The 144,179-nt window shown below is 37.9% G+C and overlaps 3 protein-coding genes across 16 annotated transcripts; all 3 read right to left on the bottom strand.

Moving 5' to 3' along the window:
- Positions 1-23,436: 23,436 nt before the first annotated feature.
- Positions 23,437-83,922, bottom strand: LOC114647904 (6-phosphofructo-2-kinase/fructose-2,6-bisphosphatase 2-like). 13 transcript variants are annotated; one of them, XR_003715628.2, is made up of 18 exons: positions 69,647-69,939; positions 68,301-68,426; positions 63,388-63,484; positions 59,472-59,538; positions 59,305-59,379; positions 59,005-59,061; positions 58,108-58,232; positions 49,701-49,908; positions 46,375-46,521; positions 45,352-45,456; positions 39,096-39,225; positions 33,861-33,923; positions 33,666-33,730; positions 31,481-31,513; positions 28,423-28,608; positions 27,745-27,767; positions 24,809-24,955; positions 23,437-24,536 (listed from the first exon to the last, which is right to left on the bottom strand). XR_003715628.2 is itself a non-coding variant. In XM_051924295.1 (18 exons), exons 2-17 carry the CDS (start codon positions 69,729-69,731, stop codon positions 24,839-24,841), a joined length of 1,692 nt encoding a protein of 563 aa, XP_051780255.1. In that variant the 5' UTR covers positions 69,732-69,801; positions 70,279-70,410; the 3' UTR covers positions 23,437-24,536; positions 24,809-24,838. The 13 variants fall into 13 exon arrangements, 12 of the variants coding, with proteins under 12 accessions (XP_051780255.1, XP_051780256.1, XP_051780259.1 ...); XM_051924295.1 differs by lacking the exon at positions 27,745-27,767 and adding an exon at positions 70,279-70,410 and having other exon boundaries at positions 28,417-28,608; positions 69,647-69,801; XM_051924296.1 differs by lacking the exon at positions 27,745-27,767 and adding an exon at positions 70,279-70,394 and having other exon boundaries at positions 28,417-28,608; positions 69,647-69,798.
- A 7,165-nt stretch (positions 83,923-91,087) lies between these two features.
- LOC114647902 (peptidase inhibitor 16-like) lies at positions 91,088-108,208 on the bottom strand. Of its 2 annotated transcripts, XM_028796584.2 has the most exons (6): positions 108,110-108,208; positions 101,721-101,824; positions 94,760-94,978; positions 94,396-94,505; positions 94,141-94,229; positions 91,088-92,171 (listed from the first exon to the last, which is right to left on the bottom strand). In XM_028796584.2, exons 1-6 carry the CDS (start codon positions 108,144-108,146, stop codon positions 91,603-91,605), a joined length of 1,128 nt encoding a protein of 375 aa, XP_028652417.1. In that variant the 5' UTR covers positions 108,147-108,208; the 3' UTR covers positions 91,088-91,602. The 2 variants fall into 2 exon arrangements, with proteins under 2 accessions (XP_028652417.1, XP_028652416.1); XM_028796583.2 differs by lacking the exon at positions 108,110-108,208 and having other exon boundaries at positions 91,089-92,171; positions 101,721-102,216.
- c3h6orf89 (chromosome 3 C6orf89 homolog) lies at positions 106,872-136,356 on the bottom strand. Its single transcript, XM_051924306.1, has 9 exons — positions 136,101-136,356; positions 132,775-133,280; positions 131,854-132,019; positions 118,649-118,803; positions 118,250-118,401; positions 117,985-118,120; positions 117,675-117,798; positions 108,091-109,146; positions 106,872-108,039 (listed from the first exon to the last, which is right to left on the bottom strand). The coding sequence occupies exons 2-8, from the start codon at positions 132,961-132,963 to the stop codon at positions 109,064-109,066; spliced, it is 1,005 nt and encodes a 334-aa protein (XP_051780266.1). The 5' UTR covers positions 132,964-133,280; positions 136,101-136,356; the 3' UTR covers positions 106,872-108,039; positions 108,091-109,063.
- Between the last annotated feature and the right edge of the window lie 7,823 nt (positions 136,357-144,179).

Raw genomic sequence — 144,179 nt, 5'->3', positions numbered from 1 at the left:
GTGGTACCTGAGGGTTCAAGAGGACGATAGCGCCCTCTACTACTACAATAGATAGATTCACAATCCCAAGGGGAAATTCACAATATATTCACATATTGACATGATGGTAAAATTACTTTTTAGTAGTCACAGGTCTCGTACTAAAGATGGAATATCAAGAGAAATGCATCTCAGCTAAACCACCTCAGACCACTCCAAAGTGACGTTTTGTTAGTAGGTCACATTGCAGAGATGAATAAACACTTCACTGATGTTTCATAAGTGTTATGAACACCCAAAGAAGTGTTTGTGAAGGTCTTGTAACATAACATTAAATGAGTGATGGATACATTTTTTCAGTACCTAAACTAAAGAGGTACCATTTTGTGAAAGCAGGTAAAACTGAGGATTCAGGATCTACACAAGAGATGTTTCAGCATTTCATATGGTTAAGCAACGCAGTACCGGGTTTATAGTTCATATGACGTAACTCTTGTGCCTGTTGACGCTACTGCTATGCAAGCGTTGTACTGTTAATACTTGCAGAAGTTCTTTACGTACATCTGGAAGACTCCTCCAGGTGGCAGTGCAAGATATCATCATGGAGAGAAGACTTTCGGCTTCGCTGTGTTGTCAATTGCCTGAAACATCCATTAAATTCCAAGGACATCTTGCCAGTTGCCACAATATCTCTGAAACAGATGTTTAATGATTACATCCATCAATCCAGGGATGCGCCCATTCCAGCTGCACTGGGCACGAGATAGAAACAATACCAGGATGGGGCATCAGCTCATTGGAAGGTGAACACAAGCAACATACACTAGCGTCATTTTTGCGTCACCAAAACCTCAAACCTTCAAGCATCATAATCCTGTCTAATCTTGTCTGTCAACCTGTCCATCACCATTGCAAATAAGAAAGGGCTCAGAGCTGATCCCTGATGTAATCCCACCTACAACTTGAATGCATCCGTCACTCCTACTGCAGACCTCACCACGGTCACACTTCCCTCGTACATATCCTGTATAACTCTTACGTACTTCTCTGCCACTCCCAACTTCCTCATACAATACCACAGCTCCTCTCGAGGCACCCTGTCATATGCTTTCTCCAGGTCTACAAAGATGCAAAGCAACTCCTTCTGACCTTCTCTAAACTTCACCATCAACATCTTCAGAGCAAACATTGCATCTGTGGTGCTCTTTCTTGGCATGAAACCACACTGCTGCTCACTAATCATCACCTCACTTCTAATCCGAGCTTCCACTACTCTTTCCCATAACTTCATGCTGTGGCTCATCAAGTTTATCCCCCAGTAGTTGCTACAGTCCTGCACATCTCCTTTATTTTTAAATATCAGCACCAGTACACTTCTTCACAACTCCTCAGGCATCCTCTCACTTTCCAAGATTCCATTAAACAATCTGGTTAAAAACTCCACTGTCATCTCTTCTAAACACCTCCGTGGTTCACCAGGTATGTCATCTGGACCAACAGGCTTTCCATTTTTCATCTTCTTCATAGCTGTCCTTAGTTCCTCCTTGCTAATCCATTGCACTTCCTGATTCACTATCTCCACATCATCCAACCTCTGCTCTCTCTCGTTCTCTTCATTCATCAGACTCTCAAAGTACTCTTTCCATCTGCTCAACACACTCTCCTCGCTTGTGAGTACGTTTCCATCTTTATCCTTTATCACCCTAACCTGCTGCACATCTTTCCCAGCTCGGTCCCTCTGTCTAGCCAATCGGTACAGGTCCTTTTCTCCCTCCTTATTATCCAACCTCTCATTCAACTCATCATATGCCTTTTCTTTAGCCTTCGCCACCTCTCTCTTCACCTTGCGTCTTATCTACTTGTACTCTTGTCTACTGTCTGCATCTCTCTGACTATACCACTTATTCTTTGCCATCCTCTTCCTCTGTATACTCTCCTGTATTTCCTCATTCCACCACCAGGTTTCCTTTTCCTCCTTCCTCTTTCCAGATGTCACGCCAAGCACCCTTCTTGCTGTCACCCTTACTACATTTGCTGTAGTTTCCCAACTGTCTGGTAACTCTTCACTGACACCCAGTGCCTGTCTCACCTCCTTCCTAAACTCAACCTTGTAGTCTTCCTTTTTCAACTTCCACCATTTGATCCTTGGCTCTGCCCTCACTCTCTACCTCTTCTTGATCTTCGACGTCATCCTACAGACCACTATCCTATGCTGCTTAACTACACTTTCCCCTGCCACCACTCTGCAGTCTTCAATCTCCTTTAGACCAGGTTGTACTTTTGTACAAGTACAGAGAAACACACACTTTCATACAGCTAGTAGTTTAGCCGTGCGGGGTCAACTGCAGAGAGCGGCTGCTGAGCGTGTGGACTCACGTATCTCACAGTCAGGGCCGGATTAAGGAGGGTGGGGACCCCTGGGCTAGAGGTATTTTTGGGACTCCATCTACACAAAATACAATGTGTGCTGTACACATTAACATCAAGGTCTCAGAGTCATACAGAGTAAAGAAATTGACAATTACAGAGTTTGAGCTTTAAAACGAATAGCAAAATATTGGAAGAACAGAAATGGGCTTACTCTCTGAAAGGATGAGAGACGGAGATGGCTGTATAAAGTCTGTATCTCTAATTAGCTGCCATTGCTGCACAGATGACAAGTTACCATCACAAACAAAAGTCTGAAAAATCAACTCTAGAGCCCTATTGCAAATGGCAATAGCAGGAATATCAAATACCGCAGAGGGCCATTCTATATATCAACAGACAAATGGTTGCTTTTCAAAATTGTACTATTCTGAATTTCTTTTCCACAAAGTCCTTCATCATTTACATTTACTGTTCGCCCATAGGAATGAAAAATCAAAAAAGAGATCTCCTTAATATCTTTTTGGTTTCTCTTGGACAACAATGAAAGAGAGAGAAAGAGAAAGAGAGAAGCTGGGAGCATGCCCACCACAGTTTGAGGTTTTAATGGTGACTGGATTGCCAATCGTGCTGCCAACTACAAAATTTCCCCTGCAAGTTGGAGGACCTGCTTGCAGGACAGGATGCAGATCGGAATGGAATTAAATGGAGACGTGTTCTTTTGTCTCCTGCTTCTCAGATTTTTCTCCTGTGAAACCATACTCCATGTCTCCTCTTGAGTTTCAGCAGAGATCTCAGCAAAGTCACACAGTGGGCTCAGATTTTCCAAATAGTGTCTTGACATTTTTTTTGCAGTTTGAAAGTACAGTATGTGCTCAGTAATATTTTACAAAATGTGTGGGCAGTTGTTTGTGGTAATAAAACCCTTTTCTGTTATTACAAAATTGTAGGCCTTGGTTGTGAATAATATACTTAGTTACTCTAACTTATATTGCTTTTGCTCCAATTAGATCAGACTCACTGTAGAAGAACAGGCAGACAGTGTGGCATAGCGGTTAATGCTTTGGACTTCAAACCCTGAGACTTTGGGTTCAAATCCCACTACTCACACCCCTGTGTGACACAAGAAAGTTACAACCGATTAAAGCTCAAATGTTGGGAGTCACCTTAGACCAGCGTTTCTCAACCTTTAAATATTTGCGACCCTAGTGTTCATAACAGTTTTAATCGCGTCCCCCAAATGTTTTTTTGAAAGGAGCCCACTAATACCAATTTGTTCTTTTTAAATTAATGATATATCATAGATGCATATTTTATTATACCTACTTAACTTTTATCGACACTTATCTAACTCTATATTTATTTTTCTAGTATCAGACTGTAGTTTAAGTTAATTTGTTTTGGTTTCAATAGATGTGTTTTTCATATTTTCGCGCCCCCCTTGGGGAGAACCACTGCCTTAGATAAAGGCATCAATCCAATAATAAACAAAACAAATTGAGAGTGGTCTCCCCTTGACTTTCTCGTATACTCAGATATGGAGATGGATATTTAAGGAGTAAACTGCGAGACAATAATTATATTTTTATATTATGTACATTAAAGGACCAACAACAACAAATCAAATTAATAATATATTGAACTGTGGCGGACGGCTGGGGCTCATGCCCTGTCGGGATGCTTGGAAGATAGAAGGACCAGGAGAAGAGCAGTACCTCCCCTGGAACACAAGAAGGCAGCCACCTTGGAGGGTGCTGGGGCCACGGGAACAGAGCTTGGAAGCTCAACCTTGTAGGGACCTATGGACCCACACCAGGAAGCAGGTGATTCTTTGCATTTCTATAGCGCTTTTCTCACTACTCAAAGTGCTCAGCAATTGCAGGTTAAGGGCCTTGCTCAAGGGCCCAACAGAGCAGAGTCCCTATTGGCATTTACGGGATTCGAACTGGCATCCTTCCGATTGTCAGTGCAGATCCCTAGCCTCAGAGCCACCGGGTGCCCATGCAGCATGTCCGCCACACCAGAAAGTGCTGCAGGAAGGTCATGAGGGAGCACCTGGAGCACATCCGGGTGCATTATAAAAGGGGCCACCTCACTCCATTCAGGGAGCCGGAGTCGGGTGGTGGTGGACAGAGCTTGCGAGAGAAGAGTGGAGGCGGCAGAAGGAAAGAAAAGGGAAAGGTCTGAGCCATGTGAGTTTATTGTGGCTGTGTTGTGCTGTGTCTTTGGACTTCTGGCAGTCTCCATGTCTGTCTGTGTCCGGGCTGGTCATACACATGAACAATTATTATAAAAGTAAAGTTCAATAAATTGGACTATGCAGCTGCATGAATAAAAGGTAAAATACCCCTTCCTGTTAATGGAAATCACCCAAAAGTTGGTAGAAATCTACATTTTGTACCTAATACTTCTATGGAAAATTTGATTGACCTAAGTGAAAGCGCACTCAAGTTATCATGTTTACACACACACACACACACGCACACACACAGAGACAGACACACAGACTTAATTCCAAAAATGGTATTTTCGGACTCAGGGAGGTCTAAAACATTGAGATTCATTCAAATCTCGAAATGGAATTTTTGGAGGATTCCAGTACTTTCCCTATACTTCATAAACAAGAAAGTAAAAATATGAAGTCTGGAAAAAGATTAAAGAAAAAAGAAAACTTAATATTCCTTTTCAAATCAAATTCTCAGTTTTGACTCCTTTCACCTCAGTTGTATCTCAGGTCTCTTTTTTGTCTAAAGCTATTTCTTCTAAGGAATTTTAAGTATCTGTGACAATGTTAATTCCTAAATGAAAGATAAATGAGAATCTTCAAGTCTCACGAGGCCATCAAAGGTCAGCCATTGAGCAGTAAGTGTTCCCTCTGGTCATACAGTGTCAGTTGCAGGATTTGAACCCATGTCCTCAGTGGTTGAAGCCCAGAGCCTTAACAACTATGCCAGATCTCTCTCAAATGATGCTAGAGTCAAATGATCCAGTCTTTCCTTTTCTAATGTGGATCTGAGCTTATTCTTCACAAACCTGAGCTTCCAGAAAGATCACATATCACGTGCAGTTGTGTTTCCTTAAGAGGCATTAGCTAACTGGAAATGTGTTCTTTTGAATTGCGCCGTTTTAATTAACCTGAATTTAAATAATTATAAATAAAAAAGGTATTATCCCCACCCCTCATGCAATATGACGGTTACAAGATTACACGAAGCATAAAGGATAATCTAGCTCTTTACTGACGGTTTCACACGATATTACAGATGGGAAGCTTATGACAGACATATCAAGCAATGTGGGTATCTTGACTTATTCAGTCTGCCATCTTTCGTCACCACGCTGAAAGGATTTTCACCGGACGGAAGACATACTCTTCGGCCCGGCAGCTTTAAAGTGTTGGCCGTAGGTCCATCCTTATATTCGGGTTGCTCCATGTGCAGGCTCTTGCTCTGAATCCAAACAAGGACAGGAAAGGACTCAAACTCCACCTTCAAAAATACAGGAATAGCACAATGCCTACATACAGTTCTCATTCTCCCAACAAGGATAATGTGCTGACAGAGGACAGAAATATACTGGTCTGTCTTTAGGCTGACTATTCAGTTCTCCAGTTGTCTTTGGCTCTCTAGTCCTGTGCTTGGCTCGGCAATTCTAAATGCTGATGCTGTGCCCCTGTGTACCATACTTGGTCTGCCTGTATGAATGAGTCCATAACAGTGGGCACAGAGAACAGTGACATAAAACTTAATAATAAAACATATTATAACAAGTTGTGACAGGCAATGTCAGCTAAAGCCAGAAAGCAACATCCACATTTGTGAAGAGGGATCTCCTGCAAGGTTTGGTTTTGTTTGTTTCCCTCTCTAAGATTCTGTAAAAGTTCTGGAAAGGTAAAAAAATTCCTCTAGTGCTTATGAATTCTCTGAACTGGACAATCAGTTAACCACTGTGTCTCAAACAACTAGGCACAAACAAAATACAAGAAATGGCCACAAAACCAGCAATAAGTGAAAGAATGACATACAGTACACAGTACTGTACAGAACAATCTCTCTCTGTGTGCTCTGAGCTCCTATCACTACTAACAGCCTGTGAAGCAAAGGATCAAATCCAATCAAACCAGGATCATGTTTCTGTTGTGATTAGCACTCTTTGCTTGTTTTATTTCGCTTTCCCATGGACGGATTTGCAATAAGCATTACGACTGCCAGAACGGAGAGTGCCCTCCATAGTCTAAACAAAGCAAGAAAGCAAGCGGTAACAAAAACAAGGAAATACTTGGGCTTTGGCTAAAGATAAAACTGAGCTATAAACTTACAGTGCCCTCCCTAATGTTTGGGACAAAGACGCCTTTCTGCTTCCACAGTTTAAAACTACAAATCACACAATTCAGATGTGATTAAACTGCACATTGTAGACTTTCATTTAGAGGTATTCGCATACATTGGGGTCACACCGATGAGAAATGACATCACTTTTTCCACACGGTCGCCCCTATTTCAGGACACCATAATGTGTGCGACACAGCAATGGCAGGTCTATTAAAACCATCATATTCAGTACTTTGTTGCATATCCATTAAATGCAATGACTGCTGGGAGTCTGAGATTCATAGACATCACCAGGTGCTGAGGAGCTTCTCTGGTGATGCTCTGCTAAGCCTCTAATGCGGCCAACTTGTTACTATTCTGAAGCTATTACCCATAATCCCTGTTGTGGGGCATCCAGTAAATTTAGTCAAATTACTCTTCTTCTTTCTTCTTCTTCTTTCGGCTGTTCCCGTTAGGGGTTGCCACAGCGGATCTTCTTCTTCCATATCTTCCTGTCCTCTGTATCTTGCTCTGTTACACCCATCACCTGCATGTCCTCCCTAAAGTTCCTACCCTTAGTTCCACTCTCTTTACTTTCCTCCTCTCCTCCTGCCTCCGGACATGTCTCCCCCCCCTCTTCTTCTTCAGCCAACAGTAGCCCAATTTCCACCAGCACCCTGTTGGCTAACAGTACTGGTGGCGGTCGTTGTTAACCCGGGGCTCAACCGATCCGGTATGGAAATTTGTATTGTTGTCGGCATATTGATTTGGCAAAATTTTACACCGGATGCCCTTCCTGACGTAACCCTCCCCATTTATCCGGGCTTGGGACCGGCACGAAGAAACACTGGCTTGTGCATCCCCTGTGGCTGGCTGGGTTCAAATTTAGTCAAATTACTCGATAGCCAAAAAATAAGGTGTGTAATTAGACCAAGAGATAAGACCAGACCTTCCACCAGGGGCACCTGTAATAGAAACAAAAAATATACCACCAGTTCAGAAAGAAGTATGCATTTTTAAATGCTGCTTATTGAACATTCGCTCTCTTGGAAGTAAAGCTGTTTGGTAAATGATATTATATTAAGTACAAAATCTGATCTGTGTCTTCTCGCTGAAACCTGGCCTAGCATATCTGACACTGTTCCCCTAGCTGAGGCGTCACCAGATGGATACGCATGAAGTGGTGCTACTAGAATTTGAAACTGCAACTCCCAGCAGTCCCTGCAGTGGTTCTGATTGGTCTTCTGCTGTGGGTGCAGGGGCTGCTGGGGTCAATGGAGGTCAGTGTGGCTTTTAAAAAGGGGGCCGGTGACCAAAAGGAAAAAGGGTTTTTGTAATTTATGTTTCAAGTCCCTGTCTGTCTGCCTTCTGTTGGGTTACCTGCACTTATTCATTTTGTCCTCGATCGTATTGTGCGTCTGGATTGTCTGCCGTCTGCCTGTGTAAATGAGAACTGTAAATGGATTCAAGGTCATCATGCGAAGAAAGGAGAGCTCCTGAACCCGTCCACCTGTCTCCACCTATTCAGGATCTACTGGTAGGACTATCTTTACATTTCCATTCAACGTGCAGATCTCTGGACTATCGATCTTCATCATTACATTTCATCCGTTGACGTTTTTCATGGACTTTGCTGTGTGTGTGTTTTGTTTTTGCTTTGTGTATTTAATATACAGTATACTTGCCATACAGGGGTGGTATTGGTGTTTTCATTTATTTCATTTGTTTTCATTACATTCCTTCATAAGTCTGGAGATTCTGTCCGAGGAGGAGGAGGCCTTGGAATAATTCATTGTGAAAAAATGCAAATCACTTCTAAAAATTGTAGGCAACTTTACGTCTTTTGAGGCATTCATTATAAATATTAGAACAGATTCCAACACAACTGCAGTGCTAATCTACAGACCACCAGGGCCATAGTCATTGTTCATGACTGAATTTGGCAGCCTTTTATCAGATTTGGCTATAAATGAGGATCATATAATAATAATTCTTTCCATTTATATAACGCTTTTCTCACTACTCAAAGCGTGCAGCAATTGCAGGTTAAGGGCCCAGCAGAGCAGAGTCCCTATTGGCATTTACGGGATTCAAAGTGGCAACCTTCAGTGCAGATCCCTAGCCTCAGAGCCACTACTCCGCCAACTAGTGCTGATGGGGGATTTTAATGTACACATTGATGTGGAAAGTGACACTTTTAGCAAATGTTTTACTTATTTGTTAAATTCAGTAGGATTTTGTCAGATTGTATCATAATCATAACCACACATTAGATTTAATTATAACTTACAAAGTTGAAATTCAAAATGGCCAATCCCAGCCAACACAGAGCACAAGGCAGGAACCAATCCCAGGCAGGGTGCCAACCCACTGCAGAATTTAAATATTACTCCATTAAATGAAGTTATTTCAGATCACTTCTTTATTACATTTGATTTGGTCCTGCCCTTACCAATACACTGACAGATTAGAACAGGGGTCCTCAATCACGGTCCTGGAGGGCTGCAGGTTTTTATTCCAACTAGTTTCCTAATTAGAAAGCCGTCCATGCTGATAATGAAACTTGGTATTGAACTATTTAGCTTGTTAATGTTTGCATTCATCCAAGAGCAATTTGAATTGCACTGTAGAGTTTCCTTCTGTGAGAACACCATCCACGTGTTTTGTGGACCAGAACAGATTTAAACTTAATGGTCCTTCCAATTCCCCTCTCATTCATTTCTAAACATTTTTTATCACAGATACTTCATGGTAAGCAAGTGAGCTGGAGAACTGCTGGTTTATTGGTTATCTGCATCTCATTATTAAGTAATGTCTGATTAACAAAACAGACACCCATTAAAACTTAAATGCAGCTGCTAAAATCTAAAATAGGCAATTAAAGGTTCTGAATGGTAACAGGCAAGAGAACTACAATTAAGCCCAAAAAACACATTGCTTTAATAGTAAATAAAAGAATTCTAATTAAGAAATTGGTTAAAGTGAAAACGTGCAGCCGTAGCAGACCCCCAGGACTGTAACTGAGGACCTCTGATCTACAAAGTAACTAAACTTTGTATTTGAGGAATGAAAGCGCTAACAAGGCATAGAGTTAAACACCGACTATCAGTATCAGCAAGGACTGAGTTCTAATTAGGACACTGGCTGGAATGGAAACCCGTAGCCACTGTGGCCCTCCAGGACCATTATTGAGGACCACTGGATTAAAACAAAGACAGTGCACCATCTAGAACAGGGGTGGGCAATGTCAGTGGCTGCAGGTTTCTGTTCCAACCCAGTTTCTTAATGAGAAAACAATTATTGCTGATGAAGCACATATTGCTTAAGTGACATTTTGATGCTTCATTTTAGTGGTCTCGCTTGTTAAGGTTCTCCAACCTTAATTGCTTATTTCAATCTTAAACAGCTGCATCAATTGTTTTAATGGCTCCCCTTAGCAATCTTCTTATATAATACGCTACCCAGAGGCTGTCCGTTTGTGTGTCCAGGATTTTAAATCACCTGCAGCTCACAAACCGTTTGAACTATTGACCTGAAATTTGGTACACATATACTACGTGATGTCTACTATCCGCTTTCAGGGTGATGATTGACCTCCAAGGTTATTCCTCTTTTTATTTTTATCTTATTTTATTGTAGAATCAACTCTTGGCAGCGGCCAGCAGGCCGGCCGTGTGGTGCATGTGTACGGGTGCCGTTCTCATCCCTACCACTTTTGCTGTCACTTCCCCTACCTCTTCATATCTTAAATCATTCTTGAGGCAGATTGAAGACTTAAGTGCCAGCTTAAGTGAAAAATTAAGGAAAACGTACTAAGTAATTGCAACACAAATACCGACTTAATCAATTTTAATGCGAAAAGATGCCGACGGAAGAAGAGAAGAAGTGGGCCGCTAGAGTGGAAAAAACAAGAGCTGCTCAGGAAGCAGCAAGCGCATCAACCTCTGAGCAAACAAATGCTAAACATACAGAGAAAAAAAAAAGGAAACTATGAATGCTCAAGTCAAGTGCAGTGCGCCGTTACTGGTAAAATATGAATGACACAGCAGCCAGCAGTTCTCCATGTAGCTTGTTTTCATTTACATCTGTGTGTGTTCATCATGCACTGTTTGATTTAATAAAATATGTAATAGAAAATGTGACAGACTGAAAATTATCTGTTTTAGGCTTCAAATCATTTGGATAATATCCTTGGAGAGGAAAAAATCTACGATACAAGAACCTTATATGCTATAAAATTAAATAAGGCGTGAGATTGCCCAGGACTGGTTTCTAATTAAGCAGTTGGGTTGGAATGAAAACCTGTAGCCACTGCGGCTCTCCAGGACTGACATTGTCCACCCCGATCTAGACGTTAATTCGACTTCAGAATTTATAGATACAGTGGTACCTTGGGATACCAGTGCCCCAAGGTACGAGTTTTTTGAGATACAAGCCGTCACCAGGTCGATTTTTTGCCTTGAGTTACAAGCCAAAATTTGAAATACATGCAATCAAAGAGCATTCCGAGGTACTGACGACGGAGGAGTTGACGAAACTACAGATGCGGCAACATACGGAGGTTCTGCAGGAGATTGGTATGGTGGAGGAGGTTATCTCTTAAAGTGAAATAAAGGAAGTGTTTGCAATGTGGGAAAAAGTGTCGAACTTTAAAGAAAAGAAACACCCTGAAAACATTAAAACTGATCTTGCAGTGGCGCTATTTAATGACACTTGCCTAACTCATAAAGGGGAGGACTAAACAAAGCTCCTTGGACAGGTTTCTATTGAAACGCCTTGAGAATGAAAGTGTCGAAAGCGTGGCAAAAAGAAAAAACTAGTGAAGAAGAAAATTAAGTTAAGCAAAAGTGAAGTGAAAGAAAAGAATATTACAATACGCTAATCGGCTTCGCCAACATCTGTTTATTTCTTTAGATTCTCTTTTATGTATTAGGTTTTATTTTGTTTGTATACAATATTTGTTCATTATAAATACATTTTTCTTATGTTGAAAACATTTAACAAAAAATTGGGGTGGTTTTTTGGGGGCTGGCACGAATTAATCTCATTTCAATTAACTTCAATGGGGAAAACTGATTTGAGATTCAAGCATTTTGACTTACGAGCTCGGTCACGGAACGAATTAAACTCGTATCTCAAGGTATCACTGTACTTTGAGTAAGTCAAGTGTAATTTTGGAAAACCATTTAGATCAGTTAACATCACATTATAATGTGACCTTGAGTGATGCTCTGGATGAGGTGGCTCCCCTTATAACAAAAGTGATCAAAGTACGTAGGAACTCTCCCTGGTTTAATGAAAACACTCAAGCTCTTAAATTAGAGTGTCGAAAACTGGAGGGCAGATGGAGAACAACAAAGCTGCAGGCCTTTCAAATTGCATGGACAGAGAGTGTTAATAAATATAAAAAAGCTCTCTTTAAAGCTCGCTCAGATTACTATTCTAAAATAATAGATAGCAATAAAAAAATCCTTGGGTACTATTTAGAACAGTAGCTAATTTAACAAATGGGAATTCAGATCAACAGTGCGAAATACCAACAGACATTAGCAGCACAGACTTTATGAACGTCTTCAATGATAGATAGATAGATAGATAGATAGATAGATAGATAGATAGATAGATAGATAGATAGATAGATAGATAGATAGATAGATAGATAGATAGATAGATAGATAGATAGATAGATAGATAGATACTTTATTAATCCCAATGGGAAATTCACAAATCAATGAGAAAATTAAAAATATAAGATCCCAGATCTCAGCATCACAGTGCAAACTGTATACTAGCTTGGCAGACCCTCCCTCGCCTTGCATTCAGCACATTAGAAATTGCAATCCTGTGACAAAACAGGAGGTCTTAAGTTTAATTTCTAAAATGAAACCTGCTACTTGTTCCCTGGATCCAATGCCAACAAAACTAGTAAAAAGCACAATGGATGTTCTTGCTGCGCTTATTCTAAACATTATCAGTAGTTCATTATTGCATGGCACAGTATCTGATGCACTAAAAGTGTCAGTAACCAATCATTACTTAAAAAGTCAGACCTAGACCTACGTGTACTTAATAATTATAGACCCATTTCAAATTTACCCTTTCTCTCTAAAATACTGGAAAAAGTAGATGCCAATCAGCTTCAATCACACCTTACGCATTATAATTTATTTGAGAATTTCCAGTCTGGCTTCTGCACTGGTCATAGTACAGAAACGGCACTAACGCGTATTGTAAATGACATTCTGATATTCTCTGATTAAGGAAACTCCACTCTAATTATGTTGTTAGACTGAAGCGCAGCGTTTCACACCACTGACCATTCTATTTTACTGCACAGGCTAGAAAATGACGTTAAGCTTACAGGCACTGTGCTCTCCTGGTTTAGTTCTCATTTGTCAAATCAATTCCAATACATACAGAAATGTGCTGACAGGACTCCATCATTATACACAGAAGTGAGATATAATGTCCCGCAGGGCTCAGTACTGGGACCTTTACTGTTGTCAGTTTACATGCTTCCACTGGGTTCTATCATTTGAAAACACATCGTGTTAATTTTCACTCGTATGCAGATGACACCCAGTTACACCTTTCTTTCAGACCAAATGGAGTCCAATGTTATCTTTAATTAGTTGTGTTAATAAATTAAAGGAGTGGATGGATGAAAACTACTTGTCTTTAAACACCAATAAAACAGATGATAATTATTGGAGGGAATGACGCTGATCACAACAATATTTTTTCATCGGTTGGAATCACCATTTGTTTAACTGAATCAGCCCGCAATCTAGGAATTATCTTTGACTTTAACATGTCATTTAAAGCACACATTACAATGTTGTCTAAATCATGCTTCTTCCATTTAAAAAAATGTTGGGAAATGAAGGTATTTTCTACATAAATGGGATTCTGAGTAATTACTTCATGCATTTATTTCTAGTAGGATTGACTACTGCAATGCGGTGTTCACTGGATATTCAAACTGTTCTCTATACAGCCTCCAGTTAATCCAAAATGCTGCTGCAAGAATTATTACAAGAACAAGAAAATACAAACAAATAACTCCAGTCCTTAAACCCTTACACTGGCTCCCGGTCAAGTGAAGACTGTCTCTGATCTGTCAGACAGGTAGAATGAGGATTCTTGTCATCAGCAATGGAGGTCTTTCCAGGCCCACCAGTCACTTTGTGATTACTGAGCTCACCACTGTGTTCTTTCTACTTTTTGTTTTTTTATTGATTTTAATAACAAATAACATTTCATACAAATAAGTCAAGCTTTACAACACTTGGTTCAAAACAAATCAACTCCCACCCAACCAGTGTGTTCTTTCTTCTTAATGATACTTCAGACAGTTGATTTCGGTCATCCTAAAGATTTACTGATATCTTTCATGGTTTGATTCTTGTTTTTCACCCTCATAATGGCCTCTTTGACTTTCACTGGCACTGCTCTTGTCCTCATGTTGAACAACGGCAACTACAGACTCCAAAGGGTAGAAGCAGGCCGAGGTATCTTATGAAGCAATGAAACCCACCTGAGGAATCACAAACACCTGGGACATCAAACTGTCCCAAACATTATGGTGCCCTGAAATGAGGGGGACCAACATTGGCATGCAAAGGCTAGAAGATGCCCGGGGCAAACTCCTTGATTGTATGCCTCCTAAGCTGAGGTGCTGTCAAAGTGAATGGTACAGAAGGCATATGAATATGATAAAGAAAGGCATATTAAATAAAAAATAAACACTTTATTGAAATTAAATATTCGTTTAAGTTTGTTTCCCCAAATTAGATCTCCTCTCCGAAAACAATTCTACTACGGTTCTTCATTTTTTTTTACATCATCTGTGAGGAATTCTCTTTCAATGCTGATTAAAGCCAGGTTGGTCAGACGTTCTTGTGACATGGAAGATCTTAGATGAGTTTTTATTAATTTCAATTTTGAAAATGATATTTCACAACTTGCGATTGAAAAAGCGATGGTAAGCAGTAATCTCTGCGCAATGCAAATTGTGGGAAAGACATCCCTTCCAAACTGTACTAACCACTGGGGAGGGTCCTTACTTTCAGGGGAACTGTGTTCCCTCCAGAGCATCACAAAGTCAATAATTTCCTCATATAATTAAATTGCTGTCACATCATTATATAGCAATCTGCACAGGCTGAACATTCTTTTTTTAATCTCTCTTTTTCTTTATCATCTTCAAATGTAACTAAATGCAAATCCAGAAGAAATGAACATCGATGTCGAAGGTCTTCAAGATGAACACTGCGGATCTTCAATTTCCATTTTCAGTTGGTCAGGTCCGATGCGAGCACTTCTAGCGCTTAGAAGTCCTAGTGCGTCACGGAGAATGAGCTATAATATTTGGAATGTTTTCATATCTGTTACAAAAAAAAAATCTTGGAAGGAGACGAGACGTGATTGTCTCAGAGACACTTTCACGTCCCTCGAGACGAGTCTTCGTGCCGAGTGATGCAACCATGCCCGGGTTGGAAACCCCGCGAGGCAAGAGCTTATGCGAAGAGATTTGGAAAAGTCCTGTGTGGTTATGTCAATCACTTTTCTTGTAAAGAGGAAAAACGATATTCACTCACGGCAGTTATACGTTGCGTTGTCACGATGTAATTCCAAACACAGAATCAAAATTCAATGCGATATTGACGAAAATGTAAAAGCGAAAAGGAGATCCAATATATGGACATAGGTGATATGACAGAAGTGCAGCGAGAAATGCAGATCACGCGGCACCGCAGCAGCAGCATACCAGCAGATGATCAAGCAAAGAGGAGGTAAAACAAAACTGTATTTGTTTCCCATTGTATCACCGTTTAAGAGGGGGAGTCGGAGGAGCGATCGCGTCTCCTTGGGGTGCGTTCTGACCCCCTTCTGCATAACACGAGCGGCAGAGATGCTAAGTGGTTGGTGCGTAGTGCTGGCCTTGAGCGATGCGAGCAGGGGGCAAAGTTAAATTAAAATTATTTTCGAAAACAGGGCTCTCCTAGAGAGCAATACTCTTTAAATTGGATGCCCACCCCTTTCCCCCAGATATGAATGCCTGGGGCTGTCGCCCGCTACTGGGGTCCAAGTAAAAAAAGTCCCCCTTAAGTTAAAGTCTGCAATGTGCACTTAAATCACGATGTCGAATTGTTTGATTTGTAATTTTAAACTGTGGAGCAAAGTGGTAAAGCAAGGGAAAATGTACCTTTGTCCCAAACATTATTGAGGGCACTGTACATTGCTTTAAATTTAATTTGAGTCAATATGAAAAAAAATATTACATGCGATTGAAGACGAACGATCGTTTTATTTTGTTACTCCAGAGGTACTTCTGTATTTTGCATGTTTGTTTCACGTTTTTGTTAGTTTTTAGCATCATTAATAAATCAGACAGATTCTCTACCACACTGCTCCGCTATTTGCTTTTGCCTTCTGTACTAACAACCGATTTTAAACACACGTCTCCAGCACCCTCAAATACTTTTTGCCCCTGATCCAGTTCCGTTTCACTTTTGAACCTGAGATCTCGTATTTGTTCTAGTTTTACATTAAAATCGTAAAGCATTCTTCATAGCAAATAATAGCTGGTTTCCTTTCTTATTAAACATAATGGGAAGTACCGGCCATATTTTTGATTTTAAGTTTATTTTAACGGCTTTAAAATTGACACTTCAAAGAGCATTTTCAGTGTCAGGTAAGCTACCTCAGCCAACACGAGTAATTGGTTTAACAAATAATTCATAAAGCAAAAAGGCAAAATGAAAAATAAGTATTAATGTCACACATGTGTAAAGAAATCTCGAGGTTGCAGTTTCCAAACATCTCCTTTATTGAAACAACAACTTGAGTTCTCCTCCCGTTTCCTCTCCTTGCCCTTTTTTATTTCTTACAGCGCCACCTACTGTCCAAAATTAATAGCAATAATAACACAAGAGTATCAAATCAGTCAGCTCTGCACACTTTCTATTCTCCGTAAGCTTTTTTTTTAAAAACTATTGTAATTTATTTGAAAAATTCCCTGTGTACTATTTGTTTTCTTATTATAAGAACTATTGAGTTGTTCAAGAACAGCAGGACGATGCCTGCACCAAGAGTGGACAATGATCTCTATTTTATTTCTTTATTGATAGTTTGTCGTGTTTTGTTTGTGGTTGGTAGTTGAGGCATGGTGGCACAGTGGGTAGCTCTGCTGCCTCATATCACATACTTGGCCACAATAATTGCTCCAGTATAGTTACCAGACATTTTCAAAGCCCTCAGGGGCACTAAAAGACCACTGCACCATTATAATCCTGCTGAAACTGGTTCAGTTCTTCCTTCCCCATTAATTTTTAATACATTTCGCCAGGTTTGGCGAATATGGCAAACATTTACGTGATTCCATCAAAACACTGTTCACTATTAGCGAACAAGGTCGGATAAACCCAGATAAGAGTGTTTTCGGGGGGATCCCTACAGGTCGAGGCCCTTGCTGTAATCCTTCCCTGCTCACAGTCATAAGAATCATTAAAGTTGACCAATTTACCCAGTCATCTGTTTCCTGGTAGTTTTTTCTGTCTTTCAGATGGTGCCAAGCGATGCGGCTCCTGCCTGCCTTGAACTTGATACCCCCGAGGAAGACGCCTTTGAATTCTTTCAATCCGAGAAACAAGTAATGGCCAAATTTGCCGTGTGTTTCATAAAGGCTCCAGTCATGTTACTCCAAGCTCAAGAATAAAATGCTTGCAAGGACTCAGCTGGCTGTATATTGTGCAGCTCAGAAGCCCAAATGTGACATTTTAATTATTATTGCATTAAAAGGAGGAAAAAAAAAATAAAACGTTTAAAATTAAAAGAGAACCATATATACTTTGGAAGGCTTGATGTATCTAGCAACATATCTGCATGGAAATTTACCCTTTATCATGATGACCAGGTACCACATCTCTGTTTGGAGGACGCCATATTGAGTCAACCCACAGAAAGGCTACAGGACAGGACAGCAAAATCTGATTGAGTGCTCAGGGAATGTGCTGACCAACTGGCACACCGAGTCACCCACACCTGTAACAATTTTCTGAACCAGGCTGTCAGGTTTCAAAGTCACTTCCATCAAACCAGTACCAATGAAGTCAACTGATGCGTACCTTGGTGACTATTGCCCCACAGCACTCACTCCTATTATGATAAAGAGCTTTGGGAAACTGGGCAAGGTGCAAATCCCCTCCAGACACATTCCCCCCCTCAAACCACACATACAGAGTGGATCCCATCCAACTTGATTACCATCCTAATTATCCTGCACTCCAAAGACACATGGGGTCTCCTTTTGAACTGCCTTTCCCAAGGTTTCTTCCATTTTTTCCTTACTAGGGTTTTTTTGGGAGTTTTTCCTTGTCGGCTTAGAGAGTCAAGGCTGGGGGGCTGTCAAGAGGCCTACAGGGCCTGTTAAAGCCCATTGCGTCACCACTTGTGTGATTTTGGGCTATACAAAAATAAATTGTATATGTGTGGATGCTATTCTCAGTCTTCAGTTCTATGTTCAATACAATTCAATTGGTGGACAAAATTTCTCTACTGGGCCCGGCCTGGAGTCCAACACACCTCCTCCATACTCAAGGGAGGACAGAAGCAACTGCACTTCTGGTGGTACATGAGGAAGAGTGTGTCTCCTGTCCTCACCTCTTTCTATGGGTGCTACATAGAAAGTGCATTAAGCACCTGAACCTCTGGTATTAGAACTGTACTACCAAGAGTGGCCAAGAACATAACTGGGACATTTCTTCCCTCCAACAGAGGAAATCTACAGAAAATGCTGTCACCATCGGGCTACCACCATTTTCATAGACCACATTCACCCCAGCAATAGACGGTTTGTCCTTTTGCCCCCTGGCAAGTGGTACCGAAGTATACAATGCAGAACTGACAGATTTCATAAAAGTTTCTTCCATCAAGCCATTACACTTTGGAGCAATGATCAATCTGATAACAGAGTGCTAGTCTGTTAATACAGAACAATATAACACCAGCAGCTCAGGAGCCAATCAAAGTACTGGGTGGTGGATTTCCAGCATTCCAGAAAGAGTCTCAGAGAACAGTTGCCATCCAGAGTGAGGACAGAGAGGTGGTCCAGAGCTACAAGTACCTAGGGGTTCACCACACCATTCCATTTTCTAAGACTGCTTAATCGCGAGCAGGTATAAACATATGGTGCAAGGCAGGTACAGTCCCCTGAATGTGACACCATGCCATCAAGGTGTGGACACACCACACATGGGCCAAATAGCATTGTTAATGCACCTAACCTGCATGCCTTTGGACCATGGGGAAAAAACTGGAGCACCCTGTGGAACCTCAAAAGATGGGGAGGACATACAAACTCCATGCAGGAAGGACCTGGGATGTGAACCATGTTCTCCTTACTCTGCTGCCACGTCTAGTGGTTCACATAAACAGCAAACTGGACTGCCCTGAAAACACGATGGCACTGTATAGGACCGGCCAGAGCAGACTGTACTTCCTAAGGAGTCGCAGGTCTTTTAATGTGTGCAGAAAGCTGCTGGAAATGTTCTACCAATCCGTAGTAGCCAGTGTTTTATGTGGTTGTATCCTGGGGTAGAAACTTGAGTTCAAAAGACACACAAGGCCTGAACAAACTTACCAGGAGAGCCTGCTCCATCACAGGACTAATCCTGGACAGTCACCCAAGAGGCTGGTGACAAACCAGGAGGCCATCATGAAAAATCCCCATCATCGTCTCCAGCAGGCACTCTCATGGAGGGCTTTCAGCCACAGGCTCATTCACCACTGTGTACCAAGACGTGCCTCTCAGGGTTTTTTATGCCTGCTGCTGTTTTAACATTTTAAAATATTACCAGATAATATTGTCAGATTGCTTGCCAGTAGAAGGAAAAAGGTTTTAGATAGAAATGGCAAGTGGCCTCATTTCATGGCTGTTCTAAAAAAAAAAAAAAAAAAACCTGGGACAGGCACTTTCTTGTCAAATAAAACACTGCTTTAAGACGGGAATGACAGTAAATCTGTACACACTGTCTCAGAACAGTCGAATGGCATATTGGGAGGTGAGCAGTAAAACCACAAGCATATTTTCTACAGAAAAACCTCATCACTTCCTGTTAGTTGTCTTCCAGGACAATACTTCTAAAAATTCAGGCAGTGTGGTTTTGAAAATGATTTTAATGATATAAACAGAAATGGGATATAGACGTCATTTACAAACCAGCAGTTGAGCAACAGTGGGATGCAATTTATGGTACTGCCCTAAGGAATTTAAAAATAATTCACTTGTCATTGTGGGTCTAGAAGCAGTGATTGATGCCTTAAAAATGCAGTCACGTAATTTTAACTGAAACAAGTGTCTCAACTTACCTTATGGAATCATGCAGTAAAAAAAAAAAAAAAAAAAATTCACAAATCACCAACAATCTCAAAACACACACACAAACGCACACCAAACTCCAATATGATAGTGGACATAAACATCTTACTTCTAATAAGACTTGGAACAACTTACAATAAAATGGAGAGATCCTGACAAGCTTGATATATTCAGTTCTTGTGCACTCTAACTCAAATGTTACTGGTAGTTTTCCCATTTGAATTGGAATGCAATTGTAAATACTTCTGATTTGTATAAAATGCTTATTCTGGAGAAGTGGCATGAATCCCAGTAATTCTAATACGTCGTGTATGATCACTCTCAGGTAATTGTGAGCAAAAACTGACAAATCATTCCTCAATAGGTCTTGAAAAGTTAGCAGTTTCTAACATTTGCCTTGTCCAAATCAGACAAAAACTGAACAAATAGAGCTACTGTGCATAGCTTTTCTTTATGATTTAAAAACTGCATTCAATTCCTTATAAATTCTAGTTCCCCAACATATTTAAAATAATGTAAAGATTGTCTTTAAGTGCAAAGCACTCCTGTCAATTATACTACTACTTACAGTACTGTGCAAAAGTATTCAATCCCCTTGAAAGTTATCATAATGTTCTTCATGGCAAAAGACTTGCAGTTATTTATCCATTCAGTATTTTTAATATGAACTCTTATGCTGTAACAATGCATTTCCAAAGTCAAAATAAACCATTTTATGTAGTTTAACTACATGCATTTAACTGAAGGCAACAAAACTCAAAAGTTAATGTCTGCACAAGTATTCACGCCCTACACAATAATACATTGTCAAGGACCTTTTGCTGCAATAATAGCTTTTATTCTTTTGTGGTATGTATGTACCAGTTTTGCTCATTGTTCAGGAGTGATTTGTCCCTGTTCTTCTTGGCAGAATTTAGAGATCCTCTAAGTTGGTGCCTCTGGGCAGAAGTTTTCAAAGAATGCCTTGTTAGTAACTTGTTCAATGTGGGAGTATCTGTGTGAATAAACTCAAAACTCTATTTGAAATTATAAGGAATTAATTTGTACCTGCTGGAAAATTTATTTTAAAGAAAAGTACTGGCATCAAAAATATATATAAAATTTATCAATTATGTGGTGGTCTGCTGGGGAGGCAGCATAAAGATGAGAGACGCCTCATGCCTGGACAAACTGGTGAGGAAGGCAGGCTCTATTGTAGGCATGGAGCTGGACAGTTTGACATCCGTGGCACAGCGACGGGCGCTGAGCAGGCTCCTGTCAATCATGGAGAATCCACTGCATCCACTGAACAGTATCAACTCCAGACAGAAGAGCAGCTTCAGCAACAGACTGCTGTCAATGTCCTGCTCCACTGACAGACTGAGGAGATCGTTCCTCCCCCACACTATGCAACTCTTCAGTTCCACCCAGGGGGGTAAACGTTAATATTATACAAAGTTATTGTCTGTCTGTTATACCTGCATTGTTATCACTCTTTAATTTAATATTGTCTTTATCAGTATGCTGCTGCTGGAGTATGTGAATTTCCCCATGGGATTAATAAAGTATCTATCTATCTATCTATCTATCTATCTAAATCCTTCTGCTATGCTACCATTTGTTTAATTAGTCAGTCTTCTCATATTCACACCCATCAGTCTTAGTAGTTACTCTCCTTATGAAGGTTTGCCCAAGTGCAGCATACCACTTAGGCTTAACCTCTCTTGCCTTGTACTTTATACACTATATTATATAAAGCCAAAAGAACATTATTATTTTTGTTATCCAGATATGGACTGTGCTGAATCAATTAGGATTTCTATTTTTTTCATAAGGTGTCTTCTGTAGCTGCAAATATGTTCAGTTTGGAATTATGGGCAACACATTTATCCTTTACAGAACAGACTTTATACTTAGTGTATTCATATTAATCTTTGTCATAATGAGGCGAAACCTTAATTATTCACATATTTATGTGAAGGCACACTGAATACTATAGTTTATCTAAAAGCATACCTCATTTATTGTGAAAAGCTAAATTGAGTACAAATATTTTCTTATTGTTTTACAATTTTAATCTAAGAATTTGTATATGTTACACAGCTATTTTAAGTGTGCATTAATTACCAAATAGTTCAATATGCTTTTCACATAATAGGGAAATGTTGGATATAACTGCTGATATTAAATACAGTGATCCCTCGCTATATCGCGCTTCGCCTTTCACTCCATTGCGAATTTTGTATGTAAGCATATTTAAATATATATCGCGGATTTTTTGCTGGTTCGTGGATTTCTGCGGACAATGGGTCTTTTAATTTCTGGTACATGCTTCCTCAGTTGGTTTGCCCAGTTGATTTCATACAAGGGACACTATTGGCAGATGGCTGAGAAGCTAGATTGCTTACTCTTCTCTCTCTCTTGCGCTGACTTTCTCTGATCCTGACGTATGGGGATTGAGCAGGGGGGCTATTCGCATACCTAGACGCTACGGACGCTCGTCTAAAAATGCTGAAAGATTATCTTCACGTTGCTATCTTTTGTGCAGCTGCTTCCTGAAACGACATGCTGCACGGTGCTTCGCATACTTAAAAGCTCGAAGGGCACATATTGATTTTTGACTGAAAAACACACTCTGTCTCTCTCTATCTCTCTCTCTCTCTCCCTGCTCCTGACGGAGGGGGTGTGAGCTGCCGCCTTCAACAGCTTTGTGCCACGGTGCTTCACATACTTAAAAGCCAAACAGCCCTATTGATTTGTTTGCTAGAGATTGTTTTCTCTATCTATGTGACATTCTGTGCTCCTGACACGCACTCCTTTGAAGAGGAAGATATGTTTGCATTCTTTTAATTGTGAGACAGAACTGTCATCTCTGTCTTGTCATGGAGCACAGTTTAAACTTTTGAAAAAGAGACAAATGTTTGTTTGCAGTGTTTGAATAACGTTCCTGTCTCTCTACAACCTCCTGTGTTTCTGCGCAAATCTGTGACCCAAGCATGACAATATAAAAATAACCATATAAACATATGGTTTCTACTTCGCGGATTTTCTTATTTCGCGGGTGGCTCTGGAACGCAACCCCCGCGATGGAGGAGGGATTACTGTATTGCTCAAAAAGCAAGAAAATGATCTAAATTATCAAAATCCAAAATGCATGTCAGGTTTATTTAAAATTAAATACTTGACAAAGTTCAAATATTTGTTCAAACCAAGAATCACCTGCACTTTCAAACAAGAAAAATGGTATGATAGGATGGGTGCCAGATATTTTTTACAGCTTTTTTATAAAAGAGAATGTAAAATTAAAAAAAAAAAGAAATATAAATCATACATAAATGATCTTATCTTACCAATAAACGGCACAATTATAGGAATCTTAGATAAACAGATAGCAAAAAAGAGAAAGCTGTAGGCATGTGCTCATGCTGTTAAACAGGTGCTATGAAGATATTTTATTTCTTGTGCTAAAACGTCACCTTAACAGATGTTCAAAAACAAATGCATTTCACAAGCTTCTATGAACCTCATAAGATGCTCAAACTCTCAATATATGCTGTACAACATGCAGGAACTGTAGACACAGTGTTATTCATTTTGTTTAGTGCCAGTAAATCAGACCATATAATCAATATAATTTTCAGGATGAAGTAGAACTTTACTAGCAACTATGAATACTGAAAGAGACTTCCAGTGATCACCTCAGTTATCCACAATACAAATATGCCAGATAAATCAGACAAAATCAAATATAGCCAAGTCAACTTTTTACTATTAGCATTACAAAAATACCTTTCTTTGTAAAAGTTTATAAAAAAAAATATCATCTGTCTTACTGCCTAAAAGTAGTGCAGATTTGTTTTCTTCTAAAAACAGTTGACAATCTCATAAAAGGAGTCTAATTTTTATACACATTTTATCGAAGATTGCTCACTGGAAACTTAGTTCACATTTATGTCAAACACAGTAATTAAAAAATAAATAAAAACACAAACACTATTTGTACTAATTCTCCCTTTTTTAAAATTCAGAGCAATTTTAGAATAACAAGTTGGATAAAATTAGAAACTTGGGATTAGCTAATTTATATTAAAATATTTAGAACATCTTTTAAAACCATTTAGCTCAGTACTGTACTAGTAAAGGGCACTTGAAATGTCATATTAAAATTGCATTTAGTACAGAAAACTTTCAACAACTTATTTTGTGCAGTGTCTATTGACATTCAAAATAAAATATAAATAAATCATATGGCTGTAATCCTCAACTCACTGTCACTTTGGAAATTAAATAATTTGGTTCCCACTAGGAGATTGTGCAGAAACAGTAAGCAGCATTCATTATCTATTAAGTTTTTCCTGAAGCAAAATGTAACCTTCATAGTGTTCAAAGACTAGATAAGTAAGGTACATGGCTGCTGTTTAAACTTTAAAACAAAATTTCATTTGTTCATCAACAAATGTAATGGGAGAAGACATGCAGGAAGATGGAAATATTCAGATTTTCTATGGGATGGACTTCCACTGCAATTGAAAAGAAATGCAGTTAGGGATTAAAAAAAAAAGATACACAAGTACACATGGTAAGACAATTATCACAGTTTAAGAAACACCTCAACATTCTTTTCATTGGTAATAGCTGCCTTAAGCTTCTTTTGTCATTGTAACATTTTGATTTTGCAGAGTCTTACTATTCCTCTACTGAGCACACAAAAAAGTATTAAGACAAGACAGAGAAGCTTTGGCAGTGACACATAACACTGAACGTAATTTCCCCAAAATCTCTCTCCAGGCACCTTGGTCTCCTGTTGTGTAGATCATTTACATCAACTAACTGGTGGAACACATGTCCCCAAGCATACATCCTGAGGCAAATCCACAGTTTGTCCTAGGTGTAGGATGGTTTCCAGGGCTGCTTCTTTACTTCTGTTGAGGGTAACATTCTGCCAGTAAATGAAATAGGTAAAATAGTCTTAACTCAAGTTCAAAGTCAAGTTTACTGTCACACTTACTTAGCACAATGAAATTATTACTTGCATGTCTCTCTCACACTATTGACACCTATACAGTACCACACAAACACATAAACACACATACACAGAGTGTGGTACTGTCCAGAACAGAGGGAGAAGAGAGACTGTCCAGGATAGCAGAGGTTTTTAATAATTCTAATTGCCTTTTAAAGATTAAGTAAAAGTATATTAAAAAATATTACTAAATTACAAATAAATTATAAACTATAGACATTTCAAAATAAATGCTGGTATAGATAATTTGAGGTAAAATAGATCTTTAATTTTAGAAATTTAAAGCAAGTAAACAAACAGGAAAATCAATATGAACACAAAGCTTCTATTCAGCTTTAAGCAAATTATTCAAAAGTTCAGGACACTTATCAAAGATACACACCACACCAAGTACAACATCTGATAAAACACCTGTTGGAATTTGAGCGACAGATTTTTATTTTTACGGAAGTATCTATCTATCTATCTATCTAATAGATACATTCTGAGAATTCTGTGTATACATTGTTCAGTTAGACAATAAATTACCTTGCAAGAAAAGTTATCCTTTGACAAATAAGGCAATGGAAACAAAATAAAAAATCCAAGATTGCAAGGAGCAGGCCCTAAATAAATATAATTTTAAAACACCCTTTTCACAATTTAAATATTTTTACAAAAATAATTTGCAACACATTAACTTTTAATTAATACCTGCTGACATTTCTTGAAAATAATTAAACATTACCTTTTGCTACATTCCCACCAAGCACAATCATTTTGAATTTTATGTCTGAAACTAAAGACATACCAATGTACTTGCTATAATGCCTACACTGCTAACATCATAACAGCTGATTGACATTCTACAATACATGTAGGTTATGAGTAAAATTCTGTTTTAAATGAAAGTGCCTCAAACATCTATCTATCAAATCATTGAGAAGGCAGATACTTCATAACATTGTTTAAAACAGTTTATAACATTTGCCACAACTCATTGTTAAAAAGCCTCACACCAGCAAGGCATACAAAGATGCTTCTAACACATTCCAAAAATGTAATTAAGTAGTGTAATAAAAGAGATGTTTCTTTGGATATAAAAAATACATTCTCTAGTGACAGGGGTGAAGTCTTGAACTATACTTTGATAACAAATAAATTTAATCTTTTTCAAGTTAATAATATAAACTGCATTCCACAATAAATTGTACATGGTCTAGTTTTCCTAACACCGATACAATGGAAAAAATATGTATATACTCATGATTGAGTATCCAAAAAATATTATATGGCACAAAAATAACACACACTGGAAAATTTAAAGCTTTGCTAAACTGCTCTTTCCTTCAATTACATCACACTGCGGAGGGGTTATAAATACAATAACTCTCAAACTTCCCTAAATTAGTCTGAATACACAGCATATTATTTAATCATATGTATTCATACTTTATGTGCTCACCTGGCAAAACTGATAGTCTTATTTAAAACCTAATGACTTGTTAAAATAAGTTACAGAACGAACATATGTGGTAACTCATGTCCAAATAGACAAAATACAAAAGCAAATTTCAGACTGACATACATTAACCCATGTAACACAGCCTTTTAACACCTTTTCCTAATGAGCTAATAGCAGCTTTAGCAGTCTTTGAAAGGTAATATGAATAAAAATCACTCCAAAAAGAATAAGCATGTGATATTTACATTTTTACAGGATGTACATAACTATGCAGGTATTTCATTTTAGGCAGAATGAATATACTGAGGATCATTTCAAAATGTTACAGATTCCATTGTTACTTTTCAACTGTAAACATTTTCATAGCTATAATGAAAGCACTTGTACATAACCAGTTTTATATTTAAAAATTACATACTTGTGGAAGTGTTTTGAGAATTTGTGACTGACTAAATCAAACAGCAACACTAAAAACAAAGCTCTGGCCAGTAAAATCAAGAAAACATATCTTCAATTAAAAAATAAGTAAATAAAGGCGACACCATATCAGACTGTATAGTCTATTGTGTGTATTGTGATTCAAAGACCTTTGGTACCAAAAACATTATAAAGAAAACAGAAGATTCCCACACATTAGGATCATCCACTGGCTAGGAGGCATGTAAAAGCAGCCTTTTCTGACCTATTCAGTTGTTGAGACTGGAATCCAGCTCTCATAGTTTATCATGGAGGCCTGATTCCTTCAAGAAAAGGAAAAAGCAGTTGCCTTCATTAGGCACAGACAAAAAATATATAAAGCAATCATCACAGAAAATGCCTTGGTCAAGGTAAAAAAAACCAAAAACATGCATTTACTGCTATAATATTATTTAAAATACAAATGCATATGCCTGAAAATAAATTCTCAATTTTTCTTTAAGTTCATTATAAGATGTTACTGCATTAACTTGCTGTAGGTAGTTACAGGAAAGTTCACTATACATTAACTGATTTGGAAATACTAAAGGCTGTGACTGTAATATATAAAAATGAACACTGCAGTGTTGTAGTGAAAAATTATATTTTACATCCAAACGGAGTAATTTCAAATATTTTATTATGAACTATGTAATGACATGTCTGAGAAACAAAAAAAAAAAAAACCAAATTGTGTAAACTTGAATCTATTAGGTTAAAAATAAGTTTCTAATAAATATGCATTTTCAACCATATATTTTAAACTGAAAGTGGCATCAGAGAAAAAAAAAGCCTCAATACTCACAAACAAGAATTTTCTACCCAGGGCTACAGAGAGATAAAGAAAATAGTGAAGAAGAGAGAGAGAGAAAAAAATCAGACAAGACAGCAAAAAGAAAGAAAAAGAAGAAATATAATAAAAATCAGACAAGACAGACAATAGTGAACCTTTTGAGTACAGCTGGGTCACATAAATATCATCAAAGTATCTTCTGCTCTGTACGTAAGATACATAACTCATCAAGTGTTGCTATGCTAAGAAAGAGGATAAACTTATGTAAATTGGACAGGTGTATGAAAAATGTAATAAGAATTGCTCTATTGGAATTTTCTTCTACCTTAAGAAACCAACTGAAGTGAGGAGTGAAAGCTAAAAAATGGTGGCACATCTAGAGGCCAAAGAAATCAATGGAATCTAAAAAGATGTTCTAAGTACATGTTAGTTAAAAAAAAAAAAAAAGTCATTAGAAAATTATATAATGTTGATATACTAGAAGAGAAACGAATGCTAAGCCAAATTTAAAAAATGATAATGCTGTACTGACTTCTAGTAATGTCAATAAAAAAAAGAATTGTGCATTCGGGCAAATTAACAACACTGATGCAAGTTAAATAATCCAATATAATTTTCTGTACACAAGACAGACTGATTAGGACTGGATGTAATGTTGACAGCATGAGCACAAAACATTCATACACTAACTTGGCTGAGCTGCTGCCTGACTCTCTCTGGTGTTTCTGAAAAGCACAGCTCTCCTGGGGCAGCTTTCAAAGGCCGCCAAGGGGGATTTCCCTCGCTGTACAGACGTGGTCGTTTGACTTGATCTGGACTGGCAAGAGGTGTAAAGCTATTCCTTCTCATCAAGGAAGGATCCTTTGAGATTTTATCCTGATGGAGATTGAAGAGATCATGAAGATTATTATAGTTAGAGAAGAATGCTAAAAAAAAATTGACTTTATTCTGTTCATCTGTTAGGTAAGGAGAAACTGGCAAAAGTAGTAAAAAGGAAAAAAAATAAACACCCACAATTGTTCCCAAAATATTTTGAATGAGCATTAAAGCATCCCATGCAATCAAGAAAGAGCAGAGTCGGAAAAAAGCAGAGGTTCACTGTGAAATACTGTAATTAATGTCAATCAAATGTGTAATTATATCATTTAATTTTAAAAATTTGAAAATAGAAACAATGAATGCCACCAGGCCATAAGTCTGTGTGTGTATATTATATATACAGTTAGGTCCATAAATATTTGGACAGAGACAACTTTTCTCTAATTTTGGTTCTGTACATTACCACAATGAATTTTAAATGAAACAACTCAGATGCAGTTGAAGTGCAGACTTTCATGCTTTAATTCAGTGGGGTGAACAAAACGATTGCATAAAAATGTGAGGCAACTAAAGCATTTTTTTTAAAAACACAATTCCTTCATTTCAGGGGCTCAAAAGTAATTGAACAATTGACTCAAAGGCTATTTCATGGGCAGGTGTGGGCAAGTCCGTTGTTATGTCATTATCAATTAAGCAGATAAAAGGCCTGGAGTTGATTTGAGGTGTGGTGCTTGCATGTGGAAGATTTTGCTGTGAACAGACAACATGCGGTCAAAGGAGCTCTCCATGCAGGTGAAAGAAGCCATCCTTAAGCTGCAAAAACAGAAAAAACCCATCTGAGAAATTGCTACAATATTATGAGTGGCAAAATCTACAGTTTGGTACATCCTGAGAAAGAAAGCAAGCACTGGTGAACTCGGCAACGCAAAAAGACCTGGACGTCCACGGAAGACAACAGTGGTGGATGATCACAGAATCATTTCCATGGTGAAGAGAAACCCCTTCACAACAGCCAACCAAGTTAACAACACTCTCCAGGGGGTAGGCATATCTATATCCAAGTATACCATAAAGAGAAGACATGAAAATAAATACAGAGGGTGCACTGCAAGGTGCAAGCCACTCATAAGCCTCAAGGATAGAAAGGCTAGATTGGACTTTGCTAAAGAACATCTTAAAAAGCCAGCACAGTTGTGGAAAAACATTCTTTGGACAGATGAAATCAAGATCAACCTCTATCAGAATGGTGGCAAGAAAAAAGTATGGAGAAGGCGTGGAATAGCTCATTATCCAACGCATACCACATCACCTATAAAACACGGTGGAGGCAGTGTGATGGCTTGGGTGTGCATGGCTGCCAGTGGCAATGGGACACTAGTGTTTATTAATGATGTGACACAGGACAGAAGCAGCCGAATGAATTCTGAGGTGTTCAGAGACATACTGTCTGCTCAAATCCAGCTAAATGCAGTCAAATTGATTGGGCAGCATTTCATGATACAGATGGACAATGACCCAAAACATACAGCCAAAGCAACCCAGGAGTTTATTAAAGCAAAGAAGTGGAAAATTCTTGAATGGCCAAGTCAGTCACCTGATCTTAACCCAATTGAGCATGTATTTCAGTTGTTGAAGACTAAGCTGCGGACAGAAAGGCCCACAAACAAACAGCAACTGAAAGCCGCTGCAGTAAAGGCCTGGAAGAGCATTAAAAAGGAGGAAACCCAGCATCTGGTGATGTCCATGAGATCAAGACTTCAGGCTGTCATTGCCAGCAAAGGGTTTTCAACCAAGTATTAGAAATGAACATTTTATTTCCAGTTATTTAATTTGTCCAATTACTTTTGAGCCCCTGAAATGAAGGGATGGTGTTAAAAAAATGCTTTAGTTGCCTCATATTTTTATGCAATCGTTTTGTTCACCCCACTGAATTAAAGCTGAAAGTATGCACTTCAACTGCATCTGAGTTGTTTCATTTAAAATTCATTGTGGTAATGTACAGAACCAAAATTAGAAAAAAGTTGTCTCTGTCCAAATATTTATGGACCTGTGTGTATATATATATATATATATATATATATATATATATATATATATATATATATAAAAAATAAATAAAGCTCTTTCCCTCATCAATGATACATTTATAAAAACAACTAGATAACTGCAGACCTTCAAATAAAAAAAATAGGCTGGTGGTATGCATTGAGACTTGCAAGACTGAAGTGAAGGAATAAATGAAAGTGTGTACAGTATATTTAAAAATCTTTCCAGTATCAAAAAAATTTTTTGAAATTATCCAGGGAACTTTGCTCAGAGTGAAATACAAATAAAAACCAATATAATGTAAACTGATGCACATATTCTGCTTACATAATTTCAGCAAAGGCATAAATAAATCAAAAAATTCTTATCCTTAAGATTTCCACTTCTTGAACTACAGAGGCACATATAGATTTTGCAATACATGGAGTTGTAAGTGTACTCTCGTATGATAATGGTGAGTCCAATTTGCATGTGCAACTGTAGTTCATTTCCCTTACATAAACAAATACATAAAGAAGGGAAAGGCAAAAGGCACCACCACAATTTTAGATAGCACTGGATAATATCCTGAAATAAATGTTTAGTTACATGCAAAGAAATTTGTTTGGATACCATTTGAGGAAAACAAAATGCAGAATTACTAATAAAATGAACACCAGAATTAGCATCTTTCTGGTAACTCAGTAATATTCTGGTTTCATTGGAAGACTATGAAAACTTTGATACAGTTCTAGTTCTGGGATCCAAACCAATATGCAACCGGAAAAGGTTCTGTTGTTTGGATTGGCGTTCTACTTAGTAAAGAAAAGTCAGAAGTAAAGATTGATAAGATTGATTTACTGATTGGCTAATCAAACAATTTAAGGAAAACTAAAAAGCTCACATCACATAATAGGCCTTGTTTTCCAGTGAGATCCTAGCAAAGGGGAAAATACAGAACAAAAAGTTATTCTTATACACAAATAATGATCTTTTCACACTACTAAACCTGACTAGATAGTGTAAGGCTCTTTTATTTTAAACACAATTAGCTATCTCTGTTACATGAAACAATGATCCTGACAAATACGTAGCTTAAAATTTTAGAAACTGCCCACAACATCTTATGGGAAGATATCAACTGTTCTAAGACAAGAAGAAAAAAAATACACTGAGTAAATAAAAAGTAAAAATCAGCTTAAAATATTGTTTTAGTATATCCAAATAGTAATCATTCTAGTTAAATGAATATTGAATACAACTAGAGTTTCTCTAAAATACAGAAGGTGAAACTGATAATATTTGCACTTTTCAAAACACTGTTTTTTCTTTGTAACAGTACTGTACAAATGCAGAGGGTCACCATGAGCAAATACATATGTCATTGGTTAGATTGTTGCTCACAGGCCCAACTTTCATGGGGAGCACTAACAGAATATTAGAACAATTTTTTGAGAAGATGTTATTCAGTCCTACAAGCTGGTCAATTATATTCACCTAGAATCTCCAAAACAACACAGATTCAAGTTTTTTGAAGTCCTACTCATTGTCGCAGTACTTTGTAACATATTTTTATGCACCTCAGGTTCTTTGCATGAAGAGAAACATTCTGAAATTTGTAAATAATTTACCCTTAAAAAGTTTCTTGTTAAAAAAATTATTTTAAACTAACAGAAGGAATCCACTGTAGTAATTTCCTTCATAATTTTAAACTCATCACTTCTCAATCTGTTTCCTTAAACTGAAAAGATTTAACTCCTTCAATCTTTCCTCATAACGCATACCACTCAATCTGAAAATTAGCTTAGTCGCTCTTCTCTGAACTTTTTCTACTGCTGCAACATTTTTATTGTAATGTAGAGACCAAAATTGTACATAGTATTCCAGAAGAGGCTTCACTAGTGAGTTATATAGCTTATGCATAACCTCCTTTGACTTGTACTCTACACATCATTCTATTTAACCTAATAACATAAGAGTTATCTTGATTGCTTTGGTATACTACTCCTAGGTCCTTCTAATAAGGTGAATTTTCAAATTTCATAACCTCCATTGTTTACTCAAATCTAACATTTTTACATGTAACACCATAAATGTATGTGCATTAAATTTCATTGGCCACAAATTTGCCCAAGCCTCTGTCCAGGTCTATAATGATTCAGCTGATTATACTAAACTGGGAGGAAGGGCAGATAATGTAGAATCTGCAAACTTGACAAGCTTCTAATTAATATTCTTATCCAGATCACTCACTTATATTACAAAGACCTGTGGCACTGATACCTGGCAGACACCAATTTTAACATCAACTAATAATGAAAACATTCCTCTCACAACACTTTGTTCCCAGTGTCTAAGCCAATTTTGTATAAAGCTACACACAGCAACTTAAATGCTCACTTCTTTTAGTTTTATCACTAACCTCTTATGTGGTACCTTATGTGGCAAGAGTTAAATGAGAGGTCATATGGTACCTAAGAGTCCTATTTGCATTACAATGTAGTAGATATTTTATTGTTCAAAGATATTCTCTGCAAAGAGTTAATTTCAGAATGCACAGCTTTCCTTTGTTTGTGTAGAAATAAATTCCATGATATAACTGTGTTTATAAAAATCTTCACGTTTATCAATCCTGTAAATAATTTACTTGTGTTTTTTTCTTAATTTCAAAAATCAAAAGTTGTCATCTGTGCAATTATTGGTTCTACAAAGTTTGAAATGCAGGATTAGACAGTCAGCAAGACATTATTTTCATATTTAAACCATTCTGTCACATATATGGTTTAAGTTGATCTCCAATAAGAGACACAAATAAAATATGCTGACTGTAGAAGAACAAACAATGTCACATCATAAAATATTTCTTTTTTATATCCATCTATCCTTCATAACCAGCTTATCTGGAGCAGGGTTGTGGGGAAGCTGGAGCTTAACCCAGTAAGCATCGGGTCCAAGGCAGGGGAAAAAAAAAATTCAGCATTCACACAACACACACATTCCAGTTAAAAATTCCTATCAATAATTTGGTCGCTATACATAGTCACAATTTTCTCTGGAAGTAAGAATAGCCTTACATAGAATAGACTTACAGTAGGTTTATCTCTGTGAGTGTTTACTGCTTCCACATTCAAATAAAACACTTCCACCTTGCAGCCTAGAAAAATAAAGCAAAGTGACTTGAAAGGCAAACTTGAAGCATTTTCTGAAGTCAAAAAAGAGGGTGGTGATGCTCCATTTCAGATTTATAATGTTTCTAAGTCTATTAAAGCCAATAAACTACTCACCGTAGGCAACTGGAGTCAGTTTAAAGACTGTATGAAGGGGACATTTCAAATAAGGAAGTTCATCTGTTAAAATAAATGAACAAAGCTTGACTGAGCAAATAAAAATAACAGTCTAAGTCACTGGAAACAGCAGGGATGGGCAACACATTTGTAATTTCTTATTCAGCGACCAATAAGCATACACTAATGCATCTAAAACTATAGGCCCGCTTAATAAATACTGTATAGTTCATACAAGCTCAGGCAAATGACACTAATAACTCTACATGCAAAGGCTGGTAATTATTCAAGACAGTTCAGTCTGAACATTTTTAATTCTTGCAAAAAAAGGTACAAAAAGAATCTTCAATGCAAAGGTTTAAAATGTGATTTATATGCAAATTGTGTTATAGTATGTTTAATAACAATTTAGCTTTTGTAAACTAATTCAATTAAAACTAATTTAATTAAAACTTCTTTAACAGGTTTGACCACCCTAACCCACTCTCACCTCGGAGTACTGCACTCTCCACACATCCTTCTGCTGATACCAGCATAAGAGAGACATCCCCACCCATAATTACAACAGCGCAAGTGAGCAGAGAGCTGAGGAGACTTCGTGCCAGCAAAGCAGCGGGTCCAGATGGAGTATCGCCACGACTGCTGAAGGTCTATGCATTGGAGCTGGGGGGTCCTCTACAGCACATCTTCAACCTGAGCCTGGAACAGGGGAGAGTCCCGAGGCTTTGGAAAACATCTTGCATCATCCCAGTCCCAAAGGTATCATGTCCTAGTGAGCTGAATGACTTCCGGCCTGTTGCTCTGACATCACATGTGAAGACCACCATGGAGAGGCTGCTGCTTCACCACCTGAGGCCACAGGTTCAACACGCCCTCGACCCTCTGCAGTTTGCATATCAGGAGAAGGTGGGAGCGGAGGATGCCATCATCTATATGCTACATCGATCCCTCTCTCACTTGGACAGAGGCAGTGGTGCTGTAAGAATTATGTTTCTAGACTTCTCTAACGCCTTCAACACAATCCAACCTCTGCTCCTTAGGGACAAGCTGACAGAGATGGGAGTAGATTCATACCTGGTGGCATGGATCGTGGACTATCTTAAAGACAGACCTCAGTATGTGCGTCTTGGGAACTGCACGTCTGACATTGTGGTCAGCAACACAGGAGCACCACAAGGGACTGTACTTTCTCCGATCCTGTTCAGCCTATATACATCGGACTTCCAACACAACTCTGAGTCCTGCCACATGCAAAAGTTCACTGATGACACTGCTATCGTGGGCTGCATCAGGAGTAAACGTTAACATTATATAAAGTTATTGTCTGTTTTTACCTGCATTATTATTACTCTTTAATTTAATATTGTTTTTTGTATCAGTAAGGTGCTGCTGGAGTATGTGAATTTCCCCTTGGGATTAATACAGTATCTATCTATCTAATTCAGAAGGCAATAAAATATGAACATGAGGTACAATTATTATATATACTCATTTATTAACAAATAATACTTTTTTTAACCTGAGAGGCACAGTTAGGAACCGAGTCATATCTAAGGTCCAAGGCATAAGACCAGATTTGCAATGTTAATAATCATGTATCAAATGAGTATTAGTGAAACAGGCACATTTAAATTTAAAATAAGTTTGTCAAATGTCTTTAACATTTTCAGAATATGTAAACTCAAGTATGAAATTCTCATGTTTATAGAAGATTGTAAAAATGTAGTATGCTTTTGATAAAGTAAAAGCCTCCTTTATTAAAAGACCACCTTCCACATTAAAGTCAAAAAACCAGTGAAACTGTGGGAGTTTTACATTGAAACACCAGACCCAATCTACCCAATATCACTCCACAATATTGAAAATCTACTTCCAAAGGGTATCTAAGATTACTTCATTAAATATGGTCTAAGAATAGATAAATTATCGACCTACCTGTTCTTTAACCTAGGTAAGATAACTTATTTGTCTATTAAAAATGAAGTTACAAAAGCAGTGTAACTATTTATAACTGAACCACAAATAGGTCTATTTTCAATACTTTACTCATTGAGCATCTATAATTAAGTCGCTCATGTACTGTAATATACAGTATCTCTACTGAAATTGTCAGAATATTTTGGACCAGGTTCACCACAAAACAAATATTTAACAGCAATTTAAACAGATATTTACATAAATGGTACACTGATTTTTTAAAACTCCAAATGCTGTAACATTGCATTTGGTAAATAAGAAATCTTTCTATTATAAAAAAAAAAATCCTGGAGAGAAACAGTAGGGCGTCGAGACGTGATCTTTATATTAAGATCACGGAAGACAATTAAAAGACCCGCGAGGACCTTAAACATGAGACATTGTGCCAAGAGATTGACCCAGGACGGTATCGCGATGACATGGAACATGAGATTCTTGCAAGACACGCCCTACTTGCAATCAATATCAAATAAGACAACGGGGCAGCAAAACATTCAGTCTTGTGAAGGATTTGAGCACACACAGATCTAGGGTCTCAGTGCATATAAAGCTTATAAGGACAATACGTTATAAATAAAACATCGACTAAGCGAAGAAGAAAGCAGCGCAGAGAAGAGAGACTCAAAAGCGTTGTAGAGAAAAAAACAGCAAAAAAGAAAAAATAATCTAGGTGCAAATTCAGAAAATAAGGAAAGTAATTATCAGCCGTAACAAGTGGAACTGAAACAAAGCATGTCCAATCTGGCTCACAATTAAGAGAATAAAAGACAAAGTAGAACTTCATAAACACGTTACGTAACGTTAGCGCTATACACATGCAGAGCAGATTATGAAAGCAGTGGAATTTGAAAGGCTCAAAAAAAGAAAAAAAAAAAAAATGTATGCGAGATACAAATGTGGAGAAAGTTAAAGAATATGAAAGTAGGAAAATTAGAAAGTATAAAAAGTAAAGATCGCAGTAGCGCAAACAAACAAATTAGTACTCGAAAAAGGGAAAATAATCACCACAGACCAGGTGTCATTGAAAAAAAAAGCAGGACAAAGCGAGGTATAAAAGACAGTAGAAAACAAAGTAAAATGTCATAAATTGGTTACAAAACAAAGGGGCCAAACACATGCAGAGCAGGTTAGAGATAATGAAAACTGGAATTCAAAAGACTCAAAGGAAAAAAAAACGTGGGTGCAAAACACATGCAGAGCAAGATACAGAATATGAAAGCAGAAAAAAACGACAGTGTCAAAAAAAAAGAAGTAAACATCACATTAGCGCAAAAAAAGAGAAATTATTACTCGGAGAAATAACTAAAAGGCGAATAAAGATTGAATATATGGACACAGGTGATATGTCAGAAGTATGTAAATATTGTAAGGCTTTGAAGTTTAAGTCAGAGAATTTCAAAAACGTGTTTTACCTCACATGCATTTATTGGTTACTTTGCAAAAAAAAAAAAAAAAATTAACTGCTGATGATGTAGATCGCTTTGTATGTGCTGAAATTCCAAACAGAGAAACCTATCCTGAATTATGGTACAAAGTCATTAAACACGTCTCACTGACCTCATTTAAAAGATTCAGCATATTGGAGCTCGAAAGATTCCAAATATTGTTTTCACATAAGTTCTGAAATAAAAGTGAAACTAATGAAATAGCAACAATTCAAAGGAAAAAAAGTCTTAAAAGTGTGTATCTGGAAAACCAAACATGGGGGTTGGCGAGAGAAGCCCCCTAGTCTTTTTGAAGATAATGTTATGTTAATGTTGGCAGCTATTTTCTGCAAGTTGTTCACTGAAATGGCAGTAATAATGTATTCAGTTTACAATTATACTGAAAAATTATACAAACAGTATATAAACTGTAAGCTGTCATATTATTAGAAATACTTGCCTTCACCCAAGCAACTAACAGCTCAATTAGTAACAACATCCTTCATGCAGCTAACTCTACTGAAAGCATACAGGCAGGTAGAAACGATATGAGCAAAACTATCAGTGGATCTGAACTCAGCATGTTAGTGGCTTGAAAGCATACAGAGAACAAGATTTTGATCATTATTTCACATACCACAGAGTCACTAATCTATTGATAATGCACCACCAACCAACAATGTTCAACCAACTGTTGGCCAATAGTCCATAATCAGACTTTTGATGTAATAGCAGATAGTAATTAGTAATGTAATGGTCAAATAAAAACAAGGACATCAAAAGAGGCACAGCAGATGATTTAGCTTAATGTACGTTGTCATGTTATTGTCAGCAAACTACAAGAATGTGCTGTTGCAGGGACTAAATAATACCAACACAGGATGCTGCAGGAGGTGATAAGCATTGCTTGGTCTGCACAATCCCTGTTCCTTCTGATTCATGATAATGGTAAAACAACGGATTCATTCTGCAGGGTGAGAAACAAGGCAGGCTGGTGGGAGTATAATTGTTTGGGATGACAGTTTATAGCACACACTGGAACCATATGAGTCCAGTCCAAAAATCTTTGCTGATCAAGTTCATACTTCAACAGGAGCAGTGTAACCCATCTGTGAATGGAGCTTTTCAACAAGGCAATGATCCATACTAAAAAGCTATGATTTTCCTGAAATAGTTGCAGGAACATTACAGTGAATTCAACAAAATGAAGTGTAACTACCCAGTTACTAGACAAGCTATTTTGCAAAAGCTATTCAACACTAATCAATAATGGCCAGCAGCCCTCTACCACTCTTCAACATCTTGTGGAGTACATGACCTAGCTAACTCAGACTGTTCAGCAGGCAAACAGGGGTTCAACTCAAAATAGAGCAGATTTACCTAATAAAGTGACACTCTTATGTATCTTTGCTTGCTCTATCCATAACAATAAAAAAAATTGAATTGACCAAATGTTCAGAAAAATCCATATTACAATTTACTGCATAAGGCCATATAAAATATTTATATGCACTGGAATTTCAGATAAAATATATGTGTTCTTTAGATGTCTAAGTTGGTCCTCTCAAGGTACAGTGGTTAAAAAAATATACCAAGATATGCAATTTAATTTAACTGCCAATTCTGAACTGGCTGAGCATGAGTGAAGTACACACTTGTGTTCACTAATAGACTGTTGTTCCCTTCAGGACTGATTTCTGTTTTGTATCAGGTTTTACCAGAATAGACTTTAGACAATGAATAGATATGCTTTTAAAAACCCTACCCTAATGTCCTAAATATTCACTAATGTCTCTTAGTTTTAAACACCTATAAAAACTGTTCGGAGGCTTACCTGCACTCTTATCAAGGAAGTATGCGAGAAGACAGCGCATTACAGCTTGATGGGAGATGACCAGAACATTCCCTTGTCTCTCCAGCTCCATAATAACAGGTTCCAGGCGCTGAACCAGGTCTTGGTAAGACTTCAAGAAGCAAAGGCATTATTACTTAGCCACACTTAACAAGTCAACTAGAGCATTTAATCAATAAGAATCAAATAATGATATTGCTAGTTTGCTGTGTTGAATTAAATTACGGTTCTTTTTTTTGGTATTTTTATAGCTTGCACATATCAACCTTTATCTAAAACAGACTGGAAATTGTAGAAATTGTTTACACTATGTTTGAAATTTAAAACAAGTACCTTACAATTAATTATTAAATCCCTTTTCAATGACACCAAACAACCAAGTCACATTGAGCTTCACTAGAAGTCACTGTAGAACTTGGGTGGAGCATACCTGCAATTGCTTTACTCAGCCAACAAAATTGCAAAATAAAACACACATGCTCACATGGTTGGTGGCACATATCACAACAGAAATATTACTCTGAAGATCAAAGTTCTGTCCATGCAACTATGTGATTGACCTTTATGTTCTTACTCATGATGAGATGTTATGATGGGAAAACATGTATTTGAAGCTCAAACAGATTACCTACTGTAGTAAAAATACAAAAATACACAAACTAAGCACTAACTAAAGCATCACACCTGAATCACACTTAATACATCCAATTACATATGAAACACCATCTCTGTTATGAAGCATGATGTTATCATCTTATAGGAACACAGGAACTGGTATTCTTAGCACAAAAAATGAGGTAAGAATGAAGTAATCCATATGCAAGAATACTTTTAAAAAGAACCTTGTGAGGTCTACAAAACATCTTAGTCTGAGAGCACATTGCTTAATTTCAATAGGACAGCAGCATCAAGTATGCTACAAAATAATGCAATAGCTTAACTAATAAATGTTTATGACTAACTACAGCAACCAACTGCATCAATAGCCATTATCTGTGTATACCACGATTTCCATGTACATGCCAAAGTTCTGATGACCCATGCAGACAAGATCCATTCTTTTCATGTCACAGGCTAATGTTTGCATTGCACCAATACTTCCATTACAGCGCACCTCTTCATTATGTCATAATTAACGTGTCACTACATATGGTCAGACTATGGCAGGTCTACTTCTATTTCTACTCCACATAGAACTCATCATGTCCCCAACCGTTTATCTCAAAATTCTTTATTTTTTTGCCTTGGAGAACCATTGTAGATTGACCAAATCCTATTCACTGTAGATGACTTGTTCTGATCAAAATGTGCCAACCTACATTAATCCATAAAAATATTGTAAGATAATGACACTCATTCTATTACATTACTAAGTAGAGCAGATACAGAAAGTATTCACACATGTTCACTTTCTGCACAAATTATTTTGTACTCTCAATAACCAATAATGACTATGTGAGAACATATTTATAGAAAGGTTTGCAAATTTATCACAAATTAAAAACACTCCAAATTTTGGTCAGGTGCATGCCGTTTGCTTTACTTATTGTTGAGATGTGTCTAGAACTTGACTGGAGTCAAGTTAGATCCAAAATAATTTTTTCAACTTAATGGTGTATCACATACTCATGGGCAACAGTGGAAATTAAGTGGAAGTTCATTTAAGACTGATGCCAGAAAGCACTTCTTTATGTAAAGAGCTGTGGAGATTTGGAACAAATTGCTAAGTTGTGTAGTTGAAGCAGAAACATTGACAACTTTTAAGAAATATCTAGATGAGATAATTGGACAGCTTAATTATTAGCTAAACAAATGAGTTCAATGGACTGAATGGTCGGTCTCCTCTTGTTTGTAACATTTCTTGTGTTTTTATAAAGTCCACGTATGCAAAATGGGTGGATTGTACATAGTTTAGAAAAGCATACACATGTATATAAGGTCCACAATTCACACTGGATGTGAAGACAAAAGTCAAGCCATTAAGTTCAAGGAACTCTCCGTATAGCTGTACAATGGACTTATGGTGAGGTATAGATAAGAACAAGGGTATAAAACCATTTCAAAAACTTTGTGTTTTCCCAGAAGCAGAGTAGCCTTGATAATTGTGAAATGGAAGATGTTTGGATCCAACAGGAGATCAACAAGATCCCAATGGTCACTCTAACAGAGCTTTAGAAGTCCTCTGTTGAGATGGCAGAACCTGTCAGAACGATGACCATCTCAGCACAACTCCATCAATCATGCATTTATGGTAGATTTGCTAGACAGAAGCCACTGTTGAGTAAAAGGCATTAAGACAGCCAATCTGGAATTTTCCAAACCGCATTTAAAGGACTTGGACCTTGAATAATAAGACGGTCCGATCTTTTGAGACAAAACTAGAATTCTTTGAGTGAAACTCCAAGCGCTAAATTTGGCAATGATGAGGTACTTGTCATCAACTGCCTAATACAATCCCAGCAGAAAAGTGGTGGCAGTATCGTGCTATGGGAGTGTCTCTCAACAGCAGTGATGGGAAGACTGGTAAGAATTGAGGGAAGGATTAATGCATCCAAATACAGACAGGTCCTTGGAGAAAATCTCCAGAGAGCATATGTAGCAAGACTTGTTGCCAAGACATTTTTTAGCAAATGTAATTTTAGAGCATACTTGTACTATTGTTATGAAGAAAAGCATTGTGCAGGAATAATTTTTTTTTAAATAAACAGCTTGCAATTTTGCACAAATACTTCATTTATAGAAAAGCCAGACTAATTATAATAACAATCAACCAACTGATCAATTAGCAACCCACTTCTATATCCTATTTAGGTTACTGCAGCACTAAAGTTGCAGGATGGCACTCCACAGATCTAACATGCTTGTCCTGTTGGCCGATGGTGTTCATTAGCTTACTAACGTCTTGATAAAATTTAATTTACTCATCTTTCCCCACCATAAGAACTCTTCAGAGAATGCCAACTTCATATTTAAAGGTTTATTAGACAGATTCAAAATTCTGGGAAGCTGTTCAAACATAAAGGACTTTATAATATTAAAAAAAAAAGACATCCATCGTCACTACACTGAAACTTAAGAGATATTGCTGACTCCACGTCCAGAAGATTGTTCTCAGGGCTAGAAGATTTAGGGCTGAATTTTGCTGAATCTTCAAAGACACATGAGCATATAATATGAATTCAAAAAATAATGTTTTAATGGAGAGAGAGAGAGGTTGGGTGGTGGGTAAAGGAGGATACCAAGAAACCACCAAATTACGCATCATTCTACAATCAGTGGGCATGTGTTTCTCCAGTACATTTTCATTCCCATTCCTTGACCATGCATTACTTCCATACATCATACAATGCCTCATACACTGTTATATTGCAAAGGCAGTGCGCAAACACCACAAAACTGTGGGTCTCCTTAGATTTAGTGATTTAGTAGTTATTTGTTATCTTCAAGTTTCTTTATTCAGTACAGCCTTGTACTTCATGTAGTCAACAAGTACTCCTTGATATTGGGCGTCGGTACACGGCCACTACAATTGACATTTTTCAGCTGCCTTACTATACATGATTCTATAGGAGATTGACAGGGAAAAGTGTTTTTCCTTTAGGAATGGCATGACGGCAGCACAGGGAGTGAAAATGGAGGCAGGGAAAAGGTTGAGGTGTCACAGCTAGATGAAAGCGAAACCCTCACTTCCTAGTATTTTCCTTGTTAATGTACAGTGCCTGGCAAATAATGGATAAGATGCAATTTCGGATCATCTCACAAAGAAAAAGGATTATGGATTACAACATTATGATTTTTATATAAACATGGCTTAAAGGCAACTTTTTAAATAGCCTAATCAAGCTAGAGGGTTGTGATGTCTTCAGGGTGGAGAGGACCACAGAAGACTGTGCATCTAACTAAATAAAGCATGGTGTACAGAAACTACTATGATTGAGACTCACTTGTTGTGCTAATCTGAAATACTTGATGATTGAATGCATATCCATAAATTCCACAGGGTTATGCTAGGTTAGCAAGACCTGTACGTTGCTTTTAGGAAGCAACAAACTGCACACCTGGAGTAAACTTTTATTTTTGCAGAGAATTTTAACCAGTTCAAATCTGAAATGTTAAACAAATGTCTCCTGTCCTACTTGAGGAAACATACCACAGGGCTGTCTGTCAAGTCCCCTAGCTTATTCTCTGTCTCCATTCATGGTTCTGATACCATTATCAAGTTTGCGGACAACAACAAGGTGGTAGGCCTTATTAGGAGCAATGATGAGTCCATCTACAGAGAAGATGGTCAATACTTGAAAATAGTGCTGGGCGGTATGACCAAAATTCTATACCATGGTATTTTTCAAAATTATATCCGTTTCACGGTATTTGACGATATTTTTTAACCCATGCATGAGTGGATGTTAACCACATTTTCCACTGCAATTACTGCAGTAGACTGGCTAAGAATAACCTATTCCACTGTTATGAGAAAACATTTTAATGTGCACACAAGTATTAATACAGGTTTGCATGGCCCCATAAAGTTGATAGTTTTCAAGGGGGTGGCACTAATGAAGAGAAGGAATCACACTGCATTACAGTTGTAGTCAAAATATAGAACCATTTTATTGAACAAATTTTGCAAACAACTTAAAACTATAATTTTGACAACATATTTTCAACCATCCAAAGAGGCATTTAGACTTAGTAAAATATTCAGAGCGGTTGTCAAAAGTTGTATTGCACTGAACATGTCTTAGAAAAGGAATAAAGAGTAAATATTTTTTGTAAACCAACTACACTTTTTGTTAATGTTAACAATCTCTGTCCACTGACACGTTAGCCATGTGGATTGTAATGGCATTTGTTATCTCGATCTACCGCTTGCTTTTTTTTGTCGTAGGCAGTCCTCTAGCAAATGCGTCTGCAAGTGACGTCTGACTCGAGTGTCCTATAGCTTTTTCAGTTTTACCCGAGGACGTGGAGGGTGCCAATCTTAGTTCCATACATTCATGGTATTCCAAAGCATGTTTGCGGCTAAGGTGGTGCAGCAATTTGCTTGTGTTAAAGCCTCCAGCGACAACTTTAGCTCAACAGCATTTGCTGTAAATAGTTGTTTAGTCCACATCCAACCTTTTAAAACCAAAATCTTCAGACAACAGACGTGGCTCCTTTTTTCAGCAAAAGTTCTTCTGTGTTATCATGTTCAACTTTATCGTCTGCTACAGCTTCAGTTTCAGAATGTTCTCCGTCAATTGTCACCGCTCAATACCTCCACTAACGCATGTACTCCGTTGCATGCGTGTTTAGCGGTGTAGCAGTGAAAAAAGTCCCCCCTTAAACAGTTTCCCGCTGCACCACGTTCTGAACATTGTTTAGGCTATTTAAACCGGTATTGCGGTATAAGAAAAATGCATATCATAGCAAAAAAAAAAAAACGGTTTTCGGGATGAACCGGTATACCTCCTAGCACTACTTGACAATATGGTGCTCTAATAATAACCTGATCTTCCTCAATATTTTAAGACCAAGAAGCTTATTGTGGACTACTAGAAATCTAAAGGATAGACACACCCCCTAATTTACACCAGTGGAACTGCACTTGAACACGTCTCTGGCTTTAAGTTCTTGGGAATCCACATGGCTGAAGCTATTTCTTGTACTCTTAACACCTCATAGTAGTTAGGAAGGCAGAGCAGATTCTCTACTTTGAGAGGAGACTGAGGAAAATCCATCTGTCTTCTCAGATTTTGGTCAACATCTATCACTGTACTAATGAGAGGATTCCGACAAATTGTATCATGGTTGCGATATGGCAGCTGCACCTTCTGTGACTGGTATACCCTTCAACAAATGGTGAAAACTACCTAGTACGTCATTGGTGCCCTACTGCATGCCATCAAAGACAGCACAAAAGGTGTCTGTGTACATCCCACCCATCGATTGTTTACTCTTCTACTATCAGAGAGAAGATAAAGGAGCCTCTGTGTTACTACCAGCAGGATCCATAATAGCCTCTTCCCTGCAACTCTAACATTGCTGAACCCAAAAAATTACTGTTGCACAAAAACATTACAATATTTTGACTTCATTATTATTATTTTTTGGCTACAAAAGAAAAGGGTAAAATATTTTCGATATATTTATTCAAATCAACACAAGTAAGGTGAATGTTTACCTGGTGCTTTAAAATTAACATTGTTTAATTATACTTTGATACAGAAGCAAAATTATATACTGTAATATCTCATACCTCCCCTCCAGGATAGCGGTAATGATATTTATCTTGATCACGAAGAGCAAACTCTTCAGGAAAACAATTATGAATTTTCTCATAAGTCATCTCCTCGCATACACCCTGAGAATGGAAAATGAGAGAATACATAATCAGATCAAAAAAAAAAAAACAAACCTTCATACCTTTGACAATTTGATTTTTCTGAATTTATTAACAAGTTGCCAATTTACAATCAGATGCAAATGACAAAGAAGCCAGAAGCTCACTGTCTAACTAAGTTCACTTACACCTGTGTGTGTGTGTGTGTGTGTGTGTGTTCCAAGATGATTTGCTTGTTTTAATAAAAATTTGCAAAGAAATGCAAGAGAAAGACTAAGAATTACTAATCGGCAGTGGACCACAAATCATTTAGGTGATATTCCCAGAAAAAGAAAATTTGTAAAATAAAAATGACTTCATGACTCATAATGAAAGCACCAGCAAGCCATAAAATTAAATAAGTTCTGGTATCAGGAAGAACTGCCTTCTAATTAAGAAGTTGTGTTGGGAGGAAAAAAAAGACCTGCAGCCATTGTGGCTTTCCACAACTGATCTTCAGCACATACTTTCTCATATGTATGACACAATTTTAAAGTTCTTAGCGTTTGAGTAGAATATTATAAAGGAGCATACCCAATAAAACATAAAAGGCTTGTTCAAAATTATTCTTTCTAAATTGGTACAGTTTGTGAATTTCTGGCCTATTTACAAGGCCATTGCACAACTTATCTATAGCAACAGTCTAAACATTATACCAAGAACAAAGAAGATATCTTTCAAAGATGTCACAAAAATATGCAAGGACAAGAACGTGTATACTGTTTTTTGGTTCCAGAAAGTGTATAGTCAAGCACTTTCGTTAAAAACAATATTCAGTTTTTTAAGTATCGATAACCATTCAATTTAAGCAAGGAAAGAGCAAAGAAAAAAAAATGCAGAAATATGTGTAACTTGCATTTACACTGCAACACTACATAAAAGCACAAAAAAGTTACTTACTGCATCAATTTCATTCAAGATTTTCCACTGTTCATAAGGAACACCCAACTCCTCAGCAGTTTGGATTGTTCTACGCAACTGGCTTGTCCACACCTTTAGGTCAGCAAGTTTCTGCTCACTTATGAAGTCCCGAAGGGCATGCGCAAACTATAATTAGTGGACAGAAAGAGATAAAGGAATTATAACAAAATTAAGGCAGTAACAATATACACTGAAATTACGAATAAAAAAAATAAACATTGATAAACTTTAAAAGGATAGTGGAAAATACCTGAACTCATTAACAGTGAATAACAAAACAGAGAAAAAGATCAACTGAAATGGAAGGTGGAGCATACTCATGAAGGAAGAAGAGTTCTATGGAAAAAAAATATGCATTCAATCTTAAATATTCTCAATTAGTCAATCCACATAAACAGAGTAAAGTACAGTGTTCACGCATGTATTAGGCAAGCATTTGGGTAGCCTTGTTTTATATTATATTTAATTTTATTCTATTGTTTATGCTTTGATATTCTAAGTTCTCTATGTTTTTAGTATTTCATTTATTCTATTTCATTGTTTGGTGCTTTGTGACTTTTGTCTGTGATGGGCTGTCTAGAAATAAATTTGTACTTACTTAATAATCAATAACTGACTAAAATGTTCACCATCAACTGTTTAGTGAAACTTTGAGACAGTGACAGTTCCATCATTAAAATTCCTCAATTGTCCTACTGATTTATATAGTCCTGCGGATCATTATCCTTTTGAAAAATAGCACATTTACTGGTATGTTCTTGTTAGGAAGAGATACAATAGAGCAGTCATCAGTGTCATACTGTATATTCTGTGGTGCTGACATACTGATGTACTCATGTTAAGGTGCCAAATACACACTAAAATGCATTCCACCATTAGCTTAAATTGTTGGAGCCCAACAGAACAGGTTTATATCAGGAATTTTCCTTCACCAGGAAGCAGCCAAACGAAAACTAATAAACCAATTGATGTTTTGAGGGTCCTTCAATGTACAGTTCATCCTTTTTCTTCCTTACTCTAGAGCCAATGCATATCTTTGTATTTGCACTGACAGAAATTCAACTATTTTGAACTGTCCTTTGTCAAACTAGATCCAAAGTGAGGTACATTTAGTTGTAATTAGTATCTAAGTGATTGTGGCTGTTCTTTACTTTAAATCGCGTCATCATCCTTCAACTCCTTTGATCAAATATATGTTTATTACTACAGCTGGTTTTGGCTGGTGGACATTGTACACATAGCAGAGCTTCTGTTGTATTCATGGTATTTTAGAAGTTAATTAAAATTTAAGTCATGCCCATTCTCCCTCAGAACCACACACACACATAATTTGTTACCAAGTGCATACTTGCATTAAGTAACACTGAGTGCATGGTGTTGTCATTAACAAAGGAATGAATATGTCAGAAAGACAAGAGGTATGTAGTAAAGTGACCACTCAGAGTATGTCATGACTATGGCCCTCTGTAATGCAGTGGAAATAAGAAAAGCTGTCTGGTCTTGTTTCTTTACATAATTTTTGAAGTGGTATAAAAGATACTGGAGGCAAAACACTAAACATCGCAGGCCACATGGAATGACTTGAGGACACACTTGTTTACCTGATGGACTTAATTAAAAAACGTCAACCATACAATCCTTGGGATGACTGGACAACAGTCTAGAGATATGAAAAATATCAATGGCATAGCACCAAATGGAGGAAAATATTACGGACTAACCAATACGACTACCAATGTTTGATCTGGTTATGTATTTTGACCTATAATTTAAACGCCATTGTACCCAATAATAATTGAGGTAAACAAATATGACAACGAAATCTGATCTTATTTAAAAGAGGTATGCACAGGAACTTGCTGCAGTACAGTGATTTAGATAAAGTCATTATGACTTACTTATAACCTCCAAGACTGTGCGATGCCCAACCATTGTCGAGGAAGGAAAGGCAAAATGAAAAAGTGTATAATATTATGCCTTCCTGGGTACATGTGCCTCCATTAGTTGTATTATATCCTTTTTGCAAAGTATACCGAATACCTAAATACTTAGCAAAAATAGTACCGATTCGATAAAAAAAAAAAAAAATCTAGTTAGTGTTTTCTGATGTACTAGCAGAGCTAGCCTATTTTTAGTAAAGGTAAAGAAAAACTGGCACTGGACAGATTCTGAACTAAAGTGGTTTGTTTTTAAATGCCAATAATAAATGAAATAATCAAATGCAAACTATGGCCTATATAACTGAACCCATTCAGCCTACATGTGTATAAATTATAATATAGTGTTATATATAGTGTTATAAGTCATAAAGAGATATGTGGGCTCATTTCTATTCCTCTGTCCTGATTCTTAAATGGATGTATGTAATAATGAGTCTCACCAGGTGTATACACAAAGTGGTAGAGGTGTAGGTGTTGAAAATCCCTGGTGTTGAGCAAACAATTCAGAGAAGGCTTTACTTCTTGTAAGCCAGACTGACTTAATCACACCCAATCAAAATCAAAAGTGGAGGTTCATGATCCTTAATCCTGAATGGTAGAATTATTGCAGTTATCAATTTTCCTATGTATTCTACATTAGTTACTTTCATATTTCAATACAAATTGAGCCCTCAGATGAAAGATCTTGCTAAGGGACACACAGTGATCTGTAATGGAAATAATTTACTGTCCAGTATCTTTTCTTCTTAAAAAGGTAGAAACAAAACATTGTTGTATTTATGTTGTTTTATAAATCTTTAACACTACTTGACCAGCAGAATGAGGTACACTCACTTTATACATTTTTGAAGATTGTGCCATTCACTTTCGTGTGATTCCTGAATTTGTCATATCTCCATAACAAAAAAATAAAGGCATACTTTGCAGTACCCATTTTTGCCTAAGAGCTATTAGGTATAAAGATGTCAGAATGGATATTGCAATATACAGTATCTAACAGGGTTGTGATATTTAAGTGAAGTAAAGAACTTTTAACTATCTTAAATTAAGTTAAACATGCACAAACAAGTCACCACAGAATGGAAGTTCAGTGTCAAACTACCTATTTATAAATTTCAGACTAAAGACAGTCATTTATGTTCTTAATTTGAATGCCATAAATAGCTGACAATTCGAATCCCAATCCCATCACAAAAAAAAAATTACAATTTATGCTTCAGTGAGGTTAGTAACCATAATGCAAAACATAATAAAGGGAAAATGAACAAAAAGAGGTGCATCTTCTAGAGTATGGTACATAAGTACAAGCTTTTTTCCCTGATGGCTGTGGATGATGATAAACAATAGGTTTCATTTAGGCCTCACCTGTTTGCCACGAACAGAGAGTTCAGAATCTCCTCCAATCTTGCCAGAAATATTGTGTTCTGTCTCTCCATGTCGGCAGAGATAAATAGTGCGAGGATGGACGTGAATATTCATAAGGTAGTACACAATTTTACTCTGGATGTAGTCTTGCACTTTATTCACCAAAAAACGCCTCCCAACATTTATTACCTTAATAAAGGACAAATCCCTTGGGGGAGAAAAAAAACATTTTTTTGAGTAGTGGTTTTAGAAAAAAGTTTTGCTTTTGTTAACATTGATTAACAAAAGCATTAACTTAAGATGTCATTAGATAATACCTAGTATATCATTCTAGATCAAATTCAATGAATATGAACTTCTGTGTGTGAATGTATTGGTTTCCTACATTTTCATTTATTTTTTTGCCACTAGAAAGTGTAGAAGAAGAATGTTCTCCTCAGCACCATGTATTTTGTGTGTTTAGTAAATTAGAATCTTTATAATAACTATTTTGTAACTTGCCAGTGAGAGACGCTTTGGCTTATGAACTAACAAAAATATGTTATTCCAGGGTTCAGGAGAAATAGTGTCCAGATGAATAAAATGTAAGCTGTTTCTTGTTTTTCCCTTTCTCAGAGTGAATGTTTCAGGGACAAGGTCACAAGGCTGCAGAAAGTACATGTAGTTTATGCAAAGGCGTCTCTCCTGTGCTTAGCTTCCAAAACACAGATAATGCTTAGCTCAACAGACATATTGTTTAACTTTACTGTTTTGATAAGGATGTTCTTTCTGTCTTATTAATCATGAGATGCTGAAGTATAAAAAACCCCTCCTGGCTTTTGATCAGGGTTCAATTGAGCTTTGCGGCAATAAGTTATACTCTTTTGAATCTCTACTTACTGTGACTCCAAATTAATAAACAGGAGAATTTAGAAACTATTATCTGTCTGCTTTTCAGTGTGCCTTTTTCGTCCACAGTTTTTGGCGCCCGAACGTGGGGCAGGAGACGGGCAGACGACTCCCTGGGCGGGTTCGTCCAAGTGGACCGATTTCCGCGGATCGAGGACCAGCTCCAGTAAAAGTTAGGACTGGCCAACCTCGGGCGTTTTCCTGCGTGGGGAGTCGCTGACCTCCTCCTGACTGAAACGAAAAGCAACTGGATGGGATTTTTCCAGGCAGGCAGAAGGAGTCGCGGTGAGTAGATTCGGGGGATTCCCGTTGGTTTGACTGGTGTGCTGGAAGAAATAGAAGTATACGGGGAAAAGAAATAAGAAAATAATAATAAAAGAGAATAAAAAAATAAAAGCATGCTGAAAGAATAGAGAATCATACCGTATCGACCTAGAAGGGTTTTAGGGATTCACAGAGAGTGACGGCACGGTGTGAATGCTAGTAAGTCATCCCTTAAGAATTCGAGTAGAAAGGACCGAGTGGCACGTTCCTATATTAAGAGGAATAGGGGTGAAAGGGGCAGTTAGAGTACGTGTGACATTTGGAAGAGGGGAGGTTGATTTCCACTTGTCGACTGGTTGATTCCGGGGACGACAAGTGGGATGAGAAATAATCGGGGATTGAGTTGCTCTCTGTTGAAGGCCTGCCGCTTACTATGGGAAATTATAATGGCACGCCAGTCAAACAGGTCCCCCAGGGTCCTCAAAACTTAATGTTAGAAGGATTATTTTCAGAGAATTACCAGGCTTCTAGTACACCGTCGGGATTGAAAGCGGGTCCCCTAAACAGTTAATAGAGAAGCAGACTGGGTTGGATTTTAAAAGGCATGTAAGAAGTGGAATAAGCAGAGGCGTAACAACCTGCTGGCTGCTGAAGTCAAAACACAAAAAAGACAAGGAAGAATTATTGCTAGCGTTGCAGAAAGTGAAGATAGAGACAGCGCCCAAGCCTGAAAGTAAAAGAAAGCAGACCGAAAAGAAAGACCCCCTATACCCCGTAATCTGTCCACCCCCTCCTTACCAAAACTCCCCCCGCTTCCACCTCCTGCACCCTCTTCTCCAACAACACCCCTGTTAACAGACGAACCGTCTGGAGCAGGTTTTTACGATGAACAATATCATTATGACCCATCCTCACATATTGACCCTAAAGAAGATAATTCAGATCATTCACAAGATGCTACTGGATTGTAATGGCAGAAATTAAAAGAGTCATCTGTCTCCCAGCGCACGAGCAGTCCGTGGACTGCAATTTGTGGAGCCGTTACAGCAGCTGGATAACATGTATGAAACAAATGTTGCAGAGTGGACACAGGTGCTCCGTCGACAGCTGAGCACCGCATGGGCAACTGTAAATCACGGTGATCATAACGGTGTCCCTTGGCGTTGGAATGAAGGTCCTTTCCTCGCCCAGTGAGAGCCTTTGAAAGGAGCCCTGGCAGAAAAATATAAAAAAGGCACAAACTGGTCACTAATTTCAGCCGGCTCACCGATTGCAAGATCTGATGGCTAATCACTCTGGGCTAGACAATACAAACGATAGAACTCATGCTGCAGTGCCTCCGTTCATCTCGGGACTGAGAAGTGCCATTCAAAGCAAAGTCTGCACGTCCTGCAAAAAGGCTGGAAGACCGCAACGTTCGAGGAAGACAAGCGTCATGCAGAGCATGCTGACAGTCAGACTAAATTAAGAGAGTCAGACACACAGACCAAACTTTTGGCTGCACAAATAAATTACTATACTGGAAGAACTGACCTGGCTAGGTGGAGAGGACGCGGAAAATTCTTTGGAGGTCGAGGGCGAGGGCACGGAAGAGGACGCGGGTTCCATTTATCAAACCCTAAAAATCCTTTTGCTCAGATGCCTAACCCTTCGGAGCAGACGCCAGCATCATATGCCTGCCGCTGCTGCGGTGAACTTGGACATTTCAGACGCAACTGCCCACACAAGCACCTCCGTCACCCCCTCTCCCTGAGCCTAATGACATTCCTTGGTCCTAAGAAATATCAGGGACCCAAGCCACTTTTTCCAGTTTCCTTTGCTTACTCGTCATGCTGAAACTGATCTTTTATTGACTTTAATGGCAAAGAAACTGCCTTTGAAATGGACACAGGAGCCACGCGCTGAAGGAGGTTCCTGTGCAATTACAGCTCAGCATTAACAGTTTCATTATTGACTCGTTCCTTTCTGTTAAATCATTTGTGCCCTGTGAAACTGCTGGGATGGGATCTTATGACTTAAATTGTCAGTCTCAATTTTCTTTAACTGAACAAGGATTTTTGCTGCTCCATTCCTAAGCTCCTGTGCCACACTTCACACCCCAAGCCCTCTTTTACAGCCTGGACCCTGAACATCTCCCCGCACACCTTCCTCTTGAAAGCCCTTCATTCTTTCCCCTCATGCCTATTTTCCTCACTTACAAGTCCCGGACACCCTGCCTTATACTGCCCAGTATTTTCCCTACTGAAGTGGACACACCTTGGTTAGAATTTTTTCTTTCCTCCAGCACATGCTCTGAAACTTTGCACATTCCATGTATTTTTGTTGTCTACTAAAGCAGTTGCTTCAGTGCACCTCACATATTCACAAAGCGTTTTCTGTTTAGGAGATTCGGTTCCCCATGTTTCCTTAGCACTGTGGTCCCAAGGGAAAAATTGATTATGGAAGGATAGCACACTGAGCCACTGGTGATTTTCTCAAAATCTTCCTTCCGCCCGTACCGTGTCCAGGATCCTCTGTCTCCAGAGGCAGAGGCTGGCATCGCCGCCGTACATTCTGATCTCGTGAGGCGAGGAGCAATTATTCCAATTACATACTCTCCAGTCAACTCCCCCATTTTTTCCTGTAAAAAAGGCTGACGGGTCCTATGACAAGTTAACTCTGCGGTTTTTTTCCTAGAACACCTATTGTTCCTAATCCTTCCACTATTCTTTCCACGATGCCCCCGTCCGACCGGTACTTCTCTGTTCTTGACCTTGCTAACGCTTTCTTTTCCATTTCCCGTGCACCCTGATTCTCAATTCTGGGTTGCTTTTACCTTTCAAAACCGCCGATGGACCTGGACCGTCATGCCTCAGGGATATACTGAAGCCCCTTGTGTTTATGGTTTTGGCCAGAAAAAGATAATAAATTGATACAGTATATAGATAAGAAAAAAGAAAAGAAAAATAAATAAACAACAAGTGCACATGATACTCAGAAAATTGCTATTCTTTTTAGGTGAAAATGGCCATAAAAAAGTGTCGAAGAAAGAAAAAAAAAAAAAAACTGCAGTTACTTCAAGCTATCGTTAAATATTTAGGTCATGACATTTCTTGCGATACAAGAGCTCTCTCTAGCGGCCGTTTAACCATCATTCAAAACCTTCCAAGACCGGTCACAAAACAACAGGTTAAGTCAGCATATTTCTCTGTGGCTGCATAGCTTTTGGTGGGAATGTTTTCTTGTTGTGGAGTTGTGCTGTGTGTTTCCTGAGATGGATTATCTTTGTTTACAGTTGGCACTTGGGTCGCCACGGAAATTAGTGTTTCCTTGTTGTCGCTGACCCGGTTCCGCCTCAGACTTTTCCATGATCTGGAGGCTAGCATGTATGGCACCACGGTGACATGAATTCCTAATTTAAAAGTAGTACCAGCTTGCGGCCTGAGAAGTTGTTTGATTGTAAGTTTTTCAGGAGGAGCACAGCCTTTACAAAATCTAGCTAACACTGCGATCTGGCTGCATGTAGTGATATAGCAGGCTGACGAGGCTCTATGTGATTAAAAAAAAAAAATAAATCAATAAATAAATAATAATAAAAATGCATTACTCTCACTGACCATATTCTCGTCCATTCACTGTGTTCGTGGACGAAAAAGGGGGGATTAATGAATGCAGTTTTAACGCAACCACATACAGACAAACAAAGTGCTCATGAGCCCCCTAACAGTAAAGGTACCTCACGCCGTTCATTTTATTTTAGTACAGGCTAAAACCTCACATCTCACAACTGCAAGAGCAATACACTATCAAAATGTACTCTATACTTTGTCCAATGTCACTGTTGAAAGATGCTCTACCTTAAATCCAGCCACTCTTCTTCCAACTGAAGAAGACGGAGAGCCACATGACTGTCATGATGAAATAGCTAAAGTTGTAAAGCCTAGACTAGACCTACATGAAACACCGTTAGATATTGGAGAATTAATTTTTGTGGATGGATGTTCTTTGCGATTGGAAAATGGAACACCCTCGACCAGCTATGCAGTAGTGAAAGGTGGCCACCTGCTGGAAGCAAACCGAATTTCATCAAATTTAAGCGCGCAGGCAGCTGAATTGATAGCTATCACCCGAGCATGTCAGTTGTCCGAAGGGAAAATTATAACAATCTATACGGATTCCAGATATGCTTTTGGAGTCTGCCATGATCATGGAGCCTTATGGAAATTAAGAGGATTTAAGACCAGAGCTGGCAAACAAACCCAACATCAAAAACTGATTGAATCCCTCTTAATAGCTATAACTAAACCATCAAAGTTAGCGATCGTTAAATGTCAAGCTCACACAGGAAAACAAGATCCTGTCAGCAAAGGAAACGAATTAGCTGATCACTTTGCTAAACAGGCTGCATAAAATAACACACCAATCTCTTTATTCCAACAGAGAAATAACCAGGACCTTGATAATCAACTTGTTTCTTTACAGAGTGCAGCCACGGACAGAGAAAAAAGAAAATAGTCCAAAGAATGGTCCCTCTCATATGGAGTCTGGACCCATAGGCAAACTAACAAACCTTTCCTCCCAAAGGCTTCTCTGCAGAGCAGTTCTGCAGGCGCTGTGCATTATATCAAAAGTCTAATGTAGGAAAGGGCACCCAGGTAAGTCCAGGTAAGTCCCGCCGTTACACCTAATCCAATGGGTCCGTTTGAACACCTCCAAATGGATTTCATTGAACTAACTCCGTCTAAAGGTTACCGTTATTGTCTAGTAATTGTTGATGTGTTCTCCTGATGGGTAGAAACTTTTCCTGCTAAACACGCTGATGCTAAAACTGTAGCCAAAGCTTTAATCAAAGAAATTATTCCTAGGTGGGGCATACCACAGAAAATTGCAAACTGACAATGGCACCCTAAAATCTAAATTAGCAAAAAAAAAAAAAATCTGTGAGCAGACAAATTTATCCTGGCAGGACACTTTGCCTCTGGCCTTAATGAGATTGAGGGCAAGAACACACCGGCAGTTAGGACTGTCGCCGTTTGAAATTCTGACCGGACGACCCACGCCTGTGGACATGGTTATAGGAAATGTTAACCTGCATACTGTGGACAATGATCTTCTCTCTTGTCTAACAGGTCTCCGAGCTTCTCTGAAAGAAGTCCACGAGCAGGTTAACCAGGCCTGGAGGACTAGTCTTCCACCTAAAGACACGCCGATTCCCTTAGGCACTTGGATCCTCGTCCGTGACACTCGGAGGAAACATTGGCATCAGCCGAGGTGGAGAGGACCGTTCCAAGTTCTTCTGTCCACACCACATGCAGTGAAAATGGAAGGATTGCCCACCTGGATTCACGCCTCACATTGCAAGAGATGGCACCCTTGATTGCTGTGCTACTATGCTTTCTTTTCCCTTGTCTACTGCCCTGGTCACCTTGACTTTCCCGTTAGGAATCACCACATCAGTGCAGGTTGATTTCTGCTCTATTATCAACTGTGGGACTGGTCGACAAGCCCAGTGGACCTGGTCTGACAAATACGTGTGTATGACTGTTACGAAGTATTATTGGGGAAGTAACTGTGACACCTGGCAATGGGTTTTTGCTATCACTGGAACTGAGTTCTGGGGTTCTCAACCTTTTGAGGCCCAAAAATACGGTTTGAAAAATCGATTTTCTATCATAAAAGGACATGCTTCTCATAAATGTGTTGACAACCATTGTAACCCCTTGATCATCATTTTGAAGAACTCCTCTTTACATGACTCAGGAACCTATATATTAGGGGCATATGTATCTGGAACAGACCCTTTAGGGAGATTTCTAATTAAGATTGACAATCCTGTTACTAACACCTCTCATTCTCCTGCACACACACCTGTCTCCCCAACTTCTGGTTCAGACTTTTCTTCTGTTAAGATTATGAATATTTCCACCCTCTCATCCACTTTTTCAATTGAAACTGGCTATGGCGATCAGAATCGTTGGTTACAGTGGGTATTATATTCGGCTAAGTAAGTAAATCAATCTGATTGCTACGCCTGTGCTACGGCCAGGCCACATTTGGCTACTGTCCCTTTCCCTCTTTCTAATATTTCTGACCCTGTTGGTCTTCCTTGTCTCCTTGCCCTTTTTACCTCTCCATCCACACCGGAAGACTAACTGCATTACACTTTCTCTCCTCTTCCCCCCCACTCCTCAAATGACTCCCCCGATGTTCCAGTCTCATGAAGGCAATTATACCTGCTTCTCTAGTAATTATAGTTCCCCCTTCCGAGGTACTAATGTTGGTCATATCCCTTCTTCCTTCTGTTCCCAGACTTTCCAGGTTAACTCCACCTCATTTAATTCTACATTATCACTTTTCCTGTTGACACAGTCCACTCCGCGTGCTGATATTTGGTGGATGTGCAGTACATTAAAATTACTTGATATTCTTCCCAATTGTTTGGACTGGCACATGCGCATTAACCCAACTTGTTATGCCTTTCCGCCTCCTCCCTTTGAATTCTCCTCGCGTGTCGTCCAGCTCTGGCCGACGTCGTCGACCCCGCTCTGCTGACCCCTCCACATTCTCTCTTCACGGCCCTGGCGTTTACTTTGATTCCATTGGTGTCCCTCGCGGAGTCCCTGATAAATTTTACGCGCAAGATCAAGTTGCTGCCGGATTTGTGTCTATTTTCCCCCAAGTTACAATAAATAAAAATGTAGATTGGATTAATTACTTATATTACAACCAACAGCGTTTCCTGAATTTTACTAAAGAGGCTGTTGAAGGGATACATGAACAGCTTGATAGAACATCCCTTATGACTTGGCAAAATCGATTAGCATTAGATATGCTCCTTGCTGAAAAGGGGGGTGTATGTGCTATGTTTGGTGATGCGTGCTGCACTTATATCCCTAATAATATGGCTCCCGATGTATCAATCACCCGTGCTTTGCCAGGTTTAACTGCCCTTTCAAATGAATTAGCTACCACTTCTGGCATTTCTAGCCCCTGGGGCTGATGGCTCAGGTCAGTTTTTATTTCACTGGCCGTTGCTTTTATCATTCTGTTACTTGTTATCTGTTATCATTGATTAACAAAAGCATTAACTTAAGATGTCATTAGATAATACCTAGTATATCATTCTAGATCAAATTCAATGAATATGAACTTGTGTGTGTGAATGTATTGGTTTCCTACATTTTCATTTATTTTTTTGCCACTAGAAAGCAATAAGGATTTCATAGAAATAGAAATAAACAGATACTTGTCTAACTTAACAGTAAGACACACTCACTTATCGTAGTCATCTGGCTCTAGTGGCTGATATGTAACTTTATAGCATTCAATTCTTTTCAAAAAGTCATCCATTACAAGTTCCCTGTGTCTTTCTGGATAGTCCGGGCTTGAAACTTTGACCTCCTGTGATAAAACATATAGAGAATATTTAGCTGTATGAGAAGAGCACTCAAAGCTTATATTCTAACTGGTATTAAATTACACCAAATAATAGTATCAAAACTGAAAACCTTCAGCAAAAGAAGTAAAACAAAAGAATCACATATAAAAGTCTAACAGTGTAAATGGGCCACTGCCAGAATGTACCTGCTTAAGATATATTAATTACATCACTTGGGTGTAGACATAAATAATAATAATAAGCAAGGCTCAAAAGTAAGAAATAATAGAAATTTTGAAAATCTTTACACAAGACCTCTATCTTAATAAAACAGTAAGTGTCTGTGTCTTTGTTTGTTCCCGTCTGGTTTCTTTGCCTTGGTCATTCCAAAAGATGGCGCATCACAAACATTTGTAATAAAATGCATTGGATTTGTCATTCCAACAGATGGCACATCACAAAATACTAGATCCCATATCAAATGGCAAATAACAGAGACCTATGCATTGCATGATGTACTGCAAATGTTAATGCTGAGGAATACATTGATTACTTAGATTTCATCCCAGATAGCACAGCTAGTCCAAATCTAAAAAAGTAATGATATACAGGTAATTGTATTAGGAATTTAGTTACAAAAGAAACAAAATATAAATTTGTACTTGTGTACACAACTGCGTATACATTTTAGTTTAATTAATGCATCTTATCTATGAATTCTTCTTTATAGCTTACAGGTGAAATTTTATAACTTGTAACACTACCACTACTCTATCATTGTAATTTGTTACATACCAGTATATTGGCAGCTATTACATCTGGATCATCACAGACTGATTCCACAAAAAACACCTGAAAATACCGAAAATATAGAAAATTTACTCAAGCATATCTGTGTAGCCTGATCATTAAAATTAGGCAACATTTCCATTCACAACTTTAAAAATAATCAGTTTGCTCGTGTTATTGGTTGTAGCTCGCGGTGATGTTTTGCAGGAAAGGAGTTCTTCAACCCGTTAAAATACCAGAACAAAGCACAATAGCTACTTCTCTGAATAAGCAGTTTTACACAGAAAAAAAAACAAAAACTTTTACCTTGTAGGCATTATCTTGAGCAAAACTTAAGATTAGATCTCGCCTCTCTCGGGTTGTATTTGTTGCATCAAACACCTAATTCAGACAGAAGATAGAGTGTGTGGAATAGAATGTATATTAATAAGACAAAACCTCCAATACAAAGGACAAAATTAAAAGATAATTACAGCAATCTGGCCCCCTTCTTTTGTCAGATACATCTTCACATCCTCTAGAGCAACTAAGGCACACTGTCTGTGGGGGCAGAAAAAAAGAAAATGAATTCAACACAAAAACAGCTAGTAACACTGACCATGTACCATGCACTTTGAGATATATCTAAACATTGATATGAAATAAAGGGAGGAGTAAAATAATTCATTTAAAATTGAAATATATAAAAAGAAGCTTGCTCTAGAGCCATGATATACAAAATTTTAGTTTTTAGAATATGGTAATATTGTGTCATTAAATTTACTACAATTACAATTAACTGTGGTAACATGCATCTGATATATCGATTTTTGGGAAATGCAGGCAGTAGTCACATGGGTATTTAGGAGCCGGATTGAAAAACCATAAAGTTAAAATTTATTTACAATCAGTTCAACAACAAAAAATACTAGTGATAAAATAGAACAATATCTAACATTTAACTTGAAAGTTCAAATTCACTTGAATGTGCTTCATGCTCATATGTACTTCCCCAATTTTCCAGTATTTATTTAACAATATTTTTAGAAAAAAAATGAATGCATTTTTGACATTGAGAACATAGTTAGATAACTGACACGTGGATTAAGCAACATGAGTAACCTGAGATTTTTTTTTCATGACCGTATTAATATTATTTGCTGTTGTTCAGTATTGGGCTCCCATTGAAGTATGTTGTATTACAAACTTTGTGATGTTCACCCTTTATGAAAACATGGGATTAAAACTTTTTCTAGGCCATCACTGCAAACAATATTAGGTAAGTAACAAATTAAAAATATTTTTTGGGTGCAGTAGTCCTTTAACAAGCAAGCTTTAAGGCACTCAAAACATAATTAGAAGAAAGTGCAGATAAACAGACTTAAAGACAATTTTTTTTAAATTATGCTCAGAAGCCCAAATAAATATTTTTAAAACTGTTGCCAGAATTGATTAATTGTATTCTGAAAAAAAGTCAAATAAAAATGTAATTTAATGTCATTCTTCACCTATACATCAACTATTCATTAAATCTGCTTAGCAGTTTTAGAGCCTTACATGGCCATGGCATATCCCGGAGAACTGACCTAGGGCACACACTCACTTGTCAAAAATGTCTCAAGCACAAGCTGCATGGGAATTAGCACTTCTTTAAAAGAGGACAACAAGGCGTGCCACAGGTTCATTTAGCATGCATAAGACAGTTTAAAATGTGGCATTTAGAGCAGCCCTGTAGCCAAAAAAAAATGTTACTATTGACATTCATATTTCTTTTTACAATTGTATTAAACAGTGCTACAGCATACCTTTAAAATTTAATATGTGCATTTCAAACATATTAAAACGAGAAGCAAAAGTGAATTAAAAGTTTCTAATCTCACCACTTCGGTGCACCTTAATCCAAAGGATTTTGTATTGAACAGTAATAAATACTATGATATATGCTTTAAATGGCTGAGCAGACATACATCATATGCTCTATTTACACATACATTTTAGCATGTATTTATACAAATACAGTATGTAAAAATATTTATCTTGTACTAAAATGACATTTTACATTTTAGATTGACTCTAAGGATCATTTTTAAGTATAAAACAAGGCCTCTTCTACAAGGAAGCCTAATAATGCAGTTTTAAGTTTGTACAATATTCAGCTTTTTTTTTTTTTTTTTAAACCTGTAAACTTATTACTATGATCAGAGCCTGTATCCAGTGAAAGGTACTATACCAAAATAAGCAATATATTTATTTTGGACAGAATACAGGGGTCAGCAGCGTAAGGCACACATGCCACAGCAGGCTAACCATGCCACTTTCAGTGCCACTGGGAAAATTTATAGTCACATGACTACAAAATGATTTCATGTTTCTTATTAAAACATAGCTGTAAACAAAAGTAGTTAAATATTATCTAGAGTGCAGTGTCAAAGTTTACTGTAGTAATTATTTAAAATAACAGATTAAATCAGTAAATACAAAAATGCTCAACAGCAATGTTACGCACGCGTGCGCACCTCATTGAGTAGCTGCACACACAATAGCAGCAGTAACTGATGCCAAAATCATTTAAATGACATAGCTTTGTGTAAATGCGATGCAAAAAGGGCAAGCATGTAGCAGTCGTTCTTTTCAACCTGGGTGGATGACATTTTGTAGTGAGGTGGGATTAAATCACATATACTCTGTATTGTAAATATGTTGTGTGAAAAGCTTCAAGTGTGTAGTCACTTTGAAATGAGGCACAAGAGAATATCCGATTATGAGGCAGACAGAGCAGAATTTATCAGGAGAGCAGTAGCAAAACATGAGGAGCAAAGTAGTGTGTTCAAAACCCTACGCAACATTAAATCCTACCTGTGCATACGTTTTCTCTGGCCTCAAGCCAGCCTTCAAAACATTAGAATTTGAGAGCTTGTTAATTAAAACAGGAGGGCATTTTTATTTCTACAAACAAACAAGAGAATGTGTTTTTTTAATACACCTCCTGATTTCAGATATCAGGCTTGGTTCAAAACTGACTGTTTGAACGTGAATGTGTTTTTTGGAAAATCAGGAACCGACAACATCTGATTAGCCATGATACCAGTTTGAAAGTGGCAGGTGCTGAATTCATGTTAAGAAGTCACACTAGGCATAGGTAAGAATTCACCAAAAAAAAAAGAAGAATGCAACAGTCCACTCCACGTTTGATGCTTTGATTATAAAATATAGAAAAATGGCACTTACAGCAAACCATATAGATGCTTAGGCACCATCAAATCACAACCTGCTCGGATGGGACTGCTGTACCACTCTAAATTCTTTTTTTTTTTTTTTTTTTATTTATTAATTTTATTGTAATCATTCCATACAAATAGATCAATTTATAACAAAAAAAAAATGAAGACAAATCAAACCCCACCCCTGAGGAGGAGAGCTTAGCCAAAGGAGAATTGCTTAGGGCTTTTTAATAAGGCAACAAACAAAAGAAAGGAAGAAATATATATAGGTAAACAAAAAATGGAGAAGGGAATTAAACGTGATAATAGTTATTTCTCTTATTCCAAAATAATATTGATTAGACCCTGCCAGGTTTTAAAAAAATTCTGTACAGATCCTCTAACTGAGAATTTGATTTTTTCCAATTTCAAATAACACAAGACATCGGTTTCCCACTGACTTATCAGAGGAGAGTTAGGATTCTTCCAATTTAACAAAAAAAGTCTGCGTGCCAAAAGTGTAGTGAATGTACCACTCTAAGTTCTACTCAACCAAAATATCAAGCATAGATGCACAAATGTGGCATAGCTGTATTATTAGTCAATGGCTACGGAAATACGACAAGTCTGAACGACATTATCTGTTACCCAACTTGAATGGATCTTCGCTACCAAGACATAAACATAACATGCAGTAAGTAGTGGTAGCTGACTGACGTACTGGCTTCAGAAATTCAATAACTTTATCCACTGATATCATCACTAGCAATCTCTAATGAAATGTCTATAACACATTTCATTTTCTACTTCTGTATCAGGAAATGCCTTACTACATTTAGCCAGTTATCTCCCTATGCTGGAAACTTAGTTTTGTTCAAAGAACCTAATCCAGTGATTGTTTTAAAGCCTTGTATTTTTTCATCAGTTAAATCATTTTCTATTGTTTAATGAACTTTTCATTTCTTCTCTATAATGCATCCATTAACTCTACATCATTTTCCTAGATTTGTGACCATTAAAACAAATAGCTATAAACAAACTTAGCAGGTATTTCCTGGGAAATGGTTTAGCAACAGTAACTAACTATAAATTATAAAAAGTAATTTTTTCACTGAATACAGCATTTCACATATATTACATAATCTTCACTAAAAACTGTAAATATGTAAAGGAAGTAGAAAAGCAGAAAATAAAATGATTTAGCACTCACTTTCTGATTTTCATGGCCTCTTCATTGTCATGTCTGAAAAAGTCATAAGACTTGTAGGATCTGACAGCTTCTCGCCGATATACACCAAGATTAAAAACTGAAATTGAAAAAAAAAAAAATCCAGAGTTTGCTCCTACTTGAGTTGTAAGGATATTCAAACTGGAATACAATATATATGATCAGAAAACAACTTTATTTTATTTAATTCAATAGCAAAAGTAGATAGTATTTCTTTAATAAAATTCAACAAAATATGGTAAAAAGCTTATGATATTCTAATGAATAGTTTTGGAAATGACTAATTACAGATTATTGTCCACTTGGGAAGGAGTGAGAGATTTACTACACGGCAAATTCAACATACAGCAGCTTTGCACCAGCATGCAATTCAATACCTTTTTCAGTCAGAAACTGCAGTGTGCCTTACCATTAAATCACTTTTCTACCAGATGTTTTTCATTCACATTTTTTGTTTCTATTTGCAATATAGTAATATGTAGCAATTAATAAACATTCATGAGTGTATTACACATTGCTTTCAGGATTGAAATTATCTGTTATTTCTTCACAGACAATTTTTTGCCCATTATCAAATCTTTTAAGTATAATGCTATTCTTACCTCCAACCACTCCCCTCAGATCATGGAGCTTAAATCACTATGCCCTACACACTCATCTGTCGTCTTAACCCCATCATTAGCTGATAAACCTTTTATCCCCTGTTTCCCTCTAAGATACACCAAGGAAAATCACCTCCAATCACGGTAATGGATATTATTGAATGCCGAGACCCAGATGTGAATTATTGTCACTGTTCTGTAGAGAACTATTAGTGAAATTAGTGGAAAAAAGAAAATAAAAAAGGGCCACATAATCACTTCTTTAAGCTTCCATATATAACAAGCTATATTTCCGGAAAAAAAGGAGATGGACATAATTTAATTCACAGCAAATGTAGGTTTAAATTTTTTTAGGCAATTAGCAAGACATGCTAACACATTTCCAGTAATCATGGTTAAAACTGGTAATCATCCACAGTTAACCACACTGACTAACACCAAACAGTCTCTACACAAGAAGAATGTGCAGAGCAGTGACAGCTGTGCACTATCAGTCTGCCCTTGTTAAAACATCTGTACTACACTTGGTAAACTTTTACCTGATAAAAATTAACTATTACTGTAACATCTGTTCAGTTTTTTGTCACTTGATTGCATGCTACGTGCATGATTAGCCTCTCTTACTAGCTGTCACAAGATTACCCACATGCGGCAGGCAATGTCTTTACAAAATAACAATAAATATTAAGAAATATCACAACAAAAGTTTTTTGAGTGTTTAGAAATAAGCTTCCATATGATTCAGTATGTTTGCCTGCATTAGGGTTGTGCCCAGCGTAAAGGTCTAAACTCCACTTAAAGCAAAAAGTAAACATATACTTACCTCAAGAAAATAGCATCAGAAATTTGTGATAATATATATTACTTCCTGTTTACTTTTGTTGTCAAAAGCATTAACTCAGAAACAAAGACGACACACTTTCTTAAATCGAAAACTTTGCTTCTTCAAACTGGATGTATTCTGTAAGTTTTAAGGCTTGGTTTACACATTGGATCTCCAATACCCTTCACCTCAAATTTAAAATGCAACAGCAGGTTTTGCTTTAACGTTTATAAAAATGGGTTTACTTTAAAATACAACTTCAGGTGGCAAATTAATAAGATTATATGAATTAATATGATTGTGAAGAAATAACTGATTTGAAAAATAACCGACTTGAAAAATACTGAAGTAGACCATTCCACGACTTTGGATCATAACTCTGTATATACAGTTCCCTCCATTTTTCCATGATTTACCTCTCTGCTCCACAGTTAAAAAGAATAAAATCAAACAAGACAGACATGATTAAAGTACACAGACTCTCATTAAAGGGCATTTGCATACATTTTGGTCACACCACGTAGAAATGACAACAATTTTTCTACATGGTCCCCTCATTTCTGGGCACCATAATGTTTGGGACATAATTATGACTGCTTTAATATACCTACCATTGTTATTACTTTGTTGCATATCCCTTATCAAGCAATGACTGCTTGAATTCTGCGATTCATAGGCATCACCAGGTGCCGAGTATCTTTTCTGGTAATGCTCTGCCAAGCTTCTAATTTGTCCATCTTCAGCTCTTGTTTTCACTTCAGCATATGGAAGGCATGGTCAGTTGGATTTAAATTGGGTGAATGCCTTGGCCATTCAAGAATTCAAGAAAAATACTGTGTTTTCTTAGCAATATGTTTGGGATCATAACATAGTTGAAGGATGAAGCACTATCCAATGAGTTTGGAGACATTTACTGGAACCTGAGCAGATATTTCTATACACTACAGAATTCATCGGGCAACTGCTGTCAGCAGTTCCATCAACGATGAAGAGAGGTGTGCCAGTACCTGTAGCAGCCATACATGCCCAAGCCATAACACACCCACAGGAATGTTTAACAAATAAGGTGGTATGCTTTGGATTTTGAGTAGTTCCCATATGTCTCCACGCTTTGCTCTTGCCATCACTCTCATTGTAGGTTAATCTTTGTCTTGTCTGTACACAAGAATTTTTGCAGAGTTCTGCAGGCTCTTATGTCCCTTTACGCAAACTGAAATATGGCCTCCTGTTTCTATGGTAATCATGTAGTGTGGCCTCTGCATTTCTGTTCATGAAGTTTTCTTCAGGTAGTAGTCTCTGACACATACGTATCTGCCTCCTAAAGGCGTTTGGGGCTTTACCATAGTGAGGATTCTTCTGTCATCAGCAATTGAGGTTTTCCTTGGCCTACCAGTTCCTTTGTGATTACTAAACTCACCAGCACATTTTTTCTTCTTAACATTTGAGACAGTTGATTGAGGTAATTTTAAGGTGTTATTAATGGCTGTAATGGTTTTATTCTTGGTTTTCACCCTCACAATAACTTCTTTGACTTTCAAAGAAAGTCAGCTCTTATCTTCCAAAAGTAGTCTGTAGGTAGAAGCAAGCCTGGGGATCTTATGTCTGCACTAATAAAGCAATGAAATACACTTGAGTAATCACAAACACCTGTGGTGCCAATTGTCTCAAACATTATGGTGACCTAAAATGGGGGGACCATGTAGAAAGTGTCATTGCTACAAGGTATGACCGAAATGTATGCAAATACACTTAAATGAAAGTCTACAATGTGTGCTTTAATCACATCTGAATAGTTTGATTTCTAATTTTAAACTGTGGAGCACAGGAGTAAATCAAGGAAAAATGTGTCTTTGTCCCAAACATTATGGAGGGCACAATATGTAATGGAGAAATGATTACTAAGGGGTATTTACTAATAAAGTGCATTTGTCACTGTAGTCTTTTATTCCTCCACATTTTCATTGACATTTATTTGTTGCGGTGCTATTGCTGCATTCACATGTTATCAGACAGATGGTAAATATGAGTTTCCGAGTCAGAAATTGTGCCCGAATACCCCACAAACTTGGAGGTATCAGTTGAACAATTTGGAAAAAACAATGTTACAAAGTGATGCACATTTATTACATTTAGATCTGTTAATTTTCAAGAAAAATATACAGTTTATCGTTACAGTTTTAACAGATTAACAAATCAACAGCAACCACGTGAACACAAGTGGAAAGGTGAAATGTTACAACTCTGAGCTCCAAATAATCCAACAGCACATGAATTTAGCACATCCCACAGACTTATATTGTGCCACCATTGTCACCTGCTTTCTGGTACTGCAACCAACATGTTGCATGTTGTAATAACCACTGATGGTTTAGACTTCAATGTCTATAATTTTTAATTCTTGACCATGTGATGGACATTCATTGGCCCTTAGAAATATTCATACTCGACATCAGGGGGAATTTATTTTTCTCCCATCTGCTTATTTTTCAGACACCTTTCCAAACTCTCCAACCATCCTGCTACTCCTAGCTACTAGACTCCATCTTGTTTGGGCAATGGAACTTTCAAGGTCAAAAAACACTGTAAAAAGGAAATGGCAAAGGCTGAAGCCAATCTCGATCTGCTCCTGATAATGGCATTTAAATAAACTTTTCAACTGTGTAAATGCAAGCCAATCCTGGCACTAAAGAGTTACTCTTCCGCAGGTTTACTGATAAAAAAAGAAGCAAAATCTCTGCATGGTGTGACATTATGTAAACTATCATGTGGCTGTAATATTACATAAATTTGGAACCTGCAGTGTGTTGTATTTAGCATTTAGCCTGTGCCAACTATGATTTTTACATGAAGGTACTTTATTCCAAATGACTTGCCAAATAGATTAGCAGAATCTGACATTTCAAGTAGATGTAGCCATAGTACAATCACTCTAAGTACTATCACAAAACAGTCTCTAAAGTCTTACATACACCATGTAACATATATTAAATTTAACCAACATTGACTCAATGTATTTTCATTTTAAAGTGATTTTTAATTTTAGTACTATATATTATGGTGCGTCAATACTAATCCTTACATTTAGCAAGTTCTGATCAATTCCACACTGAGAATGTTGCGTATGGTATTCTGTCATTCTCATTAACCAAAAAAATTAGGTATTTTCCCTCAAGCACATTCAAGTCACTTTAACTCCCAGATGCTCCCTTCTGGTGAAAGTAGTGGAACCACATTGCAATAGGAAAAAACTGGGTCGTCTCAAACAGAATGGCCATGGCAGACTATCTTAAACATTAAGTGCAACAACATTTCACATGAACAATACTTTGTTGTATTTGGTATGCAGTCACTGACATTGTCTTAGAACTTCAGTCCACATGACATTGTCAGAACCTAAACATAAATTGTTTCTCAGACCTTCTGAAGGGAGTACACACCCACTCTCTCAGAAGCAAGCAAATATCACTAACCTTTGGTGGGCACTCCAATCCAGTTGAGGTAACGGGTTAGCTTCTTAGACATGTAAGTCTTCCCACGGGCAGGTAGTCCCATCATGACAATGACAGTTGGTGAATTGGTCATGTAGGATGCCCAGGCTGAAAGGTGAGACAAAGATGTGGTTGAATGCACAAGCTGCTCGTTCACAGAAAACAGAAGAAACACTCAGCAGAAAAAAACAGTTTAGAAAAGTCACATTCCAAAAATCAACTGTTTCAGAAACTTGAAATACTGTTAAACTGTTCACAATTTCCCAAGACTATGAATATCTAATCTTAAATGCTTTGGTCTCTTTCTACATTTTAATGCTGTTCATATGTTCATTGTGAGCACTACTTACTCTACATCTAAGGATACAGAATACACTGTTAGTTTTTTTTTAGTTACCAGTATGTTCTCAAAAAATATGCAAATGCTCTCTTTTTCATCCAAGGGTACACATTTACCTACAGGGCAAATCCAGTTCACTTCTATCTATGAAATCATCTTTATCTTTATTATCAAACCCTGTAAAGGTTGGTAATGTATGAAACTACATTTTTGTGTAATTTGAGCTTATACATGAAACTACCATTATGTGTAATTTAAGCTTAGTGCAAACAATGTTAAACGTCAGTTTTATGGTTTTGAAATGGAAACTAGTCTGTACTGCTGCAAACCAGCTACAACAGTCAGGCACCACTTTTAGGTCACTTTGTGTAAAGACTAAAGGAATGCAACTCTGTGCCATAATTACATTAGAAAACTAAGCAGGTTTCATTTTGTGAATACTCACTCAATTCTACCTAATAAATAGACATCCTGAAAACAAACAAAAAAAAATTAAGGGCACATTTATTAACATTGCTATACATTTATAGAGATTCAATGGCCAAAAATAAATGTATAAATCATAGCACTATATTAGTGAGTGAGCTCTGAGATAGACTAGCACCCCGTTTAAGGCGGGTTCTTTACTTATGCAACTAACGCAGACTCCAACCACTTGAAACCCTGAACTGTCTTAAACAAGTTTACTAATGTTATGTATACTAAGAAACAAAACAGACCAGCCAATTCCTTCCTATGTAGGGTTCACTAACTAAAGCTGAACCCACCTTAATGTGGGCCAAACTTCAGTGTCAGTTTACCAAATACTCTTAAGGGTTTTGGCCAATATAAAGCTAAACCAATTTCCACTTGAAGCATGTTCTCTTTTGTCAAACCTTTTAACCCCTCATTCCGGCAGAATTCCACAATTAGACTACATTTACATTATTAGCATTTGATCAACCTTGCAGAACCAGCATTTGCCAAAGATGACAGAACTTATACTTACAGCATTTCTTTACACTTGGCCGCACATTTGTCTTCTTAGCAATGCAGTTGGCCTGTCCAGTCAACATTACTGAACTGGTGGCCATGCCGGCTATAGTTCTACAGACTACAGAAGTACAGTTAAGTACAGGGTTGGAGAGTAAAAGTGCTCACCTACTTTAAAAAAACAACAAAACAAAACAACACAGGTATGCTTAGAAAATACACATTTCCATATATATGCCAAAATGCTGAAAATAATTTTAAGATAGGGTTTTCCTTACAAATATTTCAACCCACTTTTTATCATCTTTTAGCAGAGTAACAATGCAAAGTTAACGGACATTACTGAATAAAATTATATCACTATTATTTATGAAACTCAGTTATTAATATTTGGCTGTTATTTAAATGGAAATCTTAGTATTTCGAGATGGTCTTCATTAAATTCTTCTTACGAGAGCAATTACATTCCAGTAACTCAAAAATATGCGCATTTTTATCTGACAAATGCTATTATTTTAATTGAACAACATTACACGTTTCCCTAAAATACAATGCATGACCGTCATAAACTACCCTTATCTAATAATCAGTGCAAAAAAGCATATTCTAACGAGTCATTTTCGGCGTGGTTCTGCTAGTTACCCTTACATTCATAAAGCCATGCTTCTCAGGCTTAGTCTGGCAGCCGTTAGTACAGTTCTTTAACAAAAAATTCGGCAACTGTCGCAGAAATACTGAGCCGGCAGTGCGGCGAAGCCGGACGTATCAGGAACCTCTTTTCTTCCTCTCACAGCTGCGTCACATTTAACCGTATTCCTCACTATATTAGCGCAGCAATGTATGTTTCACACCACAGCCGCACCAAAAATCTGGAGAGAACGCTTTTTCTCGTAAAGAGCACGTGTCGTCAATAAACTCTGCAACTCGATAATGAAAAAAAAAATAAAAGTTTTTCACAAGATGACGATTAAGAAGAAACTCGGAGAAAACGTATCCAACTAATGATCACTATGAAAATACTCATAGCAATTTGAACAGACTAAAGAAAAAAGTGAAACTACACGACATCATACTGTTACCTTCATGATCGTTATTATGCCGTTTACAGTTATCGAGATGCTCCGAAAAAATAAACAGCTGAACTAAAATGACACGATAAAACTGCTTAACGAGATCATCAGGATTAGAACTTCACGGTGTAATAAACAAATTGAACATCAGAGAGCGCTGTTACTCCACGGAATAATACGTAATTGATAAAAGATTTTGTACATTAAATCATGCGGCTCTGCAACGTTAACAGATCATTTAACTCGATGGTATAAATACACTTAGAACTAAATGTATTCAAATAGTGTTGTTTGTCCTTTTCAACTCAAAAAAAAGTGTCCTAATCATCTATGCCTAAGAACTAAACATTCTTGATAACATGGTAGTGGAACCAAGGCAATCATGAGATTCTACTGACTTTCAAATAAACAGAAAAACACCATTAGACAGTTTTGTACAGTGCATCCGGAAAGTATTCACAGCGCATCACTTTTTTCACCTCTTATGTTATGTTACAGCCTTATTCCAAAATGGATTAAATTCATTTTTTCCTCAGAATTCTACACACAACACCCCATAATGACAACGTGAAAAAAGTTTACTTGAGGTTTTTGTAAATTTATTAAAAATAAAAAAACTGAGAAATCCCATGTACATAAGTATTCATAGCCATTGCCATGAAGCTCAAAATTGAGCTTGGGTGCATCCTGTTTCCCCTGATCATCCTTGAGATGTTTCTGCAGCTTCATTGGAGTCCACCTGTGGTAAATTCAGTTGATTGGACATGATTTGGAAAGGCACACACCTGTCTATATAAGGTCCCACAGTTGACAGTTCATGTCAGAGCACAAACCAAGCATGAAGTCAAAGGAATTATCTGTAGACCTCCGAGACAGGATTGTCTCGAGGCACAAATCTGGGGAAGGTTACAGAAAAATTTCTGCTGCTTTGAAGGTCCCAATGAGCACAGTGGCCTCCATCATCCATAAGTGGAAGAAGTTTCAAACCACCAGGACTCTTCCTAGAGCTGGCTGACCATCTAAACTGAGCGATCGGGGGGGAGTAGGGCCTTAGTCAGGGAGGTGACCAAGAACCCAATGGTCACTCTGTCAGAGCTCCAGAGGTCCTCTGTGGAGAGAGGAGAACCTTCCAGAAGGACAACCATCTCTGCAGCAATCCACCAATCAGGCCTGTATGGTAGAGTGGCCAGACAGAAGCCATTCCTTAGTAAAAGGCACATGGCAGCCTGCCTGGAGTTTGCTAAAAGGCACCTGAAGGACTCTCAGAGCATGAGAAAGAAAATTCTCTGGTCTGATGAGACAAAGATTGAACTCTTTGGTGTGAATGCCAGGTGTCATGTTTGGAGGAAACCAGGCACCGCTCATCACCAGGCCAATACCATCCCTACAGTGAAGCATGGTGGTGGCAGCATCATGCTGTGGGGATGTTTTTCAGCGGCAGGAACTGGGAGACTAGTCAGGATAAAGGGAAAGATGACTGCAGCAATGTACAGAGACATCCTGGATGAAAACCTGCTCCAGAGCGCTCTTGACCTCAGATTGCGGCGACGGTTTATCTTTCGGTAGGACAACGACCCTAAGCACACAGCCAAGATATCAAAGGAGTGGCTTCAGGACAACTCTGTGAATGTCCTTGAGTGGCCCAGCCAGAGCCCAGACTTGAATCTGATTGAACATCTCTGGAGAGATCTTAAAATGGCTGTGCACCGACGCTTCCCATCCAACCTGATGGAGCTTGAGAGGTGCTGCAAACAGGAATGGGCGAAACTGGCCAAGGATAGGTGTGCCAAGCTTGTGGCATCATATTCAAAAAGACTTGAGGCTGTAATTGCTGCCAAAGGTGCATCGACAAAGTATTGAGCAAAGGCTGTGAATACTTATGTACATGGGATTTCTCAGTTTTTTTATTTTTAATAAATTTGCAAAAACCTCAAGTAAACTTTTTTCACTTTGTCATTATGAATTATGTGTAAATAGATACTTATGTCATTGTGAATTTCCCCTTGGGATTAATAAAGTATCTATCTAGCTATCTATCTATCTTATGGGGTGTTGTGTGTAGAATTCTGAGGAAAAAAATGAATTTAATCCATTTTGGAATAAGGCTGTAACATAACAAAATGTGGAAAAAGTGATGCGCTGTGAATGCTTTCTGGATGCACTGTATATTTAAATCACGGAAACAGTATTAATAACTGAACTGACAAGCTTCTGCAGCAGCAACGTTGGTCTGTTTAACAACAGTACATGTTCTGTATGTACTACAATTTCACATGGCAGCACATTCTAATTCAGGGTCACTGGCACATAAGCCTACCGTGGTAACACAGGTATAAAATGGGAACCAAGCATGTAGAGGGCATCAGTTCATGTAGGGCACAATTACAAAAACAGCCACAAAGACATATTACAGTTACTGATCATGTCTTCATTTTGTTAATTTAAATAAATGACCCCTAAGTGACAATATGAATATTTGACACTATACAACACTTGACACTTTCTGGCCAGTCTCTAACCAGAAACTGAGCTGCAACATTCAGGATTGAGGCAAATGAATAACATGAAGAACTAATTTGTTCTCAGTTTTTATGCTTTCATTTATTGTTCTTCAACCTCTTCTGTTAACTTTGTTGTGATGTTTGAAGATAGTTGTCTGCCATCTGATAAGTTAAATTGCATAGTAGGTTATTAGAATCCCAAAAGGCACATCTGAAACTTTCTTGATTTGCTTGCTGTACCTCTTTCTATTTTCTTAAAGACCTATAGCACAATAGGCAGCCATTTAGTTGCATTCCCCCAGTGTTTTTTTTTTTTTTTTTACATTTATTCTATTGTTTTGTATAACATTTAAAAAAGCTTACCTAAGAAATTTCAAACAAGCCTCCTGGGATTAAAATTAAATAAATAAAAAATAAATAAATAAACAGAAGGCTTTTCTATGGAATACTATTTATGCCAAAATAAATGAAAATGACAACTATGAAATAATCACATGAAAATGTCAGCAATATACATGAGTCATTAAACCATGAAACAACATAATTAAATAATTCATTTAATTATTATGAAATATAAATACATCATTTTATTTTGATTCAATAATATAGTTGCCTCAGATTTATTCACTGCAGGTTTTAACTCAAAATAGCCTTATATTTATTTAACAATGGGACTTTTCCAAACAGCCCTTGAATGTTAGCACTATTTATTTCAGAAGGCCTCTTTTCATGATGATTTTGTCACTTGTTAATAAAACCAGCGGGCTGAACCTGTTTCTATTGGTTAATATTTTCCTGTTAATTTTTTCTGCCCAAATGTAGGCAATAGGCTACCAAAGATCTTTAGCACTACTTACAGTACATTCCAACTGGTGAAATTACAAGGCAGTAAGAGTGATAGTTCGTTTTTCAGTCCAAAATATATATGGAGAGAATTTAACATAATGTAACGTGTACTAAGCAAGAAGAATGTTTACTTAACAATAAAAAAACCCTACTTTAAGGCCTATATAGAGACTTAGCAACAGTAGTGAATTTCCTCCATTTATAGGCAAACTGTCTAACAGTGGACTGATGAACACACAGGTTTTAGAAATGCTTTTATAGCCTATAGGAACACTCTTAAGATCCTCTGGAGACATGGGGGAGATTATGAAATTGCTGAAATATAAAATTCTATCCTTGAACTATCCAGATAATATGTTCATGTTTGTTTGTTCTTTGAGCAAATACTATTCTTTGCCAAAATAATGTCCTTTGCCTGTGTCTTTAAGTACTGTATGTACATATGAATCACAGCGTACAGGGCACCAATCAACTGCAATTCAGAAAATTATGTGGGTTAACTAGTTGCATGAAACTAATAGGGGGACAATTTTGAAGCAATTGGTATCAGATACCTCAACTACATCCAAGAAAACTAAGAAACATCATTTTAACTGCAACATTCAGGATATAATATGCCAGTAATTTGTATGAATCTAGGCAACAATTTTTCTGCAAGTTTTGCAAACATACCATAGACAAGACACAAATACACACTTGGAATGATCATGTCAATCCAAAACCTGTGCTAAGGGCAAAGAGAAATAAAGATTATTTAGTATGCCAATCAAAGTAACAATAAAGGAAATAACGCTGTTGGATGTAAAATGAGTCTGCAGAGTACTTTGTGGCTAAGTATGGAGACTGATGTACCATTTCAAAAAATTAAGAAGATGCACCCTGTCTTCATTAAACATTGTAAACAACGAGGTGAGCTGCCACAGAGAGCAGTCTTCATCAAAATTTACTCCTGATCTTTGGACAACACATGGACACAGTCTTTTGAAAAATCTGTGGCAAGAAAATCTTCAATGGACATAATGACATGATTGATAATGAGACAATACTGTTCTCAGCATTATGATAGGCTATCTGGTCATTTGAATGTGAAAGGAGCTTCAGAAAATACACTTTTTACAGACAGAAAAGAGTTCTTCAGTGAGCTGAACACTATGCACCTCACAATCATTTTCTTTAATGGGGATGTGTATCAGAAATGGAAATCAGCCAAATGAACACAACTTAAATTTAAAGCAGTTTCACTGATTAATGACATGAGAACATGAGGACTATTAGTTTGGCGAGTTCAGATTCTTTAAAATACGGCTTATTTATGCTGTAGTTATATGTATTTTTTCTGCTACATCCTGAACTTTAACTCACTTATTCATTTATGAATTGCATATACTGCATGCCATGAACTTCTTGCCGTTAATTAATATGCAGTATATTCACGTAATCTGTGCAATTTTCATAAATACAATGGGTATAGAAAAGAATTAACCCTTGTCAAAATATTCATATTTTTGTTGCTCTAAAGCCTAAAACACACAAACATTTTTTTTTTAGCTTTATTTACTCAGTTTTACCTATAACATCCAAGTCAAACATATATAAGCAACAATTTGAAAAAGTAACAATAAATAAAAAGCTAATAAAGTTTTAACTGATAAAGGATTACCAACCCCAGGTGTCAGAACTTTGTGGAATCACCTTCTGCTTTAAATACAAAATGGTATTTTGGGATCCTTCTGTACCAACTTTACACATCTAGACTGAGCAATATTCGCCTGTTTGTCTTTACAAAACTGATCAAGCTCAGTCAAACTAGGATGGTGACCATTGGTGGACTACATATGTCATACTGTTCCACTGCTTTTCAATAGGGTTTAAGGCTGGGCTCTGATTAGGTCATGCAAGGACATTCACTTTTCTCTCCTTTAGCCACTGTGTGGTCCATTTTGATGTGTGCTTTGGGTCATTGTCACATTGAAAGATGAATCTTCTTCCCATTGACAACTTTCTGGTTGAGGGCAGCAGATTTTCTTCTAGAATTTTACGGTATTTTCCCTTCTACCCTACTGCAGAAAAATACCCTCACAACAGGATGTTACCACCTCCATGCGTTACTGTATGAATGGTGTGTTTTGGAAGGTGAGTTGTATTGGCTTTTTGCCAGTTGTACCATTTGGTGTTGAGACCAAATAGATCGATTTTGGTCTCTTCTGATCAGAACACCTTTTTCCACTCAGCCTCAGAATCTTCAAGGTGTGCTTTGGCAAAGCTCAAAAAAGACTTTATGTGGCCTTTCTTGAGGAGTGGCTTAGTTCTTGTAACCCTCCCATACAAGCTACATTTGTTTAGTGCTCGAGACATTGTTGTCACATATACAAAATGACCACTCTCTGCCATAAAGTCTTTTAACTCCTTCAAAGTTGCCATTGGCCTCTTGGTAACCTCTCTGACCAGTTTCCTCATCACTCTTCCATCCAGTTTCCACTTCTTAATTATGGCCTTTATCAATAATATGGATTGATAAAGCTATTTAAATATTTTTGTATCAATCTGCTGACTTATGCCTGTTCACAACTTTATCTCTGAGATCTTTTGAATGTGCCTTGCCACAAACAGTTGATTATTTGCTTTCAGTTGCACTTCCAAGCACTGGAATGCTCCAAGAATGGCTGCTTTTATGCTAAACCAATCACAATGATTACACTGGATAATAGGTGGAAGCCAATTACTTTGGTGTGCAATGGAGAAAGTGATTACTTATACTTTATTGAGTTTAAAAGTAGTGTTTGGGAAGGGTGATTATATGAACTGTTGCTATTACAGTGCATTCAGAAAGTATTTACAGTGTATCACTTTTTCCACATTTTGTTATGTTACAGCCTTATTCCAAAATGGATTAAATTCATTTTTTTCCTCAGAATTCTACACACAACACCCCATAATGACAACATGAAAAAAGTTTACTTAAGATTTTTGCAAATTTATTAAAAATAAAAAAATTGAGAAAGCACATGTACGTAAGTATTCACAGCTTTTGCCATGAAGCTCAAAATTGAGCTCAGGTGCATCCTGTTTCCCCTGATCACCCTTGAGATGTTTCTGCAGCTTAATTGGAGTCCATCTATGGCAAATTCAGTTGATTGGACATGATTTGGAAAGGCACACACCTGTCTATATAAGGTCCCACAGTTGACAGTTCATGTCAGAGCACAAACCATGCATGAAGTCAAAGTAATTGTCTGTAGACCTCCGAGACAGGATTGTCTCGAGGCACAAATCTGGGGAAGGTTACAGAAAAATTTCTGCTGCTTTGAAGGTCCCAATGAGCACAGTGGCCTCTATCATCCGTAAGTGGAAGAAGTTTGAAACCACCAGGACTCTTCCTAGAGCTGGCCGGCCATCTAAACTGAGCAATCGGGGGAGAAGGGCCTTAGTCAGGGAGGTGACCAAGAACACAGTGGTCACTCTGTCAGAGCTCCAGAGGTCCTCTGTGGAGAGAGGAGAACCTTCCAGAAGGACAATCATCTCTGCAGGACAACGACCCTAAGCACACAGCCAAGATATCAAAGGAGTGGCTTCAGGACAACTCTGTGAATGTCCTTGAGTGGCCCAGCCAGAGCCCAGGCTTGAATCCAATTGAACATCTCTGGAGAGATCTTAAAATGGCTGTGCACCGACGCTTCCCATCCAACCTGATGGAGCTTGAGAGGTGCTGCAAAGAGGAATGGGAGAAACTGGCCAAGGATAGGTGTGCCAAGCTTGTGGCATCATATTCAAAAAGACTTGAGGCTGTAATTGCTGCCAAAGGTGCATCGACAAAGTATTGAGCAAAGGCTGTGAATACTTATGTACATGTGAGTTCTCAGTTTTTTTATTTTTAATAAATTTGCAAAAATCTCCAGTAAACCTTTTTCATGTTGTCATTATGGGGTGTTGTGTGTAGAATTCTGTGGAAAAAAATTAATTTAATCCATTTTGGAATAAGGCAGTAACATAACAATATGTGAAAAAAGTGATGCGCTGTGAATACTTTCCGGATGCACTGTATGTCTTTGACATGGATGCAATAGGTTGCATTGAGTAAATAAATCTGAAAAAAAACAAATACTTGTGTGTGTGTTTTCATTTTAGGCTGTAAAGCAAAGTATGAATATTTTCAAAGGGGCCGATTCTTTTCTATACCCAATGTAGAATGCAATGGTTCCATTTTTTCCAGTGTTTGTGTTATTGTAGTAATTGCAAATACTTTCTTACAGTAAAAGAAAAAAATCCAAAAATGCAAACAAAAAAGAAACTTGATAAAACTGCCAAAAAATAAAATGGCCCTATACAGTAAATGAAAAGCTTCATAAGGTAACACTCAGGACATAGGAAATAAGATAGGCCAAGCACTCACATATTATTTTAGTAAGTTTTGCTAACCATAAATGGCTGAAGATCCACCTTTTATAATCATATTTAACTAAAAAATTAAGACCTAATGCACCAAATTCAAATACTGTAGCTTGATTGTCCTGATATATACACAAGTTAATGCACTTTACTAATAGACATGCACAATTAAGCAAAATACATTCTGCTCTGAACAGAAGACCACATCAACAAATGGCATCAAACAGCACAAAACAGATATTAGCTACACTGCATTTTTTATTCTGTTTATCTGTTGTTTCAGATTTCTTACCAGGACTAATAGAGATTGTCAGATGTTTGTAGATGACTATTCTATTGGGGTCTTCTTTTCAACTAATCAAACTTATAGTAATGTGTCTGTCCGGAATATGCTTACTTGGCAATTCTTTCCCAGATGTTCACTTCTTTGAGCTACAGCAGAAAATTACCAGTTGTTGTGGTTTTTATGTTGCACACATCTAATGCCGCGATACCTACAAATAACCTGTGAGGATCACTTGTTTAACAAGAAACAGCTTAACCATTGACCACACAAATTCAAGAGGACACCGATAGTATCTGCGTTCAAAATTTTATCATCCATATGAATCTGTGCCCTGCATATAAATAAGGTACAACAAATTCATAAAAATACAAAAATCTCTAGCCCCATGGGACTCATCTTTCTATATATCCATACACAGCTTTTTTCCTTTATAATTTTTTTTTTCATTTTATTTGAAAAAAATAACATTCCATACGATCAAATCTAACTTTCACACCAAAGAAAACAACATTACATACACTCAAAATGAACTTAACAAAACACACAAAGAGAAAGAAAGAAGAGCCAACAGCAAGGCGGCTCAGCAGCAACAAAGAAGGAAGAGTTCACTACCGCCCCACCCGATATAAATGCTTATTCTAATGTTTTATTAATTAGATCTTGTCATATTTTAAAAAGGTTTTCAACGGATCCTCTAAAAGAGAATTTTATTTATTTCCAACTTCAAATAGTATAGAACATCAGTTATGCACTGACTTATAAAAGGTGGGTTGGGGTTCTTCCTGTTGGGCAAGGTAAGTCTGCGTACTAGTATTGTGGTATAAGCAAATACAATCAATTTGTCCTTTTCCGCTTTGAGCCCATCTGGGAGTACACCAAACACAGCTGTTAATGGGTTAAGTGTGTTTGTGACACCAAGGCTGTCTGATAGGCATTCAAAGATTTTTGCACAAAATAATGTTAATTTGGTACACTTCCAAAACATGTGGCCCAGTAAGGCTGGAGCTAGATTGCAATGTTTGCAGGTTGGATCTTGCCCTGGATACATTTTGGACAATTTTAAATGAGACAAATAAATGAAAGATTTAAAATTGAATGATTAAAGTCTTTGAGCAGTCTATCTACGCTGTGTGTATTCTGTGCATCGCTGTCTTCCACTCTTTTGAGATATTAAATGAAAGATTCTTTCACCACTGTACCCTAGGATCTTTGAAAGAGACTACGATGTTTTTATATATTATTGAGATACTGTATGAGTTTTCTTTATTTTCTACTTATTTTTCTTTTTCCTTATAATCATGCTTATGACAACATTTTGTTTTAGTAAAGGTAAGTAGGGTGGATGCTCCAACTATCCATGACACCCACTGTGACTAATTCTCTGGGACAAAGGCTGAAAATAATTAGGAATGACATATGAACATTTATGTTAAATAGAATGTCCAGTAGGGGCTTAGCAGTCTTTTGACCTTAATACCTCTGCAGATTTTTTTCATCCAGACCACTTTTTTTTACTGTTTTTTTACTGTCTTCCCAACCATCTGACCTTATCATGAGACTCGTACAATACAACGTTATAAAAAAGGACTCTACTTTTCTGCTAATCATGTATCTATGTGATGAAAGTATGTATTGATTTATAATTTGTTACCTAGTCATTATTATTCTTACCTAATTTCATTTATATTTCCTTATTTCTTTGACATCTTGCAAAGCACTTTGAGCTACTGTACATCTTGTGTATGAAAATGAGCTAGAGAAATAGACACTGCTGTTTTTGTTAACAAAAAAGGCACTTAAATACATCCCTATACTAATATATGTCAAATCAATTACTTTTTAATGAATAGGTACAAACTTTACAGGTGTTAAGTCTTCTCTGAAAAAATATCACAAACACATTCTTGTACTAATCTGTTTCCTTCCTTCCTTCTTCACAGCTACACAATTTTTATTCACTCTCCAATTTTGTCAGATCAGGAGTTTCTGAAATCTGGTCTATACCACATAAATTTCTATCCAAAAATCAAACAGTGAGCTGTGTGCCCGCTGACTATAATGTTCTAGTCTAAACTAACTTAACTTTAAAAGATAATAAGTGTAATCCAAATGCAGCCTTAAATCACTATAATTGTCTGCAAGGCCAGGTATCTTTAAAACTAATAAATCAACCATCAATAACAGTGAAACCATACTTCATTAATCACCATTTACATGATATTTTCCTATACTGACAATGTGCAAATAAGTGCAATTTCCATAATTACATAACAGGTATAACAAGACCTTGAACTTTCGGGAACTCAGTAAATCGATGTTTCTAAATGCTTAACTTTCTCTTTGTTACTTTATTGGATATCCCATTCTCTTAATTCCCTATAATCTGGGGTTCCCAACTTCAATCCTGGGGTACCACTTTTGTTGTGGGTTTTCATTCCGACCAGTTTCACAAATAAATGGTGGGCAAAGTGGCCTAGAGGTTAAGGATTAGACTCCAAACCCCAAGGTTATGGGTTCACATTCCACTACTGACAATGTGTGACCATGAGCAAGCAAGTCATCACTTAACCTGCCTGTAATGCAACCAGAAAAACAAAAGAAATGTAATCAATTGTATCTCATCTGATGTTAGTTACCTTGTATAAAGATGTCAGCCAAATAAATACATGTAAATGGCTTACTTTTAAATTATTTAATCAGTCTGTCTTTTTCTCTGACTTTGCATTCAAAAATGTGTTAGTATATTTATATGTAATTAAATTCAAAATTTGCATTTTTTACATCTTCCTATGCCAACTTTAGTTTACCATACTCTTTTTAATTCACCTTTCCCTGTGTTGTTTACTCCCCTAATTTTATCCAAATACACCCAAATACTGACAATTAGTGATGAGCAGTACAGACACAGGTACAAATGACACTGAATACTAAAGCAAAGTAGCAACTTCAGCAGAAAATTCACCTGTGAGTTACTAATTAAAAAAATGTTTAAATGATTAGAGCATAAAATTAGGAAAATATTAAAAAACAAGACAGAACAATTATTAATGTCACACATACAATTGCTTGTTATATTCCCATTAAGATTTAGCAAACACATTTTATAGCTTCTGGATTGACACAAAAGGGCAGGAACTGGGGAATGAAAGCTAGTTTGATAAAGGCAGGAGTCCATTTAAAAGCTGAAGGTGGTTGGGATAAACACCTGCAGGACTGAACTTGAGGACCACTTTCACAAAGGAATGTAACATTGACATACTGGCTCTGCTTTAACAGTCAGTGTCATTTGCACCCATGTCTGCACTGCTCATCACTAATTGTCAGTATATGGATACAATGTAAGGGGAAAATTCCACAGAAATAAGGTGAATTGAAATAAAAATGCTAAAAGAAAGTCATGTAATTTTCTAAAATGCTTAATCCAGACCAGGATTGTGGTAGGGTTTTGGAGCATATCCCAGTTAACAGGGAAGAAACAAACCCTGGACAGGGGGCCAGTACATCAAACAGATAACACACAGACAACTAGGCCAGTTTAGCATTGTGGATTCACTTAATTTCCACACAGACATGGTGCCAGTTCCATTTAACATTGGGAATATGCAGGACCCAGCCCTAGGAGGAGTGTAATATCACCAGGCACACACACAGACAGATTTCCATCCTTTTCATAAATTGTATAATTCAGGGTCAGTAGGAACCATTATCGGCACACATGATATGGATGGAGTGGTGGCTCCGAGGCCAGGGATCCACACCGACAATCGGACTGTTGGGACCTTGAGCAAAGCCCTTAACCTGAAATTGCTTTGTCCTGGTATGATGTTAACCTGCATCCAACCATGCAAGTAGGTCCTGCAATTTGCAGGGAAAACTTGGGGGTTGGTAGCAGGGTTGCCACTGCAGCCACCATTGAAAACCTCACACTGCTCCAGTGTGGTGCTGTGGTGTCACCAGTTGCACGGCTGCACTCGGGTCCCAATCTGGGTAGATCCTTGTGTGGCGGATGTGGCAACATGCTGTAAAATCAGCACATGTTCCCAACCTCCCTCTCTCATATTAGCAGCTGAAAATACCCAATATTGTAAAAATAACTAAATGCCAGAATACTGATTTTAAATATTTAACCATCCCTCCTTCATTCTCTTTTTATTATTTATTTTATTATTTTTATTTTTAATATTTAGCATGGCATATTGTGCTGCGATGGCTGTCAAGTAAAATTCTAAACTCAGCCTCTCACTTTCTATGATACTGGCAATCGCAGATGTCGTTTCTGTGATTTTTGCTGCCCTCCATACACTTACAACATACTCTAGCACTACTGTACTTGCACAGTACTGTTCAAGTTTTTGGCAACTCTTAAGTTTTACAATTACTTACTAGTTTTTTTGTGGTTCTCTCAGAATACCTAGGTGGGGTCTGAACAATGGTTCAAACCCAGGGGCCTTCTCCTTCATAAGCTCACCCCTGCTAGGCAGACTCAAAAGTCAATGACGGCCCAGTTTAGCACTGCGCTAAAACGCACGGTTTTGGAATGTCAGAGAAAAACAGTGAGCAAGCCGGATTTTGACCATAGGTTGAAACAATCCAAAACATATACATATAATCAATAAAAGAGTCCGGTGAACAGAACGTATTATTCCTTAATAGAAAAAATACAGCAGCATGTGTACTTGAAGAGCAGAGCCGAAATCTCCAGGGTCAAAGCAGTTCGTGTTTCACTACATGGCACCGCCGTCAAATTTAACGATATGCCAAAATAAATTGAAACTAAGATGATGTAGCTCGTGCGTCAATTATTTGTTAACGCTCGGCAGCAGTTTTGCGTAAACTATGGAAAAAGCAACAAGTCATTCAATACACCTCTCCGCACGTCCTGCCCTTGACTCGACATCCGCTGCCAAGCGACGCCCACAAACAGATCCCGGGGTTTCCAAGTTTAGGAGGTATACTTTCTAACCTGAAGAAACCGAGTTAAACAACCATAGCCGGCCACTGTTTAATAGTAAGTCAATCGTACGCAATGTGGCCCGCGCTGTCCGATTTAAAACCAAACATTTTTTCACAGTTTTCTCATACCTTTTCGCACACCACGCGCCGACATCCCTCCTGTTCCTTACACGCCACACACCAGCTGCGCGATTACGCCGGGGGAGAGGGGGCGCGTCAGGTGAGCCGCCTTGTCTTCCACCCTCCTCCTTCTTCTCGTGCCACACCCCGACCTGTTCGGGGCGGGGCGACACTCAGCTTATGCAGACGAGGTGCGTCTCTGCGGGTTTTGAACCATTTTAATTTTTTATTGTCGCCATTTTACATCATCACAAAGCTTATTAAAAATCCAATGAGTTTGTGGGTAGAAAATGTGTGCGAGTACCAAAAAGAAGCGCGGCTATCCAGTAGGAGGAGCTTGGAAAAGACCTGAAATGGAAACGGTGAACAATACACTGAGGAATGTAATACATGTTAGAAACGCCAGGTATGACTTTGTGGCTCTGAGGTTTTAGGTAGCGTCACTAATTAAAGAGACTTGTAACATTATGCATTTTTTGTTTCCAATTTTTTTATTAAGTCCATCCATCCATCCCTCCTCTTCCGATTATCCCAGGTCGGGTCGCGGAGGCAGCAGCTTGAGCAGAGATGCCCAGACTTCCCTCTCCCCGGCCACTTCTTCTAGCTCTTCGCGAGAATCCCAAGGCGTTCCCAGGCCAGCCGGAAGACATAGTCCCCCCAGCGTGTCCTGGGTCTTCCCCGGGGTATCCTCCCGGTTGGACGTGCCCGGAACACTTCACCAGGGAGGCGTCCAGGAGGCATCCTGATCAGATGCCCGAGCCACCTCATGTGACTCCTCTCAATGCGGAGAGCTTCTCACCCTATATTTAAGGGAGAGCCCAGACAACCTGCGGAGAAAACTCATTTCAGCCGCTTGTATTCGCGATCTCGTTCATTCGGTCACTACCCATAGCTCATGACCATAGGTGAGGGTAGGAACATAGATCGACTGGTAAATTGAGAGCTTTGCCTTATGGCTCAGCTCCTTTTTCACCACGACAGACCGATGCAGAGCCCGCATCACTGCGGACGCCGCACCGATCCGCCTGTCGATCTCACGCTCCATTCTTCCCTCACTCGTGAACAAGACCCCGAGATACTTGAACTCCCCCACTTGGGGCAGGATCTCGCTCCCACCATTTTCCGGCTGAGGACCATGGTCTCGGATTTGGAGGTGCTGATTCCCATCTCAGCCGCTTCACACTCGGCTGCGAACCGATCCAGAGAGAGCTGAAGATCACGGCCTGATGAAGCAAACAGGACAACATCATCTGCAAAAAGCAATGACCCAATCCTGAGTCCACCAAGCCGGACCCCCTCAACACCTTGGCTGCGCCTAGAAATTCTGCCCATAAAAGTTATGAACAGAATTGGTGACAAAGGGCAGCCCTGGCGGTGTCCAACTCTCACTGGAAACGGGTTCGACTTACTGCCGGCAATGCAGACCAAGCTCTGGCACCGATCGTACAGGGACCGAACAGCTCTTATCAGGGGGTCTGGTACCCAATACTCTCGGAGCAACCCCCACAGGATTCCCCGAGGGACACGGTCGAATGCCTTTTCCGAAGCGTTTACTTTTTATTAAGTAAATATGGAAATACAGTACATTACGGTAAATCAAATACTGTATAACATCAGTACAATATAAAAACACGCACTTCATCCCACAGCCCAAAACAGCAGAAGTTAATCATGGAGGAGAGAAGGGCACAGATGCATTTTAGAAAAACTACACTACCAGCCAAGGTGTTATTAATGTTGCTAATGATTATTACTGTATGAAATGGTGGATTTATAATTTATTATTAATTGTTTACTTGAGGACATTAGTGGAAATTAATGGGAAGTGCATTTAAAATTGAAGTCAGGGAGCATTTCTTTACACAAAGAGTTTTGGGACACTGGAACAAACTAGTGAGACATGGAATTGAAGTAGAAACCTTGACAACCTTTAAGAAAAATCTGTATGAGTTATTAGTATAGCTTAGCTATTAGCCTGCGGTGGGTTGGCACCCTGCCCAGAATTGGTTCCTGCCTTGTGCCCTGTGTTGGCTGGGACTGGCTCCAGCAGACCCCTGTGACCCTGTGTTCGGATTCAGCAGGTTGGAAAATGGATGGGTGGATGGATAGCTATTAGCTAAACAGATGGTATTGGTGGACTGAATGGACTTCACTCATTTGTCAATTTTATTATGTTCTTGTTCACCTAATAACGTTTCAGCCGACATTCCTTCAGTGTCCTAATGGTCAAGACCCTTAGCTTATCCTTGATAATAGCTGATTATTATAGAAACCTCTGTGTAATAGCAATGCTGAAACCAAGTTATTCTATTCACTTGTGGTACAAGGTACAGGCTGGCATTCCTTAAGTTCTTTTCTGTGTTGGAAAATGGCCAAAATGAAACTGCATTCTCAAGAAGCATGTCAGTCTATTGTTTTCTTTAAGAATGAAGTTTATTCCATTTGAAAGACTGCCAAGAAAGTGAAGATTTCATACAAAGACGTCTATTACTGTCTTGGGACAGAAAAGAAAAATAAGAGAAACCCAGACGCACAACTGCATATGATGATAAGTACATCATATTATGTAGTTCAAGTAACAAATGCCTTACTGGTCCTCAGGTGGCTTCTTCTTTAAATACATGTCAAATACCAGTGTCACCTGCATTATTGGGATTAATAAAGTATCTATCTATCTATCTATCTATCTATCTATCTATCTATTAGGGAAAAGACATCTCCTGGATGCTGACCATATTTTGCCTTTTCAGTTATCTTCTGTCCAATATTGTTTTCCCCAATTTAATGTTTTTTTTTTTTTCTGGATGTGGCTTTTCGTTGAAACTCTGCATCTAAGGCCAGCATCCCAGAATTGTTTTATCTCTGCTGCAGGTCATAATTCCATTGTTAATGGGAGGATGAACTTTAATGCAAATAATTTTTTTTTTTTTTTTTACAGTTTTTCATTTTTACAATACACGCATTCCTTTTCATGAGGAGCTTTTTATGAAATATCTATCTATATATATATAATTCACTAAGCCGGAAGACAAGTAGCCACCCATGGAAAGCACGCCGGAAGGGGCGTGGATTCACTAAGCCGCCGACAAGTAAGACGCCCAAGACCATTGGATACAACGGTAACTCGCAGAGCCACGCCCACCAACTCGGACACGACAACTCTGAAAAAACGACATCATTTATGTTCGGCTGGGCTACAGTACACATGCACCTTTAAGCCACGTTTACTTTTCGATTACGAGGCACAACCGCATGCACCACAGCAAACTGTTTTATACGCTACATACAGCAATTCGCATCCGTGACAAACATGCGTCTTCTTAGATGGTCCTGCAGAAACACGGAAGACGTTTCCCCGCCCACCAACACTCCTTTTTTCCCCGGCCCATGTCTACCCTCGCTCTCTAGGCATTCACACTGCCTGCTCATGTTTCCGGACGCAAAAACTCACCGACCACCCAGTTAGTCCCTTTCGTCTATGCTAGGAGTCCACATGCATCTCTGAGCAACGTTGACTTTTCATTATTCTTTTCGGTTTCGACACACGACTGCATCGTCACAGATGATCCTGCAGATCAACTTTCATTCCCCGAGGAATTTCTTAATAGTCTTACTCCTACTGGCATTCCTCCACATAAACTCAAAATTAAAAATGGATCCATCATCATGCTTCTCAGAAACCTCCTGCCTGCAAAAGGTCTTTGTAATGGCACTAGACTGTCTGTTAGCGCCATTCACCGCAATGTACTGGAGTGTAAAACTATCACAGCTGCTACCTCACAAACTGTCCTTATTCCCCGGATATGCCTGACCCCGTCAGATTCAAATTTGCCTTTTACTTTTACCCGAAGACAATTTCCTGTTCGATTGGCATTTGCAATGACAATTAATAAGGCACAGGGACAAACTTTCAAAAACATATGCCTGTATCTGCCAAAACCAGTCTTCACTCACAGACAATTATATGTTGCTCTCTCCAGAGTTCCATCTTTTCATTCACTTTCTGTTGATTCCTCAAACCCTCCCTTTTTAGACAACTGTGTCTTTCCAGAAGTGTTCAACCATCAATCAACAATTATGCGGCGTTTGTTATGCCGCGGGTTCACTATTGTGTTGTATTTTACTCTCTCCAGAGTTCCATCTTTTCATTCACTTACTGTTGTATTCTCAGACCAACCCGTTTTAGACAACTGTGTCTTTCCGGAAGTGTTTAGCATTCAATAAATAATTATGCATGAGATTGAGCATTAACAGGTCTCTGATGTCCTTGGATGTCCCGTACTGCACGCGCACTACACTGAATGGATCAACCGGGGCTTGCATTTGTTCCCCACGAACGAGGAATTCCCAGGAAGTGCGGTTCATACGCTCGCACTGATTACGTCCCTACCCTTTGTACACACCCACCCGCTACTACCATGTCGGGTGACACAAAACACGGCATCAATCCAGCTGTAAGCCGCGTTGACTGTTCATTTGCCTTCCATGGCCACCGCTTCAAATGTATTTCATGGAAACAACACTTCTTTCAATGTTATACAGATTCCTGCATCAAGTAACCGCATGCCCGATACACTGAATGGATCAACGTGGGTCTACCAGGCGCAGAAAGGCGTGTGTAAGCGGTTGAACCCCATTCGTGCTGAAAACCGGAGAATTACCAGTAAGTGCGAGTCATACGCTCGCACTGATTACGTCCCTGCCCTTTGTACACAAACCGCTACTACCGTGGTCGGGTAACTTGGTGGATTATATATAGAAAAGCAGCCAAAACCGCAAAGAACAATGAAAAGTCTACGTGACTCACAGGTGCATGTGGACTGTGCCTGAGCGCCGTCCACCCCTATCCCTCGGTCTGGGAGGAGAAGGCGCGATGGCGGTCCGCCAGTTTTCAGTCACGGACAATTGTGTGTTGGTTCGTTCCGTGCATTGTTACAATGTTACTTTTCTTGGTGATTTATTACATTACCCATTTTTCAAATGTTAATTTTCTCCCTGTGCTTAAAAATCATTAGAAAAGCGGCCTGATTATGCGGCGTATGGTACGCCGAATAGAATATGGCTAGAATATGATATTATGGAATGCCAATTAGATGGTCAGCTGGACTATAGGTCATCAGAACTGTCATTTTGTGTCATGTGACTGACTGGAGGACACAGTATTTTATTTTGACAGATAATTATGTTGACTTTATTATAATGTTAATGAAACTTTATTTTGCCATGAGTTTTTATACTAATCCTTATAATTAATTTCTTTTCTCTTTGTTTAGCTCAATAAGGCTTGTGAGTCTCAATGTTGTATAGTTTAGTGATTTACTGTTACTGTGTTATAGTTTTTAAATGAAGTAAGGCCTCTGAGCCTGTACTCAAAAAAGAGTGCTGTACAAGAATGAATTGAATTAAAAGTGTTTTATAAAAACTTTAAATTTATATTTTAAGGTCAAATGACAGTGTAACCCAGATCATTTCTTCCTAGTGAAGCACCAGCAGTAGCACAAAACGTTGTAGTAAAATCTTTAAAACAGAATTATTTACATTGTTTGTTTGTTTCTATCGCATGAACCATTTTTTCATCTTTTTTGAGGCAAACTGCCTTTCTTTCCTCTCAAGTGGTTGTTTAGAGTTCTCCAACCTTCTAAATGACATTTTGGAAAATGTCACCCTATCAGATATATCAACTTCCAAAACCTGCTCAAGACAGTTTATCCTTGCAGCAGAATGAACATAGACTGCCAGTCACTTTGAGTTTATGAGAAAAAAAAATCAACATACCTAAGGACAATCCTAATTGGCATCAAGAATACTTTCAAATGGGCTGAGACTGTAAACCCAATCTCCTGGGTTATGAATATATTTCAATTGCTGTGGGATTGAACTTCAATTGCAAGTTGAAACCTATAATGTCAGTGTCATGTGGGAGGAAAACTGACTACATGGAGATAACATATGTAGGTATGATTAGAATATAAAAACATTCACAGTCAGTGACTTGTCTGGAAAATGTGCCTAATGTAAAAGCACTATCTAATGCTTTATTACCTCACTTACTTAAGAATAAGTCAATAACATTTCCCTAAATATGTTTAACTATTGTTTATCATCCCACATTGTTTTAATATGTTAATGATTCGTGTTTATTAAGCTGCACAGTCACTGGTCAAACTTGCTTGCAGGTTTCAGGGTTTTTGTTAAGACAGGTCTCTCTATGTAGAAGGAAAAACCAGATTCCATCAATGGAAACATTGTACAGGTATATTCCTATTTTTCACCCTAATTGATGCAATGACTTGACAGATAAGGTATGACAAACTTGAATTGTAGAGTGGCTGTAGGTTTTCATTCCAACCATTTCCGTAATTAGAAACCAATTCTTATGGTTTATTGAACATGCTATTTAAATAGATCACATGCATTTTTTTGTTATTCTGCTGTGTTTAAAATTCCTGCCAGCCTATAATTTACTTTCCTGGGAAAAATCAACAAAATGAATTAGAACCCGGCAGTTGCATTAACCAGAAACCATGCTCAAGTGATGTGTCTGATTAAATGAAGACTTGAATTAACAGCAAGGATTGAAATTCAAGTATGTAATTGGTTGGAATAAAATATTGCAGTTGATGCTGGCGTTCAGTAGTAGCACTGCCTACTGCTAAGATGTTCTGCAATTATCACTACACATAAGCCTAAAGTAAATGTTAAAATAATGACACAATAAAGGAAAACAGAAATATTTAAATAAAAGAACATTAATATCATTCTCACTGCAAATAAAACACATTTTGTAAGTTTACATTAAATGCCTGCAATGTTTGATTCACTTAATAGCTTGAAGCACAGGAATTGGCACACACACACAAAAAATAATCTTTCCTGAAGAGGGTGACAGATTCCACGTTTGTGTTAATAATGTTTGAAGCATCCATTAATCCATCCTCTAAACCCACTTATCCAAAGCAGGGTTGCATGGCAGCTGAAGCTTATCCCAGTAAACAACATACGCAAGGCAAGGACAATCTCTGATGGGGTGCCATCATCCATTTTATGAGTTACGTTTCCACAGAAGCACAGTCTATTATAGTAGCAACATTAGCAAGACAGTGCACACAGTCTAACTTACACCAGGCCAGTTTAATGCTGTCAGTTTACCTATCAATATGTCTTTGGATCAATGAAGGAAACCAGACTTCCAGGATTAAAGTTACTCAAACCATGGGGAGAATTTTCAAAATCCTTACAGATGGAACTTGGTCTTGCAATCCAGCTAAACTCCTAAGTGTAGTGAAACAGCAGTACTACTCACTGTGCCACCATATTAACCCTCACCTATCTGTTGGTATCTGTTATATCTTAAGATTCATAGTAACAATGGAGCATTGACTGAATGAGATTATCTGATTTTTTTTATTACATTTTAACATTATATTTACTTGTGTCTCATTGTGACAAATACCCACTGTACAAAAATTTAGATCACTAATAGATAGTCTATGTTTTACAAAGATGCAGGCACTCTGTGAGGGCCATTTAAGGCAAAGCATTCCACTATGATGGTCAAATGATTTCCACCAGGATTTCACAACTTCTTAGTAAGCCAGATTTTGAAGACATTTACATACTAGTCAGTCAGTCAGCTACTGACTCGTCGTCTAAAACATTAGTTCCTCTGCCAGCTTTGGACTGGCTCTTAACAATCCATTCATCCTCATTCCACAGTTTGAAAGTCACATGCGTCTCAAGGAGGATAGCTGTCTTCTCTGTTCTCTGCCACACCCAAAGGAGTTCATTGGCAGGCGATAGGGGTTCACATTTAATGCATAATTAGGACAAAAAGTTGGATGAGTATCACTAAACAACACGGAGCATTCATAGCTGCACAATCTTTTTGGACTGTCAGCTGTTCCTTATCTAGATTGGTGAGGTTGTTGTTCACAATAGTGAACATTTGATCCGACGATGGCATGTTGATGTCCTTGCTTGTGTATGTGGGCTCCTTGGACACTTTAATGGGACTGACAGTGCTCTTTGAGTCTGTGGGCTCCTTGGACACTTTAATGGGACTGACTGTGCTCTTTGAGTCTGTGGGCTCCGTGGACACTTTAATGGGACTGACTGTGCTCTTTGAGTCTGTGGGCTCCGTGGACACTTTAATGGGACTGACTGTGCTCTTTGAGTCTGTGGGCTCCTCAGGCAGTTCAGTGGTGCTCTCAAAGTACTGAGGGGTGCTGCCCGAGTCTGTTGAACCTATGGGCTCCTCATAATATTCAAGGAGCTCCATGGTACTTCCTGTGCTGGCTGAATCTTGATAAACTTCAGGGTACCGAGTGGTACTCATAAAGGTTTGGAATGATGTAGTTGGTTCAGAAACACCTGGAATCTCTGTGGAGAAGAAGAAAAGTACTTGTTATGTGTTGTGATCAGTTTTTCCATGGCATGTTTGGACATTTAGGTTCAATGTAGAGCAAAGTATAATCCAAATTATGGAAACTATAATAAGGAATAAACTAGGAAAGTACCTATTTGAAAATAATATAGGAAATAACAGCCAGCATGAGTTTATGAAAGACCTTGCCAAACCAGGCTTTTAGATGTTTTGAACGGCACCTGTACTAGTTGACAAAAGCATCTGCTACAATTTACTTTAACTTTCAAAACACCTTTGATACAGTCCCACACCAAAGGTCAATTAGGAAACTAGAAGCTATAAGTATCAGAGGTAACCTACAAAACTAGATCTGAAGCCAGGTAATGGGTGGAAGACAAAGAGTACTCCATGTGGAGTGAGGTCATCAGTGGAGTCCCTCAGGGGTCTACACCTGGACAGTTACTTTTTCTGATTTACATTAATGATTTTGACTTCAGTACTGTTAGCAAGTAATACTAAAATTGGAGGAACGGCAGATGGTGAGGGGGCAGCAAAAACAATTCAAAAAGTTCCAGACAAGCTTCAGAACTTGGAAAACACTTGGAAAATGCAGTTTAACATAGAAAAGTGCTTTGGAAGAAGCTTCTGAAAATGATTTAGGTGTTTATGTTATCAAAACATTTTCATCATCTTAGCAATTCTCAGAAGCTTTTGAAAAGGCAAATAAAATGTTAGGTTATATCATAATGGGGCGGAGTGGTGGCTCTGAGGCTAAGGATCTGCGCTGGTATCCCGAAGGTTGCCGGTTCAAATCCCCGTCACTGCCAAAAGAGATCCTGCTTTGCTGGGCCCTTGAGCAAGGCCCTTAACCTGTAATTGCTCCAGGGGCGCTGTACAATGGCTGACCCTGCGCTCTGACCCCAAGGGGTATGCGAAAACTACCAAATTCCTAATACAAGAAATTGTATAAGGCGAAATAAAGAACAAAAAAATAATAATAAAAAAACCTGTTTAATATAAACCAAGTGCAGTTCTGGTCAACACGGCACAAGGAAGACCAGCAACCAGGTGCATTAAAGCACTTAAGGAAATGTGACAAATTCAGAGAATTAAATCTGCTTAGTCTCAAGTGGAGGAGACTGTGTGGGGACCTAATTAAGTTATTCAAAATTCTCAAAGAAATTGGTAAAATAGATCCAGCAAAATTCTATCATCTTAACAATAAATCATACTCTAAGACACCAGTGGAAATTAAGGGGTGAGGTGTGTTTAGGATTTAAGCCAGGAAGCACTTCTTTTCTCAGAAAGTAGTGGAAATCTGAAAAAAAAAACTATTGAAACATGTAGTTGAAGCAGAAACCTTGACAACCTTTAAGAAGGATCTGGATGAAATATTGGAACAGCTTAGCTATTAACTAAAAAATGGGCTTGATGGACTGAACTACCTCCTTTCATTTATCAAATTTCTTACATTCATGTATTTCACTTAGTGTGTTCTCATATTTGGTTTGGCTTCCTCACATAATTCATACAGTAGATGCACTGTCAAATACATAGACTTGAGTGTGTGAAATATCATGCATGTACTGTATGAGCAATATAATGGACAGGTACACTATCCTGTAAGAGTTCATGCTTTGTGCCTTTTGGTGAACATGGAACTGGATAAGGGATTGAAAACAACAGATACTTCCCATCTAGGAAGAAGCTCAGCAAAATATTTCAGCTGTGCTCACATTTTAGCAGCTGTCCTTCTGACATCTTCTTGGCTTTGAGCAACCTCTAAAATAAGACTTGCTGACAAACTGCATTACGTTTCATTTTTACAACTCGGGTACCCTCCCATTAACTCTGACAAGTTAATCCAGTTAAAAAAAATAAATTAAAAAAAAACTGAGCCCACCCACAACCTTAAATGCAAAGAGGATTGCAGTTTACTTCTGTTCTCTTTTCTGACCAAACCAAGCATCAGCTTCCACTCACCACACAGTGCATCCAGACAAGTATGGCCTGCCGGACAGGCAGAACAGGAAGAGCCAGGGATGTATGGAGATTCTCCTATATAGTTGCCCCTGAAACAATTCAGAGATCACATTGATTCAATGCTAATGATATGAACCTATCAGAGAAGAAGGCGGAATGGGCACTTATCAGAAGCCATGCAGTCAAATTACAAAGCCTGTATCAAAAATATGAAAAACCTGAAAAAGCAGAGGTCACTGTGAGTTTATTACTTACTGTGGGTAATAGTTGCAGACCAGTATGGAGAGCTTTGGCTTGTTCATGCCAGTTACAGACTCACAGAAGAAAGCCCCACACCCAACCTGCGAGCTCTCAGCCCAGACCACCTGGAACATGTCAAAGACAAAAGTCAGCTAGGTACTGTAGGCTCCGTCATTTCTCTACCACACCTAAGGGCACAAGGAGAAGTGATTGTATTTTAGTTAATGAACACTGAAATCCATAAACCAAGCTTGAACACTTAATGGATACACTATAAAAGCAACAGAACCCCATTTGGTCCTCAAGGCATTCTAATCACATTATACTTTTTCTTGTCAAATACAAAAAGATAAGCCATTTGTTATTTTTACCAGCTCACCTGAGTGTAGTGTCCACACATTTTGTTAGGTGTGCATTCCATTTTTTCAAAGTTATAGTCCATGTACTCATCAAACCAACTCTTTACCGCTCGAGTTACATTAAGACTCCCACTTGTCATATATAGGTTTTCTCCTAAATATTTAGACTCCTCACTATGTTCCCAGATGCATTTCTTTGCATACTCAGTTGCAATATCCTCCAAGGTGGCATTCCAGCTCTGAGAAGGAAGTAGAGCAGTGGTTATTTTACCTCAAGCCACCTATGTAGCAGACTTGCATTTCTGGCACATTATGCTTCAGGAGAGAAAACAAAAGAACAAAAAACAATTTATATCAATAAGTGCTCAATTTACCATGTCCTAGTGCCCTGTAAATTTGCTGTAATGGCAGTTGTCTCCAGTTTCAGCATTTTGCAAGTTATATCGTAGAATGTGGATGTTGTTGCATGTCAGCAGATGGCAGTAAAGATTAATGACTTTCAGTGTGTCACTCTGGTCTGTGTATTTTAAGTTTTGTACTCATATAAATACCTGTTCATATGCAGTACATTCAGACAGTATTCAGACCAATTCACTTTTCTCATGTTTTGTTATGTTGCAGCTTTTGTGCTAAAATTATTTAAATTCATTTTTTAATACCCCAGAATGACAAAGCAAATACAAGATTTTTGCATATTTGTTAAGAATAAAAAATTGAAATATCCCTTTGACACAATTGTTCAGACTCTTTGCTATGACAATTGAAATATGGCTCAAATGCATCTCATTGTATTGATCCTCATCTCACCTTGTTTGGAGTCCACATGTGAACAACTCGATTGCACATGAGTAGGAAAGGCACACACCTGCCTACAGAAGGTCCCACAGTTGAGTAAAAACCAAGCCATTAGCTGACAACCAATCAATGGTCAGCAAGAAGTACATTTGGTTGAAGGAATTGCCTGCAGAGCTTAGAGACAGGATTGTGTTGAGGCTCAGATCTGGGAAAGGCTGCAAACAATTCCTGCAGAACTAAAGAGCAAGAGCCCAGTGACCTCCATAATTCTTACAGGTTTGAGTTTGTCTTTAACCATAGGGGTGAGCTGTGTGTGCAGGAGAGTTGACAACCAATGAATGGTCAGCTGGAAGTACAATCGGTCAAAGAAATTGCCTGCAGAGCTTAGATAGGAAGGTGTTGAGGTACAGATCTGGGAAAGGCTGCAAAAAATTCCTGCAGCATTAGAGGTTTTGCAACAGCACAGTGGCCTCCATAATTCTTAAATGGAAGATGCTTAGAATAACCACTACACTTCCTAGAGCTGGCCACCCAGCCAACCTGAGCAATCAAGGGAGAAAGGCTTTGTTTAGAGAGATGACCAAAATCCTCAGGTCACTCTGGCTAAGTTCTAGAGAAAGGAATCTGTATGGAGGTGGCAGAAACTTCCAAAAGAACAACCACCACTGCAACACTCCCACCGATTTGGGCTTTATGACAGAGTGGCCAGATAGAAGCCTCTCCTCAGAAAAGAAAAGAAAAAAAATATGCCTAGCTGATTCTCAGTCTGTTAAGCAAGATTCTCTGGTCTGATGAAACCAAGATTAGTGTCATGTCTGGAGGAATACAGGCACTATTCATCACCTGTGTAATATCATTCAGTATCATCTTGCTATTGGGAGACTAGATAGGGTTGAGGGAAAGCTGAAATGGAGCTAAGTACCGAGATATCCTTAATGAAATCCTGCTCCAGAGCTCTCTGGACCTCAGATTGGGATGAAGATTCACCCTCCAACAGGCCAATGACCCTAAGTACAAAGTAAAGACAACACAGGAGTGGCTTAGTGGCAAATCTGAATGTCCTTGAGTGGCACAACCAACCCAATTGAACATCTCTTTAGAGACCGTAAAACACCCTTTCATCGACAGTGTCCATCCAGCCTGACAGAACTGGAGAGGATCTGCAAAGAGGATGACAGAAAAATTCCCAAATCCAGGTGTGCCAAGCTTATTGTATCAGACTCCAGAGTGTAGTTGCTGCCGGATGTGCTTCAGTGAAGTTCTGAGTTAAGGGTCTGAATACTTGTGTGTCAGATTTCTGTTCTTTTATTTTTAATGAATGTGGAAAAGTTTCTAAAGTTCTGTTTTAACTTTGTCATTCAGGGGTATTGAGTGTTGCCTGGTAAGGCAAAAAATTAATTTCAATGATCTTAGCACAAGGCTGCAACATAGCAAAATGTTAAAAAAAGTGAAGGGGTCAGAGTACTTTCTGAAGGCGCTGTATATTTTGATTTCTGGTTATTACTCTATTACAGTACTCTCTTTTTTGTTAGGCATTGCTTTCCTTTGTTTTCATTCTTGTTCAGTATGACAAAGAATTTTTTGGGCTGTGCTGTGAGAAAGACTGGAACCCCTCCCCCACTTTTAACAAAAACTTTTAGAGAAGAAAAGGGCAAAACTCCCAGTTAGATACTGATTGGTTTATTGTTATCAAAAGAATATTATTCTAAAGTTACAAAAAGTGTTACCACATCTTAGCAGGTTGTGACCCCTTAATCATTGGACCCTGGAGACACTGGAGCACCACAGCTGCTGATCTGCTCCACTGTGTAACCGTCTGCCTCCAAACTTTCACACACTCCTACAATACCTGGAAAAGCCAACATCCAGAGCATCTCAGCTGACTGTTTATCTCTGTAAGCTTTCATCTTGGGTCTCCTGACAGAGCCTGTTTGTGGATTTGTATACTAGAAAGATTGTTTAATACAAGCCAAGTATAAACTTATTATTTGTGTAGTGATTTGTGTTGTTGATGTAGTTTATTTGTCACCATTATGCAGGACAACCTTTCCATTGTGTGAATCCCAGAATTGAGCATGATCCACCCAACTTGAGTCCATGTTACAGCTCATACAGTACTGTATATGGTATTATAGTTCCATGTAGTTAACAGTTTACTGCCTTCAGGCTCTTATAATCTGCATTTAATTTTCTGCAGTCTAATGTTGCTGGCCTAAAGAGGGAGCAACAATCATACTTTGCAAAATTATTCAGTTTCTTGACCAATTCTCCAATATTACTTAATGACAAATGCTACACTGAATCAGGCTGCCTGTTATATTTTTATTTCAAAGCACAGAAACTCAAAATTTGCTTTTTTTAATATGACTGTTTTATTTTAAGACCATTCCAGATTACATGATTTTTCCAGAGATTACCAGTTGTAGAAATTATTTATGTAACCTTAGTGAGTGTGGCCCCGTAACAGGCTGTCATGTAGTATGACATACCCAGTGACTCAAAAAGACTTGATTTTGTCTTTAGTTATAAAGGTGGGGCTGTGTGTGCATAATAGCCGACATCCAACGAATGGTCAACCAGAAATACAATGCATTTAATACAGTGACTAACATAATGAGATGGGTATTTTGGACCTTGCAAACAGAAGACGGGGTTGTATGTCTGACATTGCATGTTTTACAACCCACAACAGAATGGAAAAAAAAGGGATGAGATTGCGGCTGTGCCCACCATACCCTTAAACTCTTCACACAGACCCCAGCTCTGTCAGGCAGCATGCTGTAATGATTCCCGATTTTTCCTTTGGGTAAGGAAAGCACCAAGCAGCATGTTGCTGGCATTGGTCTGTACCTGTACGGTGAGCTAATGATCTGGGTTAAGCCAGAATAGATGGAGATTGTAGGACTGCCTTGCAACCTTTAGTAGATCATTCTCGCAGTGTGTCTTTCTTCCTCAGATGATTCAAAGGTGCAGCAATGTCAGCCAAGCCTAGTATGAACTTATGAAACCAGCCCACAAGACCCTGGAATCTCAAGAGAATCTTAAGGTCTGTGGAACTGGGGTGTTCTCAAATAGCAGTGCTTTACTCTGGATTGACTTCCACTCCTTGTTCCAATACCATATGCTGTAGGTAAGGTAATCTGGAATGGAATGAAGTGACACTTTTTTAAGTTCAGCATCTGTCAAGCATGCATGCTTTGGAAGAGCAAGTCCTCACAACTTTGACAAGTGAAAATGACAGTTTTTCATTTCAAGGCATATTTCATGTCACACGTGGTGCCTAGTGATGAGCAAACACAGCTGAATTTGCTTTGAGTTTGGTAAAAATGTGGAATTGTTGTGTAACTTCAGTGAACTCAGCAAAAATTGAAGTGTCCTTGAGGGCTAGGGAAGCTTTTACCAACAATGCTGGAGTGATTAATATGGCCAAAAATGTGACCTACACTGTTAGGCAATTGTGCTAATAGCTGCACCACCATTTCTCACTAAGACAAAATTAAACTCCAAGTCCACGATACTATGAGTCCTGAACTCCTATCACTTTGACTCCCACAGAGCCGGTGTTGCAGAAGATCAGAGTTATATGCTCCGAGGGCTGTCCCTGTCACTACTCGATCTGTGCTACATAACAAGGAGCATAAAGTGCTTAGTTCAGCAGTGAAGACAAGATGTAAAATTAATCTACGCAGAACAACAATTTATTTTCATAATAGTCTCATTACAGTTAGCTAAAGTACCCCTCAAATGAAAATACTGATTTTTTTTTTTAATGCATGCAGGGTTTAAATCCAGCTGGACTATTGATCAGGTAGTGACATCACACATGTGTGTATAAGCCATAAATTATCCCTGCATGCCTGAAACAGAGTGGGCAAGTGCCATAACGTGTGGGATGGAGTACTCTTACAGTACGCAAGTGCGAAAGTTCTGTGCATGCGTAACACAAATTAGGCAGGTAACACAGATCAGATAGTGACATCAGCATCCAACACGGGTGCTGGGAGAAAAAAGATTTGGCTAAGCTAACGCATTTTCAGGGAAAAAAAATGTCAAACAAGGTGACCAACAAACCCAGCAAACTTACTGTGAAAAACACTTTGGCAAATTTTACCTATCAATACTAGGGGTGTCTCACAGTGAAATGACTAAATTATAGATAACAAAAAAAAACAAGAAAATTATATATTTTGTGCTACACTTAATTATTTATGCTTATATAACATTTTGTTATTTATTCATTGCCACATTTCACAATATGTTTTTTTATTTAATTTTGTCCTAAGTATTCCTCCATACTAGCAATCTGCTCCTGTTAGGACTTTATGCTCCAGTTTGTGTGCAGTTTGTCCAGGACCTGATCCTGCAAGGCCTCATGATTACTGAGACTTCCCATATGCATGCTTTCAAGGCAATTCAGGCCCCTTCTTCAGGCAAGATGTACGAGGCCTGAGTTGCCTCGAAAGCTTGCATATTGTAATCTTTTTAGTTAGCCAATAAAATGTGTCATTTTGCTTGAGACTTCCCAGAAATTCGATCACATCAGGTCTGAATGGCCCAGATGTGATTCTTGTACAAGAATAAATGCATGGGGACACATTTCTAGAAAAAGCTTACAACTGTATTTTTTGCCTCATTCTATGTCCTTTATTCAGTCAACGGGTTTACTGAAGTATCCTTGTCTTGGAGATTCACCATTGTTATTAAGTCACACCCATATTGATTATGGAAAGGGAAAAGGCAGGGTGTATCTGCTGTAGAGTGTTGTTGTTAAAGGGTATGCAGCAAGCACATACCATTTTTACTACACTCTCTCCTCTTATGTGACTTTCCATCCACTTGTTCTGGTGTGAATCATGTGAGCAGCATGCAGTATCAGACTGTCCAGATCACCTTAATGTGTTTGAATGCCAATGTATATACAGTAATCTGATGTAAAAAGGTTTTTCTCTTGCAATAGGTTATTTATTTAACAACATGCAATGTGCTCACCAAACATATTTATATATGTAATAGGGGTCTCTTTAGCAGGCTTTTCAGCTGTAGACTGTTTAATATAATCAGAAGCTTGCTGTCTGTTAGACCAGGTTAACGAGAGCACCTCTGATCTTTGCAGTTCAAACTCCCAACCCCTTCTTTGAACATCACCTTCATGAGACATTTCATTGGTTTAGAAATGTGACACTCAGTGAGCCGTCTAATGGTTCCCGACCACTTTAAAGCAGAATCAATTCATGTTTATCTCCGGCTATATATATATGTCTATCTCTGCAAGACTACATTAGTCCATTGTTAACCCTTTGAGGCTGATTTGAAGCTTTCTGCCTGATGTTATCATTTCAAAAGTTTGCGTTTTACTGATGGGATCTGATCACATGTCATACATTCTTATAGAAAAACCGTAAGTCTGATTGTATAAGTTCTCCGTATACTGCACCAGTTTCTTATTGACTGCTCCTATAAAATCACACAGTGTACTGCATATGAATCTGACAGACTTCAAAAACATTTATGTGTAATGGGGATGTGCCAGTGGATGACTTAACTCTATTAACACCAAAATTACCTTGTCCCAATTCTGTACACCTTTTGTGCTCATTATCCTTACTAGGAGTCCAATTTGCTTCTCACTATATTCTGTACATTTTTCAATTAGAGTAGGTTGCTTAAAATTCTTTGCAGTTCTGTACTGTCAAACCTCATAATCTTACCATGTATATGTGGATTCAGTATACTGTAATGGTTTCCTATGACCTACAGTATACTTCATCATAATAATGCTTAATCATATCAGTTGTTTTTAATCTGAAATTAACCTAAAACAAAAAAGATACATTCCTTTCATCACTGGAAATTACCCATGAGCATCTGTCTTTGCTTGGTCCATCTAAGCAAATGTTATGCCATTTTGTCGTGTAAGAATCTGTGGGCACGATTTAATGATTTATAAGAAATGTCACGTGAACAGAACCAGGTACCTAATTATTAGTCTGACTGTCTAGTTTTTTCCTGTTTCTATTGCCACATAAGTATAAAAAAGACCTTAGTCAAGAAAGCACATCAGTTATACTATTACAATCACATAATTATCAAAGACAAGACCACCATAAGTATAAATGTGACACTGCTATGTACCAAAACCCAAACCTCCTCATATTCTTCCAGACCCCTCTCCCATAGTGGTCTTACCATAGCCAGCATGTTGGTAGCTCCGGGGCTGACCGCACCACGTAACTTGTTGTGTAGGAAAAGAATTCCATTCTTTTCTTCTTCTGAGAGACATCCAGAATGTCCTACAGAGAGTAAAAAGAATAAAAGTTGAAAGTACATCCACTGCATTTTGTCAGCTGTATGTAGTGAGAAGCTGTGTGAACTTCAGTTTGCATTATAAGAGAGCAGGGAACACCCAGCTTTGGAAGGGGAGGGAAAGGGGGGCTACAGCTCAGTTTACAGCTTGAAGTGAGAGAAGGGCAGATTTGACAAGAGGCTTCTTTCCAAAATTCAAAGCAACCAAACTGCAGCAGAGTGTATTCTGATAGCAGACTAGTTGTGGAAAATAGGTAGACAAGGTGGTTTCATAAATCGTAGATGAAATGTATAGGTCTTTCATTTTTTTAGTGAACCAATAGTATTTTCACCTGTGACCAGTCCACCTGTTCTTAATCATGCAAAAAATAACACAACTGGAAAGAAATTACTGTAGGTCACCCATTCGAACAGTTCTTATAATGTTCCACAGCAGTCCTTTTCTCAAGTGAGCACTATGCTCACTTCCACTTATGACTATAGGATGGGACCTTCTTTCTGAATACACAGAAAGTAGCACCTGGAAATATACTCATGAACTAAAACATGATCTCCTGCCTAATATACTGTTGTTTTTCATGCACCACCAAAACAGCCTTTCAAGGCATGGAGTTACAAGAACGCCAAAGTTGTTTTGTGGTATCTGACACCAGGATGTTTGTAGAAGTTCTAACTCCTCCGAGTTGTGAGGTGGAGCCGCCCCAGATTGTACTAATTGTTCCGAAACATCCCTGAGATGCTCAGCCAATGAGATCTGGGAAATCTGAAAGCCAGGACAAAACTTTATACTCTTCACCTTGTTCCTCAAAGCATTCCTGAACAATTCCTGCAATGTGACAAAAGGTATTATCCTGCTCAAAGCTGAATACCATAGGAAGGAGGAAAAAAAAAGTGTACCAAGTCTAAAATGATGTTTAGATAGGTAGTACACATTAAATTTATGTCCACATGAATGCCTGGACCCAGGGTTTCCCAGTAGAATATTGCCTAAAGCATCACACTTCCTTTAACTGGGTTGTCTTGTTCCCATAGCACATTATGGTGCCATCTCTTCCTCAGGTAAACGATGTGCACACATACCTAGCAGTCCACATTATGCAACATCAGACCAGGCAACATTCTTCTGTAGTGCCAACGTTAAATTCTGATGGTTAAATGCCCTTTGTTGACGGATTTGATGATGAACACTCTGATTGGCCTACGGTCCTGCAGTCCCATGCACAGCAGGATTTGATGTATTGTGTGTTATTACACATTATTCCTGTAACCTTCATTAAAATTATCTGCAAATAGTGCCAAAGTAGTGAATCTGTTGGGTCGTACCAGATCTGATTATCTTTGTTGACCTTGTGCATCAATGAGTCCTGACCGTTCAACATCCTGTTGGTGGTTTGTGGTTTCCCTCTCCTTGGACAATTATCAGTTGGCTCTAACCATAGCTGACCACCAGCCTTGACTTTTCAAAAATACTCTTGACCCAGTCAGCTGGCCATATTGATTCCATGCTTCTAAAAGTCAATGAGGCATTTACACCTGCCTATATCTTCTGCATTCACCACACTTAAATGTTAGCTTATACTGCTGCTAAAACACCAAACTGAATCATGAATAGAAGTGTGAATTTAGATGCAATGTTCTATAGTTTATACTTTGATAAACCCAAATAGATCAGCAATTAGTTGAGGGGAGAGTGGATGTTTCAGATCTTTTAATTAAAAATCCCAGTTGAGCCAGCATAGTTTGAACAAAACTCAGCTTTTGCTTGAGTGTCACTCACAGATCAGTCCTATTTACATACCACAATCCCAATCACATTTTTTGTAGCCACCCAACCAGTCCATTTCTTCATAATACAGGTGAAATTCTTTTAGATCTTGAAAATGGGCTCATCAGCAACTTATTCGATGTTTGCACTTAAAGAACCAAGCCACACTCTATCCACTTACCTGCAGAAGCAGCTCATCAAGTCATCATACTTGGTCCTCTGCCACTTGTTGATGCCCTCCATTTGGACATCCTAAGCAATGGCTATATATATGCCTGCTTAATATGTACTTAATTTGGGGGGGGGGGGGAGGGGGGGGGGGGGGGATCAATGTTCTTGTTCAACCTTCTCCAAACAGCAACATACATCATTGCTAGTCTTACCACTGTCATAAAATCACTACCTTTAACCATCTCCCTAAGTCTTTTATCACACAATACTCCTGACACCTTCTTCCAGATGTTCCATCTACACTGCATTCTATGGGTTATCTGGGCATCTTAATTTTCCAGCTTGGGCTACCACTGGTGCCAGATATTTACATTTTTTTTTTTTTTGTTCTTTATTTCGCCTTATACAATTTCTTGTATTAGGAATTTGGTAGTTTTCGCATACCCCTTGGGGTCAGAGCGCAGGGTCAGCCATTGTACAGCGCCCCTGGAGCAATTACAGGTTAAGGGCCTTGCTCAAGGGCCCAGCAGAGCAGTGGCCTTTTTGGCAGTGACGGGGATTTGAACCGGCAACCTTTGGGATACCAGCGCAGATCCTTAGCCTCAGAGCCACCAGTCCGCCCAAAAATTTACCCACTCTTTTCAATAGTGCTTCATGTAGGCTAACATCTGAATACTGATCATCATTAAACCTCATATATTCAGTCTTCTTCCTATGTATCTTCAACCTTCCAAAGCCCTTCTCCATTCTTTCTCTCCACTTCCTTTTTTCTGCTGCTACACAACACAATGTCATCAGTAAAAAGCCTGCACCAGGGTGACTGGTGTTTTATCCCATGACTCGACACATCCATAACTAGATCAAAGAGGTAGGGACTTCAAGAAGATCCCTGCTGCAGACCTCCTCTTAACTGGGATGTTGTCTGTTATATTAGCACTTCTTTTAACCTAACTGATCACTCTCTCATATATATCCTGGACAATCCTTACATACTTCTCTGGTATTCCTTTCTCTCTCATGCACCTCCAGACCTCTTGACTTGGTACTCTAACATAAGCCTTCTCCAATTCAAGAAACACCATATATAATCCTTTCCATTTTGCCCAATGCAAAGACTGCATCAAGATGCTCCTCTTCCTGGCATAAAACCAGTGGGTGCAAACCAACCCAACTTGGTGCTGGTCCCTATCCTGGATAAATAGAGAGGGTTAGTGTCAAGAAGGGAATCTGGCTGTAAAACCTAACCAAATCCTAAATGAAGAAGTAAATCCAATCCGCTTCGGAAAATGCCTGCTTAATACACTACATGGACAAATGTATTGGGACGCACCTTTTATTCACTGATTTCAAGAGTTTCAATCAGGTCTGTTGCCACAGGTGTATAAAATAAACCAACTAGCCATGCAGTCTCCATTTATAAACATTTGTGAAACAAAAGAGGTCATTCTGAAGAGCTCATTGATAATTGCACCTTTGCAATAAGATGGTTTGTGAAATTTCATCCCTGCTGGATATTCCATGGTCAACTGTATGTGGTATTATTGGAAAGTGAAGCATTTAGGAACAGCAGCAACTCTGCCACGAAGCAGAAGACCACATAAAGTCACAGAGCAGGGTCAACGACTGCTAAGGTGCATGGTGCGTAAAAGTCAACAATGCCCTGCTGGTTCCAAAGCTAAAGAGTTCCAAACTTCTACTGGCATTAACTGTGCAGTGGGAGCTTCATGAAATTGGTTTCCATGGCCGAGCAGCTGCTCTCATGCCTCATATTACCAAGTCCAATGCCAACAGTCAGATGGAGTAGTGTAAAACACACCGCCACTGGACTGTGGAGTAATGGAAACATGTTCTATGGAGTGACGAATCACGCTTCTGTGAAAGGGATAATAGTGTGGGGCTGTTTCTCAGGGCTTGGGCTAGACTCCTTACTTCCACTGAAGAGCAATCTTAATGCTTCAGCATACCAAGACATTTTGGACAACGCTTTGCTTCCACCTTTGTGGAGACAGTGCACAAAGCAAGGTCCACAAAGGAATGGTTCAATGAGTTCAGTGTGGAAGAACTTGACTGGCACTGGAAATAGCCCTGACCTCGAACACCTTTGGGTTGAATTCGATTGAAGACTCTGAGCCAGGCCTTCTTGTCTAACATCAGTGCTTGACCTCATATATGTTGTACAGAATGAATGGGCACAAATTCTCGCATACACTCTAAAAACTTGTGGAAAGCCTTCCAAGAAGAGTGGAAGCTGTTATAGCTACAAAGTGGGGACCAATTCCATATTAAGGTCTATGTATTTGAATGCAATGTCATTAAAGTTCCTGTTGGTGTCCCAATACTTTTTCCCATATAGTGTATCCGTATAAGTGTTTAAGCACATTATCTTACCCAATAAAAATGTGAACACAAAAATGTGGTCACTCACTGTACTACAGTCTGTATAAGAAGTTTTTATACACATAATAATTTGGTTTAAAACAACCTGAGGGAGGTTGGTTGCAGAAAACTGACAGTAACCAGGATTTTCAAACTTGTTTCTAGGGAGCCAACATGATTTTCATTTTAATCTTAATTTTCTTTAGCCAACTCTTTTCATTAACTAAACATGCTGTTTAACTAGACAGTATATTCTTTTTTGTCTGCATCCAATTCTTTGAATTAAAAAAAGATGAAGTATGGATTCAGAATCTTTATAATTATATGAAATAAAAAAAGCAAACAATTAAAGTTTCCATTCTAATAAAAGCTATTGTAGCTAAAACCATCACACTCTTGTCCAAGAAACAAAAAACATACAGTACTGGCAAATTCATTAAGTGCACAGTTAAGCCTTTAATACGAATAAAAGCCAGCAGCATGGTGTCCCATCATAAACAGACCTGCTGATCTTGACTAACCTGCCCACTTTGAGAATTCATTACCCACACAAGAACAAATTTAGAAATCAACTATTCAACTAAGAAAAAAGATGCTCTTAGCGATAAATATTTTTAATTTATAAACATTATCAAATCAACAGAGTGAAGAAAATATTTTTTATCAAAGTAATATATATTGCATAAACATTATTTGTTTATATATTTTACATCCCATATCCAAATTATTTACAAACCTTCCAAAGCTCTGGCATGTTGAAATTAATATTACTAATATATTACTAATATTTATTTTCAAGAATCTGAGAGGCACAAAAATGACAAAAATAACAGAGAGAGAGAGAGAGAGCGCAGGACAGCCATAGGGTTCATGGGGCATTGTGGAAAATGTGATTTGGGCAGGAATTACACATCCCACCATCTTGAGGCAACAAGATGCAATTCATATACCCACTAAATAAGCTTTACTATTGTTCACTACACTCTATCTCCAAATAAGCATACTTCAAGGATAGTTTTGTTTATGTTTTTTTTCCCCAGCAATGATTATGAAATTGACCACATACATCAACAATGTGCCAGGACTTAGATTATATTCATTCAGGCTGGATTAAAAGTAAACAATAGCAAAGAAAGAAGAGTTATTCCTTTTAAGATGTCCTTAGCACAGCAGGACTTTCATAAAAACAGATGTGTTTGTTTGTGTGTGTGTGGGAGGGGGAGGGGTTTATTGGGACATACCAATTTTGTTTTGCATATGTAGAAAGCCACTCTCCTTTTAAAACAACAGCTTAGCCCTGTGGATTTGCATTACAGTTGTATGCAATACAACACACTACAGCCTACTTAGTTGTGATCTGCTTAGACTGGCACTGGTTTTGTTACTTTGTCAATACATGCTGTAAATGATGGATGGCTATGAAAATGCTTCCTAGTCCTGCTGAAACAGCAAAGTATTTTTCCTTTTCTATGCTTCAAATTCACACACAATCAGATAGAGAATGTTAGCCTGCATATGTCCACCAGTCTCTAAGTCAACAATCTGTCGAAAACAACATAACCCCTTCCATGTGTGCTGGACGAAAATCAGGTCTGGGACCCTCAGAGGAAATATGGCAATTGGATCACTGAAGGATTTTTTGAACCCACAATGCGAGATCACTGCTACAGATGTGGTGCCACACCCTCCAGATATTACAATGTAGAACAGCTGAAGCAAGTGATCTCAGCAGAAATAACTTCCAACAACAAATGTGGGGTAAGAAGGCCAAATATCACCCCACCCAAAGTGTGATGTAATAATGCAATAGGATTTAATTACTTTAAAAAAAAAATGAAAAGAGCCATATGCCATGGTTCAATAAGCCCTAAATCACCTCCTGAGGAACTCCTAAAAAAAAAACAAAAAACACACAACTAGACTTGAGGCCTCCTTAGAGACAGGCAGCAAACATTCCTACCATTTACAGCTCGTCTACAAATCCTGTTGCAGCACATAGCCTTGCATTAAAAGGACTAATACCTATGGATTTCATCTGTTGCTAATATGCCACATCTGCCAAAAACCTTGTAGGCTGGAATTAAATTTAAAAAAAAATCTGACTGTGATGAAAATCTGCAAAGCTGTCAGATGAATTACACAATACTAAGACCCATTATACTTCATTAATGTCAGCCAAGATGAGAGTGCTCATTATTCGGTATTAGGAATTTGGAACCTGGGCAATCAGCATCAGCAAAATATCTGCACAGCAGAAGTCTGTGCTAATATTTACCACTACCTCACAAAAACAAAAAAAATAAAATAAAATAAAATAAATAAATAAAACCACCTTGGTAAACCTTAGCTAGCATCACATACTGATGTCAAATAAAGTATGACAAAAATAGTATGAATGACATAAATGGGTATTCGTAAGTATACATTCAGCCAGTTCAAAGTATAATTTATAAACCAAACAATTGTGTCCTGCTGAGCATCTTACCATAAGGCATGCCTTGAACATCGAGAAAAAGATCATACAAACAATGTAGCATATTTGTTGCCTTGTATTTACTGTGCTCCACATTAGCACTCAAGGCAACTGTGGCATATGTGTAGCCCAACATCTCTTGAACACCTAATTGCTATAGGTCAAGAAAACAAATGAATACTCCGCTTTTGTACAGTGAAAGAAATCCTATGGCTGTAAAGCCTGGTTGATCAACATCAGGCTATTGTAAACAACAGTGCACAAAGCCAATATTCTACCTTTTATGTAGTAGCTGTATTGAGCTGTCAAGCACAGAAAAAGAGATACTGTAAAGTATCAGGAATGTCATATTCAGGATTCACAATTTTAAAGTCTAAAAAAGTCCATTTTCAAAAAACTTGACTGTATTGGAAATGGTCATCCTAGAGTGCTCCATGTCCTTTAGAATCCAGATCCATCACAAACAATATTCTGCCCTCTGCTGGGAAACAGCTCCATTTGCCATAACCGGGAATCTGCAAATACTGTTGAGACAAAAACAGAATTATATCTAGGAAGCAATACAGGCTAAAAACAGAAATCAAGTTACAAGCAAACTGCTGTTATAACTGCTTACTTGAACCCATGTCTGCCAACTAAGACGTCCTGAAAAAATAACACTATTTTATCTGCTATTCTCAATACAAAAAAAAACAAAACTTCATACTCACAGAAAACAAATTAAATCATAACATTCTTCAAATATGTTATTTGGGTTAGTACATTTGTAAGTCTCTAATTCTTGTGTCAACATGAAAGGAAGAGACAAAACGATAAGCTCTAAAGTCTTGTGATTCTGTACTGAAAAGATGGTCTTCAAAATTGCATCTTTATGTGTTTGTTCATTTTAGTTTAATTCTTCAATAAGGACTTTGCAGGAGAATGGGAAAAAAAAAAATATACCAAATGTTGTGTTAAAAAAAGAAAACAGTGATTCAGTATGTTCAGTATGTACAACTGTATCAACTCCAGTCGACAGGAGCACTTGACAGATGATTTATACTGAATATAGAATTTACAGGCGGATGTAATTAACAAGAAAGTAAGAAGGCAAGAACCCTTTGCTGAAATTGCACAGCATTTGCAAACATCTGCAGACTCATTGTTTCTGTCCCAACGTCAAAAGTTCATCTCTGCTTGAACAACTGCAGAAGAAACAGAAATTGATGCAAAGCACCACAGGATCCATCCTGACCCCCACAATGAATAACTAAAAAGACATTTTGATCAGAGCTTGAGAACTAAAAAGTGTTAAATATGTTTTCCTGTATATGACCATTTAACGTACCAGACGACAATGTACTTGTATGTAACTATAAGCATTTTAAAGGATCATTTATATACATTATAATAATATTTAAATTATGAAACATTTAAAGCACAATTACTAGTAGAAAGTCTTACTACACACATTAAGGCCTCATCTCACAAGGACTTAAGCCAAACAAAGCTCAAATGATGTACCAATGTGTGAGTGTAACCGAATAATCACAGTTTTACTGTGGAGAATGCCGACGTATATTTGTAAATATTTTAACTGTAATAACATGTTAATTTGCTAATCCAAGCTGTGCCTTACAGGATTTTTGTCCCAATTCTGAAACCCAGTTTTTTGGTGCCTTGGACATACAATGTTTCAACCTAAACCTATTTAATATCGATTAACCATCTTAACATGTAGTACTGATGATCTAAACTTTTAGAACAGATGACATTTTAGGATGGTTTTATGGGTTGTGAACAAAGCACCTTAAATGCAATGGAAAATCCATCAGTCAGTTGTGGATCCAAACTGACCCAAAGGCCATGGCAATGTTCAAAATATTTGGAAGTTGTAGCAACAATATTACATTTGGAAAATGTTTTGCTCCTCTTAAAATTCAGTCACTTTACTGAAATCCTTCACATTACTGAGCTGAAAATATGCCATTTAGGATGACTGTGTATGACTTGTGAATAAATAAAATCACATAGTGTAAAATCCATTAAAGTATATGATAGATCAAAATTGGCCTGAATGACATGTCAAGTTTTTAATTTGTGTCATTTGGAATCTTTTTCGCCTTTAGTAAATTCGTAGCACCTTACTAAAAAGCAATCATTTAGGATACTGTTTTATGTGTTAAACAAGTGGAAAGGTAAAAAACATTTTTAGAAGCTGTATAAATTATGAAATATTTACTTTTTTAATTTGCTTGTTAATTGGAGGAAATGTGGGAAAAGTCAGTTTCATTCTAAACAGATTAAAGTTAGTGCGCTTTTACTCAATTTAAACAAATAACTGGGTCAAATTTGACCTGAAGATATAGTAAGGGTTAAAATATAAAAAAAAAAAAATGACCGGGATAGACTGAGACAAGTGTTTGTATGATTAGGTTTAACAGCAGTACATATTTACATATAAAAAAAAAACCTATATCATCATATTCTGACCCAAGTGCAGGAACAATTTAACATAGTGAGGACCATAGCAAACACTGACATGATAACTGTAATAGCAGCATGTGTAAAACTGGTGAACAGGAATGGTTTGAAAGTTAAAGAAAGAGGCCATCCATGTAAAGTTGGCAAAAAGATTTCCATATTTGACTGAGAGATCCTAAAAGGCCATTAAACTGCACCTGGACCAGTGGCCAATGGAGTGTAATTCACATGGATACAATTTGGGCAGCCTTAAAGATGCTGGCAAACGATTCAATGACTCTGGAGAGCTTGCAGTTTTTAAGTGCAAGCACACTTACTTGAACTAGGAATTCTGATACAAGCATGTAACTTTTAAACCACGTGTACATATACTACTTCCTCAAGGAACATAATGTCAGAAGGACAGGTTGAAAAAAAGTTAACATTTGTGAAAAGGTTTGTACTGTTTTGATTAAAAACCTTGGTAGTGGCAATGGCACAAAGGTGAATGAAGTAGGTCTAAAACATATTCTGTAATCACTTTTTGTTGAAATATCTTTGTTAACATACCTTTTCAATGTTGGATTGAACAGTGGTGAAAAGGATGCTTTAGACTGTAAGGGGGGGTGGGGCTTACCATAAAATGGTTGAGAAAACTGAAACCAGAGGTCTTTTTGTTAGCAGACCCACAGGTCCAGAAAGATCAGCACAGAATACAATCATACCATACAACAATGGAACAAGCCTTTGTTCTAACACAGACACCTGACAGGTCAGAAGAGTTTACGAATTGTTTCCTACATATTCTTTGCGAACATGGAACACACTTATGACCATGTACTCTAGTCAAAGCTGGTACAAGCTGCAGATGCACTCCAATTAATCCCTGTATTTGTAGGTGCAGGTCTGCAACTTGGCATTAAGTCAAAAACACTTAAAGTGGGCAATGTATGGTATGTCTCATGTCCTGTTCTTGAATTTCATGTACATGGTTCTGGATTTATAACCAAGGTGTGGAAAATATCCACTTTTATTTACTTAAATAAATACTTCATTACCATGTCAATATCAGTGGCATGGAGTTTGACTTGGTGAAACTCATACAAATAAAATATCAATACAAAAATGATAATGTACGGCCTACAGCCAACAAACAACATATTTAACCTCAAGCACATTTAGTCGTATTCATCAAGATGTCAAATTCACATATCTAAAAGAGCTTGCAGATGTGATGTCTTTATGGTATAGAGTAGCTGTGATCTTAAATGACCTAAGCAGAAAAAAGGGAGACATGGTGTAATGGATTCTAAAAGCTAGTCATTTCACTCTGTTTGTGATATGCGATTGTGTGTAGAAGCTTAATCTCCTTTATTGGTATACTTACTTTTAAATACTGGTCACTGCTTAATAAAGATACTTTCAGGATAGTAATCTCCCTAGTTCACTGAAGTGATTCACAGCTCAGTGTAATGTGCAAAGAATGACAATTATAACCTCTAAATCTGAGTTTTTGTCCTGCTCCCAGAAAAGAATAATTTGCTTTCTGCAGTAAATAATTACAGGTAAAATTCCATTACAACCAAGTGCCAGGGACCTAAAAAATATTTTGTTGTAATGAAAATTTCGTAGTAATGAGATTCTGTATTTGTCGCTATAGTGTTTTCTTTAACTTGCGTCCAGGCGTTTGCAATCATTTCAATAGCTTCTTTCACATTAATTTTAATCTCCTCCTGTCTACAAGTTATGCTGATGAGAATTTTTCTCAGCATTTCTTTGCAATAATACACTTTCAGGGTGCGAATGATGCTCAAATCCAATGACTGAAGCACTGCTGTGCAAATAGGTTGAAGGAATTCAACGTGAACATAATCTAAATGTGAAAGCATGTTGTGGGCAGCACAGTTATAATCAGAAGTCAAATCATCCTTTTCTTCTTCATCATATTGGGAGGTTTCTGAACTCTTTTGGGAGCCCACCCCCCAACGGGACGACATGCCAAAGTGTGTCCCAAAGCGTGATTGCCGTATCTGTGGAAGATTGTTTGTTTGTTGCCGGGGTAGGGCAACAGCAGGCTCACAGCGCTGCAGCAAACCGCCACAGAAGCAAATCATAAAATATTGTGGTCGCGCTATAAGTCCCTGTCCTGCACCCCAAAACACGAGGCGGAGTCTCAATACTTTAGCAAAACCAGCTTTATTCAGCTTGAAACAGGAATAGCATGGTTATTTATTGTAGCTTGATCTACCACTCTCCTATACACAGACACAGGAGTCAGGCAGGGTTGGGGCTAGGTTAGTGGCCAAGTAATACTGTTCCCTGCATTACCCATTCAGATCTTTTCTGTTTGCTTCGGTGGCGAGCTGCAGCAGAGCTGTGAGCCTGCTGTTGCCTCGGCAATGGATAAACAGCCTTCCACAGACGTGGTGATCGCACTTCGGGACGCTCTTAGGCATGTCATTCTGTTGGAGGAGGTCCCAGGAGAGTTTACAAACCTCACATGTTCTTGAATGAATGGTGCACTAATAGGAATGTTTCTTGAACAAGCATGTGCTGGGAGGCAGCATAAAGAAGAGGGATGCCTCACGCCTGGACAAACTGGTAAGGAAGGCAGGCTCATTAACGTTAACATTATACAAAGTTACTGTCTTTTATACCTGCATTTTTATCACTCTTTAATTTTATATTGTTTTTATCAATATGCTGCTGCTGGAGTATGTGAATTTCCCCTTGGGTTTAATGAAGTATGTATGTATGTATGTATGTATGTATGTATCTATCTATCTATCTATCTCTGAACCACATAAAAACTGCTTTTATGTCGTCTTCAAATGCAGCAGTTCGCATACGGTTGCAACCCAAGATTTTTCTTGTTTTGCTCAGTGTTCCAAGAAAGTTGATAGTGTCGATGGTGAAATTCCAAATTCACTGGCAACGTCTTTTTTCTTTTTGCCAGAATCGAAAGCCACAAAAATTTTAAGTTTTTTTTTCTAATGTGAACTGCTGTTGTTTTTACGTGTCTGCCATTTCTATAGGAGGGTGACAATGAGTTAAATTCCAAGGGATGTTTTTCAAATGTTGACAAACAATAAGCAAAAGGTATCACTGAAAACCACAGAAAACAAACACAGCAAAAAAAAAAAAAAAAATAGTATGAGGAAAGTTTGAAGAAAGAAAGAAAAATTTACAATGTTTCTGTTTGGGGATCATTGTGCACAACTGAGCTGCGACCACAGAACTAACTGCTCTGTGGATGATTCATTCAGGACTTTCAAGGTCTTTTGGGCACTTCATTGTAATGAAAGTATCTGCTGAATGTATTTCGTAGTAATGAGATTTCTATAGACTTATATGGGGAAACTGTCGGGACCATAAAAATACTTCGTTGTAATGAAAATTTCGTTGTAAAGATATTCGTTGTAACAGAATTTTACCTGTATATATTTTTACTGAAGAATGGGAAGGGGGGAGGTTGTAGTCAAGTATGCAGCAGTTGAGCAGATGAGTTCAAGGACTTCAGAGGGTAGATGTGACTAACCAATGGCTTGGAACAGCAGCAAGAAGTTTTTAAAACTTCAAAGTTTGATATACCTGTCAGTTTACTTTCCCATCCTTCCACAGGCCTGTGTAGTGAGCTAAAAAATACATTAAGTTTATAAGATGCCAAAATTAGGTTCTTATAACAAGTGGCTAGACTAAGTTTTTGTGATAAAGTGATTACTCATTATTTATTTATTATAAAGCTCAACATTACAATATGAAATTAGATTAGAACTATTGATTCACCAGATCAAAAGGTTCGAATTGATGTGGCTTGTATATGTAGACAGAATCCCACAGCAGCTGTATAAGGCAAAGAGAAGATAAAGGGGTAGATCCATGAAATGCGAAGGGGATTTTCTATACAAGTCAGGTTTGGGAAGACATTGGAATTTCTTAGGAGATGCTGAAAAGTGTTGCCATTAATAACATTATCTGACAGAGTCAGACATATATGTCTGGGGACAACCATTGAGTGGATTTTGCTTAAAACTGCGTGGAACAATTAGACGGTTCACTTTCCATCACTTTTAAAAAAACAGTCCAACACCTCATGAAGACGGCTCTGAAAGAAGGGGTGGTTATTTTAAACAGTTAATAATAATGGTGCTCTTCTTAACCTGGTCCAACATAAAGAAGGCTTCAGATTATGATAAACTGTCTACAGCCACAAGTTCTCCCAAAAAAGACCCCCTATTAAACATATAAATGTTTGACACAAGTGCAGAGTGCACACTGCATGTGTTAAAAATAAACATAACATTTTGCAAGTAAAAACCTTTCTGAAAAATCAGATTACAGTAATCCCTCGCTACTTCGCGGTTCACTTTTCGCGGATTCACGACTTCGCGGGTTTTTAAATACAAGTGATTGCCCGCCTATCGCGGAAGTTATGTTCCAGACCCATCAGCAACAGGAGAAAATCCGCGATATAGAAAGACCATATAAATGAACATTTTTATAGTTTAAGCCTTAAAATACCCATCCCACATGCTTTAAACACATGTAAACTTATAAAACACACTTTGTTAACACATATGATATGTGGATGTTGGGCTAAGGATATGAGTAACATCTCACTATTATAAAACATTTTAACTTCACGCAAGACAAGACAGTGAGACAGGAAAATTGGTGATGTACAGGCTTAAAATTATTGACACGCAGAGCGACAAGCAGCACAAAGCCAGCACAAAGTCCACTTCTCCTTAGCGTTCATTCAGCTCCCCACCCCCTTGACAATGCGAAGTGGCAGGAGCATACTGCGCTTCCGGGAAGGGGGGGTTTGAGCGAAGGTGTGTTCAGCTCTCTCACACACAAACCCACACACACTCCTCCTTCCGATGTGCAGAGCTACAAGCAGGCATTTTGGCAGAAGCAGCACAAAGTCCATTTCTGCTCAGCGTGAGTTCAGCTGCCCCCCTTCACAAAGCGAGTGCAGACACATTGACATCTGGTCGCTGCCTGCAGTGTTGGTCTGAGGTGTTTAAGAATGTAGAAAGTGTTTAAGAGCATAGGAAGTGTTTATAAGAGCGTGGGAAAGGTTAACAAGAGAGTGAGAAAGGTTTATAAGAGTGTGGGAAGGGTTTATAAAGCCTTAAAATATGTATAAATAATAAAATAAATATAGGTCGCTACTTCGCGGATTTTCACTTATCGCGGGGGGCTCTGGAACGTAACCCCCGCGATAGGTGAGGGATTACTGTATACGTTGACCTTCGAAAAACATCAGTGGTGGTAATCAAAGTGGTAAAATGTGAATGACATGCCGCAGGTGCTGTGTTTTCTCTGTTATTCAGTTACGCCGACAGAGTCGGAATTTGAGACTGAAAGATCTGGAAGCTATGCTTGTGACAATATGAACTGCAATATATGTATTCAACGTAATCTGTGTTGCACACACCATCAAAAGCTTATGAAAAGGACTGCCATTAAGAATGCCGATAATGAACACCACAGGAGATGCAGATTTTGGTATTCAAAACACCTGAATCGACAAATTTGACCAAAAAAAGGATGAGGCTACAAAGAATTCACATTCTGACTGCATGTCTAAACGAATAACTAAAGTAATTTAACACTACTGTCTAGCTGGAATTGCAAACATGTCACACCAGAATATAACTGCAGCGTTTTAACATGTGCTACATACATTAGACTACAATGCTTATTTAAGCTCTATTTGTTGTTGGGCTGTAATAGTCAAAATGACAGAAAGAGAACGTAAGCATTTCTTACACATGTGGAGCTTGTAGCTGCAGTGGTCTGTGTATGTTTGTGTCTCTTCTGTCCTTGCGCATATTACTATGTACAAATTACTCATTGAGGTTCCAATACTTTGTGGTACTGAGATTTTGAATTGATAACAGTTTCTCAGTTTACTCAGTTTCTTTTGCTCTCTGAAACCCTGACCGTTTAAAGTGCATGGACTGGAGGAATTGGGGTAGGATTTTAAGAAGAAGCTCTTTGGGGGTGGCCTTTCTGGTGGTAGATTTTGTTGCTATTCACTACATACCTTTTAATGAGTTGTCATTAGACATGTATTCTTACTCAAGAATAAAAGTCTGGCTCATGAGATTTTGAATGAGGTAAACTGGTCTGTCTGATACTGCATGCTACTCACATGATTCACACCAGAACAAGTGGATGGAAAGTCACATAAGAGGAGAGAGTGTAGTAAAATGGATATATGCTTGCAGCATACCCTTTTACACCAGCACTCTGTAGTTGAGCACAACAGCCTTTTCTCTTTCAATAGTCAATATGGGCTTGACTTAATAAAAATGGTGAATCGTCAAGGCAAAGATACTTCAGTAAACCCATTGATTGCATAAAGAACACAGAATGAGGCACAGAAAGAGGCAACAAATAAAAAAGTTTAATCTTTTTCTAGCAATGTAATGGACACTTACACAGAGTATTTTATTCCCGATTTAAGAGGATGGGTGGTAAACCAAGCAGTCTGATTCAGAAATTGTTAGTATTAAAAAATAGCATTCAATATACTGCGTAGAACTAAATTAACTTAGACTGAACTCACGTTTAATGCAGGAATTGATTGGATTCTTACCTAAGTCTCCTGGTGCAAGCCACACATAGAAGGAGCGGCACTGTCTGTAACATCCTGAATGGGGCAGGAACTTGAGAGATGGAAATCCCTTTCCAATAACTAACCACCTGTGTATGTGGAGAACCTATACACCAAAATGGAAAGAAACACTTCATTTGAGCTGTTAATTTTTTCCAAACCAGCAGTTTATTAGTTTAAAACTTCTTACACATCCAGTATAGATGAGCTCTTATTACTTCAAGGCTTAAAGGATTTTTCTAGTTTTTCTGGCTTCCAAGATCAAGTTCAAATGGGTGAGGCAGCTTCTTACCTGAGAATTGGGTTCTTGGCCATCCAATACCAGGCAGCGCTTAATAGATACCGCTTCTTGATTCAAGAAATGCCTCAGGTCTGCATGAGGAAACAGCAGTTGAAGAACCTCTGTTGGGTTCAGTAGCTGTGTTTTCCTGTTCAAAAAGAGGTCCCACCATCAACTACAACTGTTATGCTCATTGGGATAACAAGTCAGTGCAAAGCGAATGCCTGAATGAAAGTTTTTACCCCTAATCCGCAAATTAAAAACTCTGCCACTATACCAGAAAATGGTGAAGTTCACTGGTTCTTTTGGGAATGTCTCGGCCACCACAACAACGCTGCTATTTTCATTTACAAACAAATCCATAGACTCATTCCTCTTGGAGTATAATTGTTCCATGTCCTCATAAGTCAGTGACAAAGCCTGTCCACCCTGAAAGTGAAAGATGTTTAGTTAGGAGTGTCAATCACCATTTCAATATTATATATATATATATATATATATATATATATATATATATATATATATATATATATATTTTTTTTTTTTTGCAAATCACACATTAAAAAAAATAGTGAAAGCCTAGAAACCCTAAATGTCAAACATTAAATGTGTTTTTTCTTTGTCCAGTAAATGAGACAATAGTAAGAAAATAAGGGTCAGGATGATACAAATTTACCTTGAATAATACAGGCTGTGAACCCTGGATAATACAGTCCAGCTTTCCTTCCTTTTCTGTGAGCTCATGTATTGCTGAAACAGAGGCACAACCAGAACAGTTTACTGGAACTTCGGAATGACTCTTCTTACTTGAGCTCCACCATTCATGGAATTCTGTAAGGAATTATAAGGACAGAAACAAACTCAGAAAAAAAAAAAAAAAACTAAAAAGCAACAGAAAAGAGCAAGACCTTTCCATTAAAATGTATATGAGCATTTTTGCTTAATGTGGGAAGTGACAATACATTCATACAGAAATCTTAGTGATTGGCAAAAATTGATTTAATGAATGAATCAATTAGGCTTAAAAGTCAAAACAGAGTTAAAGAATTGAGGGGTAGTTATTGACTCTGACCTAAATTTTAAATCACATATTAATCAGATTACTACAGTAGGACAGCATTTTTTCACTTAACAAATACAACAAAAGTTAGATCCCTTATAACTTTTCAAGCTACTAAAAAAATTAGTTCACGCTTTTGTTTTCAGTCGGCTAGATTACTGTAACACACTCCTCTCAGGACAACCAAAAAAAAAAACATCAATTGATTGCAACTAGTGCAGAATGCAGCTGCTAGAATGTTAACTAGGAAAAGAAAATCTGAGAATATCTCTCCAGTTTTGTTGTCACTACACTGGTTATCCATGCCATTTAGAGTTGACTTTAAAATACTGCTTATGGTTTACAAAGCCTTGAATAATCTCGCTCCATCCCATATTTTGGAATGCCTCTCACCTTACACTCCAAATCTTAATCTTAGATCTTCAAATGAGTGTCTGTTTATAATTCCAAGAGATAAACTTTAAAAAAAAAAAGTGGCGAGGCAGCCTTCTGCTGTTATGCACCTAAAATCTGGAATAGCTTACCGATAGTAATTTGCCAGGCTAATACAGTGGAGCAATTTAAAAAAACTGCTAAAAACTCGTTATTTTAACATGGCCTTCTCATAGCTTTATTTTAATTTAACCCCGATACTGTGTTTATGTATTTAATTATCATGTTTTTCTTGGCTCCGAAATCTGTACTAACCCCTACTTTCGCTGCAGTTCTTTTTCTATTTTTTTCTGTGGTGGTGATTTGTGCCACCACCACCCAATCAAAGTACCGTGCAGTCCCTACATTGATGAATTATAGGCCAGAGGTCCTCACAAACACTGTCATCTAATTCTTACACGAGGAGCCTGAAAACCATGAGGACTGGCTGAGATAATTTATGTTAGGTAGAATGCCTAGTGGGGGCTGGGTGGTCTCGTGGCCTCGGAACCCCTGAAGATTTTGCTTTTTTTCTCCAGCTGTCTGGAGTTTTTTTTTTTTGTTTTTTCGGTCCTCCTGGCCATCAGACCTTACTTTTATTCTATGTTATTTAGTATTGCCTAATTTTATTTTTATATTTTTTTCTTTTTTGTCTTTCTTCATTCTGTAAAGCACTTTGAGCTACATCATTTGTATGAAAATGTGCTATATAAATAAATGTTGTTGATGTTGTTGTTGACGACATTCCATTAAGGATAAAAATTAATGGACCAGGACCACTTCATCACATACAGTATTTAGCAGTATGTTCACAAATGATTACTGTAGTTAAGTCATTCATAAAAAAAACAAGAGAAAAAACAACAGTGTATATGTATACTACTTTTTTCATTTGCATTAGAAAAAGGTTAGCTCTCTCCAGTTACTTATATCACTGTCCTAATTGCCATTTCTTAATATAACATTTATCACGGATATGATTTCAGGTATGTTTAACAAAATCACTGACATGTCATACTGTAGAATTTGGAAGGGTCTATAAAAGAACTGAAGATTGCCCTGTGTGTATTGAAGTTTTCGTTCCACTGAAACAAAGATAACAAAATAATTAAAATGCAACAAGTTTTTACTTTAGTAAAAACTAAAGTAAGTAAAACTGAAAAAGGAATGTCCATTTTCTCGTAAATCAGTACAATCCTAGCTCTTATAGAAAAATAATGTAGCAATTGTTAATTGCAGGATAAAAGGTGAAGTAAATGTCAGCAGAAAACAAACCTAAAATCCAGGAAAAAAACTAAAGGAAAAAAAAAGCACTGCAATATTATTAAAATAATGATCAGCATTCTGGTATGAAAAAAGCAGCCAAGCTAAACACAAATCCACTAAGGGGGGATTTAATCAGCATACCTAACGCGCTTCAACATGTAGAAGAGGGCAGTGCAGGAAGGAGAGCTTAATGAAAAATTAATCTATATTACAAAACTACAAAATGTGAAGAGAGGCATAGAAAAATAATTTTTCCTATTATTGTGATTAACATAAAAATTGCAAAGAACAGTCCAATGCATATCTAATTTGTTTAAAAATACTGTAACTCAAAAGACTGACTGGGCAAAAGGTTACTGTTATTTGCAAAAAGAAAATCTTACTCAAGCTGTGATCTATCAAGAATGTGACTACTCAGCATTAACAATGAATAATAAAAGGGCAATGAAATACTTTTTGTACTAGGAATCCTTATAAAATGATACACACACACACCTCACAAAGTAAAAATAAGCAGTATTAATCAATGCACTGAACAAAAAGAATCCATACATAATTGCTGCATCAACAAGCTTATGTAAACAGAAAAAGGTGAAATGATTATCCTTTATAAGTAAACCCATTTCACTTGAATTTGTAATCAGAACAGTGCATACATGCACAAAACACTTTTAAAAGTGTAAACTGAGTACACAATAAGAAAGTGACTGGATGACTTTCACCATATAAGCTGTAGAGAAAAGTCAAGCAAAATGACACCTTTTTTTGGCTAACTAAAAAGATTACAATATGCAAGCTTTGGGCCTGAGTTGCCTCAAAAGCTTGCATATTGTAATCTTTTTAGTTAGCCAATAAAAGGTGTCATTTTGCTTGACTTTTCTCTACATTCATAATGGCTAACACGGCACAACACCCTAGTACCATATAAGCTGTAAATTTGAGGACATTACGTTGAAAAATAAAACCTACTCTTACTAGTGCAATGTAAAACTGCATGAACTTCTATCAATTTCCATTGGTTAGAAAGCACACAGGTAATACAGAGCATGAACGCACTGGAAAAAAATATGATGCAATTGGTTTTCTGTGGGCAAGCCAGCAACAGCATTATTTAAAATATTGTTTTAAAATTTTTAATTTTGCAATAAAATGTTACATATGTCCTGCGGTGGGTTGGCACCCTGCCCGGGATTGGTCCCTGCCTTGTGCCCTGTGTTGGCTGGGATTGGCTCCAGCAGACCCCCGTGACCCTGTGTTCGGATTCAGCGGGTTGGAAAATGGATGGATGGATGAATGTTACATATGAGTGAAAAACTGGGAAATATTAGCTTTCATATTACAAGCTAATGTGGCATTTCTTGTACTTATTAACATTTATATCATCTGGCATGTAGTAAAAGCAAAGTTTAAGTCCCAATAAAAATCACTTGCAGTAAACAGTGCTACATTTAAACAAGCCAATAATTCTGTACTGTGTAAGCTGGAAGGTACAGCATGAGGTAAAGAAAACAGTCTCACATTCTTCAAGTAATCATTTGACTGAGTGGATTCAGAGTGACTGGAAAACTATATTCAGAAATTTGATACAGCTTTGTATTTCCTGGCTGAATATATTCTGAACAGGCTGAACATATTCTGAACATATCCTGGCAGCAACTGATGTAAAACAATGGAGGGCTCCGAATAAAATGTAAGCAGTTATCAGAGGTCTGAAATCCAAGCAGGGGATAAGTATGATCAAATAAAAGAGAGAGAGACAGAAAGAGAAATGCAAGTGCATAGTGATGCATCTTGTGCATTTTATTCGTTAATATTCCAAACTCAACTCTTTCAACACATTGCTGTGGAAATGCATAGCTTATGCAAACAGTATCCATATTACTAACCGAGAATGCTAAACCGGATGGACGCAGGGACATCCGGCCATGGGCCGTAGCCGCAAAAAGACGTACTGCGCAGGCGCCCCAAGAAATGAGGCTCCGCAAGAGGCGGACGCGACCACAGAAAAAAGGAGTCAGCACAGAAAAAAGGAGTCAAACGCAGGCGACGCACAGCGCCGCACGAAACCCATTGCACACGAAACTAGCACACAAAAAAAAAAGAAGCCGCTCGCACCCACCTGCAAGCCACCACCCCCCCCCCACACAGGCACCGGACGGGACACACACAAAGAGGACGATTCAACAAGCCCCTGGCACACAAAAAATAAAGAACCCAAAACCACCCCACCCACCCTACAAGCAACGAACGGGACACACACAAAGAGGAGGATTCAACAAGCCCCTGGCACACAAAAAGAAAAGACGCTCGCGCACCACCAATCCCCCCCCCCCCCCCCCCCCCCCCCCCCCCCCCACTCAGACGCCGAAAAAGCACACGGCGCCGCACGAATCCCATTGCACACGAAACGGGACCCACACAAACAGGAGGATTTAACAACCTCCTAACGCAACAAAAAAAAGAAGCCGTGACCGCCACGCCAGGCCCATTAGAGACGAGACATGGCACACAAAACGTTCACAACAACAACGAATCAGACCCACAAACACACTAACTTCAATAAGAAGTGACACCCAAAGCCCCATTTCTAAAGGAACCGTCCATATTAAACATACGTCATCTCAACACCTTCACACTAGGCAGCATAGGTGGATCTCCTTACAATAAAGCACTATTAACCGTTCAACTGCAGAAAAGGCTCCATATTAACAGTGAGTGTGATCCTCCTTATTACTTATCCATATTTCGCATGCTGAGGAACAAACAAGTCATGAATACACGCTCACGGGTACAAAACGATTCGGCTCGGATAACGGGACCAAACACACGAACCCGCATGAAACAACAAAATACACGGCAGCGCATCTGCATTACATCCTACAATAGTTCATTTGATTTTGCATCTACCGGAGTAAATATCATGTCACCAAAAGGCAATGACCCATACTGCTTTCGCGTATGTGGACAAATATTACATCGCATTGGAACAGTGCACCCTGAAACAAATCAAGAACGCAAATATGCACAAATCACGTCGGCACCTACAAAGCGATTCTGAAACCGCGGAAGAAAAAATGTCTCGGCTCCAAAAACACATGTCACTCCTTATTCCAAATACCGGTCCCAATCACAGAAACATCGGTATCCACTATGACAATTCACAGTAACAATGCACGTGACATCCGTCTTGCCACACTATTAATTATAGATGAATGTACAATGGCATCCAGTCACTTACTCAACACCATTGATAAACTTCTACAAACGTTGATGAATAAGAATATTCCCTTTGCGGGAAAGGTACTTTTATTAGGAGGAGATTTTAGACAGTGCTTAACTATTACTCCACTTACAATGCGCTCAGCTATTGTTCAGTCCACCTTAAAATACGCGGACAATTGGCATTGCGTTGATGAATAATAATATTCCCTTTGGAGTAAAGGTACTTTTATTAGGAGTAGATTTTAGACAGTGCTTACCAATTGCTCCACATACTATGCGCTCAGCTATTATTCAGTCCACCTTAAAATACGCGACGACGTCATATAAACAACACGAGACCGAACTACAATACATATACAGGCGCGAGACCTGATTGGTGATAATACGAAGAAACGAACAGTCCGCATATTAACAGTGAGTTCGATCCTACTTATTACTTATCAATATTCCTCACGATAAAGATCAAACAAGTCATCAATTCACGATCACGGATACAAAACTAGACGGCTTGAGTAACGGGACCACAAACACGAACCCGCATCAAAAAAAAAAATTCACCTCGGCGCGCTTCTAAAACCAAGGAACAAAAAATGTTACGCGAACAATTGGCTTTGCTTTCTAAAGATACACTTGGTACAAAACATGCGATTTCTAGATCCCGAATATAACAATTGGTTATTACAACTAGAACATTGTACACTCACCAATACAGATGGACTTCACCAAGATATTATTACAATTCCTCCAAGATATTATTACAATTCCTCAACCCTTCATCTGCGACGACTTACTTACGGAGATATTTGGAACAGTGGTCTCATTAGACCAAATGCCCCTTTTAACACAACGCACTATATTATGTCCAAAAAATATTAATGTTGATCACATTAATAACCAGGTCATTTCATTACTTCCTGGAGAGGCACGGCTCTTTCTAAGCTCTGACAAAGTTGACTCTGATGACGACAATGAACATCTGAATTTCCCCTTAGAATATTTGAACACTATTAACCCAGCCGGATTAACACAACACAATCTTAGCCTTAAAAACGGAATAATAATCATGCTATTAAGAAACCTTAACACTAAACAGGGTTTATGCAATGGCACACGTTTAGTCGTCAACACCATGACACACAATGTTATTCAGGCAACAGTTCTTACAGGATCACATTCTAACAATACTGTTCTCATTCCTAGAATTGACCTTACGAGTTCTGACCTAGAATTACCTTTTACTTTGAAACGCCAACAGTTCCCCATTAAACCTACATTTGCCATGACCATCAACAAATCACAAGGATAAACCATGGACAAGGTTGGCATCTACCTCTCTGAGCCCGTTTTTGGACATGGACAACTTTATGTTGCCTTCTCACGTGTTCGACGTTCATCTGACGTTAAAGTTAAAGTTATAAATGCTCCATGCCAAGGAAGACTCATTCAAGGACAGGACACCATCTTTACTACTAATGTTGTGTACAAAGAAATATTCCAATAAACCATTACTCTGTGCCAAACACTGTATTTTTGGCTTTCTATATGCATCATCCACACCTGCACACTATTCTATATCTAATTCATACATCTCACTCTTTGTCATGCCCCAACGCCAGGGGTTGGTGAGCGAAGCGAGCAGGGGGCGGAGCCCCCTAGTTATGTATAACACAGGAACTAAACCTAGATGGCCGGGCTCCAGTACAATGGATAAAACTGTCTTGTACAGAATATGATAATTATAGTGTAATGCAAAAAACATTTACCATTTCTTCTGAGAATTTAGAAAACTAATGTGTACCAGTCTATAAAGGAAAACGGGTGTAAGACTTAAAATACATAATTCCCTTTACCAATGAATTTACAACATTTATGAATTTTTAAAAGGTTACCTTACTCAACTTAAACCCACAGCTGTAAAGAAGGTCCGAGTGCTCTGCAAGACTTTCCTGTACCATGTTTACCCATTAACCTGCAACCATTTCACTCAAGCATTTAAAATTTGAATGTCTAGGCTTTTCAGCTTGTTACTTGAGAAATCTTAGGAAACTCTCTCACTTTGTGAATACCTTCAACATTTAGAAAATACTATACAAACTGTAAAGAAATAAAATAGACCAACAAAAACTGTCTGCTTCCTGTATCAAAATTACAGTATAATAAACAAATATGAATTGAGACCTAAAAATAAACAAAATTTCAACCATGACTCAAAGAGCACCACATTACTGTTTATCAGCTCCACTTTTCAAGAGCAATGTCAATGTGACCTGACCAACAGATCCTAGGAAGGCAGCTGCAGCAAGGCATAATGAACACTTAGCAAGAGTTGCAGAGTGAGTACTTAGAATAATCATGAAGACAATCATGAAGATTTTAGTAAGCTGGTATAAGGCAAGGAACAATTACAGATAATTTGGTTTGCTATAGTTAACAGCTTTGAAAGTCAGTACCTAAGTTAAAAAGACAATACAATATCATAAAGATGGTGAAATTAAGCAAAATTGAATAACCATGTGCTGATTATGCTTGGTTCGACATCTTGAAATTGCACTATGGACTGCTCTAATTTGCTGATAATTTAAAGTGAAAGGCTCTAAATGAGAATATACAGAGGTGTGACAGGGTATTTGGGCATCAACAGGGGAGAGCAAAGGTGAGAGACTAGTCATGTTCTGAAAAAGTAGAAAGGTATCCTGACTATTACAGCAATTTGCTTTAAAACTGAACAGTAGTGGCAACTATGACTCCAGGGCTATTGCCGGTATAAAATAGGAAACACCGCTTTTTTTTTCCCTTCAATCCAGCTGAAAGGGTGATGCTTTTCGAGCTCAGCTGGAGATCTCAAAAGAAGTAGTACATTTCTGTATAGGAACCTTGCAATCTTGTCTATACACTCAGTTTATAGGTGTACCTATTTAGCAATGTGTTTCTTGCACCTTTTTTTGGCCTTCAAAATACAATGAATTTGTTTTGGATGTTGTTTGGGAATTTTGTACCATACTGAAAGGATTGTACTGCACTGATGCTGTAAACTGGAATGCTGCAAAATCTTGCTACAAACAGCCCTTTCCTCCTAATCCCAAAGATACTCAATAGTATTGAGATCCAGGGACTGTGCACACAATCGTGCATTAAGATGCTGGAACTGTTCATACATGTGCAGATGTTCAGATTTACTTTGGCAGTAAGTACCTGGGGCCTAACATGTGCCATGAAAATATTCTCCACAACAGCACACTGCCACCACAAGCATGACCTGTTTACTACAAACAGGACAGCCCCATTGACTCATGTTGCTTGCACAAAGTTCTTATCAGCATGGTGCAAAACATACCTGGATTCATCTGACCAATGTTTTTGTACTTAACAATCGAGTTTTGATTCTTATGCTTCCACTGGTTTGTTGCTGACAACATTGACTGCAGTAACACATTTCAGATATCACCAGAAACTGATGCTTTCTGAGATCACACACTGCACAACAATCTTGAATTCAGATTTCCCTGCCTGCGGCCCATTTATTTCCTTGTATGATTTTCTCCTTTGACCACTCTGATTAACAAGCTAATTTTGTCTACAGGATCATCTATCATAGATAGTTTTTTTGCTTTTCTTACCATGCTTGGCCCATGAGTACAGCTGCTAGAACCAAGAGGCTTAGTACCAACTACTCCTACCACATGCAAAGTGACTAAGATCTCGTACCAATTATGAGAGACGTAGTTTGTATTGGTTTCAGCAAGTGCTACTTTAAATTGTTTATCTGGTAAACCAAACCCGCGGGTGGGCAAGCGAAGTCAGCAGAGGGCGGAGCCCCCTAGTAATAATAATAATATTAATAAATCCGCGATGTAGCAGGGGCGCGATAGATGAACTGCGATATTGCGGGGGATCACTGTATTTTTTAGTAATGGCAAGGTCATGTTAAGAAATTTTAGCAAGACGAGTAACAGGGATGTCCCAAGTTTGACCAGCAGCACAAATTGCACAGGGACCTGATTGAGTGAGTTCAAAGGATTTGTGAAGCATGTAAGAGCAGAAGAAGGGCAGTTGACATTGTTGTTGAAGTCGCCAAGGACTATATTATGCATGTTAGTACAGAGGTCTAATTTTCCTTTTTCTATAATGTCATCAAATTTCAATCAAATCACAGCTTTTTTTATTTTTTTTTTTTAGATTTTTGGGGTAGTTTAGTTTATCTATTGTGGGTGGGGTTTCCCCTAAATATTGATACAGTAATCCCCCACTATATCTCGATTCAGCTATCGTACCCCGCTACATCACGGATTTATTAATATTATTATTATTAGTAGGGGGCTCCGCCCCTGCTCGATTCGCTCACCCATCTCCGGGTTTGGTTTACTGGATAAACAATTTAAAAAGATTGCTATTTTCATGGGAATTGTTACATATGCATTATTTTCATTTTTACTTTAAAACTTTTGTAAAAACAGTATTTAACCTTTATTTCCTGCCCCGGGCATGGTTAAATCTCTTTCTCGCGTTGTGAAGGGGTGGTCTGAACGCACGCTAAGGAGAAGCGATTGGTTCAGCTACTATCTTGCTGCTGCTGGCCAGCTGTGTGTTGTGCTTGTCGCGCTTTGTGTCAGTCACTTGAAAGCATGTACAGCAGGTGTCCTTTTGCCACTCGTGTTCTGAAGAAAGAGAAGTAAGTGGGGGGGGGGGATTTGACTGAACACACGCTAAGAAAGAAGTGCTCCGATCATCTGCTGGCAAGCTGCATGTTCTGCTTGTCGTTGTTTTAAGTGCTGGAAGCACCTGGAGTTTGTTTGCCAAAAGCATTCCTACATCTGCTAGGTGAGATGTCAGTTAACTTGTTTTAAATTGTTTGTAAGTAGGGAGTGACATGCAAAGGTCACCATCTCACGGGTTTTGCTTCCTAAGGTTGTAATGTCTAGTCTTGTGTGTCGTAAAAGTGTCTCTCCGAGATGATGTGGTCTCGATCGCGGTGTGTGAGGGCTGAACGTGCACTAAGGAGAAGTGGACAGATTAGCTACTGGTTTTGTGCTGCTTCTGCCAAGATGCCTGTTCTGATTGTCGCTCTGCACATCGGATCATTTAAAAGCCAGTACAGCAGTTGTCCTTCTGTCTCACTGCCTTGTCTGTCTTGTGTGACATTAAAATGTCTCTCGCGGAATGTCAAATTGTTTTCTAAGAAGATCAAGCCTCATCTCCCTGCCAAGATTTTTTTTTTATAATAGAGAGACATCCACATATCATATGTGTTTACAAAGTGTGTTTTAATAAGTTTACATGTGTTTAAAGCATGTGGGAGGGATATTTTAAGGCTTAAACTATAAAAAAATGTTTATTTATATGGTCTTTCTGTATCGTGGATTTTCATGTATCGCTGATGGGTCTGGAATGTAACTTCTGCAATAGGCGGGGGATCACTGTATATCAAAATATTTTTTATTAGCCGATACCTAGTAAACCCTAGAAGTACCACCCTGCAAAATGTCACCTTTTAATTAAACAGGAATTAGTGTTTTTGTTGAAGAGTAAGTGAAACAACTTTACATTATGTTTAAATTGTTAATACACTCCACACTCAAATAAAAATCATAATTCTTAAACTGCTTTTTTTAATCATAGATGCAAGGATGGTTGTTTTGTGAGGGCTGCATCTTTCACTTGAAGCAGTATTTTACATTTGTGTGCATATACTTAATGTAAGTTATCTAGCCCTATGTGCATACTGATTTGCAAATAGGCGCGGGTTTCATAATCATAAAACAAATAATTGTTTACATCTGTTTTGACTAATAACACAGGTTTCACCATGGTTTGCTACATATAGAATAACTTGTGTAAGAGATACATCATAATTAAATCTTCCTGACAAAAATGCTAATTAGGGGTTCACAAATTTATTAAACTAAAAAAGTAAACTAATTCACAGCTTGGAAGTGACATCACATCTTTCAGTTTTGCATGCTGACATCAGTTTGTTTATATTGACTGTAAAGTTCCAAGACATATGTGACTATATATGCATCTTAGAATAAAAGTAAATATGTTAATGCATCGCTCCGGTTTCCTCCCACAGTCCAAAGACATGCAGGTTAGGTGGATTGGTGATTCTAAATTGGCCCTAGTGTGTGCTTGGTGTGTGGGTGTGTTTGTGTGTGTCCTGCGGTGGGTTGGCACCCTGCCCAGGATTGGTTCCCTGCCTTGTGCCCTGTGTTGGCTGGGATTGGCTCCGGCAGACCCCTGTGACCCTGTGTTCGGATTCAGCGGGTTGGAAAATGGATGGATGGATGGATGTTAATGCATTAATTTAAACAACATTTACTACTAGAACTTGTTATTCACAGGTTGTTAAAATGATTTGCTTTAGTCATTTGCTTTAATTTAAAATGCTAGTACAAGGAATAATTACTAGGAGTATAAAGTACAACTGTATAACATTTATTCTTAAGTCACTACATTGGATTGCATTTATGTTTAAAGCTAATTTCAACTTTCTAATATACTATGATATAAATGGCTTTGGTCCCACTTACTTAAAGAACATATTTAAGTGTTTACTACAGTGTGCACAGCATGACTGCTAGATAGATAAATATTTTTATAATTTTTAACAACCTTTATTAAGATAGAAATTAAAACAACATAAACATCACAAAATATGTAAGAATAATAAACTTTTTCAAGGAGAATGAGGTCTACTCTTACAACACTCTGATCAACTAAACATTAAGAGGGTAAGAAAACAAAATCAAAACTCAACATCAACCCAATTACATAACACATTATTCACACATCATATATGCCTAAACTTCTTAGTGTATTACACTGTAAAGGACATCTTGCACCTCAGAATAACCCTGAAGGTCAAACTGATGATATTTTTGATGGAGAAACTAACATTAATGCAGTATTACAGCTCATTTTCTGTGAAATATTTTTGTATACATTGGAAAACACCACACATCAACATCACACAATCCTTTGAAAAATCATCTATTTGTTAAAATAGTCTCATCAAAGATGCTGATTGTGTTTATATTATGATAAAAGAATGCTTTACAAAAAAAAACAACACAGTAAAATGTTACAAGTAACCCTTCACCCTGTATATAACACTGGGCTACCAGAAAGCATACCTGGACTTCCAGGACTTATAGCCCAGTAGACTTCCATATCCATTTACACCCTGAATCCATTACTGAGGAAAGGGCCTATACTTTATAACACAATTAATTATAATTATTCTAAGCTTGAACATGGCACATACAGAATTTTGGCTTGTTATTGGAAACAGCAAAAATATATTCTATTTCTAGAACAAGAAATTACCCAAAACAGTTGAACATCACAAAACCGGCAATTTAGTATCACCTATGTTACGTAATTCTTAAAGCAAAACTCCACCCAAAGGTGTTAATTATTACTTTCTCCTGTGTTGCATATTTGTTGATCTACAATATACATATTGGCAGCATACAACTGGACACCTAACAGATGGATTATGTGACACAAGTAACGGAGATTTTTTTCGGGGACATTTTAATATGGCTTGCTTTTAATCAACATTGCTCCCCACTGATATCCAGTGTATCAAGAATGTTGTGATCTTCATTTTCTATTAAAACATTAGATTAGCATTTTTTTCGTGGTCACTACTAGAAACAACACGGGATAAATAACAGATAAAAAAAAATAATTTTCAGTTGGAATATCCCTTCAACAAAGATCACTTTCAGTTAAAACAATGTTGATGATAATCTTTCTGTAGATTCTCTATTTGTCTCTCATTACATACTTAATATCAAAAGCAATTTTCGCTAAAATCTAGTACATCATCCCAAAAATTACCAAACAGGTGTATGGTATTTAGGATAAGTAAAACTTCCTAGTCTCTTTCAAAACAAAAACAACATTAGGTAACACAGTACCTTGAAGGTTGTACTTCTTGGCAATCGGCAGAGACAGAAGGCGTACATGGCTAATGGGTGAAGACCAGTTATAAGAGTGATGGCCTGGAAGTCCATATTGAAGGGAGCTTTGAGGGTAAAGGAAGGCCAGCACTGTCAGGAGAAGGAATGCAAGTATGAAAAAAAGCTGCAGGAGGGAAAAAAAAATCAACGTGAATACATTTTAGTACAGAATATGTATTAAAACAATATCACTGCTACACTGCATTGCACTAATCCTAAAAGAGCATTACAATTTATTCCAATTTATGCAACTTACTTACAGGTTTTGCTATTGAGTGCTCATGTGACTACATCAATTGGAGAAATTAAAAAACCTTTAGTCTCGGGGCAAGTCAGAAGAAAATGTAGGAAGCATAGCTCAAAATAAAGATAACTTTATTAAAAATACACGTTTTTTATATAAATACATGCCACAAAGAAAGCATGAACAATCAAAGACTTCAAGTATTTAAGACTACTGATCATAGGTCATGGCAAATTCTGCCAAAAGACATGTTATTCATTCATCACTGCCTCTAACACTTATCTAAATACGTGTTTTTTTAACTCAAAATTAGTAATTCAAGATTGTCTTGTTTTGTTGCATTTAATATACCACACCTATTAACTACTCTCTAAGGATGATCACCTATCTTAATAACTTCTGCATTTAACCAAAATTGGTACAACATAATCTCATTGACTAATAAATAACTGATAAAGAACAGTGATTAATAAGGTTGTAACACAAAACTATTTTTTTCTAGCTCATTAGAATAATACCTACAAATCTAAGCAATACAATTCCATTTTATAAAAACCTACAAGTATGATTAATGTTTTCTAAATGAGATACAACCTCTACATTCTCCTGAAAACCATTAATATATTATCCCGCACCTTACTAGCAGCTATCAGAATGGGGAATCGGGGTGGGTCCCTCCTGGGTACATTGGTCTCTAGCACCTCCAGAATGAACTTCTCAATCTCTTTCTCAGACATGCCAAACCGGTGTCCTGACTGACGTAGGACATCTATGCTTTCAGACAGCTTGTCATAGATGCTTGGTTCACTTGGGGCCATGCCCATGTTTTCAAACTCCCATCTGAAGCACAGATCCAATATACGGAAAAAAAAAAAAGTATTTTCCTCCTGATGGATTCTGGTCCTACTCCTTCAGTATTTAATGAACCCAGAATACAGTAGGGCATCACAGGACTCTATGATTATATTCTGGAACATCACAGTAATTAACCAGGTCATGCCACTTCTGCTTAGTCGACTTCCTGGACGAGTCCTCATGGTTAAGAGTTTTTACTTTGAAATCAGGAAATCATTAACAAGGTATAGAGGACTTGGCTTGTCAACCCTGCTAGCAGATGGTCTGGAATGATGCTTTTTTCTCTCTGTTAATAAAAGGAAACATATACAGTATTTAAGTTTAATTATTTGTGATCTGCACATAACCAGATTATTTCTATTTGTTCAGAAAACATCAACTGAAGTAGAAATAAACTGTAAACACATTTAATTATTCAAAAGGTAATACAACGCAACATTCTCAAACCAGTTTAATAGAATTTAGAGTCACGATGCCAAACATCTGTAGCATATGATACAAAGAAGTAAGCAGTCCTGGACTCCATTAACACAACAGTAACTGAATATTTTAAAGAAAATCTTTCCTAAACTTTATGCTTGCTGCAAATATTCAAAGATTATGTTTAGAATGACTAACTGGGCATCATTAGCATTACTTTCCACCCAACAGTCCGTCCATCCATCCATCCATTATCCAACCCGCTATACCTTCGTGACCCAACAGTCATGGTGGTTATTATATTAATGAGATTTAACTTTTTAAAAAACATCTTTAAAGAAATAAAAATCAACATGTAATTAGAGCAATGTAACTTATGAGAGGAAACCACTTTACTACAACCTACTCAGAACACATCAATGGTACTAAAGTGAGAGCTAATGTATACAGACCACTTGCTTTTGTAGAATTATTTTGGGCCCCTGGTCTTTCCCAAAGGTCAAGAATTATTTCACTATGCTTGTAAACTAACTACATTTTTATGGCTGACTCAGTTTGGGTCTTGTGTTTTTCCTAGTTTTACATGACTAAAATTGTGAACTAACAGCATTAGAGTATATGTAGCTCTTATTCCTTTCATGGTCTAAAACAAAATCAAGCTTGCTAAATATATATATAATAAATTATTCAGATCAAGTGCAGGCAGACATTCACTCTGAACATTTTACAGTGTTTCTAGTTCTTATAACCAGCAACTGCTGGTAATACCTGTCAGGCTTTCTTTGGCTCCTTATTAAAATACATTTTGTAGCTCGTCTTTAGAGGCTGCCTTGCTATCCATAATCATGCTCTTTTCTTTTACACACTTTTTCTCTTTTTAAAGTAAATTTACATTGTTCCTTCAAGCTTTCATCCAAGATGCTAATTCCATATAACATTTAAACTACATTTATGCCACTGATATTAGTTAGCGCAGGGATAGGCTCCAACTTCCCAGTTCAAGATAAGCAGGATTGGAAAATGGATGATGGATAGACTTGCATACTTTTCCAATGCTTTAGTCCCACTAGCTAAGTAAAAAGATTACAATATGCAAGCTTTCGATGCAACTCAGGCCCCTTCTGAAGAAGAAGAATATCTTTTTAGTTATCCAATAAAATGTGTCATTTTGCTTGACTTCTCACTACATTCATAATGGCTAACACTGTACAACACCCTAGTACTATCAAAAACAAGACATTTTAAGATGTGTCCAAACTTTGACACTATACATCCAAACCATCTATTGCCTATTTATTACCACCACATGACTTATAGCCTTTACATGAATTCTTCATTCTTCCCTTCATTTGCCCTTCTAATCGTTTTGTAAAATGTTATTTTAACATTGTATATATTTTTCTTCTCAGTCCTTTCTAAACCTGGGAAATAAAATTACCATTGAACTCTAACTGAAAGCTTAAAAAAATAAATAAAAACCAGATCACCACAAACAACACCCAACAAGTCAATTTAAAATATTTAAATATTGCACTAATAGAACATATCAGCTTGTTTTTTTTTTTTTTTACTTGCAATAAAAACATTTTGTGACAATGGTCTTTCTGATTTAAACTATTCAGATGTAAAGTTATGAAAAATCGGGCACTTACAAGATCATCTCTATAAATAGTAAATTTACCAAATTACTATTAATCAGGGTGCTCAGTCCCAGTTCTGGTTGGATGCAGTACCTAGAGTCTAGTTCAGTTGTTCTCAATGATCAGCCCTAAGGCCCCCTGTGGCTGCAGATTTTTGTTCCAACCAGTTCCTCATGCAGTCACTTATTGTTACTGTACATTGATCAAAATGTTTAATTAGCTAGCATGGTAATCCTTTTATTTTGCTTTTAGAAAAGTGCAGTAGTGTCAGGTTTACACTTGTAGGAAATTAAAACATGTCTGTATTTGTTCTGTATCTTTAAATGCTTACTTTGGGGTTTTAATACACTATCGGTGGAGTTTGCATTTTTTTTAACTATATCTGAATTCAAACAATTAATGTTAAACAGAGCAGACAGCAGCAGAAATAACCACGACTCTGAAAGAAGCAGCTACTTCAGTGTTTCCCACTTGGGTGCTCACAGATAGAACATATTAATTCCTATTTCACTCAGAAAAAAACTAATAATGAAATTTCCGGGTGCTTGTAAAAAGCACAGAAACTTGGAAATAACGGCCTGCTTCATTAAGGTAGGAGTGCAATTGAGAGAAGAAATGGGTTGGGACAGAACCCTGCAGCCACAGAGGCCCTGAGGAGTGAACGTTGAGAGCCGCTGTTCTAGTCTGTGAATATCAGCCCATGTGTGATTAACTTCACATTTGCTACATTCTTTATCTTCTATGTGAATTTACATGATATTCCAACTACTCAACGGCACAGGTTAAAAATGAACAACATTCATATTTTGTTGAATACGTTTTAACATATTTAACAAAATTCAACCTATAAATAAGTCAGTAAACATTACACGTTACTTAATTAAACTACCATTCGGAATGTGTATTGGTACATGACAGTTTTAAAGATTGACAATTCTGTTTCAGAACATAACGCTTGGTAGGTGTTGTACGCAAACCCTTGCCAGGCATGGCACCTGGCAGTTTACAGGAGCTTCCCACCCCTCACCGTTGCAGTATTGTACTACCTGGGTTAGCGATACGTCGGTGAAATTGCCTTTCATCCCTCACTTTTCAGCGCACTCAAGTTCTGTTTTCCTTTCATTATTTTGAGGAAAAAGACGCTTAACATTTGCTAATTTCTCGCATCTTTATGCATAAATCATAAGATCAAGTGTCACGAAACTGAACTCTTTATTTCCGTGATTATTCGTAGAAGTGCTCTGGCCTTGAAACTAAGAGCTACACAAGCAATACTTCCGGTTTAGCCTCGGCCTCACGCGTTATCGCGCAACTGCGAGCGCCCGATGGCTCCAATGCTCGACTCTGATTGGTCTGTTCAGTCTCCACTTGCGATGCCGAAGATGTTGCTTCACCGCGACACATTCCACACTGTGACCAGTTTATATAGTTGCATAGCTACATAATTTCAAGCTGAGGCATAAACGTGGCAACAGTTTAGTAAATATTTCCTGTTAAATGCAATATAAACATTTTACATTTATTTTCAGTGAATCGTCGACACGTACTTTCCGCCTAATTAGGTGCACATACATGTTTGTCCCGCGGTGCCTTCTGGGAATTAACTTTTAGAGATGCAAGCAACTTTTAGCACAAAAAAATGAAATGTAAACTATATATATATATATATATATATATATATATATATATATATATATATATATATATATAAGCAAGAGTGTAAATGTTACACTCAAGTAACATTAAATGATTTAATTAATTTAACCAAAGAAAACTGGAACTCAAGTATAGATAGACAGAACTTTATTTAGGCCTATATCCAGGGGTAAATTTAGCTTTTTACAGAAGCTCTCTGAATAAATAAGTAATATTTATGGTAAATTCAACATTCATAAATTTAATAATTCAAGAAGATGTCTAACTTTACACAATTTAAAATTAAATTTGGTCATTTTATTAACACATTGGAAGAAGAACTATAAACAAATGTAAAACATTGAATCTCAATGCACTTTAATTTAGAACATAAGTAATCTGACAAACGAGGGGAGACCATTCAGTCCATTAAGCCTGTTTCTTTAGCTAATAGCTAAGCTGTCCTAATATCTCATGCAGATATTACTTAAATGTTGTCAAGATTTCTGCTTCAACTCCATGTCTTGGTTCCAGATTTCCACAGCTCTTTGTATAAAGAAGTGCTTTTTGACCTCAGTCCTAAACGCTCTTCCCCTTAATTTTCACTGATGTCCTTGAGTAATCCATTCATCCTTAAAATCAAAGAATTCTGCTGGATCTACTTTATCAACTTAAAGAATTTTGAAAACCTGGATGAGGTCCCAACACAGTCTCCTTTGCTCAAGACTAAACAGATTTAATTCTTTTGAGTCTGTAAGCATAGGTTAAGTCCTTAGGTCCTGAGATAGCCCTGGTTGCTCTCCTCTGCACAGCTATGTCTTTCTTGTAGTGTGGTGAACAGAACTGCACACAATACTCGAAATGCTGTCACCTTAATGCATTAAAGATTTTAATCATAATGTCACTTGATTTGAATTCAACAGTTTTTACAAAATAACCTAACATTTTATTTGCCGCCGTTTTAATCATTTGTGCACATTGTTTTAGATGATTAAAATAATGGACTATCTGTCAGGCATATAGCAGTTTGTGAGGCTCAAGATCTGTGTCTCTGATATGGATGTGAGCAACACTGGGACACAACAAGGAAAAGTCATGTCTCCTTTTCTCTTCACTCAGTACACCTCAGGCAATATAACAACAGGTCATGTTACTTGCAGAAATTCTAGGGTGAATATGCACTTATGGGGTATATTCATAAGGGGATGAGACAGAGTATAGGAGTCAGGTGGAGAAATGTATTTCTTGGTACAGAAAATATTGTGTGCATCTTAACATCAACAAAGCTAAGGAACTGGTCATTGACTTCTGCCACACCAAAGAGCCTCTGTGCTCGCTCCCTTTTCAGGGAGTGCATGTAGATGTGATCCACAACTGTAGGTCAGTCTCTAGGCCCACCAGATCAAGAAGCTATTGTAAAGAAGGCAGTCTCAGTTATGGGTCGCATAGAGGCAGTAGTGGAGGAGAAAATTAAAACAAAACCGAGTGCCATTTTGATCAATGCTGCACTTCCTTTCTGTGTCACACTAACACTGAGGACTTTCAGCCAACATATTACTAAGCAGACATGTGTCAGGAAGCCGTACTGGGGGTTCCTTTAAACAACAGCAGTATGCCTGAATAGTGAATGTGACTTCAGATTCATAAGTTTTTCTTTCTTTTTAATTTTCTTCTTTTTTTGTCACTTTGGTGTGTGTGCAGAAGTGTAGCAAAAGGATAGGCAAGGCAGGCAATTGCCTGGTGTCCCAAACTTGGAGGGGGTCAATGAGGGCATCCATTTACATAGGCACTCATTTCATTGACAACTCTGTTTGAACCCACTTTGAAGCATTGACACACTACAATGACAAAGTGGTGCTCCAATTTCCGTTGAGAAACTGTTACTTTTTTTACAAATGTTAAATGTAATCAGCACCTTTTTGCATTAATTATGAGAGGATATACATGTATGGAAGTTAAAAGTTATAAAAACAAAAAACACAAGAACACGAAGAAGAGAAGAAGCAGGGCAGTGGTAAGTAGTGGAGAATCTGCAATGTTCATTCAATTAATATGTCTCCGCTGAGAGAGTTGGTCTGGAAAATACTCAATTTAGAAGATCACATTAGGAATCTGATAGTGATTAGGCAAACTGAAAATTGGATTGTCTTGGTTTGTATAGACAATTTTGCCATTTATGCGTCAGCTTCAGTCTATCCAGGCCCCACTGTAGTCAGTGTGTAGCCAAAATCAGCAGAACCACCTCAGACACAAGGGTGAGTTGGTAAAAGTGAGACTGTGGTCTAAGAAGTCAAAATTTAGTTCCTGGGCACCCAGGTCACCAGGTCAGACCTAGAATAGATACTCATCACTTGTATTTACTTTGTTTATTTAAATTTTTAAAATGTATTATATTATTGTTATTTTTCTTTCTTCTATAGAAAAGGTATCCCTGTCTAGGATTAGTTCCTGCCTTGTGCCCTAAGCTAGATGGGATAGGCTCCAGCACCCCTCATGACCCTGTCCAGGACTAAACAGGTTAGAAGATGACTAAAATAAAGTATTTGTACTTATGATGTGTATTCATAAGGGATGAGACAGAGTATAGGACTCAGTTTAAGAACTTTATTTCTTAGTGCAGAAAAAATTGTCTGCATCTTAGCATCCCTATTAACATCCCTTAACACCCTGTTGACCTTATTTATTTAGATTTTGCACTTAAATGATTGTAATAGATTTTACCATGTTGGGGCTTGGGGAAGGGTGAGTTGGAGTGCCCCATGGAATTTTTTGTCTAGGGCCCCCCAACCCGAGTCCCTAGAATTGCCTCTGTGTGTGTATGTGTGTGTTCTTTGTATATACAGTTAGGTCCATAAATATTTGGACAGAGACAACTTTTTTCTAATTTTGGTTCTGTACATTACCACAATGAATTTTAAATGAAACAACTCAGATGCAGTTGAAGTGCAGACTTTCAGCTTTAATTCAGTGGGTGAACAAAATGATTGCATAAAAATGTGAGGCAACTAAAGCATTTTTTAACACAATCTCTTCATTTCAGGGGCTCAAAAGTAATTGGACGATTGACTCAAAGGCTATTTCATGGGCAGGTGTGGGCAAGTCCGTCGTTATGTCATTATCAATTAAGCAGATAAAAGGCCTGGAGTTGATTTGAGGTGTGGTGCTTGCATGTGGAAGATTTTGCTGTGAACAGACAACATGCGGTCAAAGGAGCTCTCCATGCAGGTGAAAGAAGCCATCCTTAAGCTGCGAAAACAGAAAAAACCCATCCGAGAAATTGCTACAATATTACGAGTGGCAAAATCTACAGTTTGGTACATCCTGAGAAAGAAAGCAATCACTGGTGAACTCAGCAATGCAAAAAGACCTGGACGTCCACGGAAGACAACAGTGGTGGATGATCGCAGAATCATTTCCATGGTGAAGAGAAACCCCTTCACAACAGCCAACCAAGTGAACAACACTCTCCAGGGGGTAGGCGTATCGATATCCAAGTCTACCATAAAGAGAAGACTGCATGAAAGTAAATACAGAGGGTGCACTGCAAGGTGCAAGCCACTCATAAGCCTCAAGAATATAAAGGCTAGATTGGACTTTGCTAAAGAACATCTAAAAAACCAGCACAGTTCTGGAAAAACATTCTTTGGACAGATGAAACCAAGATCAACCTCTACCAGAATGATGGCAAGAAAAATGTATAGAGAAGGCGTGGAACAACTCATTATCCAAAGCATACCACATCGTCTGTAAAACACGGTGGAGGCTATGTGATGGCTTGGGCGTGCATGGCTGCCAGTGGCACTGGGACACTAGTGTTTATTGATGATGTGACACAGGACAGAAGCACCCGAATGAATTCTGAGGTGTTCAGAGACATACTGTCTGTTCAAATCCAGCTAAATGCAGTCCAATTGATTGGGCGGCGTTTCATGATACAGATGGACAATGACCCAAAACATACAGCCAAAGCAACCCAGGAGTTTATTAAAGCAAAGAAGTGGAAAATTCTTGAATGGCCAAGTCAGTCACCTGATCTTAACCCAACTGAGCATGCATTTCACTTCTTGAAGACTAAACTTCAGACAGAAAGGCCCACAAACAAACAGCAACTGAAAGCCGCTGCAGTAAAGGCCTGGCAGAGCATTAAAAAGGAGGAAACCCAGCATCTGGTGATGTCCATGAGTTCAAAACTTCAGGCTGTCATAGCCAGCAAAGGGTTTTCAACCAAGTATTAGAAATGAACATTTTATTTCCAGTTATTTAATTTGTCCAATTACTTTTGAGCCCCTGAAATGAAGGGATTGTGTTCAAAAAATGCTTTAGTTGCCTCACATTTTTATGCAATCGTTTTGTTCACCCCACTGAATTAAAGCTGAAAGTCTGCACTTCAACTGCATCTGAGTTGTTTCATTTAAAATTCATTGTGGTAATGTACAGAACCAAAATTAGAAAAAAGTCTCTGTCCAAATATTTATGGACCTAACTGTATATTTATTTATCTGTTTATGGTTGTATTTATTTAAAGAGCTTTTGTAAAAATCCAAATTTCCCCCGTTGGGGACAATAAAGATCTATCTATCTATCTATCTATCTATCTATCTATCTATCTATCTATCTATCTATCTATCTATCTATCTATCTATCTATCTATCTATCTATCTATCTATCTATCTATCTATCATAATTGAGTTTGGGATATAACAACTTTTATATTCCACATTTCCGTTTTAAAAGAACAAAGCCCCTTTACCCTTTAAGGAAACATTAACACCAGTAGTCATCTTAAAAATTCAACACTACTTGAATACTACTTTCCACCTCAAAGTTACAGAAAACACAAGGTAAATCAAAGCAATTTTTAAACTTTACTAGCACCTGCTTAGCAGGGCAAATACAATGAATATTGTTTAAAGAACTGTCTCAAATTTTATTGGTAATGCAGTACCTTCTTGAGATGTTTTAATCTTTCTTCCAATCAATATCGTCAAATTGAGAAAGGCTGAGGCTTTTTGCTGATTGGATATTATATTTTTGACAATTTTTTTCTAAGATATTTATTGCTTTAGGTTTTGTCTTTTGAAATTAGTTTAAATCTACATTTGACTTTAAATTCACAATGACTACATTACAGTATATGTCTTAACAGTAGGTATGTTTTTAAATTTAATTGTATATTCTTTAACGGATATTGGAAGTCAGTACTTCTCTAAAAATTTGGAATAAGAGAAGGAACTTCTTTATCGGTTCTGTGAATGATTTGTTTTTTTTTAGTTTATCTTTTTTTCTATTGAGGAAAATAACAAAACAATTGCACAGACAATTTGCATTAGTTCTATACCAACCAAATTGCCAAATGATAATAATTAACATAATTTTAAAAAGGTACTAATTTCAAATAGCTGTCATCTCGATACAAAAGCCTTGAATTCATTACAAATTTGTACATTTTTTTTTACTTTTTTTTATTTATGGAGAATTTAGTATCTTTCACATACATTTCACATTCTTGATAAAAAACCTTGATAAAAAATAAGTAAGGAGCTTTCTTATTAATTAATTAATTATTATTGTATACTGTTAAAGGTGATTACTCTTTGTACAAATCTTGCAGATACTCATTTATTTTTGAAAGTGAAAAAGTACTACAAGAAATATTAAATGTGGAAGTAGAAGACAGTGAGGAGAATGGACTAACACTGAATTGCAAGAAGACAGATAGTATTATCACACTGGCACCGAGTGCTAAAATAAATCCTTTGCTCTTTAAATGGCTCTTTTGGGTAGATAGATAGATAGATAGATAGATAGATAGATAGATAGATAGATAGATAGATAGATAGATAGATAGATAGATAGATAGATAGATAGATAGATAGATAGATAGATAGATAGATAGATAGATAGATAGATAGATCTGCCCATGGTCCAATCAGAAAAACACAAGAAATGCAATCAATTGTGTCTCAAAAGTTGTAAGTCGTAAAAGTTTGGCATCAGTCAAATAAAATCCAGGATATGAGACTTGAGACTCTTCAGCAACTCCTTTGAAGAGCCAAAGGAGCTAAATAAAAATTTTAAAAATCAAGTCCTCCACTTTTATATGTTAATAACCACAGATTTTCTAATACAATGTACACAATTCTTCCACAGAAAATTAACGAGTATATGGTCTATGGTTATCAAGATGCCTAAATAATTTATTCTCTCCTTTACTGAGATGCTATTAATAGCTGCTTTATTACAGTTTTTTAAGGGAAGTAAAATCAAATGTTATGTATAATATTTATATTAATATCCATCCATCCCACTATATCCTAACTACGGGGTCACGGGGGTCTGCTGGAGCCAATCCCATCCAACACAGGGCGCAAGGCAGGAAACAAACCCCGGGCAGGGCGCCAGCCAACCGCAGGGCGCACACACACCCCCACCCACTAGGGACAATTTAGGATCACCAATCCACCTAACCTGCATGTCTTTGGACTGTGGGAGGAAACCGAAGCGCCCAGAGGAAACCCACGCAGACACGGGGAGAACATGCAAACTCCACGCAGGGAGGACCCGGGAAGCGAACCCGGGTCTCCTAACTGCGAGGCAGCAGCGCTACCCACTGCGCCACCCATTTATATTAATATAAATAATATAATATAAATAATATTTATTAATATTTATAAACAAACCAGTGGCTTCAGAGAAAACATTAATTACGAGTATGTCAATAGCTGGCCATATTGTTAGAATTTTTCAAAATAATGTATCATCATCCATCCATCCATTATCCAACCCGCTATACCCTAACTACAGGGTCACAGGGGTCTTCTGTTGCCAATCCCTGCCAACACAGGGCGCAAGGTAGGAAACAAACCCCGGGCAGGATGCCAGCCCACCGCAGGGTGTATCATCAGCCAGCTGACTTATAATGATACTTCTTCCAGCAACAGAAATGAAATGCCTTCCAAATACTTGATTTAATGCAATGGCAAAAACAGGGTTCCATCAATGAATTCAAACTTCTCTCTTTAAAAATGCAAATAATTGGTGTAGTTACCGATATGTCATCATCTTTTCTATAGTGATTTGGTAGCGTATGCTATTCAGAGGTGAGTGGAGTAGCCCAGACCAGAAGTAAAAGTACTCATCCAAAAATGTACTCAGATGTAAGTAAAGTACAACTTCATCCATCCATTATCCAACCCGCTATATCCCAACCACAGGGCCACGGGGGTCTGCTGGAGCCAATCCCAGCCAACACAGGGCGCAAGGCAGGAAACAAACCCCGGGCAGGGCACCAGCCAACCGTAAAAAGTACAACTTCTCAAGCTAAATTGATTTTAGTTTTAATGTGCTGCAATAATGTTAGGATTTTCAGTACTTCTTTTTAATAAATTAAGTATACAACCTATAGGCAATCTACAATAGCCAAAGATTGAAATTAAAAAATAAAAACATTTTTAAGTGCTTTTTATACAAGTTACACAAGCCATCTTGAT

This window comes from Erpetoichthys calabaricus, chromosome 3, assembly GCF_900747795.2.
Source record: "Erpetoichthys calabaricus chromosome 3, fErpCal1.3, whole genome shotgun sequence".
Taxonomy (NCBI): Eukaryota; Metazoa; Chordata; class Cladistia; order Polypteriformes; family Polypteridae; genus Erpetoichthys; species Erpetoichthys calabaricus.
This window is presented reverse-complemented; position numbering and strand designations above follow the sequence as displayed.

Excerpts from the sequence above, each read along its gene's own strand:
- LOC114647904 (XM_051924295.1), bottom strand. The coding sequence starts at position 69,731 with ATGGCCACCAGTTCAGTAATGTTGACTGGACAGGCCAACTGCATTGCT. Across the intron at positions 63,485-68,300 it reads GATTGGAGTGCCCACCAAAG|TTTTTAATCTTGGTGTATAT; the intron begins GTTAGTGATATT and ends TTTCAATTTCAG. Across the intron at positions 28,609-31,480 it reads AACAAGGCCTATTATGTGAT|GATAAAATCTCAAAGGATCC; the intron begins GTGAGCTTTTTA and ends AATCTCCATCAG.
- LOC114647902 (XM_028796583.2), bottom strand. The coding sequence starts at position 101,870 with ATGCAGTGGATGTACTTTCAACTTTTATTCTTTTTACTCTCTGTAGGA. Across the intron at positions 94,979-101,720 it reads CTACCAACATGCTGGCTATG|AGCTGGAATGCCACCTTGGA; the intron begins GTAAGACCACTA and ends CTTCCTTCTCAG. Across the intron at positions 92,172-94,140 it reads TTGTCTGGATGCACTGTGTG|AGATTCCAGGTGTTTCTGAA; the intron begins GTGAGTGGAAGC and ends TCTTCTCCACAG.
- c3h6orf89 (XM_051924306.1), bottom strand. The coding sequence starts at position 132,963 with ATGGGCATGGCCCCAAGTGAACCAAGCATCTATGACAAGCTGTCTGAA. Across the intron at positions 132,020-132,774 it reads TTCTGATAGCTGCTAGTAAG|CTTTTTTTCATACTTGCATT; the intron begins GTGCGGGATAAT and ends TCCCTCCTGCAG. Across the intron at positions 118,402-118,648 it reads CACAGCCTGTATTATTCAAG|GGTGGACAGGCTTTGTCACT; the intron begins GTAAATTTGTAT and ends TTTCACTTTCAG.